Source organism: Photinus pyralis, unplaced genomic scaffold (assembly GCF_008802855.1).
Source record: "Photinus pyralis isolate 1611_PpyrPB1 unplaced genomic scaffold, Ppyr1.3 Ppyr1.4_LG3a, whole genome shotgun sequence".
Taxonomy (NCBI): Eukaryota; Metazoa; Arthropoda; class Insecta; order Coleoptera; family Lampyridae; genus Photinus; species Photinus pyralis.
This window is the reverse complement of record NW_022170509.1, coordinates 845,041-968,106: the sequence shown is the minus strand read 5'-3', so window position 1 is coordinate 968,106 and position 123,066 is coordinate 845,041. Positions and strand designations below refer to the sequence as shown.

General features: G+C 36.0%; 8 protein-coding genes across 28 annotated transcripts in view; 5 read left to right on the top strand and 3 right to left on the bottom strand.

The window, feature by feature from the left end:
* The window catches only part of LOC116165633 (bone morphogenetic protein 6), a 22,676-nt gene extending 21,541 nt beyond the window's left edge, over positions 1–1,135 (bottom strand). Inside the window, exons 1-2 of the mRNA XM_031480239.1 lie at positions 887–1,135; positions 716–823 (exon numbers count right to left, since the gene is read on the bottom strand). The gene's annotated coding sequence lies outside the window, so the exon portion shown is untranslated. The remainder of the gene's footprint in view (positions 1–715; positions 824–886) is intronic.
* LOC116165630 (histone acetyltransferase type B catalytic subunit-like) overlaps positions 1–19,006 on the top strand; it is a 61,588-nt gene extending 42,582 nt beyond the window's left edge. For 3 of the 11 annotated variants that reach the window (XM_031480230.1, XM_031480226.1, XM_031480227.1), the window contains 10 exons: positions 13,340–13,551; positions 13,621–14,404; positions 14,470–14,540; positions 14,678–14,831; positions 16,394–16,475; positions 16,527–16,786; positions 16,832–16,991; positions 17,991–18,208; positions 18,256–18,527; positions 18,699–19,006. In XM_031480230.1, the coding sequence (XP_031336090.1) occupies positions 14,472–14,540; positions 14,678–14,831; positions 16,394–16,475; positions 16,527–16,786; positions 16,832–16,991; positions 17,991–18,208; positions 18,256–18,527; positions 18,699–18,884 (1,401 nt within the window). In that variant the 5' untranslated portion in view covers positions 13,340–13,551; positions 13,621–14,404; positions 14,470–14,471 and the 3' untranslated portion in view covers positions 18,885–19,006. The other 8 variants (XM_031480231.1, XM_031480233.1, XM_031480229.1 and 5 more) reach the window with 8 other exon arrangements.
* A 722-nt stretch (positions 19,007–19,728) lies between these two features.
* On the top strand, positions 19,729–24,461 carry LOC116165632 (histone acetyltransferase type B catalytic subunit-like). The gene is made up of 8 exons (XM_031480237.1): positions 19,729–19,930; positions 20,174–20,336; positions 20,437–20,518; positions 20,569–20,828; positions 20,877–21,036; positions 23,579–23,790; positions 23,841–24,112; positions 24,183–24,461. Coding segments are annotated over exons 2-8 (1,164 nt in total). The 5' UTR covers positions 19,729–19,930; positions 20,174–20,335; the 3' UTR covers positions 24,360–24,461.
* Positions 24,462–27,976: 3,515 nt separating this feature from the next.
* Positions 27,977–31,998, top strand: LOC116165994 (protein mono-ADP-ribosyltransferase PARP16). 2 transcript variants are annotated; one of them, XM_031480799.1, is made up of 6 exons: positions 27,977–28,155; positions 28,204–28,413; positions 28,461–28,595; positions 28,646–28,849; positions 31,223–31,385; positions 31,438–31,998. In XM_031480799.1, the coding sequence occupies exons 1-6, from the start codon at positions 28,141–28,143 to the stop codon at positions 31,704–31,706; spliced, it is 996 nt and encodes a 331-aa protein (XP_031336659.1). In that variant the 5' UTR covers positions 27,977–28,140; the 3' UTR covers positions 31,707–31,998. The 2 variants fall into 2 exon arrangements, with proteins under 2 accessions (XP_031336659.1, XP_031336657.1); XM_031480797.1 differs by having other exon boundaries at positions 27,981–28,155; positions 31,435–31,998.
* A 3,214-nt stretch (positions 31,999–35,212) lies between these two features.
* Positions 35,213–39,359, bottom strand: LOC116165581 (peptidylglycine alpha-hydroxylating monooxygenase). Its single transcript, XM_031480142.1, has 10 exons — positions 39,148–39,359; positions 38,998–39,055; positions 38,590–38,677; positions 38,465–38,540; positions 37,079–37,211; positions 36,984–37,032; positions 36,789–36,934; positions 36,591–36,733; positions 36,488–36,537; positions 35,213–36,400 (listed from the first exon to the last, which is right to left on the bottom strand). Exons 1-10 carry the CDS (start codon positions 39,262–39,264, stop codon positions 36,235–36,237), a joined length of 1,026 nt encoding a protein of 341 aa, XP_031336002.1. The 5' UTR covers positions 39,265–39,359; the 3' UTR covers positions 35,213–36,234.
* A 2,943-nt stretch (positions 39,360–42,302) lies between these two features.
* Positions 42,303–100,401, top strand: LOC116165947 (myocyte-specific enhancer factor 2). Of its 10 annotated transcripts, none has more exons than XM_031480725.1 (8): positions 42,303–42,786; positions 43,840–43,881; positions 58,273–58,337; positions 92,662–92,840; positions 92,891–93,094; positions 93,395–93,553; positions 95,601–95,972; positions 98,509–100,401. In XM_031480725.1, exons 4-8 carry the CDS (start codon positions 92,787–92,789, stop codon positions 99,019–99,021), a joined length of 1,302 nt encoding a protein of 433 aa, XP_031336585.1. In that variant the 5' UTR covers positions 42,303–42,786; positions 43,840–43,881; positions 58,273–58,337; positions 92,662–92,786; the 3' UTR covers positions 99,022–100,401. The 10 variants fall into 10 exon arrangements, with proteins under 10 accessions (XP_031336585.1, XP_031336579.1, XP_031336587.1 ...); XM_031480719.1 differs by having other exon boundaries at positions 42,307–42,786; positions 98,497–100,401; XM_031480727.1 differs by having other exon boundaries at positions 42,324–42,786; positions 98,557–100,401.
* A 4,853-nt stretch (positions 100,402–105,254) lies between these two features.
* On the bottom strand, positions 105,255–106,920 carry LOC116165945 (origin recognition complex subunit 2). The gene has a single exon (XM_031480717.1). The coding sequence runs from the start codon at positions 106,531–106,533 to the stop codon at positions 105,280–105,282; it is 1,254 nt and encodes a 417-aa protein (XP_031336577.1). The 5' UTR covers positions 106,534–106,920; the 3' UTR covers positions 105,255–105,279.
* Positions 106,921–107,059: 139 nt separating this feature from the next.
* LOC116165946 (ATPase inhibitor mai-2, mitochondrial-like) lies at positions 107,060–107,778 on the top strand. The gene is made up of 3 exons (XM_031480718.1): positions 107,060–107,277; positions 107,335–107,476; positions 107,572–107,778. The coding sequence occupies exons 1-3, from the start codon at positions 107,234–107,236 to the stop codon at positions 107,701–107,703; spliced, it is 318 nt and encodes a 105-aa protein (XP_031336578.1). The 5' UTR covers positions 107,060–107,233; the 3' UTR covers positions 107,704–107,778.
* The last annotated feature ends 15,288 nt before the right edge of the window (positions 107,779–123,066 follow it).

Sequence of the window (123,066 nt, the reverse complement as noted above, 5' to 3'; positions counted from 1 at the left end):
GTGAACAATGCCAAGTCCCCATATCAATAAATCACCTAATAACCGAGTGCAATGCTTTTGAAAACGAACGAAGGAATTGTAACATTACGAACGATCAGATGACCAACCTAACAACAAATTCTATAGCAAACATAATTAGATTTATCAAACTAACGAAACTAGAAATATAACATACTGTGTCAACATGTATCACACGGCGCTAATGACCACGTAGTTGAAGGGTCTTAATTTCAAATAATAAAAAAAACTTACCTTGTAAGATCTTTCCGATTTTGTCAAATTTCTACTTTAAATGAGAGTGCGAAAAGGTATGAGCACATCAAATCCAAAATTAGTTATTTAAAGTTTCACGAAATTTACTGTGTACGTTCTTTAGCTGTTTTATTTTCTCTCGCATGGTGCGCGCCTGAATAATTTAGAATCTTACATTTTTTCGTTTTTTTTGGCAAAGAATCTGAGATGTCAAAAACTAAACTTTTATAGTTATGTTAAAAAATCACCCCCACAGATACTACATTTTAGGAATTCTGCGTGATTAAATTTGAAAGTTTCATTCTCGTAGGTGCTATGCACTATGCTGATAACTCCGTGCGTTTAATTAAACTTTAGAAGTGTTGATACGCAAAGGTGACATTCCAATTTGAGTGTTATGAGAAGGATGTCAGCAATTCCAAGCTGCATACTTGTTCACCTCATATATTAAAATAAAACTTACTCTATTATAATATTTTGTTGTATAACGATCTAAAGGTCACCAGCTGAATTGGTCCCCTGGTATATAGATCCCAAAGCTTCTTAATCGGTAGTGTTTATGTTCTTAGTGCTGCAACAGTAGACTTTTTGCAGATCCCTACACTTACGAGATCTGAGATCTATAGATACTTACGTAAATGATTGAGACAAGCCCGCGTCGGCAAATAAAAATGAAACATGATCTATAGACATCCCAGTTACAGATTTAATTAGATTTCGGACCACTGGACACTAGGAAAGTATGTATAACCATAGAGGAAATACAATTTTACTCTATGGTATACTAAGTGAATGAGGACAGCACTAAAAGGTCTTTTATGATATGAAAAGTTACCAAAGAGTGGAAAATATGATCTTGGGCCGGTTTTACTATTATACGCGCCAACGCGACAAACATAAAACGAGTAAAGAAACAGTATAAGTACCTACCTACTGCAACAACAATGAATAATGAAGTGTAGATCGTAAAATGTACCTTTAACATTCATTCATTTGAGTATACAGGCTGCTAATCACCTGCCTTTTTAATTTTATTGAACGATATTTTACGTAGGTAATTAAAATTGAACACTGACAATGACACCGTTGCATTATTTATAACTTAATAGCCGTTACATTTAGAGGAAAAGATTTCCTAATTTATTAATTTTGTAACGGAAGATTAATATACCACTCCTAAAATAACTTCATTACTAATCTATAAGGTATTTCAAAAAATTACAAACATTTTAATTAAAGTCAAAGCCAGGCAATATGTTGCGAAATTGGCGGAAATTGAATTATAACAAAAATATACCCAGAAAATTTATATGTGCCTACTAACATAATCAAGTGCAACGTAAATATTCTACTTTTCAGTAGTAATGAGAATTTCTAAAATACTACGAACAGAACAACGTACAAATTGCGTTACGCGGTAACACTAATTTGACCTCATCTCATTACTGGCGTTAGATCCGTACTATAATCACTTTACAACTTTTCCAGCTATGCTCTTGGTTTTTCTGCGAAAACGAATTTCATTTTTATTCCTGTTACATTCGTGAAAATGTAAGGGAACGTGAAGTTCGATGGTGCAATGAAAGCACGCTTGTTCAGTACAAGATTTTTTCTAAAGTTAAAATTCTATCGAAAACACACTTGTGAAGTTTCCTGTCACAGAAAAGATTCACAAGTCATGTGCTGACGTTTTCCATACAACAGCACATTGATTTTACCAAAAAAATCTACTGTATTATGAATGTTGACAAACTATCCGCAATTTTTAGGCCAAATCATTACTGCGTTATTCATATACACACTTGGTAAGGGTAACGTCTCTAGATGTTGCGCTTTCAGCCCACCAATTTTGACAATTGGTAACGTTGCTTGATTAGGCCCTAGCACAGTTACCTACACCCACATATAGGATCGCAGACCCTCGTAAAAGCAGGACTATTATTGCTTTCAAGTTTTAAAATTTGGCCTTGTTTGGGCTGCCGAAGATCTATTACAGTGCCTGTTTCCATAGTAGCTTTCCCTGGCTTTGTCTAAACTTTCACTCACGTACACTTAAAGTGTTCCCCAAAGGCAAGAACCGATATACGCTTTTAACGCATTAATTTATGCTTGTTTTGAGCTGATTTGTAGGCCCCCACACTTCGTACGTCAAAATTTGTCAATGTTTAAGTCTTCGGTCGAAGAATGACTTGTCCGAAACCGACAAAACGTTCATAATGTTCAAGATTGGGCGACCAAGTCAAAAGTTATGGGTAAAAAAACCTGATTTACAAAGAAAATGAGAAGGTATAACTTTTCATGTCCAATCTTGAATGTTCATTTTCCGATCTAAAATTCGCCTGATAGATTTCGACCTGTAAAATTTAAAACAACTGAATTTTCAAGATTGGACAACTAAATCATTAAAACGGTTGCAAAGACAAGGAAAAGGGGTGTAACTTCTGGTGAAGTGATTCTTAACTCTTGAGACATAGAATCTTTCAAAAATATTCGTTTTTGAATCGATGTAAATCGACGTTCTATAAATTTTAGAAGCAAGCCTAGTTTTTGCTTTATACTTTTCGGAACTTTCTCCACTGTGCCTCTTAATATAATCAAAGTAGCGTAATTTTTCTCACATCTCGTAACTCTTCAGGCTATAATCTTTGAGAAATTTCAATCGATCTAAGTCTAAGACAATAGCACTTTCTATTAATTTTATAGGCAAGACTACTGCAGTCCACTGTATCTCTTAATATAATCATAATAGGGTAATTTTTCTTAGTTTTGTCAGCTCTCCAGGCATTTTTAGATCTACGCTTGCCTGTAAGGTTAGGGTTAAGGGTTAATACTAATAAACTATATTTTTATTCTCAACCGCTTCGAAGATATAGACAACAATTGCCATTTTATTTTAACTACCTAGTTTTAATAAGGTGGCTAAAAATCAATTATTTCTAGCCAACTATAAACAGTTCCGATATTATGATTGTATCAAGGGATACAGTAGACAAACTACCCGAAAATGTAGCAATGGCTATAATCTTGCCTTTAAAATTCATTGAAGGTACTACTTACTTTAGATCGATCAAAAATGAACAATTCTGAAAGAGTATTGCCCGAAGAGCTAACAGAAGTGATATAAAATGACGCTACTTTGATTATATTAAGAGGAACAGTGAAAAAAACTACCAAAAAATATAACAAAGTCTATAGTTTTGCCTATAAAATTCATAGATGGACAATTTGTTTTAGATCAACCGAAAAATGAATATTTCTGAAAGGTTATACCAGAAGAGTCGACAGAAAGTTACGCTACTTAAGCTTAACTATAACATTCATAGAAAGTCAACTTGTCTTGATCACGCGTCCACCCTTGTCCCGCTTGTCTTGGTCAAGTAGGCTCCTTGGAATGGACGTGAACGTTTGATATAGCATAAGCATCCCCCGTAATAGAACGTCCTATCAAGGCTATTACCGATTCTCTTCCTTATGAAATATCGACTCCAATTCCCAACCCCGACCCCTCTCAAAAAGCATATACTCTAAACTCGCCCCTGTGTAAAGACTTTGCTATATTTTCCGTTAGTTTGTCTATGCTGTTTGCTGTACCTCTATAATCACAACTCTGTCCACTATAATATTTCAGAAAGTACCTATTCATTTTTGGGTTGAGACACTTTGTATAATTTAATAGGCAAATTATGTAGATGGAAAGGATTTATATAGGAATAAAATTAATACCGACGTTGCTGTTGGGTTTCGGGTGTGCTCCTTTTCAAAGAAATGTAATGCAATGTAATAAAGAACGTGAATGGGTGCTTTCACGGACGTACTTGATATTATGCGCTTGAATTGCAATGGTATTGTAGTATTACATTATACGGTTGCATCATTGTACCTATCACGTTTTCTTGCACTATTTAGTTTAGTTCAATATTATTTGAGCCCTTGACACTTTGACAGATGTTTTTAACTCTATCATAGTTATTGTATGCAGGATTCAACGTAGCAATTATACATGACAGACAGAGATGTATGTGTATTCACGTCAAGATTGGAGATATTTCGTAGCTCTATTTTTAGTGTTTAAATATATAAATAAAACGTACGACGTCATTAAAACACCTCGGTGATGAATCGTATACCACGTTTAAAATCAATAGGTATAATTATATATTACGTCATACTCATTCATAAAACTGCAATATTGTTTATTTTATCATAATAACATTTCCATTCACTTAACGGATTATTTTTGAACTTTAACTTGAACTTGAAGTTTTAATTATATTCAAATTGCTAAATATAAAAAGAGAGTCATACAAATTGTATACACAATCCGCGCAGGAGGTTAACATAAATAATTATTTGTGTAAAATGAATCATTTTTATGTCATTTTGATCATACTATAAAACAATCATTTTTTTATATATGCAAATTGAGTAAAAAGTTTAAGAATAGCTCGATTTCACTGTTAATTGTATGTAATAGCCGATGGATGAAAACGTTCATTGTAATTGAAAGTTTATTGCACCAACAGCATTGATTTGCATACTTTTTGAAATTCCCGTATAAAATTAACACCTTATAAATTATTATCTGCAATTTTCTTTCTGCAAAAAATTGTAAACTCCTTATGGCACCACTTCGCACCCTACATACCCTTCAATGGGGAAATTCTTTATTCAAGCAAATTGGGAAGTGAAAAATTCGCCACGTTTCACTTTTTCACACTTATTCATTTGATATTTAGTTGCTTAGGGTTTTATATCGACGTTGCGATCCCCCATTTTAAACTGAATGTCAATTTACTTGTAGTGGCGGATTTGAGGCACTTACTACATCAGGAAACGAAATGTTATAACAAAATTAAATTAAAAATTTGGACTGTTGTTAGAGTTGAAGGCTCGTCCAATGTGTCAGTTCTGTTATAATTAATATCTTTCAGATTTAACTGTATGTGTAAACTTCACATATATTTATATTTTTTAGGTATTCGTTAACTACGTTTGTTGAAAATGTATTGACTGGACTAGTAATGATTTTTGGATATGAATAAGCTAACCTGAGCACGTATGGAATCAGAACAATAAAAATATCTATATACAAAGGTAATCAAAAATTAATTCTGAATAAGATTTTGCTGTACCTATATTCTTAGGGATTATGGTACTTTATTCTTAAGCAGTTTTTATATTTTTAACATGCCCTGTGTACTCTTTAACTCGAAACAATTCTAATTGTACCTACATAAAATGATTATCGAACATCCCCCAACGTTTGGCATATTTAGGTATATGTCGATTGTGCAATTAATACCCATTCGTTGCACATTGAGTGAACCACACACTGTATAGAGGCGTGAAACGGCAATGGAAACTCTCAGGACATTTGAACCTCTTGGTCATCATTTGATTAGAACTTTGAGCAAAACTAATTACTAATTAGCTCATCTTTATATATTTTCACAAAGCAATGATTTCATATCTTTTGTAAACCTCTTGCCTTGCCAAATATCTTCCAGTCCAGTCGTCTTTTCTTGCCAGCAAGGCTCTTGCATAATTCTTATACTTGCTTAAATGGTGTCGAAGATCATATCCTCTGAAGAACAAACATAGAATTTGTATAATGGTACAAATGTAACATTTATAGGTGCCAATGACCTCAATCGTCCAGGTACCTTCCAATAAATACATTTAGGTAAAAAAAACGCTCGTATCAAAATTCTAGTCGTTTATTGATCTCTTCTTCATTAGATTTGTTAGATTTTATTATCTCTATTGTTTTTAACGGTTGAAATGTTCTTATTCCTTTTTGTAAATTTTGATACATACAGCATTACACTTTCAGATCCACAAGCTCTTTTTCAGTGCAACGTTATTATTACTGAATTAGAAAATTAATTACCTATAGAGCATTAAATACAAAGTTTCCTTTAATTTAACTTTTTTAATGCATTTATCGGTAATAAATTATGTAATACACAGATAAAATTGTTGTGGTAAACCTCAGTACAATGTCGAACTAGTATAAACTTGTCCCGTTTTATGATGGATTATGATTGTAATGTTATCAAGTTCCTTGTTTCATTGTATTGGGTCTATTCTTTCCTGCTTCCAATCCTTTTTACCAGCTTAAGTACAACAAATTAGACGCATGGGACGACAGGAAAGGGGGTAACTTACAGCCAAAACATTGAACGAAGACGTTGTCTTGGCCTACTTTTACTTGTATGATAGGCTGAATTATTTATTTCTACATAGCTAAAACCATCAAAAATGCGCATTATATATAATATATTTCTGATTATAGTTAACAATAACTTAGCTTTGATTGTTTATTGTGTCCTTCCACACCTGGTACCGCATATTTGAGGCTATTTAAATTTTGTTTATTCCATAAATACCATAAATACCTATTAAAAATTCATGGCTGTAAGTCAACTTTATCTAACCTTTTCAAAAAAATTCTTACAACTTGTGAACCCGGAGTGTAACAATTGCGTTAAAACTATTAAGAGGTAAACTCTTTACTAAATTATCTTTTAAGTAACACAACGCTTAAAAACCAAGCGCTATTTTTTAATGTTACTAACTCACAAATTGGAAACCCAGGATAGGATATAAAAGATTCCAACTCGTTTTTTTTTACTTTTAATTATGTACCTCCAACTTGAGATTCAAATATGGAGGAGTAATTCGAATGTAAAAATTTGAATAATTTTTAGTCAAGGTAGTTCATCAATTTAAGAGGTTAATTTTATGTCGGTCTGATACAGAAACCAAAAAAAAATTACAAATATCTAACCGAGCAAAGACGAGGACAATTTTTGGGGTGAATATTCTAAAGTATATTACCACATTTTAGAATCTTGTATCTGTCTAACCCCGTATAGAAAATCATTTGGATCAAATTGCAAAGTGGTAGCTAATGAAGATAGCCTTTTTTACATTTACTTTATTTTAACGTCCAGACGTTATGAAAAACATAATTTTTGCTGCAGTATCTGTATAAACAATCATTAAAACTGTTTAAGTTTTTGAAGAAATTTGTGATGCTACTTATAGCTGAGTCTAGACATTTGTGCTGAGGAGTACTAGCGCCATATAAAATTCTTGCTATAGGTCCATCTAGAAAGAGTAAGAAAGTGCGTGAAATGAGTTTATTTACAACACTTTTGCCGATTTTTATTATCTTTGAAGTTCCATGTTCTTAATAGCACCGATTTAAATGGGTATACAGCTTACTTCATATGAGATTAACACTCCTAAGAACAAAATGTAATTGGTGATAAACTGATTAATTAAGAGTAAATATAATACCTCCAATTCGAATTTTGCGGCTCCTTTATTTTTAGCGTTATCTGCGGGCTACCCTCATGTGTACTGATACTAAGCTCTCCTAAGAATTATTATTTGATGAAATACTAAGGAAGAGCGTATTTAGTGCCACAACACAAAATTTATTGCTCCTTTCCACTTTTACTTTGCTTTCAGCTTAAATCTTGCTTCTAAAGGTCATAACTTTGAAGTTCAAGTGCAGCTCTTGTATACCCAATGGGCCAAATGTTGACATATATAGTTGCAACAACAACAAAATTCATGGCATATACAGTGTGTCCCAGATCGCGTGGGATTGCATGGGTAACTTTGTTATTATTAAAGATAGAGAATTGGTTAAATGGGCAATGTTTTGCAGTTTTGGATGCTTATTTAAAATTCCCTTATGGAAATTCAAAATGTCGCATAGGTTCGACGTAAATTCAAAAAAACTAAAATTGGTCATTTCCTTTAATGTCTTATATCATCGAAAGTATAAGAGATATAAAAAAAAGTTTTATATAAAAGTGACTGTCTTTGATACGCTTAATTTAGAATTGATGACAAAAAAAAATTTAAGATTGCCACTTTTGAGGAATTTACCAACTTCCTAACGTTAAATGGGCGCCATATTGGATTTTTAGATTACTTGATAGATTTTTTAATTCTCTTTTCAACGAGCCGTCATAACATAAGATTGAAAATAAGATACCAGTTATATTAACGGTTTTCGTATTTTAATCAAGTAGTCTGTGACGAATAAAAAAAAACAAAACAAAATCTATTCGAGGCAACAAAACAATGAAAATAATTACACCAGATGTTTAAAATACTGGCCATTATTAGTGAAACACACTTCAAGACAGTTTAGTTTAAGCAACGTGTTGCCATTGATAATTATTATTATTATTGTACTGTTAGCTACTTCCACTTTACTTTTATTTTTTAATTAAGTACTTACTTTTATAATTTAATGTACTGTACATAATTCGTGAATTGTGACCTGAGCAGCCAGCTTGTTGGTAGGTAGCATAAACCAACCCTTTCTTCGAAACATACGTTGTCGAGAAAAATCCTTTAAGGAAGTTTATTGGAGAATTTGTAAATCATGGTGAGCAATTAAAGATCCAACAAAGATTACCGGTCCAATTACATGACTTCCCATTATGCCATAAAATACATTAATTTAAAAAAATATTACTTGATTTCGGCGTGAAACTACATCATGTAGGTTTTCCTGTGACGAGTATAGTGTTCATTATGTCGATTTGAACACTCCGCAGTTAGAAAAAGATTCATCTGTCCATATACTCGGACTGGTAAAACTGTTAGTTTCGATATTCTTGCGGATAAACCACCTACTGACCTACAAAATGTGACCTGGGACAATGCATCAATGGTAAAATAAAGCAAAGTGTCTTGAAATGTGTTTAACTGGATAATGGCATGACATTTTTTCGAGGGAATAGTTTGTAGTTATACCACCATTTGTAGGTATGTAAGTATGGATAATAAGTCAATAAGTGATGTTATAAAAATCAAAATTTTTCTAGGCCTACTTATATAAAATTTTGGAGGGAGTTGTAATGCCCAAACCCCCCTCTCATGAGTGCACCCCTGATTTTTTAAACATCTGATGTAATTATTTTCATTGTTTTGTTGGCTCGAATAGATTTTGTTTTGTTTTTTTTTAATTCATCACAGCCTACTTGATTAAAATACAAAAACCGTTGATATGACTGGTATCTTATTTTCAATCTTATCTTATGTTATGATGGCTCGTTGAAAAGAGAATTAAAAAATCTATCAAGTAATCTAAAAATCTCATATAGCGCCTATGTAACTTTAGGAAGTTGGTAAATGTTCCTCAAAAGTAGCCATCTTGAATTTTTTTGACATCAATTCTAAATTAAGCGTATCAAAGACAGTCACTTTTATATAAAACTTTTTTTTATATCTCTTATACTTTCGATGATATAAGACATTAAAGGAAATGACCAATTTTAGTTCTTTTGAATTTACGTCGAACCTATGCGACATTTTGAATTTCCACAAGGGAATTTTAAATAAGCATCCAAAACTGCAAAACATTGCCCATTTAACCAATTCTCTATCTTTAATAATAACAAAGTTACCCATACAATCCCACGCGATCTGGGACACACTGTATATATATGGAAACGAAATAAATGTTACTTTTTTATGTCGTATCCTGTACTCTGTATCTCCTCGACTTTGGTATGGCAGTAACAAGATGCATCTGTTGAATATTACGAGAACGACATGTTGGAAAAATGTGGAGGAGCTATCGATATTTGTCAAAAATTTCAGTAAACAATTTTTGCGAATCTTGGTAGCATGAGATGTACTGCTACTGAATATTCAGGATGTAGCATGTCAATAAAACATTGACCAAAACAATTACGTTGAGAGTGAGAATTAGGTACTACACATTTCAGCATTGGAATAGTAAAACTGTCAACAAAAGAATGGTGGGAATTTGTACGAAAAATTTTAATTCCAGTTGATCCTTGATCAGAATAAAAAAGGAGTCTATTTATAACAATAAACAATTACAAATAACGCGCGCAACGGCTTTGTAGGATGGGTTTTCACAGGATCCGTTTCCGTAAGGTGATTTTTGAATCGGTATGTAGGTAGGTACACTGAAAAATCCGAACTTTTTATGATATATACACATTTTATTCATTAACTAGAACAATTTAGTTTGTTATAGTAACCGCGTGACGTTCGTTACGGTTGTTTTATTACGTAAGTGCCAGGTCATTATCGTATATAAACATAAACGAATTCGTAGTGCACTTTTATAATTATCTACATCAATATTGTGACTCAGCCAATAATTGTCCTATTCCATAGAACTTGGCCTTTATGGCCATTGACTATTTTCCTTTCGTCGAATTTTTAACGCTTATTCACTGTTCCGCTAAATTCTTAAATAAAGTAAAACTAACTGGGTAACAAATGCGTAAGTTATGCGGGTACTTTTGCTTTAATTAATTTATTGTTAATAATCTCACGGCCTAGAAAAAGAGAAGCTAATGTCCGTAACGAATGGAGTGTTCCAGTAGGAAAATCTTTGAAAACATCCGTTAACTTCGAAATGTGCAAATAATGCAATTGTCGCATAACGTGACTTTGTGATCGTTTATCAGTAAAAATCGAAGATAAGTCGACTAATTGTAGAACAAGTATGAAATCATGCCCAGTGAACACCTAATGATAGAAGCTGAAAGAGACCTATACAGGAAGAAACTTTACAATGATGTTTGTTCAAAATACATTGTTACATACAATTCCAAAAGCCGAAATATGGAGCCACATTATTAAGTAACTTTTTCGTTTCGGCAACAAGAGAGCTTCGAGTTTCTTGAGGCCTGCACCATTGAATAGTGTTTTTATTCAATGCCTGCACTAATGCCATTTAACAAAAGCTGTATAAAAAAGCGGAACTTGTATTCAATTACTTCGCTTCTCGGTATTCGAATATATTTCACGAATATAAATCAATACGTTACCTACTCGTACTCGTCATATTACGTAATGTGTACAGACAAAAATAAATTTTTTATTGGGTTAATTGAAGGAACTTCTTTACCCCATTTTAAAAATGATAGAAGGTATTGCAAAATCTATAATTGGATCGCTGCATTTTAGAAAACCAGGACAACAAAAATGTATCTCCTTTCTCCAGATCCAGATTTACCCCCTCCAGGGTCCTGAGACACGACCATCGATTGCGCCCCCCCCCCCACATATTCTAAGAGTATGAATGAAAGAAATCCGCAAAATTTGCCCCTTTAGGTATTGTACAATTCAAAACGCGGGATTGACCACCAATTGCATTATAAAACGTCGAAATGCATTATCTGGATGCCCAATATGTCACTGTGACAACGCGATTTTTGACAAAAAGGTCCGTATTTAGCGTTGGTGAATACCTACCAGTGGTTACCTCATTTTTATACAAGACAGCAAATAAACTATCGTAAAAGAAAGGGTTTTTACTTCAATCCCTCACGTGAATTTGTTTATTACACCTACCTTTCCCATGTCAGTCACAAAAGTTTTTCAAGAACGTCACAATATCTTTAAGAATTTTTTTGAATCGGGTACTAGGAAGGCCTTAGACGGATTACTGACACATCTTATATCCCGGAGACCTTTCAAGAGTTCTAAGAAGATTTTTAAAATGCTACCTAAGAAGAACAAGTGACTGCTTTATGGTTGTGAAACCTAAAGAATGAGCTTATGCTCATTTTTCGACGTTTCCATGTAACTTATACGTGCAGTTCTAGTGAACCTAATCTATCAAATGTTTTTATTCCCAACATTCCTATTTCTTCAGCCTTCTGTAACTTAAAGCTATTATGCTTATTCTTGGTGTTGGTACGGCGCATGAAGTAAAAAATGGGGACTTTAAAGGGCGGAAAAAAATGTTGAGTGCGCGGTTAGAGTTAAACATACAGATATGGTAAGAGGGTTGTTGTAGCATGCTTATAATCTCGGTATTGGTGGCACGAGAAGTAAGGAAAGGGGAGTTTGAGGTGGGAAAAAAATTGTTAAGGGCGTGGAAAAGTTAAACATAATAAATAACATGGTACAAGGGCTTACGAATGCTTACTCTTGATATTGGTAGCGCATGAGGTAAAGAATTTCGACTTGTAAGGACGCGCAAGGGTTAAACATGATGAAAAATGGTAAGGGGGTTGTTTTGACATGCTTATTCTCGGTAGTGATGGCGCAACAAGTAAGGAAAGAGGACTAAAAAGTACTGCGGGCGTGAAATAGTTAATCATAATAAAAGCTGGTAAAAGGGTTGTATGAGGGTTATTCTTAGTATTGGTAGCGCATGAAGTAACGAATGGGAACTTTACAGGACGAAAAAATTTGTTGAGAGCGTGGAAAGGTTAAATACATAAACATAATAAACAAGTATAAATTGTGCACAACTCTTGTACAGATAATGCGCATTTTTTTTTGAACCGAAATAGCTTTTGTTTTGACATCACCAATGGATATATTTCTTGCAGACGTCTCAATCGCCATTTGTGAGTACTCTCTTCCGACAATCCGTCAAAGAAGAGGACTATGGTTGGTAGAAATTAATTCCTTTCGTTGAGACCTTTCATTAGAGTACCATGAAGGATAAAACTAGTTCCACCCCCCTCTCTCTTCCTCCACCCCGTATTTTTCCCCCCCCCCCTCAGGCCCCGTCGCTCACTGATCTCGAAAAAGAGTCGCCCCCCATTTTCTAAAGTTTAACTAAACCACTAAAGCCATGCGTATGCAAAATCTGAGACCAATTGGTTGTCGTATGTAAAAGTTATGCACGTTTTACTTTCAAAAACGGCATCTCAGGAAATAATTCGTGATGGAGCCCCCCTTTTAGACAGCGAAATTTGATAGCCGTCTGGCACACCGTCAAGGTATAGGCTACCTACTGCAAAAAATTCCAGGACTCTAGGACCATTTCCCTAGAATTAAGTACTTCGAAACGGCAGAAGTGGGTCCGGACGGACGGACAAAACGCAAACAATAGCTCATTTTTTTTAATTCTTAAAAAATGCGTTAGTTAAAAACGGTAAGAGGGTTAGTTGTAATATCCTTAATCTCGGCATTTGTGCCGCAAAAAATAAATAAAGGAGACAAAATTGTTGAGGGGCAAAAATACTAAGCACGATGAAAAACAGGAAAAAAGTTGTTGTGATATTCTTAATCTCGGCATTGGTGACGCAAGAAGTAAAGAAATGTGACGTTACAGGGCGAAAAAAATTGTTGAGGGCGCAGAAGAGTTGAACATGATGAAAAATGACCTGAGGATTGTTGTGGCATGCTTATTTCTTTGGTATTGGAGGCGCAAGAAGTAAAGAAAAGGGTAGAGAATTTCACCTAGACAGGAGATCGTGACTAACCCACTTCGATCAATCGGCCGATGTAGCCCAGTCAGACAGCCGATTGGGTGAGCTTTCGAAGGTTAGTGGTAACAGATTGACTAGCGGAATGTAGTGCATTTTTTTAATGACCTACTCAATATCCTTCTAGTTACAGGTTCCCGAAGCTCAACAACCCAAATGTGCGAATTTCTGGCCCCGATAGGAAGAGGAGAAGGAAAGTCGGGATGCCCCAACTTTTATCCTTAAACTCGTCCACCACATTTAGGGGCGCAACCTCTATCCAGAGAAAGGCTTCTAAGACAACTCGGCTCGCCATTTATTAATACCAACGATCCACTGAGTAAGGGAACAGCTAACCACTGGCGGATCCTTAGCATATCCTCCTTCAGGGGATGAACGTACTCGAACGGGATCTCGAAGATCTCGTACGAGAACAACCATTCCCTGAAGTAACTGAAAAGGTGATCGTCAGTGGAATTTTCGAATAAGCCACTGCAGACACTTTCATCGTAAGCGCATTTCCTTTCTCATAGAGATTAACTCATTTTCCGGAACAATATCCCATACCTCTTTATCGCTTCATTTGTTAGTTTTATGTACTGAATTTTATCAGCAAGAATATTCGAATTGTAAATAATTTGAAGCTACGCCACTGTGTTGCTGCTGAAACTTCCGATGCGATTCTGGTCGAACGCGGAACGAGCTTGCACGAACCTTAAAAATGCACCAATCAAATCTCTCAGATTATTTTCCTAAGTTGAGCATGCGTGGTACATACACAAAAATGTTGGCGGCAATCCTTAAAGGAACCATAGCTTACATGTTACACTAACGGCTTCTAAAGCTGAAGAAGAAGATTCCATTTTGTTGTGAAATCTGTACGTAACGGCGTGATTTTTGGTTTTGCTAAAGAATTACTTTTAGTGTCATTGGTTTCGGCACTGTGGTCTTATTAATTGAATGAAATTAAGCTTAAATCTTTTTTTTTTTAATTTAGAGATGTCTCGCCATGATTTGACACCATGCATACGAAAATCGAAATATGCATTCTTAGTTAGAAACCTGGTTGTAAGCAACTTTTCGTTTTTCTTTATCTTTCTTTCCTATTCATAAGACTTCTTTACTTACTTTCTTATTCTTTTACCTCTAGTTCATTGGCAAAGCAGTCTTGTTAGTACCTAGTCTTATTTGGATTCATATTTCAGGACAAGTCTCGCTATTCGCAAACACCTATACCAGAAACACAGGTGCTTCACGATTTAGAAGAAGAGATTGGACTCTTAGTTGAATTGGGCTTGGAGACTGCTCCTGACACATGGTGGATTTCACCTGCAGTTTATGCAGTTACTATTAATATTGGTAAGTACATTACACAAACGTATAATGTGTAATGGCTAGGGTACCACACCTATGAATGCAAGCACACGGGTTCGGTTCCTTAGTCAATCCGACAATCCTTGGCGTTGTTCTGGTTTGTAGGATCAGCTTTGCCTCTAAAAATGAGTGCCTCTGGAGTTTATCCCTAATATTTGTTCAAAGTGCAAAAGTGCTCAGTGTACTATAATTATTACGTACATTTTAGTGGACGAGTTCCCCAACAAGAGTATAGTATTTAAGTTCTTGTATAGGTTGTATTACGACATTTCCCTTATGCCTCTCCGTCAATTATAATAGATTGTTATACATTGCAAGAGAGTGGCCAGAGTTTCGGGGACCAAGGATCTTGAACAATCAATAGTTTTATGTTAAAATATTGCTTGACCACACATCTAAATACATTACCTACAGATCGATATAGGTACATGAAATTTATAATCACGTTCAGCTATGCCCTTTAGGTTTATGGCTAGGCTATGACCTACTATAGAGGAAATACAAGTTCCTCTGTATTTCCTCTATGGACCTACCAAGAGAATGAACAATTGGTCCCCAAAATGCACATGGCCACATAAATTGCGTAAAATCCAACAGACTAAACCTTTGGACGTTTTCCCACCAATCAAATGAATCTATAAATAATGTTTTTGCCATTTTTTCATCATAATTCAGGTAGTTGGAATAAAAAAATATGCGATTTGGAATATCAAAGTGGCAAAAATTAACAAGCATCTTCATGATACCAATAGTTTCGCCAATCACAGGCAATATTCCCAACAACTTTGTTCCTTTTCATCTGTCTGTTGTAAACTTATACACTTTTCAGATCGAAATCAGAAAAATTCCAAGCAATCGGACCTTTAAAAGTGGTAGGTGTTGAATTTTAGTGTCTGTTATTGGCTTACTTGCATTTGTTATATTTGTTGATGCTGTATCATTGTATTGTGTCGTTGCTTGGGTTAAAGGTGAAGAGTATGTTGTTTTGTGGTGTTGTGAACCAGAAATGTATGTAATATGGGTCATGTGTGTTATGTAGGAATTTTCTAACTATATGTCATGTGTTAACAAGACTGCTGACTGTGGTATATAACTCCGGTAGTGGTAAGAATAACGAGAACTATAACACTTGTCTCGTTCTCCATTCTAGAGCTATATCAGTGTATTTGCGGTATTTTTCTGGATGTGTTTTTAGTCAAGTTGTTAGTGTTAGGAATGGCAATGTGTATTATGTAAATTGATTTTTGTATATGATCAATAACAATATCTGTAATGTCTGGCCTATTATTGGGAATAGTTTTGTCTGTGACTAGTGTCCTATAATACCAATATAATCTATGTATGTGGTTGTCAAGTATTATTATATTATGATTAATCTTTGATTGTCTTCAAAAATGGTAAAAGATTATCAAACACAAGAACTTTCTAAAGGCTTTAGAGCCTATAAAAACCTTTGAAAGAGAGTTTTAGAGTATCTGATTCTATCCTCTCTAAGAGCCCTCAAAAACATTTAAGAGCTAATTCACTAATCAACTATAAATTTTTAGTATTTTCACGACGTTGCCTTCCCCCTGCTATATGCAAGAGAAACTTCAAGCCAACGCATGTCAAACAAGTGTTTGGCGACCGGTAAGTTTCGAGATAATCCCTTGTGTAATTGCAGCAGATTTAACCTTTCAGAGGTGAAATATATGGGTACCGCAACCTACGAATAGATATTTACTATCTCGCAAACTCTGCCAAATGTTACGTAGACACAAAATACACCAGTATGGCAAATCCCGCTGAGTATCCTACACCAGATGATATATTAGCCAAGCTATCTCCGTGGCTTCCTGATGATTACAAAACAAACATCAATGATTTCATGGTAAAACTGTATACAGAAAGGCGCTTTCAAATGTTCGGTGCTGTCGTGGAAAGGGTACAGATCTATAATCGTAAGTTATATTTGCAATTTAACTTTTTTAAGAAACGACTTATAGCAACTGATGAAGCTTCCTATAAATATATTTTTACATGTCCGGCGAATGACGATCCTCTATTTAAACAATTTCATGTACGTTTTCAACGTATGACGGTATGGTTTTTTAAGGAAATCAAACTAGACAACGTTCAGGATCCCAACTGGATTTACTTATATGTGTAAGTATCAGAACCATGTTTGGTAAAGTAATATGCTGGTCAAAAAATGGTAAATAGAGCACAATAAATTTGGCATCTTGTCATATCAAAGGTAGTATAAACTCCTGCCCTAAAAATAGGATATGTGAATTGAACCAATTTAACTGCTGGACTTTAAACCCTTAGAAAACTGACCCACCAACATGTATGATCGGCATTTCAATTGACATATCTTTCATAAAATGGAAACAACAATATAGGTCTTACCTCACCTAACAAATTCAGGTAGGGAATTTTAAATCGCCTATTTAGATCATACTTAACTGTTTATGCTCAAATGTGGATTCAGTGGAAGAGCAGATGCAGGAAAATAACTTTTCGAAGACCTAATCATCTGGGGGTGGAAATTTTGAATCTAAGGAAATACCCATCTCTGTCATAGATGAAAAATTCTTACCTCAGCTCAGGTTCGAACATCTTACCTCTGGCTATGTGGCGTTGGGCTACTTAGCCGGAGGTTGGGTGTTCGAACCTGGGTTGAGGTGAATTTTTCATCTGTGGCAGAGATGGGAATTACCTTAGACCAGTTTCGAGCAATCTGCCGGCTACTCCGAATTAGGTTTTCCTGCAGTTTTCCTAATTCGTAAGGTAAATACCGGAGTAGTATAGAACAACTTAAGACCTTCTGCAGGGACATCTATAAAAAGCATTATGCGCGGCACTCTGTAATTGGACGCAAGCCTGCTGAGGGAGGGATAATAAATGAAATGCATTTTGACAAAGTCTGAAAGGGTATACCCGAAAACCTAGTCCAACTTATTAGTGTGTCTTTTATGGCTACTGAGGAAAATTCAACAAAGAAACTCAAATTTGTGCCTTTGGAGGAGTAATTTGCAAGTGAAAAATTTTGGGCACTTGATTTATTTGGAAAAGAAATTTTGTTTTCGTCCATTCCACCACTCAATTGTGTATCCTGCAGTAAAGATTGGTTTAATTTCGGTTTTTTTTTTATTATTGTAGCTACGAAGAAAGAAAAAATAAGATGAAGGAAGTTGAAAGTTTAAACCCAGTAGGGTTTATATCAATTTATAAATATTTTCATTATCCCAATCGAGTTAGAGCGAGGATCATGCAGTTGTTTGTGATCCCCCCCTGTCAAGGGATGGGTATCGGATCCCACCTATTAAGAAACGCTTATAGAGAAGTCGCAAGTCTTGATGACGTTGTTGACATTACAGGTAAATGTGTAAATGATTTAAAAAAATTCCAGCAATTGTCTTTGCAGTACTTGAACCAAATGTGACATTCACAAGAGTGAGGGATTTTTTAGACTGCCATCTTTTGATGGAATTCCCAGAGTTTGACAGTAACAATGTACATCAAGGATTTAGCGAGTCGATGTTCCAAGTTGCGAATCGGGAATACAAGTTAAACAGGCGACAAGTGAGACGGGCTTATGAAATTTTACGACTGTCATACATTGAATGTAATGTGTTGGATCCAAATTACACAATAATTTGGGGAGAAGTTGTGAACCGTTTAAAAAATCCTTTTGTGGTAATACTGAAAGTAGATTAGCTGTTGTAGTAACGAGTTGTATAAATTTATTCCTTAATCTTAGTTATCTACCGTGGTGTTACACCACTGGTTGTTGACAAGGTTAAAATAGAACATTTGTATCAACACTAATATTGTGTAACATCACAAATTCTTTCTCTTATATTTCAGAAAAGGGTTCGTATTTTGGAAAAGCATCTGCAAAAGCATCCAAATGATAACCAAAGTACTAAGGATTTGCAAAATTTAAATAGAATCTTGGAAGACAATGTTATTAAATATATGAACAGCATTCAAGTGGCTGCGACAGCTCTTAAAAGAAAACTGTTAGAACAGTGTTTAGACCTACCACACTGAATTATTTTTGTTAATTATTCGCAAACATGCAATGTTTAAAACTACGCCAAAGAAGAATTTTTGTTACTTTGTTCCTTTTTTCATATGTGTAAAATCTCAAAATAAATGTTCTATTCTTCAGAGATTTAAGCAAGCATTTTTTATCAACTTCACATGTCCCGATTCCTAACAATTTTAAAATTAGTGAATGAATGCGATTTTACTCGAATCTGGGGTCAGGAGAATTTTTTCTTGTTGCATTATGTGAGGATTCTGGATTATGATCGGAAGGAGACCGGGTCCACGTCTACCTAGGCTTCAAATTCGGGCCCTTTGTATTACCTGCCTGACTAGTCGTGAGCAGCCTCCTTACAGTGTTGCAGGTTTATTTGTATAAAATTCTCTTCCATATTTATGTACGTAGAGAGTATATAGTGTCTATTGTGGCGCTGCTAGAATCAGACTCTAGCAACGCCTCGACAGACGGCATATTATCATCTCTAGTAGCCTTAAATACCTCTTCATTAATTTTTTTGCTTTTACCTAATTGTTAATTTTGTAAGTTGAATAGTTTCAATTTTAATTTTAGCAGGAAAAAATGTTTAGTCCCAAATTGTTTTCCCATGGCAAATTGGCATGTACGCCACTGTCAAGCTGTTTAGCGGTTCGATCCGATGCTAGTCGAACACGGGCCGAGCACACACGAACTTTAAAATGCACCAATCAAATCGTGACTCAGAAAATGAGCCAATCATTTAATTATTTATGGATATTTAAAATCAAATCAGCAATTATTATTATTATATTTCAATTTAGGAGTGATTTAATTGCTCTTCTCTATCATCAAGACTTTCCGTTCAGTTTTAAAATTCAGTACCCAACGAGTGCGCATGCGCTTGAAAAAGTGCGAATTAAGCTTAAATTTTTTTACCGGCACTGCTTGGCCATGGCCACCCCTTAAGTCACAAACTAACAACCCTTGCATGCAAGACGCCATTTTGTTGTTGTGTAGGTGCATCGTCTTCGACATCATTTTTGCAGAATTCCTAACTTTATAAGTGATTTTGGTAAGTATCCATTCGCTGGGATCGCATTAATATTAAGTAAATGAAATTAACACTGTTAATCCTCTTCCAAGCTAGCGATGTCCATCGAAAAATTCTCGCCATACATTCGAGACTCCAAGTACCCATTCCTAGTAAGAAATCTGCCTGTAAGCACCCTTTTCATTTTTCTTTTGCCTACCCATTTCTTACCTACACTTGCATATATCGGTCATTTACAACTGTTTTATTCAATTTATATTGCAGGATAAATCGGAGTACACAAACTCCCATTCGTCTCAGCTGGAAGTTGAGCGTGTGTCCCATGACACAGAGAATTTTGTTGCATTCGCTATAGAAATCGGATTGCAGGATCCCCCTGAGGGATGGTACTTGGCACATTGCCTTGATGTAATTAACATTACTATTAGTAAGTAGATCAAACTCCCAGCATTACCCTACCTAAATGATCGTAAAATTGGGCCTAAAGGATTGATCACTATTAATTAATTAACTTTATTAAATTTTAGTGTACACCAGACATTGTCTCTTTCCTGAAAGACGCAAGCGAAGATTTAAGCCAGTATTTGTGCAAGAGATATTTGGCCCCAAGTAAGTTTTCAGGTTTACCTTCTACAATTGTAACGATTTCCACTTTTCAGACAAGAGATTTATGGGTATCACAACTTACATGTAGACATTTATTATCTTGCAAACTCTGCCAGATGTTTTGTGGATGTAAGATACACTGGTATCGCAAAACCTCCTTTACAACCTGCACCAGATGATATTGTAAAACAGTTATCTCCTTGGCTTCCTTGTGATTACAAAACTGATGAGTTTTCATTCTTGATAAAGCTTTGCACAGAAAGACGTACCCAAATGTTCGGTACAGAGGTGGAGAGAGTACAGATCTATAATCGTAAGTTATATTTTGAAGTTTAATATTTTGCTGAATTTGCAATTATAGCAACTGACAGTGCTTCTTATAATTACATTTTTACAAGCTGCCGAAATGACGATCCTCAATTTAAGGAATTTCACGCTCGCTTTCAGACTATGACAGTTTGGTTTTTTAAGAAACCTAGGCTAATTGATGTTGAGGATCCGAACTGGCTCTTCATTTATGTGTAAGTATCCGAAACCAGCAAGTGTGTGTCAATCATCATAAGTGAGTAAGTATATAGTAAGCACATAGATGCATGAACCTTATTATTTGTTTTGCGAGTTTGGCCAAAGCAAATGGACTAGAACTAACAACATTTCTTTAGATTTTCTGATAATGCAGAAAAAGTCAAGCAGTCTCATTAATTGTTAGTGTATGCTATTTTTCGAGGCATTGACATTATATAAAGGGTAGCTTATTTACCATACACAGCAGACATCTCACAATCCATTAGTACAATGTCGGTTAAGTGGTAAGGAATGTACCTAATATTGTTGGTACCTGCTTGCTTTTATATAAAATCATAAAGTTTGTCTAATTTACGTCGGAACTAATTGAGTGTATTGAACCAAACTAATCATCTATACAGACATACCGATACATCAGGCCCAAAGATGTCGATAGAGCAAAAGCTTCATCCTCGGACTTTGGGGCTATATATCTTAACCAATTAAAGAAAAATGTGGTTTCAGTGTCCGCATTGAGCAACACAATCACAGTCAACAACAAAACAGTGGTGGACCCGTTCATGACTTTTCAGAGAATTCTGATCAGCAAAAAAAGCGATGAGAATGACGCAGACCTCTTGAAGTAGGAGTTGCCTCTCTTTCTACTGCCCCTTTTTAAAGCAAGTTTTACTGTAATGGATGGAGGCTTTCTCCTTGGACAGTTGGAACCACCTTCTCTTCCATCACTGATCAACAGTATGTCCTTACATGATCCGTCACTATAATCACAATTCTGCTGTTGTATTTGATGGGTATGGAAATGTAAATTCAATAAAACGAGCTGAACATAAGCAGAGAGCAGCTTGTAAAACTTCAGTGGAAGAAACTGAAAACATGCTGCATACCATTCAGTAGGAGGACTTTCTTGCCAATGAGAAGAACAAGGCAAAGTTGATGGAGCTGCTGGTGAAGATCTTGACTGCAAGAGGAATAAAGGCAACCACGACTACAGGAGATTTAGATGGAAGAATAGTCAGGTGTGGAATTGACACGGCTACTTCTGAATCGTCTGTAGGTACTTGTGATTGGAGAGCAAGTTGACTTCGTTGTTTTGCTGATTGAACTTACTCCCAAACAAAACCATCTTTTTTATAAAGCATGAAAGACGAAAGAGTTGTTCTCTACCACACAACTACAGCAGCTCCCCTACAGTGAATTCATTTTCTTCATGCATGCCTTTTCAAGCTGCAATACTACCTAGCGCTATATATGGAAGTGTCATAAAGCTTCCATCCTTGAATGCTTGAAAGCCCAACGGAATCCGACGAATGTGCCTGTGACGAACCTTCACTTGCTGTTTGTGCTGCTAATGTATGGAGCCGCACAGATAGGTACATGTCCTATATCAAATGTTCAACCAAGGCGAGAGTCAATCTATCTTCTCTTCTACATACTAAAGGTGTGGCTTAGCAACACTCGCGCATGGTGTACTTCCAGATCCACTTGTCCTTGTGGCAGCTGCTGATATTATGATATTATGTTGTACCTACTCACCAGCACTGGTTCGGCAGCGTTGCTGATCCCCACTTAGAGAGGAACACCCATAACTAAGGCTTCTCCCCCTGGCGATTGACCTGGCTCTCTTCCCCAATGCTGAAAACCCCTTGACGCTGATCTTTTACGGCTGTGTGCAAAAGGCACCAGCTCCCTACTCTCTTGGTCTCTTCCAGGAATTCTGCTGTTTCAAGCGCTGCTTTATCACCTGCAGTCATCAGATTTTCCCATGACCCAAATGCCAACCTTGCAGAGCCTAAGAAGGTAGTCTTCCTGCTTTTTGTTGTCATGTTGTAATGCAACTGTAAGTCTGAACATGGCACTAATTTTAAAAGTGTTTGATTTGTAGATGAGTTCTTTGTCAAATTTGTAGATATCGAAGTTTGTGAATTGGCAATGTAGGCCAAAAAATAAGGAAAACCCTTTTGACGTCTCCATTATAGTTATGAACCGAATTGCATTAAATTCAATATGGGCCATAGCTTTAGCCATATAATACGCAATACCAAAAGTTGAGTCCAATTGACTCAGCATTCACAGTGTACTTTTCGCATGTCGACCATTTATGAACCAAATTGCAAACTTTTTTATGTATGAAGGTATTTAAATGAAATTTGATACATATAGGTAAGTACTTGGAATAAAAGTAAATATAACCAGTGGTTTTGCGCATGCACAGTGCCAACTTTGGCATTTTGTTTTTAAAATTCTTATTTTTTGAAGAATTCTTTTAAAACCCCTTTCTCGATTAATCTTCAATAACTATCTAAAGAAATGTTCCTGAAGTTGTGAAAGGAATGACGTTTATGGTTATTGCTTTGCATGGACTTATTTGCACACTACATTAGTAGAAACTATTACTATTACAACCCTAAGCTTTCTTTACCAACCCAACCAAATACATACTTAGAAAGTTTACATGTACTAAACCAGAAACTTGGCTTAGGCTTATCAGGCCGACTATTCTTCTAAGTACTGAATTTAATTTTTTTTTTTTCATTGTAGATATGAAGAAAGGACAGAAGAGAAGATGGAAGGCGTTTATCCTGTAGGATTCATTACAATTCACAAATTTTTATCTTTTCCTGATGGAATTAGAGCGCGGATCTCGCAATTGTTCGTTATGCCACCATGCCAGCGAATGGGTATCGGTACCCATCTACTACGAAATGCGTATAAGGAAGTCGCAGCTCTTGATAATATTGTTGAAATCGTTGGTAAATATACATTCACATTATTACCCAAATTTTTAACGTTGTTTTTGCAGGTCAAGAACCGAATGACGCATTCTCAGGTTTACGGGATATGCTGGATTGTGAATTACTCATGAAATTTCAACAATTTAATTGTGAAAATATACATCAGGGTTACAAAGTCGACATGTACAAGGTGGCCAACCATGCCTATAAATTAAACAAGCACCAAGTGAGACGTGTCTATGAAATATTAAGAATGGCGTACATCGAGTGTAACATGGTCGATGGAAACTACGAACTACTTCTAGATGAAATTTCAAACCGTTTAAAGACTCCTTTTAAGGTAATATCTAAAAGTGTACATATTACTTAAGTACTTATTATAAAGTACCTACATGCCTTTTACATTTCAGAAACGGATTCGCATTTTCACCAAAATCTTACAGAACTATCCAGATGACCACAAATTCCAGCAATATTTACAAAAATTATACGCAGTATTAGATGTTAAAATTATTACATATATGAATAGCATCCAAATGGCAGCAACATTATTCAGTGCAAAACTTTTAAAGCCAAGTTTTGAGTGATCGAGAAAAATGAAGTAGGTATTTTTGTTATGTTGTATTTAGGAAACGTACCTACTACGAAATTGTGTTACTGTGTTAAAAACGAAGTTTATCTATGTTATATTGTTTCATTGTTCAAATATTTAAAATAATCTATTTTTGTAAAAATAAATGTTCCTATTTCCATAGCTACTTTGTTCCTTCGATCTTTGTTACAGACTGCCACATGGGGTTTTGTACCAATATAAACATACTGAATAATTTTATTAACAAGTTAAAACATGGGAGTGCTGAAACTTTGAACTTTTAATAATGTATGCATGTTTTTATCCCAGAATGAATATAAGTCGTAGTATACGCAAGTGCATAGCACGCATTTTTATATCTATATCTGGTGTTTGATAGTAAAAGGCTTTGCTTAGTGTACAAACATGCTCCATGTAATGTCAGAGCAGACATCCATGGCCAGAGTGACTTCCAGGATAGGACCGTGTCAATGTTCCAATTTGTGATCATTGCATGGTTGTATTTTTTATAGATATATCGCAATAACCTTTCCTGTTCAACACATTTATAAATCCTGGTTTGTATTATAAGCCGATAATGTCGTTTCCTGTATTGTGTGGTAAAAAATGGAATCGTCGCATGCACAGTCTGACTATTGGCCGTTGTATATTAACGAGACAACTAGGTCTTGGCATTAGATCGAGAGTCTTGGTATGGAATTAAAATATAATTTATAATTTTTTTACACTTACTGACACTTATTAGGGTAACATTTCGAATTGCAATTGGAAGGTAAAGGGAATCCAATACCAAGCTCCTCAAGAACCTTGCGGCAAATACTAACAAAATGTTCTCTTGAAAAGCGAACACACTCTGCCATGGAAGACAAGAAACTGTTAAAATATGGATATAAACAGAGCTTGGCAGTATTCGATTCTGTAAATACTTTTTAGTATTCAAATACTTTAAAGTATTCAAATACTTTGTAATTAAATACTTTTATGGAAGCAGTATTTGTAACTCCAATACTTTCACAAATATTTAGTAATCGAATACTTCGCAAAGTATTTGGATACTTCGTAAAGTATTCGAATACTTCGCATAGTATTTGAATACTTAACCTTCCTTTTTCACCAAAAACCGACTACACCAAACTTTCTCGGGAAAACACTTTTTCTTATTAATTTTGGTGCGTAGAATCCAAAACAATTCGTACTTTTTCGATCAGACTTCTCATTCAAAAGTTATAGACTAGAAACCAATTTCGAAAGAAAATTCAAAGGGCTGTAACTTTTGAACTAGTAGCCCAATCTTGGAACTGTTTGAAATTATGGATTCTACAGGCCACGTTCTAAAAGAAAAATTTTTTTCCGGGTCGATCTGGGAAAAATTTTTTTGAGAGCCTCCAAAAAAGGCAGTGTATAACCTTCCTTTTTTCCAAAAATCGACTGCACCAATATTTCTCGGGAAAACACTTTTTCTTATTAATTTTGGTGCGTAGAATCCAAAACAATTCGTACTTGTTCGATCAGACTTCTCAATCAAAAGTTATGGACTAGAAACCAATTTCGAAAGAAAATTCAAAGAGCTGTAACTTTTGAACTAGTAACCCACTCTTGGAACTGTTTGAAATTATGGATTCTACAGGCCACGTTCTAAAAGAAAAATTTTTTCCCGGGACGATCTGAGACAATTTTTTTTGAGGGCCTCAAGAAAAGGCAGTGTATAACCTTCCTTTTTTACCAAAAATCGACTGCACCAAAATTTCAGGGGAAAACACTTTTTCTTATTAATTTTGGTGCGTAGAATCCAAAACAATTCGTACTTTTTCGATCAGACTTCTCAATCCAAAGTTATAGACTAGAAACCAAATTCGAAAAAAAATTCAAAGGGCTGTAACTTTTGAACTAGTAGCCCAATCTTGGAACTGTTTGAAATTATGGATTCTACAGGCCACATTCTATAAGAAAATTTTTTTTCCAGGTCGATCTGAGACAATTTTTTTTCGGGGCTCAAAAAAAGGCAGTGTAAAACCTTCCTTTTTTACCAAAAATCGACTGCACCAAAATTTCTCGGGAAAACACTTTTTCTTATTAATTTTGGTGCGTAGGATCCAAAACAATTCGTACTTTTTCGATCGGACTTCTCAATCAAAAGTTATGGACTAGAAACCAATTTCGAAAGAAAATTCAAAGGGCTGTAACTTTTGAACTAGTAGCCCAATCTTGGAATTGTTTGAAATTATGGATTCTATAGGCCACATTCTATAAGAACATTTTTTTTCCGGGTCGATCTGAGACAATTTTTCTTTCGGGCCTCAAGAAAAGGCAGTGTATAACCTTCCTTTTTTTACCAAAAATCGACTACACCAAAATTTCTCGGGAGAACACTTTTTCTTATTAATTTTGGTGCGTAGAATCCAAAATGATTCGTACGTTTTCGATTAGACCTTCTCAATCAAAAGTTATGGACAAAAAACCAAATTCGATAAAAAATGCAAAGGGCTGTAATTTTTAATCTAGTAGCCCGATCTTCAAACTGTTTGAAATTATGGATTCTACGGATCAAATTCTATAAGAAAATGTTTTTTCCTTGTCGATCTGAGACAATTTTTTTTGGGGGCCTCAAAAAAAGGCAGTGTACAACCAAAAATCGACTGCACCAAAATATCTCGGGAAAACACTTTTTCTTATTAATTTTGGTGCGTAGAATCCAAAACAATTCGTACTTTTTCGATCAGACTTTTCAATCAAAAGTTATAGACTAGAAGAGTGTTAGTTATTATTTCTATTTTAAAAAAAGGTTTAAAAATAACCTATATTCTCAGTAAATGGATACCAAGTTTGATAAGAAATGCTGCACTGAAAAAAATGCTTAATGATTTAAGTCAATCATCCAGTTTTTTAATTAATATTTTCAAAGGTCTATTTCTCAATAAAATCAAGTCAAGCCTCAATGCAGGTATGCTGTTGTTTTCCAGGTTTGATTGAGGTTTAAGGCATATATTAAACCAAAGGTGGACCTCTGTCCCTCTGGGGATGCACCCGCCTTTTTTTAAACTGAGGTTTAATCAGAGTACTATGGGTACTCTTTGATTAAAGCTCAATTTAAAAAACGGCGGGTGCATCCCCAGAGGGACAGAGATCCACTATTACCTAGTATCTACTTATAAAGCTTAGAAAGAAACCGTCGACTAGAAAACTATGGAGCATGGGTATACTTGAATAAAATAAAGGACCTGGTGAACTGTATACATATGTTCACTCATCGCAGTTTACTTAAGGGTAGAGAACCTGTAGTGAAGCCCTCTGTCCCTTTTACCAGTAGACTGGCCTGAGCGTCTTCCCCAATGCTGAAAGTGATCAGTTGCTCTTTTTCAGCTGTGTAAAAGGTACACAAGTTGCCAATTTTTAGGTAGGAGTTTTGAACCTCCACCGGTTACCCTGGGCTGTCCACTTTGGTGGTTGAAAAAATTGTTCGCCGTAAACTATTTAAAGCGTATATATTTTGCGATCAACTACGAAACTTTCTGGGTTAGCAGCTGACCGTTCGTGAATGTGCCCTTTTTCAAAAAGCCCGAGCGCCTGTATCTAGGCAACCCTCAAGCACGCGTGTATGCTTGCGCATGGTTTATCTGGATGTAAACGTTCCACGTTTATTAGATCAATTATAATTTATAAACAATGCTGTAGATGAGCAGAATTCAAAAATCACACGCCTGATGTTATATATATATAATAAAATGTCACAAATAAGAATACTCCACGTTTAATTTGTTTATACTGGGTGACATGACATGAATGATGAAAATGTAGGTTGTCATATAATTTCCTATTTATTTATGTGAATTAAATTTTAGATTGAAATGGAAACAAGAAATATGAACGATAAATGTGATACCAACTCGCATACAGAAGGTGTATCGAGTGTGTTGCGTGACAATATTTACGGATGTGATTTAATGCTGTGCCTGTTCTTAACGGCACTTCAATCATATCGAGTTGATACCTGCTTGAGACCATTTCCGTCCAGGTACATTCATGATTCGCACAAAGATGTGGATTCTTTGGTAATTCTTATGTCGTTTAAATGTTAGAACTCATTCTTCGTTTTCAGAGAAACCTATGTGATAAAATACCTTCTTTAGAAACGATTTCAAAATATCCACGGATGTGTTCAGTAGAAATTTTGGAGCTCTTAAAATGGTTGCTGTGCCAAAAAGATCACCTAAGTCTGCGTAAAGTTAATTTTGTGAGAGATGCGGTATACATCGATGACAATTTGTAAATGCTTAATTTTAGAACAAGGTAAAGGTTCCTACGACTATAAAGAAATGTTATCAACCCTATTATACTTACGAAGTGATATATCCATCGAAAACTGAAGAGGCTTGGCAAAAAAGGAGGAACGATCGAAATTCGTTCTTAGCCTACCATGGTAGTCAATTAGATAATTTTTATTCGATACTAAAAGTTGGACTGCAACATAATCTCAGTGGAGATAAGGTAAAGCAACCGAAACTACAAGCCAGTGAAGAGAGAATAGCTCTGGTTCGAAGTGAGTCACTTCTAATGGCGTTTCCAGAGCTAATTTCTGATCACTGAAAAGAGAGGTAAATTGTTTTATTTTTGATGGAAAGGTGGTATAATGTTGTACCAACGTTTGATGTAGAGCCATACTAAACTGAAGCTTACGATTATTTTATTTTGTGACTATAAAGTCTGATTTCGGAGCTGAAACCACACTGACTTTAAGTGTACAAGTTGAGGCACTTGAGGAGTGTGGTACAGTCTGTGGTGGGAGTAGGCAGGTAGAGAGTGTCTCGTTCTGTCCTGGCATTCCCCCCCCCCCCTTACGGTTTCCATCATCATGGTTTTGTTGTGCAGGTTGGTGATCGCTTAACCATAGACATTCCAGAATATTTCTGAAAAGAGCTTTTTTTTTATTAGAATGTTCACCCATTCATTAGAACTGTCGAGGAGCTGTCCAGAATTCTAGTAAAAATCTCCTATGCTGTACAAGGAAATCTGTTTTGTCTTCCTTACCAGCGAAAGTAAAAATCATTCTTTTCAATGGTCGCCAGCCAAAACCTTCAATACTTCAACATTTTTTGAAGGGCTTACCGGGAACCCCAATCCAAACTAAAAAATTCTACTAGAAATGATCAAGAATAACTATTCCTTTGGCGCTTACAATACAAAAAAGCTTAATTCTATTTAGTGTAAGGTTGGCCCTAAAACTCCATTAGGGACAGTTTTATATCTGATATGGGGATGTTCAGAACTCCAGGCAGAATAGCACTTTGCAAGAACACTCCCTAGTCTACATCCCCAGTACATTACGAATCAATTTCTTTCTCCCCAAAAATGTTTAGGACAATCAGCATATTTATGGTTATTTCTTTGAAAGTGCCATCACATTATCCTTTTTTGTGGGGCATAATAAATAATCCACTGCTCGAGCATTTTACAACACTACAGACATTTGATGTTTACAATATGCAATATACTTGTCTTTACTAGAAGCATTTGTGGGAAAATTTTCAAAAAAAATAAGTCCATAAATAAATTGCGCGCATATTAATTGTTAATGGTTTTTTTGGCTCAGCCAAAGCTATAAGCTAACTAATGGAAAAAGAACGAACTAAGTACCTTGAAACTCATGGGGTTCTACCTAGAGCAAGCACATAGCATATATACCAAGTAGTTCTAGAGAGGAAAGTTCATCGATAGCTTTTAAGAGAACATCTGATTATGATACATACGCGCCCAAAATAGTGCCCTTCTATATTTTCGGAAACGCGCTAAAAAACGTTTTGAAATACCAAGTGTCAATTCGAGATTGTGGTACAATTTTTTGAAACTGTCTTAATGAAGACATGGGGTAAATTTGGTAGTAAAAAGCAGAGATTTTATTGTACCAAAGGAACATTTGCGTCCATTTTTTGATATTTCAGGATAGCAGGCACTATGAATCTTGAATCAGCAAGACTCAACTTTTGGCATTGTGTATCATATCTCATGGATTTCAGTAGAGCATGTGATATAATTAACCATCAAACTGCAATTTCTATCTTACATGCTATAGGTCGTAATGCTACCTCATTACTTCAAAGCTACCTACAAGAGAGATTTTTGATATTTTTAAAGTATACTCATCTGTTCCAGATTGGATCAAGTCTCTATCTCCGTAGTATTTCAAAATTAAATGGCGTCAAATATTAGCGTGATCTTGTTTAACATGTCCCTTTGTCGACTTCACGTTGTATATTACTCAGTCTCTTTTTATTTCATTTCTCCATAGAGTTACTTATATGTGCATTTATTACTACCTGAACGAATGGAAGGTCTGTATTTTTCGTGAAAGATACCCCTTTCTGGATCGTTTAGAGGGCTTATAGCACTTTCCAGAATTAGGTAAATAAAACGTGAATCTAGAAATGTCCGGAAATGGCATTGAAAGCTCTGAATTCAGACTGAACACCAAATTCGATCACGTAAGTCGTAAGTACCGAAATAAATCTATCTTAGTTTTCGTAAGCTATAAGAAAGTGCATTGAACAATTGCATGTGATAAAACGCACCGAAATACTCCTTCAAAGTATACTTGAATACTTGTAGTGTGTCTCATTCTTTTGCTTTTGTTAAAAGTGAGACCATTGTCATAATGAGATCAAAGTTAAGCATAACCTTAGCATTTGAGACTGGGTTATTGTCAGTACAGGATTTCCCCACAAAGGTTCTATAAAGATCTCTTTCTTTGAATTTATGGCGGGTATCGATTAATTTTCGTTTTGAATTGAACTTTGAATGAACGCAAAACTTTGAGGCAAACTAATTCCTGGGTGTATTTAATTAGGTTAATTGGGTTTTTCCTAGGCGTTGCTGTTTGGCAAAGGAATATACGTAACTAGTGAAATAACTATCAGCATGTCTTACGCTCCTTTTGGCCTGTCCTGGAAAAATAGCATGTTGGGTAACAAAATTAGTATTATTGCAGTTTGCGAAGTCATTAACAACCCCGAAAAGGTGAAATGTAAAGGTAATAACATAAACTTCCTGCTTGTTGTTGATGCAGTTTACTATTTCAGCAGAGAAATATACACAGCGAACAATCCATGGTGATATCCCAGACAAATACTTTGTAGTAACTGATAGTGATATGATAAGATTGAAATACTTATTTGTGTATAAAGAAAGTACAGTTGCTGTAATTGAATCCTGGCTAGTAAGGAACCTAATGCTTGTCCTTATTTGTTTGTATGTCTTCATTCTGTTTTGTATCGGATTTTTCCAGGGGCCGACATGGCGAAAAGTACAAAGATATTTGTATAACGAACTGCTTTCAGATGTGTTAACCTGAGCCTGCAATTTTCTATTTCAACTGCCACCAAACTTTTTATTAATAGCTTTATTGGATGTGACTATCATTTTTTGTACATCAAGTCATTATCAAAGATGTTCGCAAGGCCAATTGCACCACTTACACTTAAAAAGTCGTGTAACCAATCAATGTCATCTAAAACTAAAACTGTGATGAAAGATTTGGTTGTTTATAAATCATTGAAATAAAATCACATAGTTTCCTATTTGTACAAGATGTTAAATATTAAGTTTTGTATAACAATAATGTAAATATATTTCTTTGTACTTAACTTGTTTTTAGCTTCCTAACTCGAGCTAAGTCGCTGTTTGCGGTCACCATTTTTTTTCATCAAATGTTGACGTTTTAGATCATTTTTTTCCATCTATATGTATGTAGTCCGTACATACCTATGAGTAAAAAATAACAGGAGAGAACCTTGCATTAAAAGGGCACGAGATAGAAATGGATGAAAAGGAAGTTGTAGGAGTGGAGGGAATCGCGTCTTCATTGGGAGTGGTGTAATAAAACAAAACTGACATCGTCTCTTCTGTTTTATGATAGGTCAAATCGACATAACTGACCAGTGCAAAGGAAGTAATATGATGGCAACTTCTGTCGCATGCTATGCTATTTCCCACCACCGTTATATTCTCTTCTCTTATTTTTTACTCGGAAACGAAAAATAACGGGCCGGACTTAGTGTTTAATAATAAAGCGGCGCTAATAGGACTTTTGGTAGTGTACATTAGGCATAAAGGATGGGAGACTTTTAAAAACGCTTTTTTTAAATATTTGTTTCGAGCTAGGAAGCAGTATTGTGACCCATATTACATAAAACGGTCATTTTGATCTAAAGGAAATGTTCTATAGGTCAGAGAACTTGGTAATAATATCCTATTCCTAAGTACCAACCATCCCATTTCAGATTTCATTGTACTTTTCAGCCACTGTCCAAACCCCAAATCATCTATTTGACTGCCCAAATAATCTTATCATCTATTCCAGAAATTTCCCTTTTTACCAGTAGTTTTCAGTGAAAACCGGATAATCCAATCATACTTCCAACTGATCCGGGCCATTTATACTGGAGATATGGACGTTTGAAATTTTGTTGCTAAACCATACATACCTACTTGTATGTCTATGGGTTTTTTGACAAAATCGACCTTGTTTTCTAAAGAAAGTAAACAACAGTGTGTATTGAGATACGATGATTTATAACTACACAGCTACGTATTTGTGAAATGAAGTTCACCTAAAACTTTAATTTCCATCAAATTTTGCTGCATTTTGTCAGTAACATTAATTTGGAATGTTGTCGGGTACAATAAATTATACGAGGTGAGAAGGTTAGTCTCCATATACAGCTCTTGGCCCGGATTTATAGTGTGGTTGAGATTATTTGCAAAATTTGCTTTCGTGTTCGGTCTTGCCGTGACCTTGACTGCGAAACCACGCGTCTTTTTGCTTTCGTTGACGACCGTCTACGGAGAGTGCTTAATGTAGACTTTTTGTACCTCATTTAGTACCCTTTGTAGGAATTTATGATGGAATTTACTTCCTGGTACATGTAGGATATAAAAATGCTTCATATTCCATACAAATCCACTAATCCGGCATAGACGAAAATATTTGAGTGCCGGGTTACCGAGCGCGCCTACTATATAGATAATTATGGTTTACTGTAAAAACAAATGGATTTATTTATTTTATTCATTAGTATAAAATTAAATCTGCTACCACTGTGATCCAATGAATCACAAAATGCTAATAAAATGAAACAGAGGAAAGCTTACAGAAATTGCCAAATTTGCAATAAATGGAAAGGAGATTGTTAATTGTTATTGTCAGCGTAGTAAACGGTGCGGGTATAATATAACTTGATTCCAAAAGCACCTAAATCTGAATATATGGGGTTACAAGTGCTTTACCCAAATAGACATTATCTGTCTATTAAAACAAAGTCCAATGGTATGTGACTTACTGATACTATCGGCTTTTTCTTACTGCGCGTGCGCGTCAGTATACAGTCTTTGTATAGCTCGCTTACAAGATTCAAAATGTATGCTATTTATTTATGGGGTTACTCGCTACTGCCATACCTTCTCAACAATTGATTAAAGGTATTGATCGCTTGTCATTATCACTAGGCCTTTGGTCTGCCTACTTTATGATAAAACATTGAATCAAAACCTCCAATTCACCTAATACAGTAGCTTTCCTCAACTCATTCTTCAGGTTCTTCGTTTGTATTGGTCTCTTCGGACCACTCTACTTCTTACGCGTACCTTCTCAATATTCTTCGATTAACTGAACTTTGCTTTCTGCAGATGATCACATAAACATTCTCTGCACATTGGCCTCGATTGATTTCCTATACCATCAATTTTCGGAGTCTCAAACAATTGTTTTTTTTCTACTCCTTCCGCCGGAGTTTTGTCATTTTCAATTTCTACTGAATTTTACCTGAATTCTTGTAGAGAACGATTTTTTTAAGGTTTTAAGGCAAAGTTTGTTTCGTTTGCTGGCTTATACCATTAGATCAACTAATAGTAACGAGTTCATGCCTCATTGCTTTATGATTCAATTTTAGGTAAGTGGTTGACTTGTATTTTCATATATAGGAAATGTATTAATCATCTGCCAGCTTTCTGCTTTCCGACACAAATATAAATAAAAAGGAGTCTACATTTTGCATGTCTTTAATATCCTGTACAAATTTACAGAAATTACTCTACAATTTAACTTTAAAGTGGAAAGATAATTAATTTGTAAAAATTAAACAAGAATAAATAAGTAGTTACAACAAAGTATAAAATAAATAAATAGCACAGATAGATATATGGCTGTCTAGTAATTGACACGACAATCAAAATAATACTACGAACGATCTGCATCAAGAGCACAACAATAGTAATTAACGAACAAATAGCATTTGATAATTGTGATGCAGAACTGAAATTATAACAGTCTATGTATGCTAATTTGACATTTTGGAATTACATACCGATTTCAATAATTTGTAGATAAAATATATGGATTCTTCTTTAAGAGTTAGTTTTAAAATATCCAATTTTATAATAAAAGTGATCTTATGCTAAATTCGCTCACATGATAGTCTTATGTACAGTCGTAAAAACATCACAATTGGGAGGTTCGGTTTATATCATTTTACCATGTCGTACATTTAATTAACAGTACTAAATATCTTCATTCTAACATCATACTATTAAACTATATGCATGTATAACAATAACGTACAATTAGACTTTCTAATACTGGTGTCACAACAGATCTAAACAACAATTTTCTGTCAGATTGATATGCCTATATATGGTTGTATGGAGTACACTTGCCAATGACCCTACTGCCGACAATGCAAAAGACGTAGTGTGTGAAGCACACAAACTAGAGCCACACTCCAAATATTTATTACGCTACTCAAAGATGTTGTAGTGGATACATTCATAACTAGTTTGCTTAATCACACACAAAGGAAGACATAAGATACTTAAACATTTATAACTCAGTAGTCAGATCACAATTACATTCGTATGGAGTCTTTTCGATTGTCAACATTTTCAGCACATGTAAAAAAAATGCTAAATGTACAGAATAAATCACATTTACTGTTAGCTTCCAGTCAAAGTAACTAATTTTGTATTTGAAAGGAGCCACTTTTGCATAAGATCACTTTTACGCCTACTAAACATCGTAATTGATATGGTGTTCCTTAGGTACAATATGCGATAGTTACATTATAAATGCATAATAAAGTAACTTGGTAGCATATCAAGGCAAATATTCGAAATGAACCACGATAATTTTATGAGGTTATTTCCAATATCTACATTTTGATTTTACAAATCTATTGATTGAAATTCATCACAAAGAGAAAGGAGTCTGAAATCCCTGCAAATTAATTTTAATTTTCGAGTTGTGTAGAAATTAGAGATCATTTAAAGTCTTCCTAGTACAGGGATATTTGTGTAGTTAACTGGCTTATGTAAATTCAACGCAGAGTCCTAGACAAGGGACAAAGAAATGAATTTATGTATTATAGATATGTCTTTTTATGTAACATTAATTGACATAAACATTTAACAATGCCACGCTTGCATTTCATTTCATTTTTTCAAGTCTGCAATGCCACATTTTGTTTTGCTCCAAAGCTCATCTGCATTCAATGACTGTAGATGTGGGAAACCACATATTATACCAACCTGCTGAACCAAGTACGGGAACTCTTTGGTTGGTCGTGTTTACAAAACAGATTAAGTAACCTAAATGCTACTTTCAGCCACATAAGTATCCTAAAGAATAACCACATAAAATTGCAGTATTGCGCCCAATCACAACCATATTTATAAATTTGCACATTCAATATGCTACCATTTCAGATTCAAATAAGACTAGAAATTTAAGTAAATAGTACCACAAAAATAAATCTTTTTCTATTTGTTTTTAAGTCTATTAGATGGAATGTATATTTTACGTTGACTAATGACATACATAGTTTGGTCTTTTATAGAGTTGATGCTTGCTGATCTGGAATATTATTGAGATGATTATCTGTATCCCAGTAGAAATATGGTGGTCCTTGTGTAAAGCAGTACTTCATGTCTAATGGTGTTCCCTCTTTAACGTAGTACATTAGATAAAAATTGCACATTTCGTCCAAATTCGTGGCACTAAAATCATGATAATTGTAAATAGCTCTGTGACCTACCCATAACAAAATTATTCACGCAAAAGCAAATGCCCATGTTTTAACTCACCCCACGTGTGTATAGGTATTACGATTGCTCTTCATTGTACATCTGGCGGCCTAAATATATACAATAAATTAAAAAACAAAATGATACTAAGACTCCAACTTACTAGTATATCTCCAGGATGTATGGGGTCCGTATTAAACACTGGGTAGAACATTTGTGGTGTCAGTGGATTTCGTTTTCCGAGTAAGGTCCAATGGTCTTTTTTATCATCACCCTCGTGAATAGCATATCCAGCAACCACCTTCCCTAGAATGCAACAGAATGTGCAACAATTCTTGACATTTATATGAATACAAATTACCTAAGCCGTGCGTGTGAGTTCTGTAGGCAAAAGGATATATCGTCTTATTTTCAAATAGGCGACAGTCTGTTTCCATATGTGTGACCGAGTTAGGGGGAATCGCTCCACCGGTACCCAATAGTAAAACACCTGCTAATTTCTTCCTCCTAGAAGTGAGCCCAATAATTTAGTTGTGTGTAATTTAAATCGACTTACGGTTCCTCCGTATATATCAAAAATATTCCCGAATTGTCCGTGCTGCCATCTATGAACAATGTGATGATAAAGTGTCTTTTAACGATATCGCATACCTTTAAACTTTCCCGTATGTGCGTAATGCACTTGCAATACCAGGTACTGAATAGGCGTGCCTTCACCAATTTGAAATCCTACACCTTCTGGCACTTCAAATTTTTTGGCATCTCTAGCCCAAGCGTACAATACCTAAAATGTAAACTTCGTGAGGCGCTCGAAATATTTTCAAAATCACGAAATAATCAAATGTTTGCATAGGCTAACTATAACGCCCAAAAACTCATTTTCCCTCATAGGAAATTTGTCCTACAAAAACTGAACTACTCGAATATGTCAATTCTGGTACCATCAAGCATCCATTTCATTGCATTTGGTTTATGTGTCAAACTTTTCCAAATAAAAAACCCCCATCGAACATAGTTCAGCCATTGGGAATTGTAGATCTACTTGAGTGTATGCCACATTTGACATTTATTAGCGCAATTTCCAAGTCATGTTGGAAGGCGCTATTATGGCCACTTTCTCCGTCCGTCCGTCCGAGGCCTTCACTACTCCTATTTAGTTTGTTCTTTTTGCATTCGGTAGCTTATAGATTTGGCACCTCAACCAAGAAAAATCTTAAAGAATAATTTGCACATACACAAACTGCTTTTTTGTTTATAGATATTTTTTTGAAATTTTAATCACAGATACTTCTAGTAGTAAAGACAAGCATATCGCATATTTTAAACATCACGTCTCGCATCTTGAGCGCTAAAACCTTTTTTCATTTTTAATTGTTTAATTGCTATAGTGAATACAAAGATACAAAAAATACATTAAGTGCATTCAGTGTAACTTATATTACAAATCTTCAAAAATGTTGAAATTTTAACACCCTGTAGATCGATAACGAAGCGTTTGACTTATATTTATAGCAACTTTGTCATAAAATGAGCCCGTTTCGTATTTACATCATATTTAGTGTGTGTAGATTCTAACGTTACGGCCGAAGACATGCAAATTGTGGCAAATAAATTTCTTTTTTAAGGTCCTACTTGTTGAGTAATGAACCTTTCCATTTACGAAAGATATCAGAAAATAAAAATATACAAAGAATTGCACAAACAAGAGAGATTAGCTTTAGATAATGTATGGCCTTTGAATGGAACTAAAAAAATAGCTGGAAATCCCTCAGTCCTTAGAAATCCACTGTAATCATTGGAAAATCTATTGAAATTATCCGCAATCCATCAAAATGTTTTATTTTCCCAATTCTTGTCACAATTTTCCTAAAGATACTCGAGAAATTGTCACTACAGCTCCATAAAAGTCAATATAGCAGATTTGGGCATGTAACTAAAATTGATTTTGTGCACATATGGAAGATGATTTTCACATACTTGAATGTGCAGAGACTGCTGACCGTTGACATTACACAAAATGCATTAAGCTTTACTTACATGAGAACCAGATGCACAAGGGCTTGCCTTAGGTATGTCTTTATCAACTTGAGAATCTGCCATTTCTCCGCAGTTCCTAAGCAGAACTACACTGTACCAAATTTTACAGAAGTACAACTACATACCAATACGGCTGATTACTTCCAGGCGTTGTGCATCCGTAAAGTAAAATATGATGTGCCGTTTCCATAGTTGCATTTGGCTCAAAACCCACTGCAACAATTTTACAATTATAGTAACGACCACTAGTCCTAAGTGAAACCTGGCAACAAAATATGTGGCAGCGTAAACGTGCTTGATTTATGACAATGCATTGCGACAGATTTTAATCTTACAAGACTCAGCATATGGAAACCCCTACATTTGCAAAACAACCCCAATAATAAAGCGATGCAGTCTACGATTTAGAAGCTTCGTTTCAATGACACCAATTATTGTAATGAGCTAATCGAAGTGAGCGGAAATTTAATATTTAAAGCAATCTTTAGTGTGCGAATTACAGCAGAAGCAACACAATACATTGCTATACTCACCGATATAAAAACTTTTCTTAGGAACCACTTTTATCGGGGTGCAAAGGTACAATTCATCCTAAAGGAATTTGTTTATTAAATTCAAACAATATTACATAAAAAACATAAACAAATAAAGTGGGGAAAAGGTAAATAAAAGCTTAACCTTACATGATTGGGATGAACATTAGGCATAAGAAGAGGATACTTTTTCACTTGTACGCATATTATTATCGGAACAAAAATCACAGCAATTATTATTATTCGCCGCATATGGACAGTATCCATTTTTTGAAAACAATCGATTTTCGTTCCAGTCTTCCAGTGGGCATTCAAAAGCACATAGCAGAGGCGCGATCGCGCTACTACAAAATGTAAAGAGCCGCAAGCAGTGGTGTCGATCAGGTTTTTCCCACTATTTCACATGCGTCATGGCCATGCGTATCTTATGGCGGTAACAAAACATTTAAACAATAATTTTTGTAGTTATCTTAACGGCAATAAAAAAGCAAATATTTGGTAATTCCTTGCATAATATCATGCAAAAGTCTGTGATTCTTATTTTCAGTTTCTGTTATCAGGAAACCGCAAAAATCCCGATGATAAGATTGCTTATAGTAGAAATCAATAAAAATGCCACTGGCGTACGTAACAATTAATTAGCGACACTTTATCGAGTCTTTACTGAAAATAAAAATAGATACTGAACTCACTGCTCAGTTATTTATCTGAGAGAGCTCTTATAGGTAACACTGTTATGTTACAATGTTACAACTATGATATGTAACAGAGAGATTAAGATGTTACATAGCAAAGGAAACATATGTGACACATAACTTAGGACTACATATACGTTTGTGATTTTGGACGGCTATATTCTTACTCGCGCCTTATATTTGAAACTGGTTACTCGCAGGTGAGAAAGCCGCTCACTACTACCAAAGAGTATATCTCTTTGCTACTACGTATCGATAGTAATACGTTGATAAAGAGATGAATATTTCTAAAAATTAATTTATTGGGCTCACACTTACAAACAATGTAACAATTTAATCTTTTTCTCAATAATTAAAAAAAATGGCAGTGAAGTCATGACTTCAGTCTTGAACAAAATTATACAAAGAGAGAAGCAAATACAGAACAAAGATGAAAAAAGGAAAGAGAGAGAGAGAGAGATATAGAGGAGAAGGGGTTGAGAAGGCAGAAAAAAGTACAATAGAAAATAAATTAAAAAAGTAATCGTAAACGATTTACAAAATCCACATAAACAATTATGGGCTTTCAGTTTATTTTTATAAAGAAACACAAATCAGCTCACAAGAAAACAATTGATTTTGTGCACGCAGAATAATGTTTGGATATGTGAGTTCAATTTACTAGTGTCAATAAGGCTCCTTCTGTTAAAATTTGGATTTTATAAGACGCACCTTCAATTCAAATTTCAAAAAAAGAGGTTCACAAATAACGTCTGGGAAATTATAGGGGAATCACGATAATGACGACCCACCCACTCAAAAATAAAATATGTAAGTACTATTATAGGTACTACACAGACTCTTTGAAAAAAGGCGTTTTTCATCGATTTAAAGGCAGCGTCTAAATGAGTAAAAAGGGAAAAAGGATTACCAATAGGTAATCATATAAAGGACTGAATCAAGGGGCTATATATGGAGAGATAAGGAGTAGGGTAAGGATAGGAGGAAAGGAGTTGTGGACAATAAAAGGACTGAGACAGCTAGGGAAGATGTCCACAGCCCAACCTCATTTAACATTTTACATAAGAGATATGGAGAAAACATTAAGACAGGTACGTGGAGGAATCGTACTGGGAATAAGGAAGATAAATGGTCTGTGGCAGACGCTGACGGCACAGCGAAGTGAAATGGCGCAAGTACTGTAATTGCTCCCATAAAAGGAAAATGAACGCTATTGTCCGCACTTTGTCCGTCTCTACCACTACTAGTCCTCCAGATTAAGCTTTTTCGTTGTGGTTTCTTTCTTATACGGTGTAGCACAGCTCCCAGGCCAGAACAGTAAAAGATTTTTTTGATTAGTCACTTCCTTCCCGAATATTATTACTAATTCTTTGCGGGGAAAATTCGTTTTCGTCGGTCGCGAGTAACCACGTTTTAAACTTGCTTTTATCGTTTAAAATAAATGAATGAAATTTGGATACATTATGCAGCGGGGTGGTAATCACGGAATACGAAGAGTGCCAACCGAGGCCCCCGCGTCTTTGGCGCCCAGAGCATGTTCCCTGGCGGAGGAAAAACAGATAAAAGAAAAGATGGGAAGGCTGGAAAGAAAACTAATGTAATTAAATGTTGAAAAATCGATGATAAGGGGGACGAAGAATAAAGAAGGTTCAATGGAAGTGGAGGGAGGACAGAGTAGAGGAAGTAAGAGAATTTAAAGGATACCAGATGCAACGAAATAATGGGGCCAAATCACAAATAGGGGAATTAAGAAAAAATGGAGAAGTAGCGATAAGATGTGGGGAATAGTCAGATCGTATGCAGATAGTAAAAGATTCGAGAAAAGTAAAGAAAGAGAATTGGTTAAAGAATGTTTGCTAACGAGCATGAACACAAAAGGAAAATGGTGGGAACAAGAAAAATATGAAAGAAACGGATACGGATGGACAGATGTTGAAAGGAGAGTAATAGTGGAACGGATGGAAGAAGAGCTTATAAAAAGGGATCAATACATATACCAATGCAGCCACAGAAAGAGAAAATCGAGAATTCACGAGTTAACGGAAAGTGCATGGAGCCAATAACGGAGTGCAGAAATATCTAATAAGAAGGAAAAACATCAAACTAATAGCAAGGTTCAGATCCGGAAACGAGGAGAAAAGAAGAAGAAAGGATATGCAGACTATGTGGAGAAAACGAGAGTATGGGAATGTCAATGAAGGAATCTATCTGTCAATCATTGAAACCGTCAGCCACAGTTTCTGGGAGGGGGTAAATCCAGTTCTGGTTGCACCACATATCTAAACCTGTGGCTGAAGTGGATCGGTGCCTTGGCACTTGCGAATAATATTCCCCTGCCCTGTACGAGGATAATTTGGGAAATTTTAAGTAATACTGTGCAAGGTTCGCGAATGTAATGTGGGTTGCCTGACTGTAGGGAGGTGTAACCCATATGTGTAACCGCATTTTTGGTGGTACACACAATAATGCGTACAAAGTCCATGGCCTCAGGCCTAGCCTGTTACTTATCCTGTATTAACATCCTTGGTGCATTCTAATTATGGGGATAGTTATATTGTAATGTGATTGAGGTTTACATAGCGGCGAAATTAATGATCGCCATATTATCCTTGGTGTGTAAGATAATAGGTCACGGCCCATTAAGTTTGAAATTTTCGTGGCCGAAACGAGACATTTTTTGCAATTTTGTGGCGCTTATAATGACGATATGGATTGGACCACGATCAAGGTCTCGACTGAGCCCGCGGCCAGTTAGTGTGATGTCATAATGACATCATCGGGAAGTGTTGCGGCCCTAGTCGGACGCGGACCCGTTGCGAGCGGCTCAAAACTACTTTTCTAGTGTATCATCCTGTCTGTCGCTAATTCAAACTACCGCCATTGCCATCGTCATAATGCTTCTCCGTGCCGATCATAAGTTGGTCTCCTCAAATCAATAGAAGCTGACGTCAAGTGGGTGCCGAGGGCGCTATCAACGCTGCGGAGGGGGGCCGTGCACTTGTAACTTGGCTAGTAGTGTTATGTATCCGCGCAAGTAGGTTTGCGAACTGTTGGTGTTTCGTGATCAACCGATCTGTGCAGCGTTACATTCGACGTAAGTTTCGTATTCTACAGCCTGTATTGTGCCAGAATTGAAAATGCATTGAACAACCACACGGCCTGGCAACATTAGGAAGATTTTGAGTAACGTGCCAATTGGCCTTCACCGGCATATTATTGTTGACATTGAAGGTCTCTACGCAAAGACTGCAAAAGGCCAGTAGAGGTCAACTAATAAAATATTTAATGTTGTCAGAATGTTTCCTAGCTTTATGTTGCATTCGCTAACGCATTGTCAACCTTATTTTGCTTATTAATCTCGCACTACTACGCTAATGTTGCTGCTGCGAATGTCGCCACCGCTTACTTATTCTCTAATCTCTCTCTCTTTCTATACTTTTTTGCTAATCTGTTTTCAACTTTCCATACATACACATACTCGATTCTCATCTTAAATTTCCACGGATCGTGCGCAGTAAATAAAGCAGGAATGTTTACACTTCCCAATTTTCTATGTTTAAAAGATGAATAAAGCCGTTACAACTGCATGTTGCTTTTAAGTTCAAATTTATCCTTGACTCGCCTATACGCATACAACGCAGAAAAACGAACTCGCTAATTAAACCCAGTTGCTCGTTACAGAATAATTATCTATGCAAAACGGTCGTGAAAATGTAGCGCCTTATCCTGTACACAGTAGCAGAACTGGTTGTATGAGTTCCCGCCGGCATCAAGTTTCTAAAAAAACAAATAACCGAAACATGGGAAAGCGGCCCATAATGCCCGCAATTACGAAGATGGTGTTATCTTATGACATCTTTGAGTTGAGAATCAAAATACGATCGCGAGATGGTGCCATTTGTGGTTCGTAACCGAGATCCTGTTGTATATTGGGTTGCATATATCAACAATTTTGTATTTGGCGCCTGACGATCCCACGTTCACCTTTCACCTTCTAAAGAGACCGTTTGTTATTACATAATTGTTGACCTCATCACTACCACGCGGCCGCTCGCATTTAAACAACTTCTTTTTGCACGTTTATTTACTAATAAAACGCACGCTTCGCCTCGAAAAAAAATAACTCATTTTATCTATTGCATTACAGGTTGAACGCGTTGGATAATGGACGAAATTACTTTTAGAGCGGGTAAGTGTTTTTATTTTCGTATTACAAATAGACATCAATAAAAAGTTAACTGAACAGAAATAACTTTTTAATCTATTTATACGAACCGAGTCGTCGATTTCCCTCCTCTCATTAAACTTCTGTTTTAATTATCTCTCTTATAGTAAATAAGTAAAATCTATTTGCCAAGATAAGATTACCTGTTACACGAAATACGTCAAGGGTCAAGATTGTGAACATCCCAAATGCGTAAAGATCAAAATACGTCGTTTTCAGTTAATCAAAAGAAAGAGCCCCCTTTTAAAAAGTTACAGGCAAAAATGCACGTTACCAAAAGAGCAAAGAAGTACGATTAAAAAAATGTATAAAGGAGGGTAATGATCCGAACACGATCGTATTAAATGCAGTGGGGTTGGTTCTGAAATCATTACGCAAAACACCGCAAGTGCGCGGGGTCCACCAAAGAACCCTTTTGATGATAATATATCGGGCAAACCCTTGAATGATAGGGAAATCAACTACGTAAACAAGTATGGGTGCAAAAAATATGACTTTCAAAAATCATTAAACGAAAGACGGAACGTTTAATAGTACACGAACTGGGTTTGGTGCTAGAGTTTTTACATATTTTGAATGAAAATGAAATTTTGGGTTACAAAAATGTAGTACGCACCCCTCTCATCATACCCTGCAATTAAGACAATAAAATTAGCAAAAAAGATACCTACCCTTAATTTTTCGACAAAAATATTTGGAGGAGAAACCCTAAATTTTCCATACAAAGTTCACCTAATTTCCTGGAAATGTCAGTTTATAGTTACTTTGTTAACGTTGTATCTCGTTATTCGTGATTATGTATTATTATCAACTTGGTAACAATGAAGAATTTGTCCAGGGTTTCTGGAAAACAGCTTAATTTTTGTAGATTATATGTTAACCCGTTCTCGTACGAAATTTAATAAATCTGGACGACATGACATCAGGCTTACACCAGATTATTATCCAAATTTTTACTTTAAAACTAGTATTGTAGAAATATTTGTTATTGTTCCCAAATTCTTTTGATTTTGTTATTGTTTACTAAGGTCAGTAAAGGATTCGTCTACTGTTGAGTGCCGTAATTGTTGTAGTACATTGAATATTTTTGTTTTCTCGTTTGATTTTGCTTACAGGAAATAACCCTTTAGATCATTGTCAGGGTTCTACTTCTACTTCTAAAGTTCTTCTAACGTTTTTCTTTCCTTGTTTAATTTCGTTTACAGGGATGCACATAAAGCATTGTCCTTTCCTGTTTCGGAAATTAAATTTTTTTTAAAGAAAACTCACTTTTACATAACAATCCGTTTATTGCGGGGACTGTAATTTTTGTGACACCCGTGCATTTTAGTTTCATTGTTTAATTTTGTTTGCAGGATTTACGTACTATCCTTTAAGTGCCCATAAAAGTATTAGCTGCTCCGCGTTTCAGGAACTACAATTTTTTTAAATTCGTCTTGTACTTGAATTATATTGGTTTGCTTGTTTAATTTTGTTTGTGCACCTGAAAGTATAGCTTCTCGCCCTTTTAAAAATTACAAAATTACAACAATTCACTTTTATATAACTATTCGTTTATTATCAATGCTGTATTTCCGCACGTTAGTGAGGGAGGTATTGCATTGGGGTAAAACATTACCCTTCCCTCTCACTTTTTTGTAATATAAATCGAATATTTTTGTTTTCTTATGCGGTTTCGTTTACAGGGTCGACAACCCATTCTTTAAATGCACATAAAAGCATCGTTTTTTTCCGTTTTAATAATTAGAATTTTGGACTGAAAACTCTTACATAACAAACCTCTTATTGTGAGAGCTGTAATTTTTTTTTGTTGATTATTATTGCCTCCCTTTTAGTGCACATAAAAGTAGATCCTTCCCGTTTGATAAATTACTAGTAATTTTAAGAACACTCGCTTTTACATAAGAATCTGTCTATTGAGAGTCCTGTCGATGAATTTTGTTTACAGGTTCTGCAAGCCACCATTTAAGTGCATATAAAGGTGCAACCCCTCCCCGTTTCAAAATTTTTCGCAATTTCCGCCGTCCATGGGCCGCATTTTTCGTACCGGCCACCTTTTACGTAGAACTAGGGAAGGGTTGCGTGTCGCATCCTTCCATGGATCCGATTTTATACTGTAAGAGTGTAGACTAAGAGTAGTTTGCAGATACTTTCATTACCTAAAAAGAATTTAACAGAATAATAAATAGACGAATAAAAAAGAGCTTTTTTTGGTAGTTGTTATGGCCTATTTAAGCTACTCCCAAAAATAATTATTATTATTACAAGGCAACTGATTTTGTGAAGGGGTACAACAATGCTAAATATTTCGTACAGATTCCAATCGTTCAAAAATTGTTAGGGGTTGCAGGACAACAATAATTCAAATTAGTGCCATTGGAAATGAAGAACTGTGGGATAATTTCGGTAAAACGCAAGTCATAGGTACCTACTATTCGAACTCAAAAGTGAATTTTATCAGCGCACAAACTGCAAAACTGCGCCTATTTCACCTAATCCCTGCGAAAGTTCTCACTCGATCCGGGACACTCTGTATTTACGTTCCAAAACTTTACTTGGTTTTAAATTACGTAGATGAAAAGCAAACTTTTTTAAATTTTGGCTTATTGTATGTGGCGAGGGGAACCTTGATGACAAGCTTGCACACGCACAATAATTAATTTCATTCATCTGAGGAATTCCACGCGACTTCGGATTATTGCTACGCAATTTCGGAATTTCCAAGATTTTGAAGTGATTTCGTATCGAAACAGAAATCTTTAGGTACCTTCTGCAGAGACACCTCTAAATAGCATTGTGCGGGTCACTCTGTAATTGGGCGCATACCTATTGAGGGCCCAAAACAAGAGAGGAATAATAATAAATAATAAATAAATCTTTGGGATACCACAAAACACGACCCTTACAATACAACATTGCCACGTTAGCATATATTTTCTTCTAAACTACGCGAATTCAACTTAAGGTCGCCATTTTTATTCGCAGTTAAACGTTTGCTGAGGCAGGGTGTTCCTAAATATGATGTAAATACTGAAGGGAGTAAATTCTTTGGCTTATTTTATGACTAAAGGTTCATATAAACATACATCCACAATTGCTTCGTTACCGTACACATTACAATATATAGATATACGTTATGCAACCACAAGGTATTCGTACTGAAGCCTTTTAAAAATTATACTTTCAAAATGGACCATGATCTCTTAAAAAATTACATCCTGTAGATTTTCACTACCATTGATGTAAATCGTTCAGCGTAACTAATTTTTCAAATTTGAGTGAAATATCTTTTTTTCTTTAAAGTTTTGTTGTTTTTTTTCTAAAGTTTTGTTAATATAACGGAGACCACAGCAACTTTAATTTCTTAATTTCAAGGTGCAGACAAGCGTTTGCATGATGTAATTCACTCATATGTAAATATTTATGTACTTATATTTTCAATATATTTCAATCTCAAAAACTGCAGAAGATATCGTGAGATATAAATAAGAAATTTAAATAATCTTGAAATATTTTAACATCCTGTAGATCGATAACGAAGCGTTTGCGGACCTATCTTTATATGAACTTTGAGTCATAAAATAAGCCAAAGAATTATCTCTTTCCGTATTTAGATCATATTTAGGAATAGCCGGTAGATCAGTTAAACACAATAATTGAACGAAATAAAAATATGTCATGCACTACAAAAATTACCACCCTTTTTTTTTAAAAATTACAGTTTTAAAATCAGGAGGATTGAAGTGACCAATTGTGTATCCTGTTAATGAAATCAAACCCTGTTGATGGTGTCATTTTTATTAGTTAAAGGATTGCCGATATTCCCATTAAACATAATTGCGTGTAAAGGGAATCTAGAAAAGCGGCAGGGCGGTGTGACCCATTTTTAATAGGCTAGTTAAGTACATGTCGCAGGACAACTATGCAAAATTTGAACCGAATCGGTCCAAGTCAGTTATCGTCTTCACATACAGACTGACAGACACCATCAACTTCCCTAGAAAACTTTGCTTTGCCGCTTAATAACTCAAAAGAGACAAAAATATTGTTGTACCATAAAAGTTACAAACGCTACAGCAGACGATTGTAGAATTTTATTAAAAATTACTTAATGTCATAGCGGCTAGGATGGACATGATGAACAAATTACATTCCGCCCAGTAGATGATTGTCGTGTTAGGATTTTAATACACCTTTAGAGGGTGGTTTATGTACCTTTTAAAGATAATCAATATTTGATGTAGGTACCAACTAAGCAGTATCATTGCTGTAAATGACGACCAATTATAAACAATTAGGGAGATTCTGTGCTAATCAATTCGCGAGTCAATTCGCTACCCCCTTAAAACTTACAATGAGTTTGTGGTGCTAAATTAAAATTTTTAGGTGTCCTAGTAAAATGATAGTGAATCACAGTTGCATTTCTGAAGTCTAAGCAATGTTTTTTAAACGCCCTGTATGTGTGATTAATAACACCAACATTTTTGACACAGATTATACTCCTTCAGTATTACAGACGGAGCATATGGGGCATATTGTTTTTATGAGTTACGATCGCGTCATTATGTAGGTACAGGCATCTGCAGTCGTTTCGATACAGTTTGAGCATTTTTATTGAAAAAAAATACGCGCTGGTGGAGTTACATTTAATCTGGATCAATGGAAGTTGCGGTTTCGGCCGTTTCAAGAAGTTAATTGCGACGTTTAAAATTATGGCTGTTATTAAAGGGGACGGCGATGTCAAATTCCTGCAGAGCACGTGTACCAGAAGCAGCTGTCTTTCGGAAAGCAGGGGACATTTTACTACCAACATATGTGTTTTCTCTAAATGAACGAACCGGGAAATCTCTTCGGCTATAGGAAGATAAGCGTGAATATTAGACAGAATATTATTGGCTAGTAGAAAGTGTACGTTTTTAAGATGGAATATATGGAGGGAATACACAAAACTAGAATCACTTTTGGCAGATCTCCAAAGGTGTAGATTACTCATTTAGCGTAGGTGTATTTTCAAGGAATTTTATTTCCTAGAGATTTTCGTTCCTTTGTGCTTAACTTGTGTCTAACTTCTGTGTGAAAACAAAAGACGAATTTAAATATTTTCGATTGGAAACAATGGCCGAGAGCGTAGCTCAAACTTTTACGATTTCCCTGGCGCGGTGCCATAAAATTTAAGCGAATTAAAGGATGTAATTGAACAGAATTTTGTTTTTTTCTTGAATCCACCATCGATTATTTGCAATACGCATTGAATACCCACAAACCAAATGTGTTTCCAGATTATAAGAAATTATAACAATCTTGTAACCACGAAATTCGCTTAATTCATAATCCGGCTCATATTCAATAGCACCGATCCTTGAACTTGTAGAAATCGATTGGCGAAGGTTTGACATCGGTATCGCTTTCGTTCTCGCGTTATACGAGGAACGACGGACAGACAGACGGACAAAACCATCACATAATTCTTCGTATCTTATTTTTAAAAAATTCCCCTAACAAGATACGAAGAATCGCATTTGATTTTCAGTAGCACTCGGAAATCGGACTTTTAATCCGGCTCATATTCAATAGCACTGATCCTTGAACTCGTAGAAATTGACCTCGCTGTTTCTTTTCGTTCTCGAGCTACCCGAGGAACAGACGGACAGAAAAAAACCATTTTTTTCTTTTGAAAAATTTCTAAAAAGTATATACCTAAATTGTCATATTTCGGAACCACAGGGCCATAATAAATAAAAACCAAAAAAGTTAAAAAAAAGTAATCGTAAACGATTTACAAAAACTGCATTTCCACATTAACAGTGTTTGTCCGAAAAAATTAGTTACTCTTTGACACGTGATTTCAATTTGCTTTTATATTTATACTGAAATTTCGAGAGAATTGGGTCACAAATAAACAATGTATTTTTATGGATTTTATTTCTTCACTAAGTACTTTCCCTTAAAACTTCAGAAAAAAAACTCGCTCATCAATAAGAAACTTGGATCTGCGCGTGCGAAATCAATTTTTTCAAAAAGTGCACATAAATAACCCAAAGGAAACGGTGATTTTCAAGTCAATTTTATTTTTCTCTCTCAACGCATTTAACAGTTTCCCCAATCAAATGTTGTGTTTCTTTGATCCAAAATGATCGCTAAAGTAGAGCAGTTTCATTTTTAAGCTTTAGGTACAAATTAGGTAGTCCTTAATTTATACGCCATTTTTTTTTTAAATTGTGTAACGTGAAAATCTAACTTGGGTACAAATTAGTCTTTAATTCATAATAATACATTTTAATCGGGAAAAATGGGGGTTCTAGCTCAATTTCAAGTTGGCACTTTAAAATTCAACTTAGCGTAACAACGAAGTTGAGGTAGCGTTTATGTGCTCGATTTTCCATTGTCTGTCTGTTCCATGTCGGCCCCTGGGCCACCTAGAGACTCCGGGTTTTCGCTAATTGATAGCTGCTATGGTCTATATTTGCCCGTTACTCATCACTTACAGTTGTTACGCGGCAACACCCATAAGTAGGTTTTTTTATTGTGTTTTCGACAATGTAATATAATCTGTGATTTAATATAGTAATAAAGATAAACCTCCTAACAAATTGAGGAACTTTTCAACTTTTTTCAGTTTCTTTTAAATAACGCACAGATTCAAAAATTGGAAAAACTCGTCGAGGAGAACAATTGCCCTACTGAAGCGAAATATCGTAAAAAAAAACATTCTTTTGCAAAGTATTGTTCTCTTCATATAAATTCAATTTTTGTAAAAGTAATGCTTGATGAATAGATCTAATAATAAAATTTAAAAACTTAGTTTGCGACTCTGTGCCTGATTTCACACACGATGATTAAGAAGAATGTTAGCCAGCTTATAACATTTTTAACCTTTACCGTCCTTTGTGAAATCGGGAAAATTTTGTTGTAAGGCGAAACAGTTTCAAGAAAAAACATATTTCTTCGTCTCGTGCCGGATAAACATTATCAGTGGAATGAAAAATTCTTAATCATTATGTCTGATAACATTCCTTAGATTATCTTAAAGAAATCTGCATCGCTTCCCTTGCAAAATCGCAAGTTTGTTTAATGAATGCTGGTATTTGGATCATTTCGTCTGTATACTAAAGATAGCAAGTCATTCTAACGAGTAAACAAAGGAATATCAATGGATTTCTTCTGTGTTAATCAAAGAATGAAGAAATTAGTGCATACTTAACAATTTTAATTCAACAACTTGGACATTGAAGTATAATGACTATGAGTTTGGTTGTTTTCTCAGTCAAATTGGTGCGTAAATAACGATTCTAGCAGGGTGTAACAAGGGTCCAAAAGAAACTGACCAAAAAGTCTGAGAAATCTGGTACTTGGGATTTTCAGTATGTAAACAACGAATCCAAAATTAGTTTTTGAAAATTTGTAAGACAGTTCCAACTACAATTCTAGGTCGAAGGTCTAAGAATAAATTTGTCGAATAATTTTTGTTTGCGACTGTCTATAAAAAAATAGGTACGCATTTTGTTCAGAATTGCTTATGCACAGGTTGCAGCATCTAAGACTCCTAGGATCATAATTTATTCACCATAAAAAAATAGAATCTGTGGAGAAGAAATAAATTTGATGAATGCGCTTGCTGTTCTAGTCACCATTTGAATTGCGTTTAGGTCATGAAATGGCGCTAGAGACTTTGTTTTAAAAATATCCAGTCGGGGCATAAGCTACAACCCATTTCTTTAAAAAATGACATTTGATTTATTGGGTCGCAATTTTTGGATGGGGGTTTGTGGACCCCTTGCTGGAGCTCGACGCATTGGTCTTGTTTGAAAGGGAAAAACATCTCGGTCATAATTTCAACTCGTCTGACTTTTGCCAAACATTTTTAACGATTATTTTGCGAAATTATTAAATAAAAGATAAGATCTACTATTTGCACAGTTGATTGATAAGGTATTGATTGGAGCACATTAGCAGCTCTTGAAAAGTTACAAACACCGGCATTGTTAATTGGCGTTTTACATCACTTCCTTGGTCGCGTAATATTTTGCCAACGGTTAAAGTACCCACTAGAAAAGATGTCTTTCTCTTCCTGTGCTCTGAAGTCTAGATAAAACAGATCCGTATCTCGATGCTCGAGTTTTTGTTCTGTTGTAACTTGAAAAAGCTCAACGAACTTTTCCATTTCCATGTTTTTATTAACGTTTATAATCTCAATTTACCGTGTTTATTTTTAACACATTTTTGCTATAGTTGTAATGTACACAGCAGCGGTTCTCAAACGTTTTAATTTTCGTCGGGCCCCGCATCACCGCTAATTCTAGATAGTTTATTGTTACGAATATTTCGGCTTGATAAAATCAGACGATACATAATGAAAAACATAAATGTTTCATTTTTTTATCGAAAAGTTCGACGCAAAGATACTGGAGGTACAGAGATTATTGGATTAACTGATATGAAGGTCATCTAAGCTGTGAGATAACACAATCTATGCTGTATCTTCGTAATAAATTTCACATAATATATTCTCATTTCATTTTCCACACGCCTTCCACTCAATCATATACTGGAAAATTTCTTCTTGCCAATTCAAAAAACTACCACAATATCGTTCGATGACTCACAGCTTTTTTGTCAATTTCCCGGAACAAGTTGTCGCTCCGTTTTTTCCTGACAGGATGCCGTGCAAGGGTAGTTGGCAAATATCCACTCTCGCTACCGACACAATCCCTTTTGTTAAAGTAAAAAGTTTTCTTCCAGCATTAAAAGTTGTAGGCGTTGCTGCATTATTTTAGGTTCTTTAATTAACCAACCGGAGCACACTGCAATAAAAATATTTTTTAATTGATTTTTTATATGGTTCGGTAGTTTGTATTAGCTGTCTCACTGACAGGAGAATTAAAAAAATAAATATAAATATAAGGAAGGAAATTTTGGAAATGTATCAAAAATGTGCAAAAAATATTGGAGGTGTTTAAGAATCTTAGTTACTGGAACGAGCACACATTTAAGAAATTGTAGAAGCTTAGCTTAGACGATTTTAAAAAATGCTTCAAAAATGGAAATAGTGGGAAGGAAATATTTAACACGTTTCAAAATTTTCGAAATGTGTAGAAATGTGTACATAATTTTTAAAGAATTTGGAAATGTTTCGGAAAATTTTAAACGGATGTAAAAACAATATTTTGGAATGTTTAGATAAATTAAGAAATATTTTATACCTAAGTGGTGGAAATAGGAGGGAAATCTTTCAGAAATGTGTCGCAAATGTGCAGGAGCTTTTAGAAATATTTTAAAAATAGTTAATACATTTTGGAATCAAAAAGTGTAGGAATTTTGAAAATACTGTCCAAATTGCGCAAAAAATGTTTCATATGGTGTTTCAATGCCTTGTGTCCGCCTTGAATTTTTGATGGCAAGTGAAAAATCGTTTCCCTCTTGTTAACACAAAAATGATGTTATTGATATACATCGAAGCAAATTCAATATAATGGTGAAATTGGTTCTTAGAGGAGGTGATATTCACACTTGGAAGTTTTGATCCAACTGACGGATACGTCCGTCGACATTTATAATTTTCCCTTTGTGAGTACTCCCTTTCAACCTTTGCAATGTTTATCGTAAAGAATCGACTTGCTTTTAATGGAAGGAATGCTGAAATTTAAAAAAAAATATCTTCACACGTAATTCAATTTTTCCTAATTTTTTTGGATTATTCCCGAAAAGTGACTATTGTGAAGTCTGACAACGACGCTACGATAACAAAAATTTTTAAAGCCATTTTTTATATATTTCTCAACGAGATGCGGCTTTTTGGGGTAAATCAATACTTTTATTATACATTTTTTTGCCAGTGATGCTCTTACACCGATCTAGATTTAAAATAACCTTTTAAACTGCAACAGTATTCTATTAGCCAGTTTTAACTCCACCATCAGTAAGATCTTGTCAAAGGCTACCACATTCCCTTTGCCGGTACCCACTTCCGACGTCCCGTTCACCACGTTGTAAACACCCTCAGGGATGGCGCCCAGATGTCGCCGACCCCACATCATGTAGTCCGGTAAAAAGGATGAGGGTTTTCTTAGCCCTATCCGACAATTCTTACAAGGAAGTTAATCGGACAACTCCACAAAATTGGAAGAGCGTGTTAATTTTTTCCGAAAATTTGACACATTTGACATTTTTACACTGAAATTGAAAAGATTTATGGAAATTAGCCGTGTCTCAATCGAAGTAGTGCCCGTTCATTAAGCTATTTCTAAATCGCATTTAATTATTTCCTAATAGCTTTAAAGTATAATCCGAAAAGGATATACAATGATGTCATCGAATGACATTAAAACAATAATCACGTTAATATTTAATTTCTAAATTGCTTGATATACAAGATTAGTTTTTAATTCGTCGGTATTTTTTACTAAGGGTTGCGCCTGTACAGATTCCTGTCGGATATGGTTTTGAACTCCTGCAGGCAGGGCAAATCTAGTATGCGTGTTTATGCAAGTTTTTCGGGGAACGCCCACTAGAATTAATTATGACTATAATCCGTAAAATTACCACTCGTAGCGCAAGTATGTGTCACTTTAATAAAATTTTAATTGCTAAGCAAAAAGAATAAGTAGAAATGGTGGTGCGGAATACGTAATTGAAATTCGAACAGAAGAAAATGAATACCAGGTACGCTTCAAAAGTGATGATATTATGCTTTCGTCTTAATTCTTAAACATTCTTATCAGTTATAGTCTTGCTCTGTCAGCTGTGCAACAAAGCCCGTATTTGTATTGTACACTAATCACATTTTTTGCATTGGCCTCAGAATGTGGCTGGCCATATACGTTTTAAGGTGCTTCAAAACGGGTGTGATATTTCCTTTCGGTAATTATTGTGGCCGTGGGAGTTTCACAAGAGGAAGATAAAAAACAGCGTAAGTGCACGCTTTTATACAATGTTAATGAGATGCGAAATGCCATTAAGACAGTTTGTGAAACAATTTTGCCATTTATCAGTTGCACATCACGTATATTTGAATACTTATGTAAAGACGGTCAACTAAATATGCAAATTTCGGTAAAATGCTACGATGTTCCTGCTCTTTTAGGAGGGATGATTGCAATTAATATTGGATTAAAGGTCGTAACCAAAACGCTTTTTGATTTGACCCTATTAACTTTAATTAACAGTATTATTACTATTACTAGTATGCTGAGAAATAGCGGACACTTTTGTTGTTTGTGTGTCTGTTCTCCCAGTCTCATCTTTCCGCATCCACCGCATCATAACTCCAGAACGAAATAAATTAAGTACTTACCTAAGTAAACCCAAAATTTTTACAACCACCAGGAATATTTGGATGGTAATTTGCTATTATTAACTGAATAAAATTATTATTATTATTTTTAAGTGCCTAAAGTGATTTTCGTTTAAAGTTCCAAAATTCTCTTTCCCGTGATTTTTTCTATGCATCTTTAACATGCTAGTGTTCTTGCGTAGGTTTTTTGGTACAACTATTTTGATTTTGTCAAAATGTTACCCCGAAATGACACCCCTAAATAGTGGTGCGAATAAGAAATTCTAATCTCAACGAAATCTGGTATCTGATCTTTGAACATGAAAATAACGACCCCCAACATTATTTAAAAAGATGCAACATTAAACAATGACCTACTATTCGACCATTCAAGATCATTTGTTAGCCGATCTCATTCGACAATTTGGCGCAAATTTTACGAAATTTTAAAAACTAATTTCCCACTTGTTAGTCTCATGGTATAAATCCCTAGTCCTAACATCCAACATTGGAATTTTCTTTTTAGTCGTTTTTAGCGTAGCTTTTTGTGGGCGGAAAGGAAGAATGTGAAGAAGTGAAGTAATGACAGTGGGCATTTCAATATGTCAGTTGGATATTTCAAAGATTTTAATTAGATAGGTATTTGTAATATTAGTGAATGCAAAGGTATACGGGGTGTAGCATCTAAGACTCCTCGGATCATAATTCTTTTACTTAATTTCCCCAAGATTTCTAGCTATGCCTTAAATTTACCTCATTCCTTTAAAATTTTCTCTTTTTCCCCAAAAACTCCCAATATTTCCCAGCTATTTCCTCCAAATTTCCTATATGAGGGACAAAACTTTCCCTCGGGATCAAACCCTCGGAGTTGGTCGCAACGTATTTTAGAGAATTAATTACCCTAACATTTCTAACATTGCCTTAAATTTTCCCAAATTTACACAAAATTTCTCCGAACTAACGTGAAATGCGTAACGTTACTTCCCTATGGAAACCTTTTATTTCCTTATCATTTCCTCTAGGTTTCCTCAAAATTTCGTAATAATTCCCGAGAATCTCCTCATTCCTTTGAATCTTTCTATTTCCTTAAAATATACTAATATTTCTCCAGAGTTTCCTTTAATATTCCTACCTATTTCCCAGCTATTTTCCCCGAAATTTCCTATCTGATGGACAAGAATTTCCCTCGTGATCAACCCCTCGCCGCAACCTGCACTCGCTGGGTCTTTTTCGGTATCGCTGGAAATGTTGCAGTTTTGGCTATTCGAACTATAATTTGTTGAGGGGTGTGCCATTTGAAAGTTTAAAAAAATATGACATTTGGCAAATGGCCAGTCAAGAATTTGATTTTTTTGAAAAAAATTATGTGAAAGTGGAAAAGGTCTTACCCTGTGCCTCAATTCTAAACCGTCGCGTCGGCGAGATTCAGTTGCTCTCTAAAAAAAATTCGAAAAATTTTTAAACAAAAACTAGTCCCAATTACTTAGGTAAATAATAACATGCATGTACAAGTAATATAATTTATAATGCTATAGAATTTTACGTAGAATGAAATGGTATATAGAGTGTTTCATTTGAAACAACTTCCTATTTAACCGAAAGTCTCCCCAACTTGAAAATATAGTAGATGAATTCTTCTTATCAACAACGTAAGTACAAATTTTCAAAATATTCCCAGGTCTTTTTTTTCGAGATAAAGATAGCCGGCATCCGTCGTGGAGCATCCTGTTTGTAATCTACACGTTATCTACAACCGGTATATGAATGAATTTGGCTTCTTCGTAAGGTGTTTGTTCTTTCTTCAGTTCAAAATTATTTTTAATTGTAACTGAAAGCCAAAATTTCGCCTTTTGTTTATGTGAAAGGATGGAATTAAAATTATATCAATTGTGCACGTTTTGACCATAAGGTTTTCCAATATTTTCTGAAATATCGAGCTTTCCTAAAATTTCATACAAAACCAGATTCCTTTGTGCTCTTGGTCTTCACTCCGAGGATAATTTAAATTGTAGGCGCTTGATCAATCTCAAAAATGGTAAGTGCCCCATCTGTATAACATTTTGGAGGAATAATACGCACTGAGGGTGCTTTGTATCTTTTTATTGTGCGTTTATTATACTTATGTGAAATTTGTTGGCCTTCTCTGTCTTGGCCAATATTTTTTAGGGGAGGCTGTGTAGAAACTGAATTCATTCGCAAATTACGTTTGCTGAGTTACCAAACGCATTGTGTCAATTTTATGTTTGGCAAGAGACATATGTTTTGAAAGGCCTTAACTCGGGCCTTTTCCGTAATTACAGGCAAATTCTTTTTATGAGTATCGTATCAAGAGTGAACTGAACCAACGCTCTATGGGTTACATTTAATGTTTTAGGAGGGCGAAGTGTGATAATTGCTTTTGCAATCTGAATTTACTTGGTCCTAACACAGATCCCTGTGACACACCACAATAGAGGTTGATATTTGGTTGACAGCATGAGCCGGATGTAATAATATTTGATTCATTGTATCAGTAGATATCGTGTAATGCGCTGAGAGCCTGATTGGGCATATACCCTTACGAAAATTGTTTGAAGCTATTGGACTGCCAATACGGTATTGTTTTTCACTCCCTTAGATATACGAACGAACAACAAATAAGCATTAGAAAGCAGCTAATAATTTATTTATGTAGAGTTTGAAGTTTAGAACAAATTCAATTAAACTGAAGTGGCTAATTCGGTTCATCAATCAAAGATTATAAATATGTCAATATATTCATACGAAATGCATTAGTTTCACTTTATGTTAACTTAATATTTACGTTTGGGACAGTTCGGGCAAATGCGGTTATGCGTAAAAATGTATTCTGTAAGATCGAAAAAAAGGACGGTTCACCCTGCATTTCTTCGATTTTTCATGTTTCGTTAAGTGTGTAATTACGAAATTTACAAAATATACTGATAAGTAGTGGGTAGTGGTCTTTATATATAATGGCCAATTGTCTTTGACTATTCGGAGTGCCACAGGGCTCTAGTACTGGACATTTATGTTATAAAACGATCTTTTATTACTATAATACTTATATGTTTTCCTTTTTATTTCAGATAAATTATGAAAGAACTCTTTTCCTTGGTTTCATCTGCATCATCAATTTGGAACATAATAAAAGGTCAGTAAAAATTTTAATTAACTTCATATTCGAGAATTATTGGGCGCGTTAGTTAACATCAATATCCGCCTTCTTAAAAACTTATTAATAATTGATTGATAATGGAGTTCGCGATTTGATTCATAACGATAGTAAGCATGTACCTCCTCGCTCTTATTCTTAGCGCAATAAAATTGGGCAAAATTAATCAACATGTATAGTGCCCACATGGATGTTGCCAGCACATCCAACGACTCAAAAACGTATAGTTCAAATATTGAGTTTCGACTCCACTGATACATCTTGTCCCTACCTTCGACTTTCTTGTTGTAAGTACGCTCTACCGACACTCCGTTTTCGAAATATGCGCATTTGAAGTTTGGACTAAACTGCTAAACGCATACAGTGAAGTTATTAAGAAGTTGTGCAATTTACTTTACCTACTTTAAATTTCTTTGAGAATTTTTTTTAGAGTCGATACGTAGCCCAGGAGCAAAGTGCACAAATAAACATACATACGAAAGAAAATCGACCTCTACACTTTAGTAAGCACACTGTAGCATTTTGTTCGATGTACTGCACTGCTCGGCTGTTCTAATAGAATTCAGGTAGTTGATGGGGTTTTTTGAACAGCCCAGCTTACAGCAAGCAAAAAAGAAACAATGCGCTGCAATTTTTAACAATACGTTACATTTCTTTGGCGATCATTAATAAATGGAAAGTTTTCGATTTATGGTGCAACTCAGTGGCGGACTGTTTTACGGTTTTCACCATCGGTGTTTTTAGAAACGGCGGCTAACTTATTTACCGCGCTATTGTTATCACAATATTCACAATTTCGACTTAACTTGCAACAAAATGGATCGCTTAAATTATTTTACACTCTAAAAATATTCAACTTCATGCTCATACAAATAGCGCTGAGCTCACTGTCCGCGAGCCAAACCTCGAATCCCCTTGCTCACTGCACTTGCCTTAAGCTACCTATGACCGCCCCTACGGGTCGTCCTTTGATCTCATAATAACAGGATTAAACATGATCCAATATGAACTTTTTTTGTATATAGACAGATGTTTAAGGGAAGGTGATGCAAGAAAATTATTACGTTTGTGCGGACTTATTTTTATTCCAATTCGTCTGAAATATCAGCGGAAGAACGTTCCTATAAAAGCAAATTGAAGCTGACGTGTCATAAAATGGATTGCGCATGCGGAGCACATAACTTTTTTGTATGGGGACAATTTTTTTCTGAAATTTTGTGACTGGTTTTAATAAATCGTTGCGCGAATTGACTGAGCAAGTCAATGACATATATATTAATGAACGTATAACAGTCCTTAAATAAATGGATTTATAACAGTTCATTATTATTTCACTCGCTTGTACTCAGATTTATAACACACGAGCCCGAATGTCACTATTTCAATTCGACGTCGATCTTGAGACTAAAATTAAAACTTTTAGAACATTCTTAATAAACACATCCGCCTTTATTCCTTATCGCCGATGACTAATCCTTTACCGACTTGATGGTACCCCGATGTCGCTCTGGAATATTCGCTACAATATTATGTCTCCGGAAGACATACTATAATATTCTTTATCATCGCAAATAGATGATGGATGCAACACTATGTGGAGTTTTGGAAAATTTGAAAATAATTTCCGATGCGCAAAACACATGTCATAACAAATTACTTCAGTATAATGTGCGGCAACTTTTACGCAAAGCGAGCGCATGTTTCAATGCACTGCAGAGATTTGGTCGGAAAAGTGCGCTTTACTTTTTTTTTGCAAAGTTGGATACCGTTGGGTAGTTTTGTTCTTAAAAACATAGAGTGTACCCAGCAGATTTCATGTCTGCTGTCCGGTCAAGAATCGCAAAATTCTACCTAGAATTTTTTTAAACCAGTAAATTCCGTCGGGATTAGAATTGTTTTGCATTCCAGTGATGTAGATTGTTTTTACAAAAGGTCGTTAGTTCCCACCTTCTATGTGTTATGGTTGCCGAGAAAAAAGTTGGGCCTTTGCGGCGTAACGAAACATTTTGGACCTATAGACATGTTGGTTTTAGTTTCCTCTACTGCTCATTTTTTACAACCATCTTTAATTATTTTAGTTTATACAGGGTGTAGCATTTAAGACCCCTCGGATCATAATTCTATATCGAAAAAAATTGTGCACAATTACCATCGTCATGTTTCTAAAATATTTCTTGTCGCCAGTGACATGCTGTATTCCAGTGGCGTATCAACAACTCTTTACAATAAAGCTCCTAGATTTTTGTCGATATCCTTTATGGTAAAGGAATTATGATCCGAGGGGTCTTAGGTGTTACACCCCGTAGAGTGTAGACGTTCCTAATTAACGCAACAAGAAGTTGCAGACAATTTTAATTTATTCAAGGAAAAGGTAAAATATGAGACCCTTTTTGTAGGTTTGCGTGGGTGGTTTTTCTTTTTGATTTTGTTGAATCAATTGAAAATACCTGAAGGGAAGTGCGAAATAGATTCTTATTCCGACGTAAGGATATTGGCATTGAGAATATTTGAACATGAAAATAATTTCTGAAATTTTTAATTACAATTATAAAAACTATTCATCCACCTCGTCAATGGGCGGAAATCATTCCGACATGGTCTGGTATGTGACAAAAACCGCAGATGGCTTCGTTAATTTTCTTATTTGTGTACTGATTTTGTTGGGAAAACGTGAAACACTCTGTTTGAATCATTCTGTGGATTTTTTTTGTTTCATTTGCAGCATTTGTTTTACAAAACTGGTCTATCGTGAGCAGTTGAAAACTTCATTTACGTAAGTACAAACTTTATTAACGTGTGGAACTAACCAACTCTTTAATCAATTAACTCCACTCGGATATGCTTTTAGTGCATATTAGTGGGTGCGCACGTGTTTCATCTTGTTATTAGATCGTTCTTTTTGAAGTGCGCAACGGCATTAGCAATCTACAGAATAACCAACATTTTCATTATTGGTAAAATTGCACGAGTGCATTTTGTTAAATAAAAAAGGAACATTTTATTCCACATTCAACAAAAAGGGAACACTGATACAAATTGGGAATTCAAGCTTTATTGTCACGTAACTTCCTACCAATTTAGGTATGTATTCCTATTTATTTACAAGAATGACCAACAATAACAAATGTTTAGGTATCATTTGTTAATTATCAAGAGGCTGTAGTATTTATTTAACGCCGTTAAACTCGTGACTATCTATTGTAATTTCCGCTGTGGTATTTATTTACATTGTAAATACTTGGACAGATTCGAAATCCTTTTATGTTGCATTTAGATCGTCGTAAAAACAGGAAGTAGTTTCGACTTACATTCGATTCTGAAACAAATTGGCCATACCGATCTTGGTGAGTCCACTGTTTGAGAATTTTCAAACTTTCTTTTTCAGATTGAAAGTAAAGTATGGTTCATTTGCAGCTGTTCGTGCACATTTTGACTTTTCGAAAAGTTAAAAAAAACATGCCATTCCCAAGCATTTTGGAATCTTCATTTTTTTTACAAAATCGTTCGTGTATATGATGCATATCTTGTAGGGCCAACTTTGAACAGTGTGGCGGTTTTTGGTAGCGAAAAAAGGTTGGGTTTGTGCCTAACGACCCATTGTATATCTTCGTCGATTATAGTTGGTACTGAAGTGGAGGAGTGGAAAGTAATGTTGTGTAATTTTGTTGATTTTGATAGGTAGACATAAATTGACCTCCAAAGTAAACTGACTTTTTGAGCAGTAGATAGAAAACTCTTATTTTTGCACTTCTAATTAGTACTCGCACCATCCCAGTTATAGTACTCATTTATCCTAAAAACGAGAGCAATGTTTATTTGCAAATCTACATCCGCAATGTATCTGAATCGACAGTATTGATAGTAAGTACAATGCTATTCATTCTGTATGTTCTTTAACGAGATGAGTCATTCAATGCGTTTTGCGTCCGCTGCTACTCCTCTCTTTGAAAGCTAGTATTTCAGTATCGGAATTCAAGCATCAGGTCACATCTGAACATAAAGTTGGAAAGCTTCTATAATGACTCTACTTCTGCTGTACTTTCTCTTTGTGTAAATTTAAACGTGCTACGTGCTAGCAATTAATACACTTTTCCCGTCATTCATGGCATATTCTCGTCTTTAACACAGTATCCCTAGAGCCTAGAGAGCCAAAGAGATCTCAGAATCCTGACCTAGCCGCATTTCCACTATGTTAGTTATTGAATTATGTACCTTAACTGCAGACCATAATGTGACAATCTTGACACGTGGAAAGTTAGCAATAAATTTAGAAAAATCCCTTTCGGATCGGCCAATCAGCAACCTAGGTGTTCATTTTTCTATTAGTCTCGAGTATCTCCACATTAAATTTTAACTCTTTCATCCGGCCGATTAATTTTTCCTTCCTTCTTCGCCTCTGCTGCATAGTTAAGGCTTTTCCGTCACTTCTAGTTACAACTCTGTTGTTGCGCATGTTTACAGAATGAATATTGAATACTGTACTCGTAAGAGAGGCTCTTATTATAAATGTACATCCTTGAATTTGACATTGTCAAGTTTCATTATGGTTACCACCGGAGAGCGAATGACATTGCGTTGATTCAAAGTCATGGCGCGAGGGAGCAACTTGTCACTTCACCTCGATCACCCCCTCAAGACCATGACCGTGGTGAGCAACCTTTAAACGGCGAGCAACTTTTGAACTCTACCGTGGGCTATCCTCCAAGCTCACCACAAAGAGATGGGCGAACTGTGAACTTCACCTTGACTTAATTCCCAAAGTCGACCAGGAGATGGCGATCTTTGAGCTTCAACTCTACCTATTTCCCAAAGTCATCAAAAACAACTTGAGGTAACTGAACTTCGCCTTGATCTACTTTCCATTTTCCAAGACTACTCATCAAGGGGAAAGGTGAGACCGACATTTAAACTTGACTTAATTCCCAAGGTCACCATCACGACCTTTGAGTTTGGCCTTTCTACATACTTGCCAAAGTCGAGCGAGCGTATCCGTAGCTGGGGTTAAAACTTCCAAGTCGAATAACCCAACAATGGAGTGTTGGAAGAGGGAAAATGATAGTTAAAAAATTCTTTACTACTATCATTTGATACCAAAGTAGATGAATCCTATTAATTGTAGCCACGGAGTCCTGAGATCCATGTGTGCGGAAAGCTATGTTTTAGGCGATAAAACGGTCAATTTATTTTTAATGATTTTAAATTTAGTACATAGTTTTTTTTTAGATAAGCCTAGTGATTCACATTAAATTTACACATATCAGGTCTAAATAACGTCCATTAAAATTTATCCACAAATGATTTCTATGGGTGACGTGTCAGTTTAACTTGGGGAGTTTTTAGAAATTTAGGTAGGCCGTTCTTGTGTCGGTTAAACGTACCTGGCAGTTGTAGTACTTGAACTTGTCCTCCCCCATTACGTTTCCCCAAGAAAAACGACCGAGTCATTTTTTGCATTATTTAAGGGTTCTTGTGTATTCACAATATTGGTGTTCGAATGCCCTTAATTTTTTTTTAATTTACCTGTCGACAACTTGGTCATTGACACATGAACAATAACATTATACAAGATGATACAAATTACAGTTTTTTAGGAAATTAATTACATTATGCAAAGGTACACTATTAACCATTAAGGTTATGTTGCAGACTCTTCGATCGGAGATGATTGCAGTCTATCAATATAATATGTTGGACGCTGGGTGATACGAGTATGACTTAATTCTTGCCTTCGAATTACAATTTTGTCTCTTTTTTCATTTGTGGTATTTTTGAGTTGATGCTGGGCTGAATGTAGTGAAGTTTGGAAGTAACATCCCAGTCTTTGCCATGATTCTAGATGTCATTTGTGTAATTGTGGATTACAAGGTTGTCTGGAGTTGATCCAGAATAGTTTTTATCATCGTGGCTTCAGTAATAAGTTTGTGGCAAGTTTCTAGTATACTTTGGACTATTGGATTTTAAGTGTATACTTATGTCTTTAATGGTATGTATTGATGAGAAAGAGTCCATGCAAATCGTTGCTAACTTGGTATCTGGTGTGACGGTTTTGAGAGCTTGAAATTATTATTATTATTATTATTTTTAAAAGTGTGCCTAATGAGGATGCTGGGAGTTTCTTTCTGGTTGTATTCTTCCAAACTTGTGGTATGAGGTAATATTTTGGTCCATGGAGGATTGTTTGCAGCATGAGTTGGGATTATTTTGGTTAGGTCGGTAGTGATTTTAAATATTTTGGGACAGTTTCCCTTCGTTTGAGCTATTTGGAGTCTCCAAGTGGGTCTTTTGTCGAAGATGACACCAAGGACTTTAAGATTGGCAACTAATTATAACGGTTCACTAGGTGGCTGGTACTTATAATCTCCTGTTGAAGTGAATTACTTTAGATTTACTGAGTGAGAAATTAAAACCGATTTTTAGGGACCATAATTGTATGGCGTTTCGTAGTAAATTACAGACAGATAAATACTTAAGGCATCTTTGCCTTGCAAACATAGAAACTCTGGGATGAATTCTGAAATTAGCTGATGAATACGTTCAAGGCGAGGGTAGTATCTATCGGAATTCCACTGTACAAGATTGAAAGTGATTAATCAGATCGTTGCCTACATTCAGGCAACGATTTTTTAAATTACTGGAACGTGTGGGAGGCATCGGTAGCATATTCTTCATCACCTGATTGTATGGAGGAAGCTAAAACTAAAACGTCAGTTTCTAAGGAAACACGTTTACAATGCTCTATTGTTATATATCTTTCTTTTAGAAATGGATATATCAAACGTAAGTCATTAACCAAAGAGTGAACATCTCTTAAATCTTAAAGTTCCATAATAAGGGTCGCAGTTACCGAATGTGTTTAGGAAGAATTGAAAAGTCGAAAATTAATAAAAATCAAATCCGGCAAAATAAATAGAAACATCTAATTCCAAAGGGCCGAAAAGACGGCTTTCAATCTCGCTAAACAAATTAAGGGCTATCTATTTTATTTAGTGGGAATTAACTTAAATGTCATTCACATAAGGGTATTGCTGGAGTGATCTTTAGGAGAGTCAACATTCCTTCGCCTCCAACGTCCTCCGAATTCATCAAAAGAAATCGGGAAAATAGTTTTAGCTCTTAATTTTGACAATAACACGTGCCTCCAGCGGTATGTAACCCACTCCATTACAAGAGCGCGTTTTGGCAACGTGAATTGAAAGTAAAAGAAAATATGTGATATGACAAATACAGCACAAAATACCTACTAATTTTATTTATTAATAAATACTTCCAAATTCAACTGTAATATTGAGAACTGTTGACTGTCATCATTTGTGCTTTTAATTTAAACATAGTACTTCGAAAACACTACTCCAGAATGTCGATCTCCCTTAAGATTCACCCACAAATTTTTGATGCTAAATATTCAAAAAAACGTTTGATTAGATTAAATATTAATGAAATTATTTGATATAACGAGTGTCTAAACAGCACTGGTCAATCCATTTGCATATTTACCATTATTCAGAGTTTGCACGTGATTATTTTATGTTTCTATATTTCAAAGCACGTGCAAAGGCTCTTTTCTGCGAAAATATTGTGAATGCACATAATTTTTCCCTGACCAGTTTTCATTTTATCTCGTCCATCCTTAATGCACGCAGATCTCCATCCCTTTTTACCGTGGTAGATCGGAATAAATTGAATTCGATCGCACATTCAGTTCGCTAAAAAAATAAATACTTCATCTGCCACAAACACGATTTTCAAACCATCACAGAAGCTAGTAGTTGCTAATTGTTTCTTAATTTTTACAGTAATTACGTGCGGTTTACAGAAATTGTTTTTTCAGATTAAATGTTAATCCCCTTGGAGCAAATCTTCAATTTCAACGTTGCCTAATTAACCTACATTTGAATATCACTCTTTCGACAGCCCTACGGCCTAAAACAGTTTATCTTTTACAAAATGGTAATAATTTGAATGAATTCGAACGTTTTAACATGAATCTTTCGTACTTGTAGTAACTACAAATTGCAGTCCAGCGCTACGCAAGTTGTGGTTTTTAGGGTGTAAAATTGTCTGTTTAGCTTTTTGATTTTTTTTATGCTTACGTTATTTCACTCGCAGGATCCTGTGCTAAAAAAGTGAAAGATATGCGAAAGATGCAGCCAGCTGGTGACGCTTCCGGTAACCGCAAAGTCGAGTAAAATTGTTATCAGAAAGAGCTACTAATTGAAATAATCATTTTGTATCTCCAGCTGTGTGAATTGTGTTAAAGAACACGTGCGCCCCCACGTGGCCTTCGTGAAGGGGTGGAGGCCCCTCATGTGCGTCACTCGCTACCTATTGATTGCAGATGCGTACTACCGATAGCTCTGGTCATGGCCGAGACTGTCGTTGGCATGACGATGATCGCGTTACCAAGTCTTTCTTTTTCTCTTTCAGGTAATTGGCAAATAAGATTAGTCAACCACACAATATGCACAAAATTGAATTACAGTCTTCGTTGGAGTTTCAATATTTTGATTACGTACTGTTTTCCTTTATATAAAACATATTCAATCGCAGATTATTTGCACATTTACGATTCAAACTTTTTCGTCCAGAAGGACCGCATACATTCAGCGTGTCAAAATATTGATGAAGATAACCTCCCCGAAATGACTCCATTCATAATTTGCCATTTTTTTTAATGGGGATTGATTGTCAAAATTGAAGCTTCAAAATGGGGTTTATTTTGGTGGCGTTCTTTAATATTCAATCACATTAATATTTTAGTTCTTCCATTTCTGTCATTTCTCCACCTTCACAAATGAATTATATCTAAACTATCGATAATCTAAAGGTTCTTTGTACCAAGGTAATGACTGTATACGATCTGTGGATGTTCAAAAACGAAATAAGCGAAAGAAATTTGTTTGTCGGTGTCTGCAGTTATATTTATACCACTCAAAAATGGGAAAAATGCCAATATTGTCGGCAGTGTGTCTTTGTTTACCGGACAAGATAAATTTATTTTAATCTCAATCGGTTGCTCATAAAAATTTGGAAGACGTATTTGCTACTTACTGTTAACCCAGTGTGTAAGGTACTTGACGTATGCGAGGAAAATTGTGTTATACAATTTCGCTCCTCGAGTGCTTACGACATTGAATAAGATAAGTAGTGCGTGATCGGTGAAATCAAATTTTGCGCCCGAATACGAAACCAAAAAAATGCTAGTTTTATTAATTTTATCCACCATTTTCAATCCCTAAGGTTTTCTTACTTTAAGAACCGACAATTTTCTTCTTCTGAAAAATTTAATAACTTTTTTGTGATATTGCAGATGAAATCAGCACTTCTATGCCTAATGAAATATAATTTAATGAGCTACGGGTAGCTACTGTAAAAAGCATAAGTGCAGTCTGTACTTGATGTAACTTTGATTCGATTAACAAAACTCAGTGTGTCCAAGATAAGAATGAACAATGGGGAAATCGGAAGCCAAACGAGATACCTAGTCGGTTAAATTAGAAAGAAAGTTACGTATTTTAGGGCTTAGTAAAATAATGATAAAAATTCAAAAATTCCGATCCTTTCCGAAGATATTCGAAAAAATATCCAAATTAACCATATTCGTTTTAATTTTTTTCTGACTGTCTGAAAAGGTATCAAAAAACAAATGACACTTTCTTATAAGCACTTTTTAAGTTCTACAAGATGGTGCCCACAAACTTTCATTGTAACGTTTCGGCTTTGAGAAACCATCATCAACTTCATATTTTTATTTGGACCTGAAAAAAGTACATACCTACTGTATTGAGTATAGCATTTCCTGTTACGAATACAATGATGGTATAACACAATAGGATTCTGAGGAACCATCAATTAATTATTTTGACATTTTATCACCGCCTACTACACCAAAAGGGTAAAAAAGCCTTTTTCCGATTTAAATAATAAACAATTTTTAACATTGATGGTTCCTTTAAATTACATAATAAAGAATCTGCCATACATCGTTGTATTCGTAAAAAAAGACTTAAGTACTCAACACAGTATGTACTTCCCGGGTCCCATGCTGTTTATCCTTATCTTGGACACACTGAGTATCCAAATGAATTAAATATCTCCTGCATAATAATAATAATAATAATAAAACATAAATCTTGCTAATGTGCAAAACACTTACAGTCGTCAAAAACATAGAAACAAATTTACAAATAGTGTATATAACAAGATAAGACGACACATATATTAACACATAGGTCTAACAGTGGATGCCTTTATGGTTTTAATAAATTCGTTGCATGAGTAGAACGCGTTCTGCAGAAAGAAATGTGTTTCTGTAGATTGAAATTTAAAAGGCGGTAAGGCTTTGATATCCATTGGAAGCTACGAGTAAAAAAATTACTCGTAGTTTGGAAGACAGCTGAAGAGTGCTTGCGCCTGATAAATGGCTCTCTTTTGAGTGAGGGAAAGTCTGCAATAACGGATTTGAAATTTATCCTTGTTGCACGTATCGTAAGAATGATAATCTGAGTGCTGCTCGAATAATGAAAAATTGTTTTTTGCATAACAAACAGCTTCTGAAATGTATAAAGCGGGAAATGTGTGCACTTGGTGGTTAACAAAGGCATTACGACAGTCCTCTCGAAAAGTTAGCTCAGCTAGTACACGTATTGCTTTTCTCTGCATCTTAAAGACATTATTCCAGGTCCCAAGCCAAGAAGACGGCTATCGAGAACACAGCCTAAAAATCTTGCACTAGGTACAATTGTTATGGATGAGTCAGAACGGATGCTGTTTTGGTGGAGTTGAGGTTTCATAAAAAATTCAATTTTGTGCTATTATATTGGAATTTTTATTGGCAACGGGATCGCAGAGTACTTTTATGGTCATAGTCTGGTTTTTTGAATTTCGGTGATATTTGGAAAATTCTAATGAGGGATAGTTGAACGCCTCTTCCCTCAAAATTAAACTTTTATACTCAAACTCAAACAATTTTGTATACAAATTGGGCGATTCACTGAACGAACATAAGTAGATTGTTTAACAAGTTAAAATTTTCTCATATAACAATGGAGGAAAAATTGCAGACAATACGTGTTGACTTTCAAAACATTTGGGTTAGAAAAGAGGCATTTAAGACGATCGAAATTAATAAGTTTGAAGAAGTTTAATTTGAGGGGATTTTTCGAAGTATTTTCCGAAGCCAAAAATGTACAAACCGATTTAAGAGTAATGAAGGTCGTTTAAGTGTAAAAAAGTTTTATTTTTGGAGGGCTAAGCGTTCACTGAACCACTCTTTGATTTTTCGAAATATTTCTGAAAACCAAAAGGGCACGAATGGTAAGCATATAAGCACAATCGAGGTAGTATCAAATACCGTCGTTTAGTATAAAACATTTAAGGAGGCTACGCGTTCAACTTAACCCCCATTTTATTTTTCCAAATTAAAAAAAGGCACAGACTGTGAGTGCAAAAGGACAATTAAGCACAATCGGAGTACTACGCACTACCGTCGTCGATTCAGTATGAAAAAGCTTAATTTTTTGGGGCTAAGCGTTCGCTTAGGTCCTATTTGGTTATACGAAATGTTTCTAAACCTAAAAAGGCACAAACTGTGAGCACAAATGCACAATTGGAATTTGGTTATTGAAATCATATTTAAGTGATCGTGTTCAATGTGTGGATTTTTTTTTGCTTAACATCTCAACTTAAGGAAATTATGTGTGGAATCCTGCAGGGTTCACTTCTCGGTCCGATACTGTTTTTGATTTGCATCAATTGCGTTTTACCACCCTCACGTTAGTAAGCGCCGAATTGTAATGGGATAAAAAATGAGGCCCCTACTTTTTTGACGGAAATACACTTTTTGAAGCACCAGGTCAAATAAAATCTCTGCCTGTCTGTAATTTTTTTCCCTACAATTACATCACGGAAAAAAGAAGGGAGCGAAGGAGAGAAAGAAATAATCACTTCTGTCGGCACTCGTCAAGTGCCACTTTCGAATCAGCGAAGCTTTTCTTTGTTCAGCACTCTTTAGCATCAGACTGGAATCGTTGCGCTTCTGTATAATAGCAAAAACATCACCGCACGTGAAAATAAGACTAAATTTCCCACGTGCTGGCATAATAACTAAGACTATTACTCTACCATTCACTAGATCTAATTGGTACCCTTTATGAGTTTGAATAATGATGCATACAATTATCAAAAACTTCCAAACAGACTCCCATGCGGATTGCGGCAATTTGTATTTTCATTAATTCGGTATATTACTCTGTAATTAGGATCCTATTAAAACTTGCAAAAAACAACTTTTTTTTTATAATTTTCAATTTCTTGTATCAAATATGGTATTGATTTAGTGGACTGTTTATCTCGGATAAGCGATTTTTTTCTCAGTTTGTGGGCCCCATGTGGTTTTCAAGGAAGCCCTAAACTGATTTTAAAACATATGAAAAGGGTGGAAGATAATATAGGTAAGTGGTGAAACCGTCGCCCCCGCGCTCAATTTTTAAAAAGCTCCCGTATATTCACTCCTCTACGAATACGGCCACGAACGAGAAAATACAGAAAAGGCAAAAATAAAAATTTTTTAAAAAACACTTCGTTGAAAAAGTGTTGGGACCTGAAGAATAGATTGAGACATATGCATATTGAACGGATTCCAACATTTATTCAACGAAGATGTTATTTTAATACACACATTCGTATGTTAACAAACACGGTTGAAACACGCTTGCGCAGACAATAATTTCTTGAGTGCTGAGAGCTTAAATCCTCGGCGAGAATTGACGTATAGTCTAGGCGATAAAGACATCCAACTGGACATTTTGAGGCGGAAAAGAAAAAAATGGTGGAATATGTTCAGTTAGGTGTCAGAAACAACATATTAAAAATCCCACCCTCCAGACCCTGTGCTAAAGGCTCCAGCCACCCCACCATCCCCCAAAAACCGTGTTTTCGCTCTTTTTGGCTGATATCTCGCGACCTATGAGGTCTATATGAAATATTTTTAGCTGAAAATATTTCTCGGGAAATTTCATGCAAGGTAGATACCCAGAAGTTAGCCTAGGTGTACCTCTTAGCCTAGAAAATTCATAAAAGGAGGCGAAAATCATCAATTTTCGTGTTTTTTTGCGGTTTTTTGCAAATATATCGCGACCTTCAGGGCTAGATGATATATGTTTAGCTGAAAATGCTCTTCGTGCAATTTCATACGAGATAGGTAACTGAAGAGTTAGCGTAAAGTCACCTTTCACCTTCAACTTTCATGTGTGAGGAAATATTCATTGTAAAACAAAGTATTTCTATGTACCATTTATTCACGTAAAAACAGTATTTTCATATTAAAAATATTCACACATTCATTTATACCTCAACGTTATCATTATCCTCTGCAGATTCCACTTCTTCAGGCTCTTCGACGTCCTCTAGTGCTAGTGGATCGTCTGAAATTACCGACTCGTAGTTCTCCTCGCCTTCCGCTTTACCTGCAAGGGTGTACCCTGAAACGACGACGGTCACATTTAGGCACGATGTTCCATGACACAGACGCAGAATTCGTTCTTCAGACCTACAACAAGAAGTATTATGTCAAAAAAATTTTATAATTAAGTATACGAATATAATATTCTCTCGTGTGTCCTAACTCCTAAGTGTCGGGTAGAGAAGGTTTACCTGATTTTCATCGTGCCTAAATGCCACGTCGTCTCTTCAGGGTACCCATGCATCAGGTAAAGCGGAAGACGAGAACTACGAGTCGGTAATCTCAGACGACCCACTACCACTAGAGGACGTCGAAGAGCCTGAAGAAGTGGAATCTGCATCTAGTCTATAACTTTTGATTGAGAAGTCTGATCGAAAAAGTACGAATTGATTTGGATTCTACGCACCCAAATTAATAAGAAAAAGTGTTTTCCCGAGAAATTTTGGTGTAGTCGATTTTTGGTAAAAAAGGAAGGTTATACACTGCCTTTTTTTGAGCCCCGAAAAAAAATTGTCTCAGATCGACCCGGAAAAAAAATTTTCTTATAGAATGTGGCCTGTAGAATCCATAATTTCAAACAGTTCCAAGATTGGGCTACTAGTTCAAAAGTTACAGCCCTTTGAATTTTTTTTCGAAATTGGTTTCTAGTCTATAACTTTTGATTGAGAAGTCTGATCGAAAAAGTACGAATTGTTTTGGATTCTACGCACCAAAATTAATAAGAAAAAGTGTTTTCCCGAGAAATTTTGGTGTAGTCGATTTTTGGTAAAAAAGGAAGGTTATACACTGCCTTTTTTTGAGCCCCGAAAAAAAAATTGTCTCAGATCGACCCGGAAAAAAAATTTCTTATAGAATGTGGCCTGTAGAATCCATAATTTCAAACAGTTCCAAGATTGGGCTACTAGTTCAAAAGTTCAAAAGTTACAGCCCTTTGAATTTTTTTTCAAATTGGTTTCTAGTCTATAACTTTTGATTAAGAAGTCTGATCGAAAAAGTAGGAATTGATTTGGATAAGTATAAGTGTAATGATTACGTTGAGGTATAAATGAATGTGTGAATATTTTAATATGAAAATACTGTTTTTACGTGAATAAATGGTACATAGAAATACTTTGTTTGACAATGAATATTTCCTCACACATGAAAGTGGAAGGTGAAAGGTGACTTTACGCCAACTCTTCAGTTACCTATCTCGTATGAAATTGCACGAAGAGCATTTTCAGCTAAACATATTTCATCTAGCCCTGACGGTCGCTATATATTTGCAAAAAAACACGAAAATTGATGATTTTCGCCTCCTTTTATGAATGTCCTAGGCTAAGAGGTACACCTAGGCTAACTTCTGAGTATCTACCTTGTAAGAAATTTCACGAGGAGCATTTTCAGCTAAAAATATTTCATCTAGCCCTAAAGGTCGCGATATATTTGCAAAAAGCCACGAAAATTGATGATTTTCGCCGCTTTTATGAATTTCCTAGGCTAAGAGGTACACCTAGGCTAACTTCTGAGTATCTACCTTGTATGAAATTTCCCGACAAATATTTTCAGCTAAAAATATTTCATATAGACCTCATAGATCGCGAGATATCAGCCAAAAAGAGCGAAAACACGGTTTTTGGGGGATGGTGGGGTGGCTGGAGCCTTTAGCACAAGGTCTGTAGGGTGGGATTTTTAATATGTTGTTTTTGACACCTAACTGAACATATTCCACCATTTTTTTCTTTTCCACCTCAAAATGTTTGCCAATTTTACAGTCTCTATCGCCTAGACTAGTAAATTTTTCAGCAGTATTTTTCTTGAAAAAAAAAGTTGAGTGAAATTCTGGAGTCAAAGTTAAATTGACGGAGTACTCTGTTCTTTGAATGAGATAAGGGCAGAAAGAAAGAATCAAATTTAAGGAGAAATGCACTCTGATCTGCATCTTAAAAGCTATCGTCGAGAGATACATCAAATTGCTTGCTTATTGTGTACACGAGACATTTCCGAAATTTTCTAAAATGTTTGTTGATAATTTTGCTTTATTTACCATAGCCCACGTTATATCTCTGTCTTTGTCATCATTTTGTCTGTGGTTGTTTCATAATTCAATTTTTCCATAAAAAAGTAGCATGTGTTTTGAAAATTGTTTACAATTACCCACATTTTTAATTTGTTATAGGTTTTTCGAGTCGTATTGATATGGATAATTTGTTTTATTCGTTTTTTACGGCACTTTTTTTTATTACTTTCATTTTATGGTATGAGTATTGCGTAACAGCTTTCCACCCAATTATTGTACTACCCTACCACACGCGTTACCTTAGATTTACCTTCTTCTTCTCGTACATTGACTTTTTTACAGTTTACTCATGGACTGCCGATTATAGTAGTTTGTAATATGGCGGCAAAGGTACTAGTCGTAGACTTTATATACAGGGCGTTGCGTCATGTGAATATAATTTACAGTAGACCACACTTTCTGATATTTGTTTTAGAGAAAAAATTAAAAGGAGGGGTAGCTATCCGTTAAACTTTTTGGATTTTTTGGAATTGTTTTCGTACACTGATTTGAACTCCCGTGAATATAGCAAATTGGAAAGATTAATTGAATGTTCACTTGTCATTGTCAACATTGTAATTAAATTAGACCTATATTGCTGGCGAATTTGAAATAATAATCTTGAATGTAGAAAACAAAAACATATTTGTAATAAAGCAAACATGGAAGAGTTTCGAATGGGGCAATCTAAATAAATTGTGACGCGGCCAATAGTAAACAGATGCTTTAATAACGTTTGCTTAATGTAAACAGTAGCATAAGACTCAATGGGCATGTAATGGACATTCATTATGCGTCTAACACGGCGACCGCTGAGGTGCAAATTATCGATTTTTAGAGCCAGTATCCTGAAATTATTTATTCGGTTTCGATATTGTCTTACAGGACGTAAATATACAGGGTGTCCACACCCAATAGCGGCAACATTTTTGAATTATTGCGCGGGGTTTTTATTTCCATTTTAACTTGTACTCTCCAATCTTCACGTTGTTTAAATCTTAGATTGATTCTTGCAGTGCCCACTGTTGAATGTCAATAATTTCTAATGATTCGTGACCAAAAGATTATTGTAACTTGTAACCGAAAAAAAATATAACCTTCGTAAGTATTAAACAGCATTGAATGTAAATTAATAATTGTGTACTTTGAACATCCTTCCTAGCTTAGTTGCTACAGGGAAAAGCTACCTCGGTTCAAGTCTACTGCCAAAGCTAAATTTTTACGTGTCGTTGTAACATTTGACTTTTCTAAGAGCTCAAAATAAACGTTTTTTTATGTAGTAGATAGGACATTGTCCTACCTCCTATGTCTTATCTTTACAAATCCCCCTATCCAAGAATTTTTTTTGGGATTAATACAAAATTACTATAGCTCCTTAGGTCTCCTATGTGGAGACGAAAAAAGGCTTTATCAAAGGTGATTCAGCTTTTCGTACTGATCTGCCATTTCCCTTAATTTTCCCAATATTTCTAGCATTGGATTAAATTTCCCCAAATTTACACTAAATTTCTCCGAATTAACGTTAAATGAGTAACGTTACTTCCCTATAGAAACCCCTTAGATTCCCTTAAAATTTTGTTTAGATTTTCACGAAATTTCCTCAAAATTTCTTAATATTTTCCAAGAATTTCCTCATTCCTTTAAACTTTCCTCCTATGTCCCCAAAATTTTCTCATATTTCACAAGAATTTCGTCCATTTTCTATATATTTCCCAGCTATTTCCTCGAAATTTCCTATATGAGGGACAAGAATTTGCCTCGTGCTCAATCCCTTAGTCAAGACAAATCTACGATTTTATTGTCATATTTCCTTTTGAATGGACAAATGCGCTTTAAACAATTGTGAGCTAGGCGAGTGAGCCGAACTCGCCTTCGGTCGCCGAGCGTTGTGCATGACGACCCCAGAATATAAAAGCGTACTCTAAATTCTGTAGCGTTACGCATGAGATTATTTTACTCCCGTCCAAAACACTCCAAAAAATGGTAGGTGTAAGGAAAAACGTTTCCCAGTTTATTATTTTCCGATGTAGAATAAGAATATTCAATAAAAGTATAGGTTTCTATTTGAGAAAATTAAGTTGCCCTACAGTTACGTAGCATCATTAAATGGGCCCCTCCATAGTATGAATATTTTATATTAATCATTTTTTGATATCGTCACAACTTTCTCCAATAATCGACTGTCTCAAGACAAATACCCTGTATATAAATTAAGTGACATACAAATATAAGATTACGGAACTGGTAGTCGCGAAGTTGACCACAACTCACCGCTACACCCCAATTCGTCTCGCTTAAGCGTGTACAATTAAACCCCAGTAAATCATCCCCTGAAACTGGTATTTTCTCAAACAAAAATGGTTGCTTCAAAACTACCTTCTATAACCCGCTTTATTATCGTTCTGTCCCGAATTCCATGTCTCGCGCAAAAACTTTACCCTTCATTAAATTAATAAAATAATTTTAATGACTTCGCGATAGTTGATAATTTTTTTGTGAATTCTAAGTTCTAAACCTGAGGTTATACGAAATTAGGAAATCGCAGTAATTATTAGTTATTAAATCAGAAAATTATGATTTTTGATGATTTCCACAATCGCGTTTTTGACTAAAGGTATTTCAGTTCTTAGTAAAGTGTCTACAGAACATATGTACCAAATTTGGTTCAATTTGAGGGAACAGTTTAGCCCTAATATGGAAATTTCAAAAATTAACAGTTTTGTGATTTCAACTCTTTCTTTTATGCCTAAGAATGTGTGTACTACGTTTAGTTTGAGAGTACAGAGACCGACAGACAGATCGACAAACATCGTCGAAATTTTGTTTGATTCGGATTCCTGGTGCTTCAAAACGTGTGTTTCCGTCCAAAAAGTAGGACGTCATTTTTTACCCCCTTTCATAACGTGCGGTTGGTAAAAATGAATTGTGCATGTCCAAACTTAAACTTTCTTATTTATGAACGAATCTGTCGGAAATTTTAGGCAAGGTGGTACCTAAAAAAATTAAACCCAGTAGACTGTGCATCCGCAGACTAAACGACGCGAATTTGGCTGGGGCTGTCTTGTTTTATGATATCGTAATGTTTGTACCTAGCTAGAGTGGTCATACTCATGAGTAACTAAAATAGCGAGAGAAGACCAATTTGTTTCTGCACCACATTTCAATGGAGTTCGTCTCTCCCATCTATGGTTTTATAAAGCTATTCGTATTGTGGATTTTCCATACCTAAATTTAATTAATGAGATGAAAGTGGAGGTGTTAGGGGACGCAAAATTAATGCCATTAATTTGGATTAACAAATTAACTTGGCCATTGAAGGTGGGCCGCACGAAAAACTTGATACCGCCAACCAAAAAATGGAAAGGGAACACGATCAAAAACGTATTCGTGAACACTGTTTTTAATCAAAAGACCCGGATTTGTTTTTTTAAACTAATAATTGTTGACTTCGAAATGCATTATGTGATAGTTTTTGGGTACATCGTTAAAAGTGAATTCGTAACGGAGAAATGTTGCCACTTTTACTTTTCTTTTATTGGCAAGGCGGCTTATTTAAATAAATTCAAATAAAAGTGAGAAGCGAATGACAACCTTGAAATTCTTTTATAACGGAATTTTGTAATGTTTCCTTCGCATAATTATAATAAACGTTTACGATGCGGACGTTATATAAGATTTAGGTACTCCAAACTTCCTCTGGTAATAAATATTTGTATTACCAATTTACAATGTTTATTATTATTTTGTTTTCATCAAATCTTCAGACTTTCCGTAACATAAACGTGGACGTACCGCGTGTAAATCGTACCATATGCGAAACACGTTTTTGGAGTTTATAATCCGTTCAAACCCCCAAATTTTGAAAAAAGATTGCTAATAGGAGCGATGGAACTTACAGAGGCCCGTTAATTTTCGTGTCAAGTTTACCAAACTTAATTAAACCATTTCAAAAAAGTCGCAAAGCTGCCTGGAATGTCGACCTACAGATATTTAGAAGCAAATTCATGTGGGGAGATGAAAGGGTGGTTTAGCTGGTTGTACACGATTTTATTTTCGTATTGGTTTCGCTTAATATTTTTGAAGTCATAATTCAATTTGTTTCGCTTTCAACATTATTCACAGCAACTAAATGAGTTAAACTGTTTCTAACTTTTTAATTAGCGACGAGTGAGTGTGACGTCAGCTCAGTACAGTAGAACAATTTAATCAACATGCCCCGGTCATCTTTCTATGTACTTATGTAATGCTAAAGTAAATAATTAATTATTGACTCCGTCCGAGGCTTAGAAATCTGTATTCTGGCTTCGAATTTGCTCGTAGGCGAGCAATATGGGTGTAAGAAGCGCGTAATTTGGGTGTAAGAAGCGCGTAATTTGAATCTAGAGGCTTCGTTTTTGATCAAATTTTGTTTGTTTGCCAATACCATAATTATACCAGTACGCTCCTAATCAATTCATTCAACTCCTGCAGGTAATTACTTTGTCATGTGCACGCATCCTTTGCCTAGCAGTTTTACACATTTAATCTTGGTGAAGGACAAATGAGTCACGCGTAAATTGCTGGCAACAGCACGGGGAAAAATTTCAGCTGTCGAAATGGCGCTCCAAAACAAAGAAGCAAAGATTATCAGTCAAGCAACCGAGAATGATTTTAAAATGCAACAAGATTCATTTAGGTAATGGAATAGCGGAATTGTACGTGCTAAAACAAAAAGTAATTGTTCGGCGAGTGAAATGCTTCTTTATGTGCTGCTGCGTAATTTAATTCTGCAGTTGTTGGATACTCACCGTGACCGAACACATAGGGGGGAGTTTATTGTGCCATTACCTTTGTAAATTTGGTAACACTAAACAGCTTTAAACTTCCGATACGATCCTTTTCTCGTTTCTCTGTCTGTATTTTGTATTTCATTGTAACGCGCAAAGTAATTCAATTTACTTGGCAATTGAGGTAGTAGTTTTGTAATGCAATGAGTAAACAAGTAACTTAATGTATTGACCTCGGCCAACGGTGTACGAAACGAGTTTGCCAATTTTTTTCATGATGTGTTGAAGGTATTTTGTATACTTTTGACTTCAAATTTTGCCCAGGTCATCTAGGTCTATTACTTTTCAAATGGGGATGCGAAATGTGCGGGGAGGATAGATGTAACCTCAACATTTGTTATATAAAGAATATTCTGGTATGGGTTCCAACGGTTCCGTAGCAGAGAAGTTGGCAATACTTTGAAAGCAGGATCCCCCAAACATTACATTAAACCTCTTTTCACCAAGAAAAAGCTATACCTAGAATAAATGTGATGGTTGCGTTGGTTACCATTGTATCAACCAATAGGATACATGTTGCTATGGCAAGAATATCTTATTCTGCGAATAGGTGTAATTGTAGAACCGGTCCTAAGGGTACTATATGGATTTTTAGCGTAATACAACGAAGTCGGCCTAGAAAAGATATCAGTTTCAAGAGATAATTTATTGAGGTTTAACTACACATGGATAAGTGAGACGAATTGGTGTGTAGCGGTCATTTCTTTTGTGAGTTGCGACTACCAGTTCTGTAATCTTATATTTGAATGTCTCTTCATTAATTTATATACAGGGTGTCCCATTTGTTTTAATGTTATCTGCACCACCGCGCTAGACCGTTGAAAATTTTGCTTTCTACGACAGTTCAAACAAAGATGGCTGTAAGAAGCGTTCGTACTCCCGGCGACGGCGCCGACAGCTAAAATACGTAAAAAATACAGAGTGACTTATTAAAAAAAAAGATATTTCGATAACTATACGCTCAATTCGTTTTCTAATTTGGTCATTACAATCCAGAACACATTGCTCCATATTTTTTATATCGGCGCGTGTTTAGGTTAAAATTTTTATAAGTACATTGTACATGACCAGTTTAGGTATTGCTCTAGAACAGGTACTATTATTCTCTCAAAAGGAATACGTTATGCAAATCATAATTTTGCAAAATAATTATGTGGATTTCATTATCAGCTTCCACTACTCTATAAGTGCAAGGGGCAAGTACTACCGTATCGCCGGTCTGACTGGCCTTGTCACACTATCGTTCTATCTCCGTTTTTTGTCCAGTAGGGTCCAGAGACTTGCACCAATAGAGCACTTTCGAAACATCAAAATCAACGGTGTAAAATACAAAGTGCCAACTAATTTTGGTGCGCGAAATACCCCCAATCTGCTCTTTTGCTTAACTCGTAATTGAACATTAAACCAGAGAAGCTGTTATATCATGTTGCTAAGTAATTAGGTTATCATGTAGGCTTTTTTTTATTCTGGAACCATTTTTGCTTTGGTGTTTATCATATCACGAGAGAAATGGCACCGAGTCAACATGAAGAACGGTTGCATATTGTATTCAAAAATTTTGCATTTTCGCGAGTCGTTTTGTTTTTGTCTTTTCGGAATGGGATAAACCCCACATTCTACTCATTTATAAAAATGTGTTCTTTGATGTGGCAAAAAAACTTGCTGAAAGTCTCTTGAGGTATTGAGTCTAGTCCTATGGGGTCTTTTAAGAGTGTTTAAAATTAGAAACATTTTTGTAAACAGTCCAAAGTAAATAGACGAACATTGAGTAATGCATGAAACAAAATTGTAAGGTGAATGCATTCATTGTACCTATTCAATGTTGACCAGCTTCCAAAATGCACAGCTCGATCAAACCAGTGGCATTATGTGAAATTTGTAAAAGACAAAGATATCAATCAACATGGCTGCTCAGATCTTGTAGGGTCTACGCAATAAAAGACTCAAGAAAAAGTGAGATGGACTACTTTAGCATCTTGGACAAGCCTCAGTTCGGTTAATCCATTGCTGGGATTTTTTTACATTCGGAAATACTCCACGTGATTCGGGCAATCTCATTTTTTATACCCAAAAAATTAAAGCAATTGTAACTAACCCCCGGAAATCGAGTTGTGGCGCATTCGGTTGCCGTTTTGGTTATGGTCGCTTAAGAAAAAATGTAACCTTTGATCTAGTAGCCCAATCTTGGAACTGTTTGAAATTATGGATTCTACAGGCCACATTCTATAAGAAAATTTTTTTTCCGGGTCGATCTGAGACAATTTTTTTGCGAGGCTCAAAAAAAGACAGTGTACAACCTTCCTTTTTTACCAAAAATCGACTGCACCAAAATTTCTCGGGAAAACACTTTTTCTTATTAATTTTGGTGCGTAGAATCCAAAACAATTCATACTTTTTCGATCAGACTTCTCAATCAAAAGTTATAGACTAGAAACCAATTTCGAAAGAAAATTCAAAGGGCTGTAACTTTTGAACTAGAAGCCCAATCTGGAACTGTTTGAAATTACGGATTCTACAGGCTACATTCTATAAGAAATTTTTTTTCCGGGTCGATCTGAGACAATTTTTTTCTCGCGCCTCAAAAAAAGGCAGTGTATAACCTTCCTTTTTTACCAAAAATCGACTGCACCAAAATTTCTCGGGAAAACACTTTTTCTTATTAATTTTGGTGCGTAGAATCCAAAACAATTCGTACGTTTTCGATTAGACCTCTCAATAAAAAGTTATGGACAAAAAACAAATTTCGAAAAAAAATTCAAAGGGCTGTAACTTTTGATCTAGTAGCCCAATCTTGAAACTGTTTGAAATTATGGATTCTACAGGCCACGTTCTATAAGAAACTTTTTTTTCCGGGTCGATCTGAGACAATTTTTTTTGCGGGCCTCAAAAAAAAGGCAGTGTAACCTTCCTTTTTTACCAAAAATCGACTACACCAAAATTTGTGGGGAAAACACTTTTTCTTATTAATTTTGGTGCGTAGAATCCAAAACAATTCGTACTTTTTCGATTAGACCTCTCAATAAAAAGTTATAGACATAAAACAAATTCCGAAAGAAAATTCAAAGGGCTGTAACTTTTGATCTAGTAGCCCAATCTTCAAACTGTTTGAAATTATGGACTCTCGATCGATCTCGATTTCAGACAATTTTTTTTCCGGCCTCAAAAAAAGGCAGTACTTTTAAGTTATTCAAATATTTGAGACCAATTTAGAAATGTTTAGGGAAAGTTTCCATTGTCACAAAATCAAATATAAAAATCCGATACAACTAAATACCGAACGATCCAGGAGTGAAACTTTTTGACTCGATAGTCTACGTAACTTAAAAACAATAGGGACCTTTCTTATATCCTTAAGACCATGTGTACCAATTTTCAAAGCAATCGCACGTTTCTAAACAAGTTATCATGCACACGGACAAACGGATGGTCAAAAATGGATCTGTTCCAAAATCGCTACGATTAATTTCAGAAAGGCGTGCGTATTATGTGCACGACGTACGATCGCTTTGAAAACTGGTACACGTATGCTTAAGGATATAACTGGTATAAGAAAGGTCCTGGTGGGTACCTCCTATATAATAATATAATAATAATAATACGCTTTTACTCCCCTTAAATTTGTATATAACAATAGAAGTATAAAAAAAGCTAACCCCATACAAAGTATAACTTGATTTTTTAAGTAGTACCTCCTATATATAATAATATAATAATAATAATACGCTTTTACTCCCCTTAAATTTGTATATAACAATAGAAATATAAAAAAAGCTAACCCTATGGTTAGTATAGTGGCAAAGTATAACTTGATTTTAGATACCACTTCTTAGAAGCTGATTAGTTTGATGGGATGAATCTTGTTTTGTCTCTGGTGATACCTCAATTGGGAAATTGTAGTAAAACACGAAGAAGTTAAACATTTACATATGAATATTAAAATGAAACTAATAATTACTTAGTAAGCAGTAGTAAATTTTATGTGACCATTTGCCACAACCCATATAGCAACAACACTACATATATGCGTAATATACAGAGTGTAACATATAAGCATAAAAGAAGAAGGGCTATAGGGCGTGGAAGGAACCAATATGTTTCCTTTGGGTGGTGCATTTCTTAATTTTTTTCTCTTAGTTTTGTATGCCAATCCAAAATAAGGCATTACAGCAAACACTGCACCCACTATAAAATAAAGAAAAAAGTATACACCTAGAGGTGTCTGTATACCTACGTTATTCTTATTCGTCAACTGCTATTTTTGCTCTAGAGCTCTCTAAACCTTTGAATGGTTTCTTTAATGTATGGTGAGTAAAACCTGCCACTGGCGGAAAAATGCCCTAAATTAATTGTGGAATCTTCGATTGGTAGTTACGTCTTATTTTGGTATAGTTTCCCCAATTTGGTCTTCCCGTATGTCTGTAAATGGTCCAAAATTTCCGGATTACAAAGTCATAGCCCCATTTAAATTACTTATTCTGTTCAATTCAATTAATTTGTTACAATTCTTACAAACCATTTAGATTTAATCACTATATTGAAGAGATAAATGATACTGATGAATGTCTCCTTTTCCTTTTACGTCCCGTGATTCGTAGGACTAATTGTTTCATCAATCACCAGGTATTGTATTCTATATATGTGTAAATTCCTTAATTAAATAGTGCTCACATTTCTTCTTTGGCATGTCGGTAAATGTTACTCGCTTGTTAATAGCCGGCGGTCATAAGGTTATATAGCAGTTTTTTTTACTTTAATACAATAGAGGGGGAACAGCAGAAATTATGAGGTAATTAAAGCGCATCAATGCTCCGGCGGTTTTCATATTTTAATTAAAAAAGTTTCCACTTTGGAAAAGTGCTGGATAATATTGCGCTTTTTATTGGTTAAATGCGAACTTTCTTTGTGCTCGTGAAGCTTTTGTGTATAATTGCACAGATTTCTACTTTTTTTTAAATCGAGCTGCGCTCTCTTATTAGATCAAGTTACGTTATTGGTCCCTTTTTACTGCAAAGCGTTGTGTTTAATTTGATCTGGATTATTTAAACGGTCACTTATGTGATATCATTATTGCATCAGAAAATAACTGAAATGAAATGCCCATTTCGGTACCGTATCCCAAATTCCGAGGTGGTCATCATTCCCAAAATATACCCCTAGGCGCCACATTTATTTTTAAATTTCGATTCGGTTTGGTAGTACATATACAAATGAACTGATAAAAATTTGTGCTGATAAGTTACCTATTTTAAGAAAATGTACCTTAGATTAAGGGCTGTATTTTGGGGGTTCACATAAGCAATCGTATACCAAAATTTTTAGCGTATTTCGTTTACAAAATACCGTACAATGCTGAATTTCACCCAAGTCTTTCATGTAGAATCTTCTTTCAGTTTTTCCATACAATCACATCACTTGCCGTTTATGAATATCAAAAAATCGTACACCCAGCCGGTAATAAATATCATTTTACATCGTGAAAATTAGCAACTTTTAACAGAATAATTACGCTTTTTTGAAAGTTCTTTCTGTGCACTTTTAACTTCTTACACGATTTTTAGCAACCACGTTAATCATACTCTGCTACCATTAAAAAAAACATGAAACTTTTACAGAAAATGACAAAAAGTATTTATATTTTACAAAAAGCTATTTTATAACAGACACGTTGCCTGCGTTACAAAAGCAAATATGGGTAGTTCTTAATTACTAACAGTGCTACTAAACGCATTTGTGCATAATAGTTGATATACGGTTTATTTTTTGCTTTTTGGATAAATTGAAAAATTTGTGTGCACAAAAATAAAAAAAGGAAAAAAGTATTTTCCTGGGAACGATCATCCAACATAGGTAATACCTCCTTCCTGCCTATGGGAACTTGGCCCTCCCCCCCCCCCCCCCTTCAAAAGCGTATACCCGTACCTGCTTTTCACAACGACGACTCTGCCAACAACTGGGGAGGGTGTCGTCAGCGGAATAACCAAAATGAATAAGTAAAGCGTGGGAAGGGTGATTTGATTTAAAATGGGTCAAGACGTTAGGGATGATTCTTGGCCAAGTGTAATCCATTAAAGCTCGTTTTCGTAAACTATAGAAGCAGACAAAAATATGAACACAAATGTTTGCATAGACACAAATACACAAGGGCATCCAGGCAAAGCCTTTCGAAGTTTTCCCAACCGAGTTTGGTGCATAAATAACCATTTTCAAGGCAATACTTTGGAAACACAATAGACACGAACACCCTGTATCTAAGAGTTATCTGTGACCGGGTCGCTTGATTCAACTGACATAACGCTTACTCAACACTTAATGTTAACGCATACCTAATCAACAGACGATTGGGCGCGTCGGCGTCGTCCCGTCTTGATCCATGAAAAATGAGTTCATTTAGGATGAATCGTATCTATGGAAAATTGACATCCGAATGTCATCGGCAATATAATCTCGATGGAATTGTTAATGTATTTTGTTTGTATGCTAATTGAAATTCGTATAATTGTAATTAAAGGCTTATCTTTCGTTGGTAATAAAAGTGGTAATCTATACTTCCACTTTCAATGTAAACAAAGCTGTCTGCATAGAATGAAGTATGCATAGGAAGTAGAAGATCTAAAAATAAAACTATATTGCAAAAACGTGAAGATTTTAATGTAAACTAATTAACTATGCAAGATTTATTTTACTAGTGGGGTTTATTAACTCGCAACATTTTGGCCGTATTATCAGGAAATGATATGAATTTTATAAAAACAAAGAAAGAGACGAAATGAGCGTGAACCGATTATTAGAGAGAGATAGTAGACGTTGACATTAAGATCATCACTGACCTATGAGTCGCTTCGATATGATTATTGCTGAATAGTAAATGTTGGTATAACCAGAATTTAAAAGAGTTATTTATCGAGTTATGACTACAAACTTTTGTTACTGTAAAAATATCAAGGACATTTGAATATCTGCTGGAGATGACAAAAAGCAAACACAGATAAGAAAATATTTGTTAAAAAATCGTGTAAGAAAAAAAGTTATCTTTCCAAAATTTGGCCTGCTGCTGCTATACTTAATCAGCATTGTATTTCATTATAAACATTCAGATGCGGTTATCACCCAGACCAAATCAAAAAGTGCTAATTAGTTAACTCTTACTGTACTGTATAGACCCTTCATAAAGTTTTCACTGCTCAGCGATTCTTCAATTGTACCTATCTTCACCTTTCTAGGAAGTAAAAAATTTACTTATCACTTTACCAACTAGTGTGTTTGCTCAGCACATAGTTAATTAGATTAAATAACGTCGTCTGTTTTAGTTGATTTCACCAAAAAATTAATTGTGAACATCCTAATACTTCTAAACGCATGGTAATTCTATGTCTAAACGAGAATCAAGTTATCTGAAAATTGCAATAATGGTACTTTGAAGAAACATTAAATCCTTTGGATTCTACATATTTTGGGGTTTACATAAAGTCTCCTTTGCCAACCTTATATTTCATATGAAGATGAATTAGAAGACTATATTTGTTACTTTTACGTTCAAAAACCGCCAGATATCCAATTTCGATTTTGTGTAACCCCTTGGGATAGGCATTTTGAAATTTTTATGTGTTGCCATGTATACGATGCGAGCTTAGACGCGTACTGAATTATATGGCTCGATACGGTAGTAACGTTGAGTGATGGAATCAGGCCTTTCTTCAACAATAGTATGGAAAGGTGTCAGGTTTTTATGTAGGGTATCGTTATCCAAACGGTTGTAGGAAAACTCGCTCCACGGTAAATTCCTGCGAACATACAGAAAACGCACTTTTTCGGTAAAATTCATTATAACGACTGATTGCACCGTCAAATTTAATTAAGGTTTAGGGTTACACATTGGTAACGATCAGTGGCGGATTTTCCATAAGGCACAGTAGGCCCGGGCCTAGGGCGGCCAGAGATTAGGGGCGGCCAATCGTCACTGATGATAACAAGAAATGACTCAGACTCAGAGTACGTACCTGAATATTCTAAAGTGAAAAGTTGTTGCTCACTGATTTTGCTGTGCTTAAGTGCAGACGAGTTTTGTAGCAATGTGAAATACCTACTCATTATACCTGTATGAGAATAAACCTATAGTTAAATTAGTTAAATAAATAAAACCTGGCTAAAACCTTAGAAAGTATTACGAACTATTATAGCAGAGTTAGCAGCTGTTATAGTAAGAGTTAACTAAATTAAAATTTCTCAATCGATTTTAAAAGTTGGCAATAAAGTAAATTCATTATGTACCTAGTCTATATGATTTGTACTAAGACAGGGGCGGCTACGTGGCCTGGGGCCTAGGGCGGCCAAGACTGCAAATCCGCCACTGGTAACGATTGTCGCAACAATTTGCAATTGAGTCAATGGAGTGCATACAGGAAACAGGATATGTATTTTCCTTAAACTTGAACAAGATATTTTCAATACTGATAGTGACAGCAAATTTTCCGAGGAGCAAACCTTCCGGAGACGAATTTTCCGGAGCAAATCTACTGGGGCGAATGTACCGTCCACGTTCCAAATTCTATCACCTCATGTACATGCAATTTCGTTAGTTGATCAGTTTTTCAAATTCAATGTAGGAAAAAAAATCTTCTGTAATGTATTAGCAATTTTCAAGTGAACTTAATTCAGCTGTCTGTTCGGATAAGGTCCGAGATTGAAGCATCCAGACATCACGATGCGTTGACCGTTGAAGTCACTTTCACAAAGCCACTCAAAAATCGCTGTAAATGTAACCAATAAGTCCTTTCAGCATTGTTTGTGCCCTTCAACTATACATTTTTTACATTATTGTCTGAAAGAAGAAAGAGAAAATTCTTCCTTTTTTATTATGAAGAATTGAATTAGATCTACTCTACTATGCGGTTCCGCATTATGTGTTTCTGGCGATATTTTCTCATATCTACAGGATGTTATTTCACCGTACACTTTTCAATTTAACCTTTAACTTATATTACAAATTTGAGCTAAATATCTCAAAAACTGCAGGAGAGAAAATCGTGAAATTATTAACCTCGTGTAGATCGGTAACGAACCATTTGCGGGCCTATGTTTGTATGAACTTTTAATCATAAAATAAACCAATTCAATTAGCCCCTTTCGTATGTTTGGGAACACCCTGTCTCTGTTGTCCACTTGACTGTTAGTTACGCAGAAATTTGCTTACGAAAATGATCTAATTTTATTGCGTAATACTTCCTTCATTCCCACTTCTTGCTTTACTGTAACCCACGAAATGACCTTACCTTTTCCGTCCGTTTGTCTGTCGATCCCACCTTCGCTGTATCATTGACGGTTTGTATATGCGCGTCTGTCTACTGGTACATGTTGACTAAGCATCTAGACGACAAATTGATTTTGGACTTATTGTTAATATCTGTCCGTCTGCCCTTTACTGGCGGACGTGCTGTAAATCAGCTTCCTCATTCGGTAGCTAGTACAGATTCTCGATAAATCTTATGTAACAAATAACCATACGGCAATCCTGATCCGTATTCAAGACTTCTTAGAGCAAGCGAAGTGTAGCTTTCAGTGCTTTGTTTGAATATGAAATTATTTCCTTAGTTTTGTTATTTGCCACCTATGATTGAAAAATGGCGATGCAAGACACTAATTAGGTCTCTGGGAGTTCTCAAAGGTCCAGGAAGCTCCATGGGAAACTTAGTGACCCCGCTCACCTCAATTTGGTCGCCCTTGTCATCTGCAGAAGATTAAATATTAAATGCATCAGGGAATTTTAGGTGCTTTTCTCATTACTTGAAAGTAATTATCTGACTGCTCCGTCAGTTTGTATATTGGTTCACGCTAGCTCAGCTTCTAGACGTTTTATCAACTTACATGCCCAAAATCATGATTTATGCATATGTATTTGAGTATGTCCGTCTGTCTGCATGTCCTCTTCCGACGTCGGAATTACGTTATGTGTGTACTGATTGTACATAATAAATTTAGTTTTCTAAAATCTACCGATCCGCGTGAGTGGGTTGTGCTGGCACGCCCACGTGTGGGTTTCCATAAATTTCTTATTATTACAACCCAAAAACCTCAATCGTATTGAGTACATAAAGAACCCTTAGTCGGAGAATGGTCCCTAAACTATTCATATTACGAGTTTATAGAAAATTGTTAACAATCTAGGGGGTATAAGTTGCGCTTTAAGAGATGGCGAGATTCCTTATTTCAAATGAAGGTAGCTGATGCCGTAATTATTGAATCTTGCCATAAGGGCTTTCAGTGTGTAAATACCGGGCGTTCGCGTGTGCCAAATTTAAGGGGGCTAAAGTCCCGTTTGCGACACTTTGAAAAAAACGCAATTCCTTGAATGTAACGCGGTTTTAAGCTCAAGCCAAACTAGTTGGCTCTCGTTCAAAACTCACGAAATTTCTATTCAATAGAGACGTTTGAAAGTATGGGTGAATAACCAAAATATTTCTATGGCATAAGTGCCGCGATTTAGGCATTTGATTTGTAATGGAGGTTTTTCGTGATTCGGGCGGTTAGAGTTTGGAACGACACGTATTAATAGATATTTCCGTTTGTTTATGTCTATAATTAACAGTAAAAATTGTTCGAGCAACGCCGGTTGCGACTTACACAGGTCAAAAATACCCAAAAAGCTGTGCTATAGGAGTACTGAAATAAAACTTATATTTTGAGCGTTGCTTTTATTCTCGATGAGAAGCTCCCGGACTTTGTGGTTAGTGGGCATCCGTGCTTTGAGCGGGCCGTCGAACGTCGGCTTCGACGGCCCGCAACCCCTAACTTGTAAAAATCTCCACCTGTGCGTGTGTGCGCCCGTAGCCATAGCGCGAAGTGCGTGTGCTACTGGAGTAGTCGACGTTTTGCAATGTTTGTTTTCTTACAGGTAGAAAATGTAATAAAATCGGTTCTGGGTTTTATTTAGATGTAGATTAGGGTTTAGGTATAAGCGGCGCGCACGTAAATCTCTTGTAAAATTTTGTAAGTAAAATTGAAGAGCATGCGTCGTTTTGCTAAAGGATGGCGTCGAGGGTAAGCAATCTGTATTAGAGTATAAAATGTTAGGGTCAGATCAGAGGAGCGGCGTCGAGGGGAAAAGAAATTCGACGACGCACTTGGCTGTTTCATCGCTCCTTAAAAGGTATGGGTACTTGAGAAGGGGTCTCGTCGCAGCAGCCGCCGCCGCCGTCGCCGTTGTGCACGTTCGGCTATCAGTACATATGCCGTGCTCTAGTTATCGCTACTACAAGCACATGGCTTTGGAAAGGTGACTAACCGGTAACCAAAAGCTGGACAGTTGAGATCGGGAGGTAGGGAATGCGTTATTACTCGACCAGGCGCTGTTTAACCATGAGTCAACCTCAGCATCGCGACGCCCGCCTGGCCCCGGCCCGGGCCTTGTCACGCTTGCCGGCTGCACACGTGCCCACGGCTATCTTTAGCTCATGGCCCCTTACGTAGATTTTTTTCTTAAAGCTTCTGGCACAAGTCTCTTAATTATGAAACAGAAATCTCTACGGTTTTATGAGGAATAGGTAATGGAAATGAGACGACTCCTGTGTTGCGTATTAACTCGTGTAATTAGTCCTTTCGGTTTCTTTATTCGTTGTTTGGGTTTCAATCAGTCGAGAGAAAACTGATTTGCGTTTGGACGGCGGGTGCACGGGAGCGGCGCGAGAACACGTGCACAAGTTTTCGTCGCGGGGTCAGGGGTAAGCTGGGGCACCGTCGGGAGGGGACTTGACGTCCAGCATCCCTGTTCGTAAGTGCATCTATAGCCAACGCAAGCGACGCCGCGGCCGACGTCTGAGGTAAGCCATCCCAGGAAAGCGCAGATTTATTTTAAACTTGATAATTATTTTTGGGGTGCAATGCATGCTTCGCGCATCGCGAATCTATTGCGTGTGGTCGACCTTGTTAAAAACGGTGTTACCGTCACCATGGAAACTGCTAGATCCCTGTGCATGTGAGTGCTTTCTTGACCCTTGACCTGTTAACCCTTTCGTTGGTAGAAGTGCTGCCTTTAGAAGGGTGTCGTAGATGCCGATGTGTCACGGGTGTTGATTAAAGGTTCCAAGTAACCAAAGACAGCTGTGAACGCAGGGAGTTAGCGGAAATCCGGCAGCGATCCACCTCTGTTAGTTTACAGCTTCCCTCGTCGATTTTCTTCGTCTTAAAAAAAATAAACGCTCATCTCCAGACTTCGCCGCGCGTCCACGGAGAGTGCCCTAATTGCGTTGTAAAATGTTAGTTAATTAGTTGGTTTATTCCTTTGGCATCGCACCAATTACGTACGTCACCGGCAAGAAGGTCTTTATAAGTGCGTCCGTGGAAGTTGCAGATTCGGGAATTAAATTGAATTAGCAACGCGTTATCAATGTTTTTCAATGTCTCTCCCGCGTTTACATTGTTCACAGGGTTATCATTCGATATTTACTTTATAAGTTTAAGGTCTTTGGGTGCGCTTTGTTGAAAACACGTGACGGGAAATTTTGAATTGCGTTCGCTTTTGGCGGATACTCGTCGGAGGCGAAGGGCGGGGGAGTCTCGCTTTCAGATACCCCACACGTTATCAGTATCACCAGCTGACTTCAGAAACGTCGCGCTGTTCATCTGAAACATTGGTTCATACGGTTCGTGACGTTGGTACGCGCAAAACCAATCCGTAGCCGCCTCCGTTGGCGGGTATCAAGGTATCTACTGAACTTGGCATGAGTTTTCTACCGGGACTGGAATAGTCTTATTCGTTGTGCGTAAGGAAATTAGGTACTTCTTGTGCTGTGCGCGTTTTAACAGTGATGCGGCCTTTACAAAATTTCCCATTCTCGGTAAGTCCGCCTTATCTATGTAAATGCCTTCTGAACTTCTAACCTTGTGAATACATAAAAACTTAATAACAAAGAAACGTCTATTCGAGATCTTTTCCGAACTGTAAAATATTTATGTTACTCGTGATACAAATATTTGGACAGGAGTAATATCTCGCGTATATGTCAAATTTGCGTTTTGAAAAAAATTACCTGAGTATCCTTGGTAATTGTCCCGGTTGCTCCCGTACTGTACACTTTCATTATTAATTTAGCAATAGTCGCAATCTCGAATATTTCGTAAATAATTAATTAGTTACGTATTTCGCAAGGGACCCCGATAACATATTTTAAAAAGAGCGTTAAAATATTGTTGTTTTTAAGTCCACCCAAACACCTCACCTGTACCTACTTACTTGAAAGAATCGGTTATCAATTCTTAGCGCCTATATTTTTAGTTGCACCTGTTTAACTTCGAAATAATTACACAACGCCGCAAATCCTCCGAATATTGTTCATTGACGTTAAAGCGTGTGGTAAATAAATCGATTCTTACGCGCTTTACGCTCGATGTAGAAGTAGGACTAAGGAAGCGAGCGCACTATTTACAGTATTTCATTTACTGGCACTTAACACCTCGTTCTATATATAAATATTCCGATTTTAATGATATGTAACTGGCTAATACCGTGCAATTCCGTTTTTCCCTACTCGGAAATGATATGTAATATTGACGAATTAAAAATAGTACCGCGTAGGCTATTTTGAGCGGCATTGTTATTAAGATTTATATAGATCGTGGTAATACTTTTTCCTCACTTGACTCTAATTTATTGTTAATGCCGAACCGTCGCCAGGTAACTTGAGGAAATATGTCCGCAAAGTACGATCGTAATTAATTCCCTAAATAAGGAGTAAGTTACCAAATTATAAAAGAATCGGATAAATAAAATAAAATTGTTAGTGGGTGGCGCTAGCGGTACAGGTAAAACGCGTAGGAGGGCCACGCGCCGGCCTTGCTCGCCCCGTTGATCGATCGATTTCTACCCCTATTTGAATCGGGTCACTGTGTTTGCGGGTGGCCCGTATCTACCCTTATCAAGCGCCATTGCGTCTTCGCAAAATAAAAGAATCAAAAATCCCAATGTGACATAATGTCTCCATGTTTCAGATTACTGACGTTTGAAGAAACCGCCGACGTTCCTCGCCGTAACAGTTACGCTAAAAAGCGCTCGCGGCTCTGGCCAAAATCATTACTAGACACGAGTTTCACGTACGCTTTTCAAAATTGCTACCATGGGTCGTAAAAAAATACAGATATCCAGAATCACAGACGAACGGAATCGACAGGTAAACGCGCACCCCATGGCGGCAGTCTGTTTCACACTTTCAAATTAAAGGTAACCTTCAACAAGCGAAAATTTGGTGTAATGAAGAAGGCGTACGAATTGTCCGTTCTGTGCGACTGCGAAATCGCCCTTATCATATTTAGCAGTAGTAATAAGCTGTACCAATATGCCAGTACCGACATGGACAAGGTTCTTCTTAAATACACAGAGTACAACGAGCCACACGAATCGCTCACCAATAAGAACATTATCGAGGTACATCAAATCCAGCAGCAACTGTGGCTGATAATTGGCTGATGCAAACACCGATAACTAATGTTTGATTTGTGCTAATATAGTTATTCACCTTATCAATCTAACACTTATTCTATATGTTAGTGCTTCTTATTATTTTTAGTTATCGATTTTATTGCATTTGCCTAATATTTTCACTGTTGTTGCTTAAATAAAAACCCCCATAACGTGAGCGTACATGAATGATAGGATGTGTGAGCTATGGTGCAAGTTCCCCTTACTGTTTGTGATTCCATGAACTGTGTCCACTGACACTTGCAGGCACTTAATAAGAAGGAGCATAAAAACGGAGTTATGAGTCCCGACAGTCCAGAACCAGAGACGGAGTACCAGCTAACACCAAGGACCGAGGCAAAGTACAGCAAGATCGACGAGGAATTTCAAATGATGTTGCAACGTAACCAAATAAACGGCCAGAGGGTACGTACCAATCTACCTAATTAATGATCGCCTTCACAAAATTGCCCGTCACTATCAATAAAATGCCTATAGTTTATACTATACAGATATAGTATTTCGTATTTTCAATACGTCGGGTCGAGTTCCCATACTAGTCCAGTCACTCGGGCCGTAGCTCGACTTTCCGTGAACCAGAAAAAGACGCAAAAGACAGGATAAAATTATTTTTCACAGCTGCAAGATACATCCAGCGGCGGTTTATCCACTATGTGCATAATGGCGCAAGATAATAATTTTTAACTGATACTATGTCTTGGTTTCGATAGGTATTTTAATTAATGATTGTGGGTATGACAGTTGGGTAACCATAAGGGCCCGGTGCACATGAACTGCAAAGTAAACGGGACGCCGAGGTTGGTTTCTATGAACATAGTCAGAAATACGTTGGGAGTAATGGGGCAATGCACATGGGACGCCTATACCTTTCAGATATTCTGCCCCATTACTCCCAACTATCTTGATAGAAAACAATCTCGACGTCCCGATCAGTTTGCAGCCCATGTGCACCGGGCCTAACAGAAACGAAGTCTGTTAAATCGACGCCAAGTTGGGGCCTAACGCTACTTAGAAGTGAAATTTTGTTTGGGACTTTTTCTACTCTACAAGTCCAACGTTTCGGTTTTTTGGGCCACCATCAACTTTATTTTTTTAACATAAGGACCTGCATTTTTTATTTTGTATTTTGAAAGATCTCGTCATTCCGAAATATACACGTACAACACTTGCCTAGTTAATAAACGCTACCATCCTTAAATTGACAATAAAGCAAAGTTTTATGAACGTAATATATAATTTCATTTTTTTCTGAGCCATACTACATTCTTCCAGATTGGGCAACATTAACCTTCAAAGTAACTGCCCACTCTGGCCGCCTCCTGACTAGACAAGTCTTCCAGTTTGTTTTAACGTATTTGTTAATTAATTCATTCGTTCAACGTGCAGTACTAAAATTGCGAAGGATTACCGCCAAATAGTGGCGGTCCCAGGGGGGGGGGGGGGGCGTGGGGACCCCCCTCCCTGTTCATTTTGTTGATCAGATTTCTTTTATTTTTTTCCGTGTTGGGACAAAGTTCGGGTTTGGGCCTCTCCCTTTACCAAATCCTGGGACCGCTACTGCCGCCAAATGCATTGAAGCAGAATATGATTTTGATTTTACCTACTTGACAAAACCAAAAAATGTTATATTTTCGATATTTAATTAGTTTATTTGTATTATTTGTTTTTTGTTGATGTGTGATAATAAAACATTCTTAAGATCCAATCGTAAAAAATAACTGAAACTAATATTTCAAATTGAACGCTTTGTTTCATAGTCCCTCTATTTTTTGTGTAAATCTTGCTAAATTGTTAATGGTAGCATTTAGTATCTATACAAGTAATTTTTCAAAATGACAAGCACTTTTAAAAGATGAAATAAAACGTGTAGGTCTGTATTAAAAAAATAAAATTGATGATGACCCCAAAAAACCGAATCAAATTATACCAATGCCAGCTTGTAAGAAAGAAACAATTTCAAGTAACCAGAAAATACAAACAAAATTTAGGGAATTTCGGTTTTTTTCCGGTTATCTCCAAAACCATTCGCAATTCCTTTCTGGGCAGCGTAACACTCGGTCCTAAAATACGCAACTTGATCTTCATTTAACCTGCTTCGGACCATTTTTCCCGCGTATTTCCAAATACGAAATTGTTACAAAGCATATTCAAAAACGTTAATGCAATCAAAAATGAGTTGCTGTCCAGTTACCTTTGGATTTTTTGTTTACATGGGCAATCGTACTTAACTTGAACTTTCAAAGGCGACTCGACAGCAATTCATTTTTTTAACGTAGCTGAGAAAAAATTGAAAAAGAAACTCCTATTGTAAGACTTTGTAGTTCCCAAGCGAGCCCTTTGCGTATTTGATGAAATAAAATCAATATAAGAATACGTTCATTTTATTCACAGCGGCGGGCAAATGTAAATCACCATTAGCAACAACCATCTAATCTTTCTTTACCATTTGCAGCAGGTCAGTATGAGTGGATCAAATTATACACAGCCCGTTTCCGTGCCAGTTAATATAAGCTATGGAGAATCAGGTCTTCTACAGTCTAGTCCACAAATGGCACACACGAGCATCAGCCCGAGACCGTCATCTTCCGAAACTGACTCGGTCTATCCCAGCGGTGGAATTCTAGAGATGAGCAACGGATATCCTAACTCGGCGTCGCCGATGGGCGGGTCGCCATCGCCGGGGCCCAGTCCCGGTCCGGGATTAAGTTCCTCCAAACAGCAGCATAACAAGCAGCATTCTCCGGGACCACGTTCCAATTTGAGAGTGGTCATTCCTACACCTTTGGGACCGAGCCTGTCTTCGGATGAAGTGTCGTATAGCGAAGTGAGTACTGAGAGTGTCTGGCATTGGGTGCTTGTCGTACCCTTTGTTCGTATAGGTAAATGTAGGGTTGCCAACCTAGAGCCCCTTTAATATAAGACATTTGTTTGAATTATCCCTCCTTGTTGTATACTAACAATTGATAATGGCTTATGTAACTTTCTGTCTCGCTACACAATTAAAATGAATGCTTTATTTACTTGTAGGTGCTTTTCTAAAACACAGGCATCGCCTTCGTTATTTTTTCAATTTCTCATTCCCACTTATTGTTTGTCTATGGCTAAATAGCAAGGACATTTTTTAATTTGACGATCAGCTCAATTAATTTCTAACAAAAATAGGTGCTAAGGTCCAGTGTAAATAAAAAGTAGAAAAATTAAATAATTAACATTTACTGCCAAATATTGCAAGATTTACTAGCTTTTTGTTGACTTCCTTACTTCTCTAGGTTTTTTAGTATATATAGTCGAAAACAAATTAAATTCCGCATGGTGTATCAGAATTTAAATCAGTGTTGTTTTTCCTACAGTACTGTTGGGTATTGGAAAAGGTGCCGCTACTTTATGGCAAAGGGTTCTAAATGCTGCATGGTTCGTTCATACCAGTCATAAATTCCTTTCAACTGCAATACATTTATAATAATCATTTTAAGTAGGCCTTAGGGAGGGGTTTTCTGTGATGTATTATTGCACATTAAAATTTCGCCAAGGCACGAAGGGATTGCTGGGGGGGAAATGCAGTCCTTGACTAAACCTAAAATGGTCTTGGGCGTTTTTTAGAAATTCACCTTTGACTATTCAAATATATGGCTGTTTCATTTGTTTTATGTTTTGTTTGTTGTATATCATAATAAGAAGTAATTATTTATTTTCAAATTTTGCGCTCCTGGGCTCACGTCCCGAGTTCCTTTACATTAATTCGTTGCTGACCTTTTGACATAAGTGTTGACTCAGGTTGTTGCAAACTAGTTCTCTAGGTCTACTATATACTAGTGTTGTTGACAGCCATTTATGTCATTGGATTAATTAAGTAAAGATTACATTCATCCATTGCTTGCTTTATAGCGTGGCAGTATTCAGATAAAGTTGTTTTGTACTAAATGGAACTGGGATTATTTTTAGGTGCATGCCATCTCTGCTAGAGTGAATAGTCAAAATTGGTAGAGCCCCATATAACCTTTCTTATTAACCAAGATAGAGAAAAATTCATAGAAGGAAATCCCAAGTTTTGAAGTACATAATAATAATAATATATAATTTATTCCCCATAAAAAAAATCAAAACTCTACAAATCACACATGTTTTGTCTCCTATCATATGAATCCAATTTTACTTTTCATCATACTTTTGCAATTTTCTAGAAAATTTACACTTTCATTCATAATATCTCTTCAGATCTTTAAGTTTTTTCTCTGCCTCCATGCTATGAAACTAAGGCAAGAAAAATCTTTTGCAATGGGAGTGAATTGTTTTAGAATGATGTCTAAGAGAAACACGTCTGAACTTACATGTCTCAGCTCAGCATGCATGCAAATGTAATTTGTTCCCAACTGGAAACTTAGGTAACTAAAAGCGATCTAGATAGTTTTGAATATTTTCTTTTTGTCTCTCTGTCTATCCCTTGGAAAAACGAGAATTGGACCCAAATTGGCATGGCCGTTCGGAATCGTCAGAAAAAATGTAGGTCAGTCGGAAGATGATAAGGCTTTAATTTAGTCAGGATTGTTAGTATAGAAGTTTTTGGGTATGTAGTGTGTTCCAACTGAAATCGAAATCTTTGGATTAAATGGAACATTCTTTACTTTTTTTTGGAAAGAAAATGAAGCTTTAATTATGTGATACTACAAAGTATTAAACATTTACTTAGTGTAAACTGATACATTGTCAATAAGAAATTTTTAGAACAATTAATTTTTCCAAAAACTAACTAGAATTAAAAACAAAAGAATAACAATTAACAAATTATTTTTCAATCCACATAAAAAATACAAGAGATTAAAGTTCAAACGTCCCACTGGAAAGGAAGTTTATTGTTAGGTCTTTCGTCCAGATTAAGAGCGGCCTGTTGATTGGCGATTTTTTAGTTATAGTTAGTTGTCATTAATTATTTTCCGTCCATTTTTTCCAAATGTTGGATTGAGGATTAGTTTTTAATAAAAATGTTGTATTACCTAAGAAGAAAGAAAAGGATGAAGTTGAATCACACTGTATAAAGAATGAAAATTCACTTTTTGTTGTAATAGAGACCGTTGGCCATTGAAACGGTGTGTTAAGGCAATAGGCAAAGCCAAATCACGTTTTTCCTAAAAATCTGTTACAAATTTGGTGAGGGGCATTACTGTTTGTGTTTCGCGAAAAAAAAGTTGAAGCATCATAAGTACCAAATGTCTTATGTGTACTTGTTTAACACGCTTGCAACAAATCTGTTTATACTAAACTCAATCTTTTTTGTTAACTTTGTCAAAACAGGAATATGATTGAATTCCGAGCAATAATTTTTGACGGTTGGCGGCCCTAATTAGTAGTAGTATGTATTCCAGCATAATCGGACACAATCATCACTGAATACTCCTGTGGTGGCCTTGCAGACTCCCGGGCTTTCCAATTATTCTGGAAGCGGACTGTCGTCGTTTGGCGCTCAAGATTTCAGCATCGCGCCCGATATGGGATTGGGTCCCATATCTTGGAGCGGCCATCAAATTCCGACTTCACTCGCCCACAACAGTGGATTGCCACACCTGGCAGTCTCCAGCAGCACTCCACCTCCTTCTTCATCTCCACTACCTGTTAAAATCAAAAGCGAGCCCATATCACCACCGCGAGAGCATCATTTACACTTGGGTGCCGGTCTACATCATCCTCAGACACACAGCCTTAATTTGACCCAGAGTCACCATCCGCGACCCAGTTCGGCGGGGCAGTTAACACCAACTCCGGGAAGCGTGACACCAACCAATCTACCGTCACCTCCGGGACCACCGAGTAGTGCAGGTGATTATGATAACGGACCAATGCTCAAAAGGTCGCGCCTCGCGGATGGTTGGCCTTCTTAGACGCGTATGAAACACTCAAGTGCCATAGTGATATGCAGAGTGGTTTTCCAAACATGCTTTTTGCCAATGGTCATCCATGTGATAAACTCAAGAGTCAAGTAGAACAAATAAAGTAAAATATTTTATCGAAAATTGTAGTAATGCATCAGTGAATGACTTTTCTTTTTGTAGAAACTTAAACAAGATTTATATTAGAGTGAATTAGTGTGATGAGAGTGTGCGGTTTCAGTCAGCGACGGCAATTGAGCTGTCGCCACATCAGTTTTCATCTGATAAAAAAACATATACATATAGTGCCATTATTTTCTTGTAATTGTTAGTGTCTTTTTTATAAATGTTTTTAGATAAACAACATATTATTTGTATTGTACTTGTTAATTTAGCCTGGATGCAGTCACTAACATGAGACTAAGCAGGATATTTCTTGTATTGTACTGGTGCTTTCCCTGACCTGACCTGATCGAATGTACTCTGTCAACTGGCTGTTACCGCGGGCGGGTGAAAACGTCCAGCCGCCTGTTCATCTGTGTTAATTGTACTGCTTCCCTGATGGAACCTACGGTGTTCATTGTTGTAGCCTTTTCAATTTGTTTGTGATTTCAGAGTACGATATCTATTCTGTATATTACCTACACGGATTAAATTATTATACATTATATAATATACATATATTTTATCTACTGTTGTGTGCACAATCCTTGCACATAGTTTTGAAGTTTATGTCCGGGCCAAACCCGGCTATCCGTGTTCGGCGGATAACCCTATCTCCACTACACTACTGTAGGAATGCCTTACTCACAGTGCCTCGACAATATGTGTATGTAATCTATTCATGTACTGCATCACTGGATGTCTCAAATCATCGTAAGCCCGTTCGCAGCCTCCGTGTAGTTACAATGTCAATTCTTCACAGGGTAAAAAATGCTGCATCTATCGGTGCGAGCCGGGTGGACGATGGGTGCCGCTGCTTGTGCCTTCTTGTCAAAAACCCATAAACCTTTCCGGTCCCGAATTGGCTTCCGTGTTAACTGCACCACTGTTCTTCTGTATGTATGTTCTCATCGTTTATAAGCATTGTCGAATTGTCAGTTGACATAATTTTTGTTAGAGTCTTACCCCAGTGGAAACATTGAGCCTGAATTTTGAATGGACGAAATACCCAGCTACATTATGTAAATATGTTCCCTTTGTTGTAGCTTTGCCAGTGATAAAACTAGTTTTTTTATCAGTATGTTGTTATTATATTAATAAAAATCCATATCCACGGCATATATTGCGTCCATTTAACTTGGGCATTTTCAATCATGTGCAATATTAATCTGAAGTTTATTTATCTATGATGTATTAAATTTAAACCAAATAAAATTGTTTGTTACATTACTGAAGTATTGTTTTTATCGAAATCCAATTATGTATTTCCTAATTTTCTTTTTTCAGTTAAGTACAACATATTGTAAACTAAAATAAGAATGGATCAAATAAATATATTCGTACAATTGAGATATTATTTAACAATTTTCGTACATTCATCATCCATTTTTATTGTATCGTCTAAATTTATTTTAAAGTGATGGTTTGGAATTGTAACCAAGCTTAATTACCAAAACGACATCAGTTTTAGTTTGTTAAATCAGTGCTGATCTGGTATCTGTCTAATTGCAGAAATTAGGGTCGCCTTTCTTATTTTTAGCTTCTAGTTTGAGCTTTAGTGTGATTCACAGTTCAGTATTTGTCTTATGGAAGCAGCCAAATGTGTTGTGTCACAAAAGACTCTGGTTGGAGAGAGTACCAATCCAATTTCAAGGAAAGAAGCAATTTACCTGCAATTTCGCTAAACATTAGGTACTTTAACTTCAACAATATAGTGGCAGGTAAAGGAATTGTGACAACACTATGTAATTGCGCTGATTGTACTTTTAATCGCACTATAGGTGACTATTGCAATCACCGTTTTTTGGACATTTCAAAATTTCATCAAATGCCAACATTTTAGTAAAGAATACAATTTTTCCGTCAATGAATGTACGTACGTTTGTATTTTTCCAAGATAACTGCTTGGCGGATTTTGTTGAAATTTTTAATGTATATTAGAAATGCGGAAACGTTATTACGGGCCGGATTTTGAAAAAAAATGTTGGAGCGCCGCACCGCCACCGAACTTTTTTTGAAATAGCGACCCAATTTTTATACAATATCAGATGATCGAATAATTTCATTTGAAATTAACTACAAAGAAGCCGTCCAAAAGGGTTATCGCAACCCCAAGGTAATGGATATTCCCCTTTACAAACATCTCATCAAACATCATTGCCGGCCCGTGTGGCGCAGTTCAGTTGAAGCTGGACTGTGGTGCTAGGGTCCCTGGTTCGAATCCGGGTTCGGGCATGGATATTTGTAAATGTATAGTGGGTTGGGTTGATAGAGCAGCCTTGGCTGAAACCCCGCCCACTCAAAAATAAAGGCAAAATAAATAAATAAAAATCTCTGGAGGAAAACTCCCCCTTTTAGGGACCCCTGCATGGTCCTATCGACTTACAGGACAAAGCAGATCTTACCGACTCCATTAATGCCCTATAGCTTTCCCAGCGCCATACCCCAACTGGCCAGAGGTAACCCCATTAATTCCCACAAAATAACTAGGCGGTTGCCAGTCAGATGGTGGATGTACCAAGCAAGCAGCAACATCCTTGAGCACGCAACTGGAAACAACCAATAACACAAGACACCCAAACCCAGCACAGGGCTAGGTCAGATTGTCCAGGTTGGTGCCTGATATATCATGAGGGGACCACAATTTTTTGGAGTTCCATAATTTCTCTTTTACATTATCGTTTTTTAATGTTAATATCTGCACTGTGTATCACTAATTCGAATTTTAAAGTCCATTTGTAACACTAGGTGTATATATCGTATCGACTTGGGGTATATAATTTTATATCTGAGGTACCATAGGGGGCGTAAATGTTAGTAATGCAGTGATGCGCATAATGAAACGTAGTACACTTTAAAAAAGTAATTTTTTGAAAATAATGCTAATAAATAACCCGGCGTCGGGATGCGACGACCCCACCGCCCATCACCTTTTGGTGGTGCAATCAGTCACGCAGGGTAGCATCTGCAGTTGTAGCGTTTTCACGAAGTGATCCTATAGTAGTACCCATAAAACCCTCCCCTTAATAATAGAATCCCATGGCAAAGATAATTTGTACAATGCAAATGATGAAAAATTTAACAAAATTACTTACCTATATCAGAATAATATCAACTACCAAGTAAATGAAATATTGGAGAAGTGTGTACTACAGACGAAAAAAAGTAAAGGACAAAATGAAGAGGAATAGTCAACCGCAACAGAGGATTCAAAATAAAAGATTAATTAATGATTGTTTTTTGGACTGATGAATTGACAAATTTTTAAACCGACCCACACACGCACTAGCTATTTTTAAGGCGTTTTGGTAGCCGGCGATTCTGCTCAGCGTCCGTAAAACGCCGAGAAAGTCCCCATGTGTGGCAGTTTTCCTAATTCCTAAGGTAAATACGGGAGTAGTGTAGAGAACAACCTAAGACCTTCTGCAGGGACTTCTCTAAAAATTATGCGGGTCACTATGTAATTGGGCGCAAGCCTGTTGAGGGCCCAGAGCAAGAGAGAGACGGATAATTAATAAATATATAAAAAGATTTCCAATCCTACATACACAAAAAAATCTTTGGGATCGTGGTGTCGCAATAAGTCTAGCTGGAGGAGTGATAAGAAGCCAGCTCAGAAAATGTCTATGGGAATCTGCCCATGGACTAAGACAATCTAAGAAACTAATCCAGTATCAGACTTCTCAATAAAAAGTTATAGACGAAAAGAGACCAATTTCCAAAGAAAATTCAAAGGGCTGTAACTTTTGAACTAGTAGCCCAATCTTGGAACTGTTTGAAATTATGGATTCTACAGCTCACATTCTATAAGAAAAATTTTTTTCCGGGTCGATCTGAAACAATTTTTTTTGAGGGCCTCAAAAAAAGGCAGTGTACAACCTTCCTTTTTTACCAAAAATCGACTGCACCAAAATTTCTCGAGAAAACACTTTTTCTTATTAATTTTGGTGCGTAGAATCCAAAACAGTTCGTACTTTTTCTATCAGACTTCTCAATAAAAAGTTAGACTAGAAAAGAAACCAATTTCGAAAGAAAATTCAAAGGGCTGTAACTTTTGAACTAGTAGCCCAATCTTGGAACTGTTTGAAATTATGGATTCTACAGGCCACATCTTATAAGAAAAATTTTTTTCTGGGTCGATCTGAGACAATTTTTTTTGAGGGCCTCAAAAAAAGGCAGTGTATAACCTTCCTTTTTTACCAAAAATCGACTGCACCAAAATTTCTCGAGAAAACACTTTTTCTTATTAATTTTGGTGCGTAGAATCCAAAACAGTTCGTACTTTTTCTATCAGACTTCTCAATAAAAAGTTAGACTAGAAAAGAAACCAATTTCGAAAGAAAATTCAAAGGGCTGTAACTTTTGAACTAGTAGCCCAATCTTGGAACTGTTTGAAATTATGGATTCTCTACAGGCCACATCTTTGGGACCGTGGTGTCGCAATAAGTCTAGCTGGAGGAGTGATAAGAAGCCAGCTCAGAAAATGTCTATGGGAATCTGCCCATGGACTAAGACAATCTAAGAAACTAATCACTTTTCAGAAGACTGAAACCATCAACTCATTGCTAGGCATAGAAGTCTGCCTACATGGCTACATAGGCCCTGAGATAATCAGGGTAGCTAAGGATAACACATGTCGCATCTGCTTCAAGGAGGAAGACAACAAATCAGCCAATAGAAGAGTGTAATAACCATCTTGGATTATGTTCTTCTGGTACAAAGGATAGTGTTTGCCATGTTCTATATATAAAAAATGTTCCAAAACCCACTCGTGGGTATTGCCGCGTAACACAAAGTATTGAAACGATGCATCGTCATCGAAACTACACAAAATGTCGAATCTGTATATTGAAGTACATCCACGTCCAGAGAAAGAGAGGGGTTAAATTATAAATAAGTAAAATAAAGTTTCAAAGAACTTACCACACCACACATAAGAAAGTTGGCTATGAGCAGTCTGTGCAGTCACTGCGCATGTCCACATAATTTTTACCATGTGCGAAATGATTGCCTTTACTAGAAGCATCTGTGGTTAAAATTTCAAAGAAATATCTCCATAAATAAGAATGTTGTCACTGCGCATGCCCACATAATTTTTACTATGTGCAAAATGTTTGCCTTTACTAGAAGCATCTGTGGTTAAAATGTCAAAGAAATATCTCAATAAATAAGAAAGTTAGCATTGCGCATGTCCACATAATTTTTACCATGTGCGAAATCTTTGCCTTTACTAGAAGCATCTGTGGTTAAAAATTCAAAGAAATATCTCCATAAATAAGAATGTTGGCATTGCGCAGTCACTGCGCATGTCCACATAATTTTTACCATATGCGAAATGTTTGCCTTTACTAGAAGCATCTGTGGTTAAAATTTCAAAGAAATATCTCCATAAATATGAAAGTTGGCATTGCGCAGTCTGCGCAAAATATGGAGTTAAATGAAACTGATCGAAATGGGCAAATGTAGACCATAACAGCTATCAATTAGCGAAAACCCGAAGTCTCTAGGTGGCCCAGGGGCCGAGATCTCGATGGAACGGACGGACGGAAACACGAGCACATAAGCTTTACCTCAACTTCGTTGTGTTACGCTAAAAACCGGTCGAGTATACCAGGCTGCCTACATATCAGGGTGCATACTTATGATTTTATTAATAACATTAAAAATTCCAATTTTCAAGCCATTAATACTACGTACGGTATTTCATTGTATTTAAAATGCCACTTATAATTCTAAAAACGCTTATATTATAGGACAATTCCAGGTGGTTCAGACTATCCCGCCTTATCGCCACCCCATAATTACATGAATGTATCAGCCAGAATATTTTGAGAACTACCCGAGTAGTGAAGTCTAAAAGGGCAGGAAGGAGCGCCAAGAAGCGAGTCTGACAAGGTTCTACAATTACTTTGATCCAGAGCTGCACAGGTCCGTCATTGCAGCATGTGATCTTTAATAATATCATTGCTAGTTTTGATCTGCTGTTTATCCAGTTAGAGGCGGGTCTAGTCTTTGGATTTCTCATGTTTCGGGCAACCTACACCTCTATCCTCTCTCCATGGCTAGTTAACAAAAATAAAATATACACAGAAAATTGTTTATTGAAATCTATTCTTTTGAATGTTTATCTACAAATTGTTGTAATACATTATTGTCAATTGGAATAACTAGATACTCGACACCATCGTTCGATCTTTTTATTTTGACCATCTCATGATCTACAAATTCTGTTAGCTGACTACGTAATGCTAAATCTGTACTGACCAAAAATCCTTCTTTACAAACTCCATAAAGTTTTTTAAACGCGAACCCCTTGTAGTGTTTGGCCTTCCCATGTTCCAGTTGATATTTTACCATTATCAAATAAATATCTTTCGTTTTTGACGTAAGTGACATAAACACATTGTTAAGCGATGACAATACTAACGCCTTTGGTTGTTGGACAATACTCGACTCCTCGAATGAAGTTTCGCGCAAATACGGCAAGAATGAAGTGACATTGTACCATACAAAATTAAATTTACTTAATTGCGTGTTAACCCAAATAAGTGGCGCACTGATGTGATCAATAGAAGCAACAATATGAATATTCGGTACAGCTGCCAACTTTGAGAGAAGGGTTTGAGTCTGTTGATTTTTCAAAGGTTCACCTTCGATATTATGAACAATCATATAAAAACATAGATTGCGACGGCTGGACATTTTGTTGATTATTACATCACAAGCCTCATAAACATTAGTCGGATTATCAGAGAGTTCCAAAATGTCATTTACTATGCCAGTAACGATATCCTTAATTGATAAATTGGGAAAGAAACCGTCTACAACTAAAACTGGTAGATTTCCCAAACACTTCTCTCTAAATTCATTTAGAATTTTAATTTTACTTCCTAAACCATAAAGTAACACATTAAAACCTTCCTTTAAGATGTACAACCACTTCGAAAATTGGTCACGATTCTCCACAGCAACCTGTTTCAATTGCTTATTGTGCTTCACGGTAACATTATACGATGACAACAAATCTTGTAATTTGCCTTGTTCCAGTCTTGAAGTATCTACATCTGTGAATTTATTGTTAGATGTTACAGCTTTCTTCTTTGTGCAATTTGAAAAGTAATCATCTGATTTAATAATGTACGTATGATCCTCGTCCTGTCTGAATTTTGTTGGGAGTTTTTTAGAAGATTCCACATGAGAACTGTTGTCGCTTTCGCTGCTGCTGTTTTCAAGTTCGCTGCTACTAGAAGCCGATTCAGATTCCGATGGAGAATAATCGCTGGCACTTTCTTCAAAATCTTTCTCCTCCTCGTCAGATTCTACCACTACGTTTTTCAGTCTTTTTCTAATATTGTAGCTCATGCTTCATCGTATGTTCACAAGTAACACATAAAAAATAAGAAAAAGGCACTGAAGGAAATATACGGGCTATAACCTAACTTTTTATGCTTGTTGTTGTTTGTTACCATGGTTGTGACAGGCATTTTCGATTTGATACCAATTGTGAATATATTGGTATCCGTATTCGGTGTTTGGTTTCTTTATTTTGCTTTTGCTTTACCAGTCTTTTATAAACTGATTAACAAAGCCCACTTTCTATGAACTTCGATTTCCTTTCATTTTGTGGCATATCCATTCCATCGCGGTGACCGAATGGCATCGGTTGGGTTGAGGTGTTATCAAATAACAAGCAATAAATGACTGTGAACGCTTATTTGATTATAAATCAACTATAAAATGTAATTGTCCCTAATAATTATAAGTATACGTCGTATGGCTAAGTAGTTATCGTGAGCGTAATTGCGGACGCTGTTGCCACATTACAAATTTGCTGCTACCTTTAGCTGCTAGCTACGAGTAAAATTTATTTATTACTCGTAGGCTGTTAGCTTCATCACCGTCATGTCATCCACGTGACGTTGGTGCTACTGTGTGCTGTCATTCTGTACGTATTTTAGAAGAAGTTTGTCCTCGCGCTTTATTTGCAACAATTCCTCGATATTTATAACATATCGACCATTGTATAATTTGTAACGATACATTTTTGGAATAAGAAAACGACATGAATTCGATTATCGTTCGTCCTTCAATTTTTCGTATTTTTAGGTAGGTATGTGTGATGTAATTCTTCATTTAAGTACTTACAAAAATCATAATTTTCAGCCAAATTCGATACATGTCTCAATTGGGTGACTTAGGTAGCGGTGCCGGAAAAGGAGGTGGTGGCGGAGGTTCAATTCGGGAAGCAGGTGGTGCGTTCGGAAAACAGGAGGCCGCCAGAGAAGAAGAATACTTTTACAAAAAGGTAAATAACTACTTCTATTTTTAGAATATTATTACTTGGTAGCGATCAATTGTGATCAATCAAATCTATTTTTCATTTAACTCAATCAATTTTAGCAACGCGAGCAATTGGAAAAGTTAAAGGCTGATCTGACTGAAGAAATTAGCTTCCATGAAGAACAAATTAAGCGGCACCAAGATGCCATTTCTCGCCATAAGAAACGTGTTACAGATATTGAGAAGAAGTAAATTCTTGTTTTTGTTTAAGTGTTATGTTAATTAACGATACATATGTAGTATGCTAAATATATCTAGTTATCTACATGTGCTGCTTCACTGCCGAGCCTAAATCGAAAATGAAAGTGATTTTACTTTTTCATTTTTATGATCGGATATTATTTCCTAGCATATACAGATTGCATATACTATTATTTGTTATTGCATTGATGTCATTAATCGGTGAAGTTTTGGGGAGTACAGGGTAGCTTATCCTACTAATTACACATACTTCTGGGGATTATTCAATTTTTTTTGCATTTTATTGTTTACAATCATTTTAAAATCCTTCGCACTTGTCACAGTTGTCTACAGGGGAGCAACCATTGGTATCTGCTCCACATCTCGATGGGTGCACATGAATCAATTAGAGTGCCATAAAGGATTATAGCTTTTTTATTTTCTCCCCTCTTCCCCAGCCATCCACAGCAAGGTAGTCAATTCCTGAATACAAGGCAATTTTAAGAAAATATTCAACTATGATCAACATAGATACAGCATAAAATTAGGTTCCTTTGGAGTAAGGCAAAATTATTTGCCGCTTTCTACAGAAAGTTATAGTGAATAAATAAAAATATGACTAAAAGTATTACACCTGGAATGTCTTGGGTACAATTCTTTGTTAATGTGTTAATCGGTAAACAATTGGGACACTAACTAGATTCTTATGATCTTCTATGTAACTCAGAATTCGATTTCCTCACACGGACAGACGAACGGACCTACAAAACGCATGTTGGGTTCGTTCATAGTTTCGTGTTCTCTTTAGGGTTAATGTCTCAAAGCATTGAGCATGGTGTGTTGCCTACTGACCAGTGTAAATATTCTTACTGTTGAGAATAAATGCCATCTTGTTCTCATCTATTTATGCAAATTTCAAATCGTGTTCAATGAATGTAGGTAAATTAAAGGGACGAAATTATAATGAGATACAGACGATACAGTGCCATAGCGAGTTCACCATGTGCCACCTTTAGAGGTATGAGAATAAGTCTATGGTACCATCTCCCACCTTCTTATACCCAAAGTATAAGAAAAATCCTTGCATTTTTATGACTTTTTCGACCAGACTTCTCAATCAAAAGCTATAGACTTGAAACCAATTTCGAAAGAAAATTCAAAGGGCTGTCACTTTTGAACTAGTAGCCCAATCTTGGAACTGTTTGAAATTATGGATTCTACAGGCCACATTCTATAAGAAAAATTTTTTTCCGGGTCGATCTGAGACAATTTTTTTGCGGGCCTCAAAAAAAGGCAGTGTATAACCTTCCTTTTTTACCAAAAATCGACTACACCAAAATTTCTCGGGAAAACACTTTTTTTTATTAATTTGGGTGCGTAGAATCCAAATCAATTCGTACTTTTTCGATCAGACTTCTCAATCAAAAGTTATAGACTAGAAACCAATTTCGGAAGAAAATTCAAAGGGCTGTAACTTTTGAACTAGTAGCCCAATCTTGGAACTGTTTGAAATTATGGATTCTAGAGGCCACATCCTATAAGAAAATTTTTTCCCGGGTCGATCTGAGACAATTTTTTTTTCGGGGCTCAAAAAAAGGCAGTGTATAACCTTCCTTTTTTACCAAAAATCGACTGCACCAAAATTTCCCGGGAAAACACTTTTTCTTATTAATTTTGGTGCGTAGAATCCAAAACAATTCGTACTTTTTCGATCAGACTTCTCAATCAAAATTTATAGACTAGAAACCAAAATAAAATTCAAAGGGCTGTAAACTTTTGAAATAGTAGCCCAATCTTCAAACTGTTTGAAATTATGGATTCTACGGGCCAAATTCTATTGGAAAATGTTTTTTGCCGGTCGATCTCAGACAATTTTTTTCCGGCCTCAAAAAAAGGCAGTACTTTTAAGTTATTCAAATATTTGAGAACAATTTAGAAATGTTTAGGGAAAGTTTCCATTGTCACAAAATCAAATATAAGAATCCGATACATCTGAATACCGAACTCGATAGTCTACGTAACTTAAAGCAATAGGGACCTTTCTTATATCCTTAAAACCATGTGTACCAATTTTTAAAGCGATCGCACGTTTCTAAAGAAGTTATCATGCACACGGACAAACGGATGGTCAAAAATGAATCTGTTCCAAAATCGCTAGGATTAATTTCAGAAAGGCGTACGTATCATGTGCACGACGTACGATCGCTTTGAAAACTGGTACACGTATTCTTAAGGATATAACTGGTATAAGAAAGGTCCTGGTAGGTACCTCCTATATAATGATATAATAATAATAATACGCTTTTACTCCCCTTAAATTTTTATATAACAATAGAAATATAAAAAAAGCTAACCCCATACAAAGTATAACTTGAGTTTTTAAGTAGTATTAAGACTTTTATCTAGTATACTATTTTAAATTTTTAATGTATTTGAGTGACGAGTATTTGAATACTTATTTTTTTAAGTATTTGAATACTTTTCAATGTATCTGTATCTAGTATTCGCTTGTGCTGAACGTAAAAGTATTCAAATATCTTTGATTTGTGTAAAGTATTTACTATTTAGTATTCAAATACTTTTTGAAAGTATTCTGCCCAGCTCTGCTTAGAAAGGGAACAATTCAGCAGACTCGACTGATCCTCTTTGAAATTGTCCATCTGTACATCTGTCTAGCTGTCCGTTCGTGCGATAACGCTGGAACGGAAGATCCTATAGACTACAGAGCATTGAAACCTGGTATATATGGGTTCAAGGAACTTATATTTTTGTTTCTTTGCGCTGATAGGTATATTTTCAACTTCAATCACTGTGAAAAGTTGAACATTCCGTGACGTGTGTCTATTCACAAGGGAAGGCCTAGAGCAGTACCCAGGCACACCAAAAGCCCATTGTGCTTACTCTCTTTTTTTAGTAGTCCGTTCCTCTCAGTAAAGGATAGGACTCTGTATAGCGTAAGTGCTTCGTTGGCTTCGTACGCGGAACAGAACGAAGCCGAAGAACATCGAAACGCGGAAATCCACTTTCGCGGAATTTATGGCACATTACTCTGGAACACAAAGGGTACTCTTGGGTGTTGTCCATGAGGAATTTAAAGATTTATTTGAAGCACCAGCGGAATACGCTTTGATTTACTGCGTATGCCAAGAATGTCAGGATGTCTCGAGGTATTGCCGTAAAATTCAATTTCGGGTTGGCGCGCTTAAGAAAAATTTACCTTCAACGTCCCCAGGTGGGTAAGGAGTGCAAGGAGTGGTATTCCAGGGCAGCGGGGTCGAAATATTTGGTCTGTTGCACTTCGCAATCGTGAATTGATTCGTAAGACGGTGGATTCAGGATTGTTTCGTTTTCAAGAATGAAAGATGCACGAGAGGGTCGTCATGCAAGTACCGCCACCAAGTTCGTGCTATAGAACAGTTTTAAGAGAAAGGCAGTCTGGCGAATATTCCACAAATCCCGATAGCCATCGAGGCGTCATGAAAGATGAGTCATCGGTGATAAAGAACGAAGGCGGATGTGACGCAATCTTTCCGAGAAATATGAGGTGTTTGTTCTGGAACATTCTGAAGCGTTCTTGAACACTCGAGAACATTCTAGAAAAAATGTTGTTTACTTTGCAAAGTGGCTACAATCGGAACTTTTGCCCTACGACATTTTCTTGTAATTCGTTCGATTTTCATTGGTTTCCATCTCATTTTTCTCATTTTTTTTCTGGCTTGAAACCAAAAGTCTGTATATTTTTCTTATTATTTAATTGGTTTTCAAGAAAGAAATGCTTTAATATAATTGAGTTTTTGATATCACCCCCGGGCTTCAAATGGGTTAGGGTGGTAGATCTTATGGCCTAACTGTAAATGTTTGCATTGCTGTACATCTGCAAGATATTTTCATCAGCTTTTGGATTTGTCTATTTACATTTTACACCGAGCGTGTCCACCATAAGGAACTGAGTGTATTTTTGACGACCTAATTTGTCGTCATTTTGGGTTTGGCCATTAAATTGTTAATACAATTTGGGGAGGCGTTTTTATCGTAAAATTATTGTTGACGAATGAAGCTTCCTGTTCGCGTTTTTTTCACGGAAGTGATTGGAAAATTTTATTTTTGAGAAAAGCAAACGTTTTTAACTACGCGCCATTTAGAGGCAAATATTTGCGCCTGCGTCGGCAACATGAATACAGTCTTTGTAGTGAGCTCTCTGTCTCATTGATCAGTCATCTCTATGCGTTTGTGGAAGTTGTATTGTGAATATTTGTGTCATATTAAGTTATTGTGTTTATACAGGTAGTCGATTTAAATCGACTAGTAAAAACTAGTATTGGTGATGCATTTAAGGATATCCACCCTATTATGCTGCGCAATCCTGGCGGGATTTGCAAATTCCTCACAAGTAAGTAACAACTGTTTCTTGTAACTGGAATATCGAGACCGCGTTTAGGTATGTAAGCTTAACCTTCGTTCCTGAGTATATACCGAGGTATTCCTAGAGTACCTACATTCGTGAAACTTGAATAAATATTTCATAAATAAACATTGTTCAATTGAGGAAGTACCATGTCTGTCTTGTTTAATTTTTAGAGTATTCCGCTGCTGCTCCCGCTGCTATATCTAAATAGGGACAAGCATGTGTACCTAAAGAATGTTGATGAAAGCGCATCTGTAATAAAAAATAATTACAGAGTAGGAAGAAAGGTAATTGTGGACGTCAATTCAAGGTGCGTTCGTTTTAAAAATATGCCCGACTTCTCCCTCTCGGTTTATTTATCATTTTGAACATTTATGTCTTACGCAGTGGGTGGTTTTTTGATTGCTTAAATACTTTCGGTACAAACAAATTAGAGGCGAACGTTTATTTTTTTCGGAGGCGTTTGTATTAGGTAATTTCGAACGAATCAAATTTTTTTATTTATTTAAATGTCTTACGGTCGTCGTTGCATAATGGCAAGATAAACCGTTTAAAATATGACGTACAGAAACGAAATGTAAATAACGTTTATAACGCAACTGCGGTCTTTTCGGATTTTATATCTTCCTCCAGCTTATTTTTCTATTTCTACTCATTTCGCTGCCAACTTTCCGAGGGCCAAATATGTCAATTAGACGTCAATTTTATGCTTAGCCTCGCGAGAGATTTTTACTAACCGCTAGTTTTCTATTTGTCATTTTATCTAATGATAATGTGTCATGTGTCAACAAACATGGGCGACTTTCACGTACGTCTAGGTGTCTATATCTCACATGTCTATCTACCAAGGATAGGTACAGAAACGCACAAATAAAGGAAAAAATACCTGTATGTTAAAGGGTGTACCTTAAGGGTACAAACCAGGACCACTTATTTTTCCGAATAATTTCACCGATTTAAGTCTGCGAAATTAAAATTGACTGTTTTGGTGCGATTTGAGTTGATGAGGGTTACAGAGGCGGTTACAAAATGATTCAACAGTGATTTAACGAGGCTGTGGTGATCATTGAAGGGTAATAATAATATTAGGATCCATAGGACTAGACTATCGATAAATGCAATGCAGCGAATCATGGGCGTAGCATGGTTGCTGACTGATGAGGAAGATTTTGGAAGATCATCTGTTACCTGCACGGTTATATGGGTAAAACAATTTCAAATCACTTCCTTTCAGGAACAAATGTTGAAACCTCCAATATAATAATAATAATTTTGGAATTTATTTGTTTTCAATATACAAACATACATTTGATCCAACGCCGTCTAGGGACTTTTCTGTTGGTGCCAGGGTGGGAATGAGTGAAGTCAAGAAAGTCCGACCATAATTCGGACTTTTCTTTTTATTGTAGCTTGTAGCTAACAGCATTTCCTCTTCATCTTCGGAGGATCTTAATCCAGTAATAAATATCGTTTATTTGTATTTGCCTCAACAGGAAACATTGTTATGATACATACATATACTGCCTTTTTATTGGTTCAATTCTGTTTATGTCCAAATCGGATCTTTTCTTCCACTCATTTCTTACACGTTAGGTAATAAAATAATTTTTATCCCTGGCTACATAACAAAAATTAGTTCCCGTTTTTATGTAGGTAAAGTGATTCGAAATCGGGGAGGAATAATTAACCGGCTGAATTTGTCCGCGGGCCAAATCCCGGGGATTAAAAGGGGTGGATTTTTTTCTGACAAAACTACCAATTTTAGGCGAAAATGTTCAAATGAAAACGTTTGTATTTACATTTTTTTCATACAACCTCAAATTTTTCGAAGAAAGCCGGAAAAACAGTTTTTCAGATGTTTATTACTCGCTTTCGGTTGCCATAATGCCATCACTGATATTTGAATTTGGGGTAGATAATGTCATTTGTTCCCATTGGAAAAGACTTTTGCGCACTGAAAAAAAGTTTTATATTTTATATTTTATTATATTTTATATTAATCATTTTTTGACATCTCCGCTAGTTTCCGTAATAATCGTCTGTCTTCAGATAAATGGGACACCCTGTATATAAATTAATAAAGTGAGATTCAAATGTAAAATCACGGAACTAGAAGTCGCAAAGTTTACCGCAACTCAAAACAAAAGACAGCTACACCCCAAATCGTCTCGCTCATGGAGGTGCAGTTAAATTCCAATAAATCATCCCCTGAAACTGATGTGAAACGAAATTTACTTTTTATTAATACAACTGGATACCGAACGATCCTCGAGACTTACACGCATCCATCATTTTTGTAATTGACCAGGCATTTTCAAAGCGATCGGACGTTTCTAAACAAAGTTATCGTGCACACGGGCAGACCGACAGACAGAGGATCGTTAATAATTCTAATTGGATCGCGATAGTTGTAATTTTATGATACTTTCTCTTCGTAAATACCTCGGGCCCCATGGCGTTGCGACTTCACGCGCTTTTTTTAAAATGTTGTTTGTGTTTATTACTAATAATTCATTTATTGTCTACAGTCAATCAACGTTGCTCCCGGTAGTACTCGTATTTGAATGGTTAACCACATGACCATGTGGGTTTCTATTTGAAAAAAACAGTTCTATGACGTCACGGCGCTAAAAACTCAGATATACAAAACACGTTTTTGCCTCGTTCTTTTTGGCGCAGTCATTTACGTGACTGATCGAAACAGCACCTAATTGAAAACCAGAGCTTACTCTTGGGGATGCAGCTCTTCGCTGACGACAATGTTAAAATTTTCCTATTGCAGATTAATTACTTTTCTAAGATTCTATTAGGCAGTGGAGTGGGAAGGAGGCTTAATGTTGAGTTACCTCCACCAAAATAAAAAAATTTTTCGTATCCAACGCCTTTTTGTTGAAATCATTTTTATATTTAGTCGTTTTTCTTACCCGAAATTAATGGAGATGGATAAGTTCAATTTAGATGCGCTTAAACTCTAATTATGTCACATATTTCATTGTTATATTTAAAAATATGAACCCTTAAATGGCACCAATAAAATGTATACTTTATAAAATTGAGTCGTTTTGCTTGGCTATAAGTACTTAGTGGGATGGGAATGGTAGTTCAGTTTAGGGGTGTTTAATCTAATGGTATCAAATATTTTCATTGTTATTAAATGTACAAATAGCGACCTTTAAACAAGGCCAATTCTGTTAAGCTAACCACTGAACGGAGATATGGCCCACTATAAGTAGGTATAAGTATATAGGCCTTTTAAGGTAGACTTTCCTTAAAGCGTGAAGAGTCAGTTTTCATTTCGACGCTTTTTACACTCGTTCAATGAAACACAAAAGAATACGAATTTCAAATCACCGTACAATTTGAATATTTCAGTGCGCCTACAGCCCGTAACAAATCAAAGAAGAGAACTCGCAAGAATATGAAATTTTCTTTTCTCTCCATTTGAGTAATTCTACAAATGGTCTTATATAAAGACAGACGGAATGAGACTAAAGAAACGTTCGAAATTTGTTGTTTATAGATCAAATACGCTCGACACACACACAGCACCATCCCTTCATTCACCGCTATTCATTTGGGAAAAGCTCCATGTATGGCGTACTCCACTTGTCCATACCAAAACAGTGTTGAGAGTCCAAAGGTCCTTTCGTTGATCACAATCTTAATTAAAGTAAATGTACACGAACGCGACAAAAGGAAAATAGACTTAGAAGCGTTCGAAATAAAAAGTCAAGTGCTTCAAGCATTGTAACACAAGGGGATGCTTGTTTTAATGAAGTTTAAGACGGATTTACAGGGATAATCTGCAACTCGTGCAAATTGCATAGCAAAAAAGACCGGGTTTTAGTGAAAACGTAAAGAATCCGAGTATACGTGACGATGTGGTTTGCGACGTGATTTCTCGAGCGTGTCATCTCGTCTAATAATGTTTATGTTTACATTACGATTATCTGCAAAACCGGCATAGAAATTGCTTTTGAACGAAATGCACTCTCGAATGGAGTGCCACAAGGTGCAATGATAGGATCTCTTTTTCTCCCTCGCCACAGAGTTCAGAACTCTAACACAAATGTAGCATTAATCCCAGACGAGTGATTCAATAATAAAATAATAAAACAAATAAAACAAAGTATACAAGTAAAAGATCTAACAATTTCCTAATTTTGATACGGCCTATCTTCTTAGGAAATAAAATGACATTGAACTTTTTTTTTCAAATACCAACGCAAAATTTTTATTAAATTATCCGAAACATTTCTGTGGTTTGGGTCGGACTCCCTTCGTAGCCGTCCTGACTCCTGATGACCGAACCGGTGAAAAATGGAAAGTTGCTCGATTCCTCGCGAGTGTGATACCACATCAGGCTTTTCTAGAGAAGATCATGATGTGTATTTGTATCATGGAGAAGATGATTTGAATCGGGTTCCTCGGTTCCTGATCGTCAAATGAGATGATGGGATGGACTTCGGTAAAGTATTGGGTTCGGTTTTGGCTATAAATTCTCAGAAGAAAAAACCAAATGCGCGCATTTCTGTAGACTCTGCAGATCACACTATGACCCCCTACTGTATTACATTACAGGATAGAAATATTGTGATGCTATTACATTCTAACTGTGGTGCAGAAGTTCAAGTGTTGCTGAACATACATTGGGCACTAATTATGTCACAGATCGACTATGGGGCTATCGTTGATTCCTTGGCGCGATCACAGTTATTGGGCATTAGATCGGGTGCACAATATGTGCATTAGATATTGTCTGGGAGCATTTCCTACTATACTAGCCTCTCCTGTAGCCTTGACTGTGAATCAGGTTTGCCACCGTTGGATATTGGTAGAAATCACGTAATGGTTAAATACGTGATTAAAGTAAAGTAAAACAACAGTTTCCTTTTCCTGTGAAAAACGTGTTTGCTGCTAGACCAACTATTTCGAGGCCACTGGGTATACGATTCAAGAAGTTTATGGAAGAACGAGAAGAACACATACCCACTCTGTTCCACGAGCTGTTCCATGTAAATATCTATTAACACGTTGCAAGAGTTGCATGTAAAGACCTCAAACATTCAACAAAATCTACAAAAAATAAATAAAAGTGCGTACTACCCGAGGTACTACCTCAGAGCAATTCAACTATACCAAAGAATTTGGTGATCTGAGTAGCCCCTCTGATTGGTCCGTGTGTGCTAATCCAGCGTCTGCTAAAATGGGCATTTATATTCTATAACCAACCTTGAATAAAATTATTAAAAACAAGTTGGAAAGCACTCGATGCGTCGAGCTACTTAAGCGCGTTTTTGTGCTACAGTTTCGTTATGGAGGAAACTTTTTGTGCCGAAATATAATCTGCATGCAAAGGACTGTGACAAAAAGCTAATGCCGAGCATTCTACGATGATTCCTTCGAGAGACCGACCAATTAACCCGAGAATTAACCAAAGTGAATATATATGCGCTACTTTTTTCAAAAAACGCGCTAAAAATATAGGTTGTGATACATCAATGTAATCAGGAAAAAGTATGTAAAAATTGACGTTACGTTTAAAAATATCAACTTTTGGTCTAATTTTAGAAACGATGGTCCAAACATTTTTTTGACTACGCCCCTGGACTCTGCGTAAAACTATCTAAAATAGACAGTTTTCACCTTTTTATATCTTACATGGTAGAACATTCCAGAAAGGCAAACTTTTCATTTTCGCCATGTATCTCGGAAACAAACGTAGCTAGATTGATTCTGTTTGTGTCGCGAAAACCGAAAAGTCTCTATCTTTAAAAACAGCTGAGATACACTGCAGTCTCAACCAAAATAGGGCACACGGTACATCCATTATTTTTGCTGTTTGATTTTTTTTAATTACTTTATGACTACGTAGAAAAGTGAGTCACTTCTTTTTAAAAAAATTTATTTTTGATTATTACAATATGTCTTAACGAAAATTTTGCTACCCCGCCAGGCTTTGTACGATCCAAAAAAAAAACAGATATTTCAAGGTGTTCTAAATCTGGAATTTTTACTGAAATATTTAATTCTATATTTTATCGTGTAAAAAAATATCATGTCATTTATTTTCTTCAAGAAAGATCATAGTATATAGTTAAAGTTTAGTTAACCCCTCTAGTGACGATCGTAAAATTAAGTATAAAAGCAAATAGGTTGTTGGTAGGCCCAATAAAGCTCTCTCAAACGCGACCAAGTTTGCCAAAATCGGTTAAGCCAAACTTGTAAAATCAAATCTAAACATTTGTTCCCCCACTACTTAAAATTAAAGTTTTTATACTTGATCATGTTCATGAGTGTTACGCCCTATTGGATAATTCACACTCGAAAATAATTTCCAGCAATTTCTTTTGACCATTTTTATGACAATTTTTTACGCGAAAGCTCTATGTCTACTAGTGTCTTGAGATATGGCCGACGGTCGTGATTTTTATTAGGCCACCCGGTACATACCTACTACGAGAGTTTCAACCCTGACACTAAATAATTATCGTAGGAAAACGAACTGTCGTAAATATTATCAAATTTTCGTTATTTATTGTCAATTTCGCAAAAAAAGTTACCCCTTTTTCGGCCCCTAATGATTTGATCCAATATTTTGTATCTAGACATCTATTTTTTCGAAATGTGTCCAAAAAATAGTACCTAAATTGTTTTGCAGGTCTACATTTCACTTTTTGGCATCGTTGGTGTGTCAAATTTGGTTTATGTAACACCACTTTTGCATTTTTTAAGAAATTGCACACAAAATCGCTTAATTTTCGCGATACATAGTAAAAGGGCTTTTTTTTGGTTTGGGTATACTGTACATTCTCGTTTCGGATTCATGTCTTCAACAATTCTTCCCCTAAACTGCAAATTAAATTGGGTGAACCATGCCTTTTCCATGGGAAATCGCATAAGTATTAGATAAATTTTAAAAGTTACAGGTCACGTTCATCCGGTGGAATTTCTCCTCCCACGCGAAGGACCACGTTAAGTCGACTGTCCTGGTGCCGTTTACGCATGTTCTTCAAGTACATACAGTTTGATCTCGGCACGATCTCATTCGAGTTTCCTGAATGTAAGAAAAGATACAACGCCTTTATAGTTTGTTAATCATGTGTAAATGCTCGTCGAACTCCATAGAGACCGTTTGGGTGCCGCTTACGTAGGCAATCAATCATGAACGCGCAGCAAAGAGAAATCCGATTGCTTTCAAGATTTTAGATCAGGACAATAAACATCCATTTATAATAAATAGAAGTTCATTTTATTTGTCGCTCATTGTCAAACTTTCGGCCGCTGGTACAGAAAACGAGAGGAATTTTACCTGTTCACTTATGGGCGTTACCCCTGTCGGCTTACAAATAATAAAAGATGTGGTGTTTTAAAACTGTTGGCCCTTTTTGAACCTTTGCGTGTTTTAAAAAAAATATTTGTGTTGTTTCCGGAACGCGCGCAAAGGCCCTAACATCTCGACGTCACGTAAACATTATGTAAACGAATGTCAACGATCCCGAACCAAAATTATACTACGTACAAAAATATAGCAATTTACCTTCACGAAACGCATCATTTTTAAGCGCTTGCCAAATAAATTGTTCAATCAAAATAATAAGCACGTCCGCGTCTTTCTCACCAACGCACTTACAAATTGCTGAAAGTCGTTTTTCAATTAAATGAGTGCGTTTCAGTTGTCCATCCTTGAATGGACGATTTTCTCCTTTTCGTGTCGCCTTAAATGATTTCAATCGGCAAGTACCATCGTTTTGTAGATCAACGGATAAGACGATTTTTTGGCACATTGCCAGCTCTCCGTGTTACCATTTGCAATACAAATACAAATTGCTAATGAAGTGTGTTTTCTTCTTTTCACCGTCAAAATAAGCTGTCATGAAGGACCATTAAGTGTTCAGAAGCATCGTGAAACTAATCACCCCGTACAAGTCGTCTTCTAAATTTTAGCCCATCAATTCAGTTGATGGATGAATTTAAACAAAATTGTTTAGGTTTATTCCACTTGGGGCAGATGTGTCGAGTTTGGGACCGTGGTGAAGCTGTTGAAACTTCCAACAGTAAAAGACAAATGCAACTTACAAAATTATTACTTAGGAATTGGACCAAAAATCGAAGGTTACAACTTTTTGGTACGTAGGTGGGCAGAGTAGCTACAATAAAGACATGCGGCAACCTCGACTTGTTGTTACAAATATAGTTCTCTAAAGTGGTGAGTTCAGTCATTAATTACGCAACATGTGATCTTCGAAGTTAGCGTGGGTAGTTCTTTTATTAAAGATTTGTGCAAATGAATCCTCTAGTAAAACTGACCTTCAAACCAGTAGGCGAATTGCAACTGTGAATTTGACCAAGTTCGTGCGTTCTGCTAAACTTTCGATTGCGGAAAAAGGCAATAAATAAGCGTGTAATTATTTATTTAGTCGGGGAAACTGGCTCAGTTGTAGAGTTCCGAAAGTAAAACGTTCCACTTTTATTTAAATTTTGACCCAATTGAATTCACTTTAAAAATTTATCTAAGGTATAAGGATGTTGGTATCGTAAAAAATTGGTATTCGAAAATACTTGACATTGGCCGATCTTGAAAGTACTACCTCGATGAGTAGCAAGCAATAAACTGCATCGCGAGGGCATTCCGTGTTTGTAAAAAATCTAACAAAGTTCTAGATGAGTAAAGTATTTTGACCGTCTATTGAATTTTTCAAGAAAAATCTGGTAATACCTGGTATAAATTCAGTCCGTCCGTTCCTCGTTGGACCTGATGGGCTTTGCCATTTGTTTTTTTGGTTTAGACATCAGATGTATGGCTATAAACTACAAAATTAAAAAAATGAAGTAAACATCTTCAATAGTGTTATGACATCGGATGGTCAGTGGTCATGTGTGACCTATATACTCGGTTATGTCTTCATGTTCGGAGAAGGCCCAATATTTTGGGAAAAGAAGAAAACCAAAGACCGTGGCTCGTTCCTCCACAGAAGCAGAGTAGGCACTGACGGAAGGCACTAAGGAAGCCATCGTTTCTTATATTAGTAGTTTCCTCCAATAAAATAGTTAACATGGGAGCTTATCGACATAAGATCTCATTTTATTCGAGATGTTTTTATTTTTAGCTTCCTAGCATGTGCTAGGTAGCTATTGCGATAGCCGTTTTTTGAACATTTCAAAATTTCATCAAATGTCGACGTTTTAGACCATTTTAAGCAACTTTTAAAGAATAAAATTTTTTCCCGTCTGTATGTACGTACGTACGTTTGTTGGCAATTTTCTGGGAAAACGGCTGGACGGATTTTGTTGAAATTTTGTATATATGTTTTAGGCATACCGAACAGAAAATAACGGGCCGGATTTTTGAAAAAAAATGTTGGAGCGCCGTAACGGCATCGAACTTTTGTTTTCAAATAGCAACCTAAAATTTTTATTCTATTATTTGGAAGACCTTATTTTCTTGTGTACAACCTACAAAAAATTGAGCCGGGTTATATTATCAAAAAACGGAGAACAAAATTGTCAAAGTCCAAAAATTGTGTTGCATATGTGCAAAACGCAACGATCTTGTTTCTGAAGCAATTTAAACGAAATTTCTATGGTAAGTCCCTTTAATAAAAGCAAACAGAATTCATGCGCAAAAATCGTGTTACGCATGCGCAGAAATGCAATTTTCTATATTTATGGAACAATTAAAACGAAATTTGGATGGTAGGTCCTCCTAATAAAAGAAAACAAAATGCATGCGCAAAAAATCGAGTTGCGCATGTGCAACATCCAACTTTCTTATTTATGGAGCAATTTTAACGAAAATTGGATGGTAGGTCCCTCTAATAAAAGCAAACAAAATGCATGCGCAAAAATCGTGTTGCGCATGCGCAGAAATGCAACTTTCTTATTTATGGAACAATTTTAACGAAATTTAGATGGTAGGTCCTTTTAATAAAAGCTAACAAAATGCATGCGCAAAAAATAGTGTTGCGCATGTGCAACATCCAACTTTCTTATTTATGGAGCAATTTTAACGAAATTTGGATGGTAGGTCCCTCTAATAAAAGCAAACAAAATGCATGCGTGCATACAATTCCACGAATTGACGGTTTTCTCTTCATAGCATGAGCTAGGTACAATGCAAAATTTCATCAAATGTTGACGTTTTAGATCATTTTAAGCAACTTTTAAAGAATAAATTTTTCCCGTCTGTAAGTGCGTACATATGTTGGCAATTTTTGGTTTCAGCTAGGAAGCTATTCTGTCAAGAATTTGACACCTGGTTTTACCTTTATTTTTAACCAACCCTCTTAACTTCATTTTGCAAAATGTCTAATTTGTCGATTATTTCCTCTAAAAAATGAATGCGAAAATTTTCGGATTGTATTGAATAATTTGGCAAGCCATAGATTTTAACTCCGCACATAAAAAGAGTATTTGATTTTGACTTACAATTCCATATTTTAGGTATTTTGTGAAAAAAAAATCTTTGGAGTAACTTAACATTTTCAAAAGTCTATTAATAGCCGTTTTCTAAAAATCACTTTCACTGACTGGTCGTATTATATTATTATCCTCAGGCGAGAAAAATTCATTAAAGCAAAGTGAAAACCTGTGAAACAAATAAATATCTCGTGTTTCCAATCACCGGGAATTAATTGCCTATGGAAAGCAATCGGAAACTGCACACAAATTCGAAATTATTAATACGCCTTATGTGTAGGAGGTGATTTATTTAGTTCTCCCTGTGGGTTCTCAAATTTTTTGTTTCTCACTCTATCAAAGTATTGAATCCATTATGAATGCACTTTAAAATTGTTGTAGTGATTCATAATTATCTCTACGTGTGAACAGGTAAGGGGGAAAATCTGACCTCGAATTATCTTTCGTATTACTACAATGTAGGCATTTCAAAATAAGTTTCCTTTCGACCGCGAGCAAGTGCATATTGTTCTATTTATCGCACATATTTTATGATAGCCAGGTAAGAATTT

Excerpts from the sequence above, each read along its gene's own strand:
- LOC116165632 (XM_031480237.1), top strand. Across the intron at positions 23,791-23,840 it reads TAATATTGTTGAAATCGTTG|GTCAAGAACCGAATGACGCA; the intron begins GTAAATATACAT and ends TTGTTTTTGCAG. Across the intron at positions 24,113-24,182 it reads GTTTAAAGACTCCTTTTAAG|AAACGGATTCGCATTTTCAC; the intron begins GTAATATCTAAA and ends TTTACATTTCAG.
- LOC116165994 (XM_031480797.1), top strand. Across the intron at positions 28,414-28,460 it reads ACAAAGATGTGGATTCTTTG|AGAAACCTATGTGATAAAAT; the intron begins GTAATTCTTATG and ends CTTCGTTTTCAG. Across the intron at positions 31,386-31,434 it reads CGAAAAGGTGAAATGTAAAG|CAGAGAAATATACACAGCGA; the intron begins GTAATAACATAA and ends TTACTATTTCAG.
- LOC116165581 (XM_031480142.1), bottom strand. The coding sequence starts at position 39,264 with ATGGATACTGTCCATATGCGGCGAATAATAATAATTGCTGTGATTTTT. Across the intron at positions 38,541-38,589 it reads GGAAGTAATCAGCCGTATTG|GAACTGCGGAGAAATGGCAG; the intron begins GTATGTAGTTGT and ends AGTTCTGCTTAG. Across the intron at positions 36,734-36,788 it reads AACTCACACGCACGGCTTAG|GGAAGGTGGTTGCTGGATAT; the intron begins GTAATTTGTATT and ends GTTGCATTCTAG.
- LOC116165947 (XM_031480719.1), top strand. The coding sequence starts at position 92,787 with ATGGGTCGTAAAAAAATACAGATATCCAGAATCACAGACGAACGGAAT. Across the intron at positions 92,841-92,890 it reads CAGACGAACGGAATCGACAG|GTAACCTTCAACAAGCGAAA; the intron begins GTAAACGCGCAC and ends TTCAAATTAAAG. Across the intron at positions 95,973-98,496 it reads ATGAAGTGTCGTATAGCGAA|TATGTATTCCAGCATAATCG; the intron begins GTGAGTACTGAG and ends AATTAGTAGTAG.
- LOC116165945 (XM_031480717.1), bottom strand. The coding sequence starts at position 106,533 with ATGAGCTACAATATTAGAAAAAGACTGAAAAACGTAGTGGTAGAATCT.
- LOC116165946 (XM_031480718.1), top strand. The coding sequence starts at position 107,234 with ATGAATTCGATTATCGTTCGTCCTTCAATTTTTCGTATTTTTAG. Across the intron at positions 107,278-107,334 it reads TCAATTTTTCGTATTTTTAG|CCAAATTCGATACATGTCTC; the intron begins GTAGGTATGTGT and ends CATAATTTTCAG. Across the intron at positions 107,477-107,571 it reads AAGAATACTTTTACAAAAAG|CAACGCGAGCAATTGGAAAA; the intron begins GTAAATAACTAC and ends AATCAATTTTAG.